General features: G+C 42.4%; 2 protein-coding genes and 1 pseudogene across 7 annotated transcripts; 2 read left to right on the forward strand and 1 right to left on the reverse strand.

Annotated features, from left to right (window-relative positions):
* The first annotated feature begins 7,124 nt into the window (after nt 1-7,124).
* On the forward strand, nt 7,125-9,618 carry LOC101716515 (glutamine synthetase pseudogene; annotated as a pseudogene).
* Nucleotides 9,619-15,457: 5,839 nt separating this feature from the next.
* On the forward strand, nt 15,458-76,972 carry Masp1 (MBL associated serine protease 1). 6 transcript variants are annotated; one of them, XM_013072168.3, is made up of 16 exons: nt 15,458-15,772; nt 21,067-21,298; nt 41,822-41,999; nt 43,977-44,108; nt 46,723-46,919; nt 47,628-47,775; nt 49,026-49,144; nt 50,099-50,177; nt 56,464-56,601; nt 58,096-58,170; nt 68,714-68,851; nt 70,726-70,839; nt 71,469-71,654; nt 73,391-73,458; nt 75,318-75,417; nt 75,792-76,972. In XM_013072168.3, exons 1-16 carry the CDS (start codon nt 15,768-15,770, stop codon nt 75,980-75,982), a joined length of 2,100 nt encoding a protein of 699 aa, XP_012927622.2. In that variant the 5' UTR covers nt 15,458-15,767; the 3' UTR covers nt 75,983-76,972. The 6 variants fall into 6 exon arrangements, with proteins under 6 accessions (XP_012927622.2, XP_004834865.2, XP_087042849.1 ...); XM_087186722.1 differs by having other exon boundaries at nt 15,618-15,772; nt 21,046-21,298; nt 75,792-76,152; XM_004834808.4 differs by lacking the exons at nt 68,714-68,851; nt 70,726-70,839; nt 71,469-71,654; ... (1 more) ...; nt 75,318-75,417; nt 75,792-76,972 and adding an exon at nt 62,219-64,715 and having other exon boundaries at nt 15,513-15,772.
* Nucleotides 76,973-99,692: 22,720 nt separating this feature from the next.
* On the reverse strand, nt 99,693-104,797 carry Rtp1 (receptor transporter protein 1). Its single transcript, XM_004834811.2, has 2 exons — nt 104,513-104,797; nt 99,693-102,525 (listed from the first exon to the last, which is right to left on the reverse strand). Exons 1-2 carry the CDS (start codon nt 104,782-104,784, stop codon nt 102,006-102,008), a joined length of 792 nt encoding a protein of 263 aa, XP_004834868.1. The 5' UTR covers nt 104,785-104,797; the 3' UTR covers nt 99,693-102,005.
* Between the last annotated feature and the right edge of the window lie 39,382 nt (nt 104,798-144,179).

Consider the following 144,179-nt stretch of genomic DNA (forward strand, 5'->3'; position numbering starts at 1 on the left):
TTTAAAGGGATTATGTTAAGTGAAATAAGCCAGGCACAGAAAGACAAATACTGCACAATCTCATTTGTATGTATGCTAAAAAAGCTAAATTCATAGAAACAGGGTAGATGGTGGTTACTAGGAGACTGGGAGTAGAAAGGGTGGGGAGATGTTAATCAAAGGATATAAAATTTTAATTAGGAGAAATAAGTTCAAAAGATCTATTATGCAACTTGGCACCTATAGTCAACAGCAATGTACTGTATTCTTGAAAATCCCTGAGAATACATTTTAAATATTCTCACCACAAAAAAAGATATGTGAGGTAATGCATATGCTAATTTGCTCTATTGAGACATTCTGCAATGTGTACATATTTCAAAATATCATGCTGTACACTATAAATATATACAATTTTGTCAATTTAGTAATTAATTTTATAAAATAAATTGCAGAAATATGGGGGAAAAAACTGCATGAGAAGTAGCCAGCTTTCCCATGATGCTTTTTGTGAAGTATTTTTATTTTTAAAATACTTCTCTCAAAAAAAAAGAAATCATTGTCATTCAGATTTGCTGTGTTGTGACAACTGAAAGTGTTTAAATTTGCCCTGTGCTTTGGCCAGAAAATACTGAGGGCCACCAGGCCCATGTGTACCACATTCCCCGGGTCTCAGCCAAAATATGCTCTGCCCAGGACTAGTCTGGAGATCCTTCCAGCTCTTGCAAATGACTTCAGTTTATTGACATTTTCCCTGCGCCTGGCGGCAGCATGGAAGTCAACAGACCTGGGTACAGTAAGTGTAGCTAGCTCCGTAATTTATCCTCCTCTAACTCATTCCTCGTTCTGCTGTCCCATTTTTCTACCGAAGAGGGCATTTTTAAAAACACTATCTAGTCATGTTCGTCCCTATTTAGGAACCTTTGTGTGTGTGTTTATTTTTTCTCTCTGTTGCCTAAATAATGAAGCAGCCTTCAACTCTGGCCCACTTTGGAGATTCTGGACCAGTTGGTCGGGAGGAAGAAATGTGTGTGGTCAAAGTTCCCAGCAGGACTCTGATGCTGGTAAATGGGAACAATGCTATTCCAAGTCAGAGTCCTAGGATTTGTCTTTGCGTCGCCCCTTTTCCTCACTCTGCACTCTTAATTTGTAGGCAGGTTCAGGTTTTCTTCTTACAAAATCTACTTTGTCTTTGCATTTTCCTCTGTGCCTCCATGTCTGCTGTCACCCTCCAGCCCATTCAGACTTTTCTCCAGATCCAGGGCTGGTCTATGACAGGGCCTCTCACTTATTAAAAACTACTAAAAGTCACATTTTCATGCCATGTTGGTATTACAACAAATATAATTCATGTTTGATTATTTCTTATTCTGATTTTAAAAGAAATTAAAATTAAAGCATTTCCATGGACTCCAGGCTCCGTGCCCACCATGCCCAATGCATAAATGGTCCTAACTCATGCCATGGCCTCCTAACTGCTGTCCTTTCCTCCCACTCCTTAAATCCATTTTCTTCACAGTACATGGATGAACATTTTATAATTGCATATTGCACTGCATCTCAATCTGCTTATAATGCATCAGTGATTTCTGGTTATGCTAAGAATACAACCAAACCCCTGGCTCTAGCCTACAAGGCCTAGCACTAAAGGCTTTGTAGTATCACAGATAAGAATAAATTGCATAAATGGTTATTGAGTCAAATAATTAAACCTGGTGATACTTCAAAAAAAGAGAATAAAGTTTCTTTTGGCCACATCCTCTACACAAGTAACTATTTATTTTTGATATATCTCTTTCCACATTTTCTTCTGTGATATATAAAATATATGCAATATGTTCATGATAAGAACAAATATATGTCATTTAGTGAATCTATTGGTTTGTTTATGAAATAAACTACAGTCTAGTAATCTATATTTCACCTGACCTTTTCTCCCAACAGTAAGTACTGGAGCTAAACCTAGGTTGATGCACTAGGCTCTTCCTCATTCCTTCTTACTAGTGCTTAATATTTCATGGTGTTAATATACTATATGATAATTAGCCACTCTTCAACCAGGCCCTGTTTTGTCCTTGACAAAAAGTACTACAATGAGAATTCTTCTACATGTGCAAGTGTTTCTGGGACAGATATCTCCAAGTAGGATTGATGATTGTCAGGATAAGTACATTTTTATTTTACTAAAATCCCCACATTGCCCTGTGGGTGTCTGTGTCACATTATAACCATCCCCACAGGCATTCTATGAGTGCATCAATTTCTCCATGATATTACCAGCACCAACCGTATCTGTTTTTCTTTCTCTTGGTGAACTTCCTCTAGTAAATCTTCATGAAAAACCCTGCAACTGGTAAACTTATAGAGTCTGAGTATATCCTCCTTCCAGCATTGTTCTTACATACCTGTGAACAATTATGAATTTTAAGATATTTCCTATTGTACAGTAAGCTAATCTCCATTTTCCTCTAATTTCTGATGTTAGCTCGATTTTCATTCTTTTAGAAGTAATTTGCTTTTATTTCCTCTGATTATTTTTAGAACTTTTCCATAATATGCTGAAATTTCAATACAAAGGGTCTAGGTAAAACTTTTATACAATGTACTGACTGGGCTTAGTGGAGCTTTCAGTCTGAGAATTTATGTCTTTTTTTTTTTCAATTCTTGGAAACTTGAACCCTTTATTTTTTCAAAGATAGAGACAAAAAAAGGGAAGATCTGAGAGCCCAGGGTCACCCAGGGGATCAAGAGGAACTTCAAAAGAGAGATGAGCAGTGGTGGCCTCATGCATGAGTTCTCCTGAAAGCAGTGAAGGAGGTGACAGTGACAGACAAGAGCAAGGTGTAGAAGACCAGGGGAATCTGGAAGGAGAATGAGAAAGTAGTAGTCATTGAAACAGAGCAAGGGAAGTCAGGACTCTAACTTCTCTCTGTTCTGAGTCTGATGCCCCACAGAGGGACCCCAGCTAACATTTGCACCAAATGACCTCCTTTTTCCTGCCCTGGGGATGGAACTCCTGGTCTCAGGTGGCCCAGGTATCTGGGAAACTTCTGGGAGAGGGGAGACAATATGAGAAGATAGATAACTGCCCCCAGTGCTGAGAAACACAGCTGCACCCAGCACAGAGGAGGTGAACCTTCTGGGCTGCCATACCACCACCCCCAGCCCTGAGGAGCAGAGCTGCTCCCAGAGCAGAGGTGAAACTTCTAGGCAACTGCACCACTGCCCTCAGAACCAGGGAGATGAACCTTCTGGGGCACCATACCACCACCCCCAGCACCCAGGAGCAGAGCTGCCCCCAGCTCAGAGGAGGTGAACCTTCCAGGCCGCCATACCACCACCCCCAGCACTGAGGAGGTGAGCTGCGCTGGTGCCAACAGCACACATCACTTCCCCCCACTCCACTCCCCCACACCTGGAAATGAGAAGACATGAAAAAAGTCTCAAAACCAGACTTCCCGATCACCTAAAGCAACCCTAAAGGGAAACAAGATGGAACAATTGGATATTCAACCACCTGGACTCCCTGAACTGGCAGGGAAAGAGGATATGAAAAAAATGAAATCAGAAATAATTTCTCAGATAACAGTAGAGATTGTGCCCATAGTGCAAGGCATGATCAATAAATTTAGAGAGGACACAGATAAAAAAATGAAGGAGCTGAGGAACATGATGGAATCCCAACACAGGAAACAAATGGAATCCATAAAACAGTTGCAAACAGATTTCCAGGAGACGAAAAACTCCACTGAAAGTTTATGCAGCAGAATGAGTCAATGGGAGGACAGAATTTCAGATATACAAGGTAAGATTGCAATTAGTGCCCAGGAAAAGAAAAATTTCTTTAAAATAGTACGGGACCATGAGAAATCAATTCAGCAGCTGCTAGATGATGCAAAAAAGAATAACATAAGGCTGATCAGAATCAATGAAGAAACAGGAGAGAGTGCAGACAACATAAAAAAAACTGTTTACAGACATGATGGTAGAAAAATTCCCAAGCAGGGGAAAAGAACTTCACATACGGGTAAGTGAGGCTTCTAGGACTCCAATAGCCTTGACCAAAAAAAAAAAATCTACACATAGGCATATAATAGTTAAGATTCCAGAAAACCAACAGAAGAACAAAATTCTACAAGCACTTAGAGAAAAGAAACACTTCACATACAAAGGAAAGCCCATCAGAATCACAGCAGACTTCTCAACGCAAACCCTCAAGTCAATAAGAGCTTGGAGTGACATATTTCAAGCCCTAAAGGAAAACAGCCTCCAACCCAGATTGATGGACCCTGAAAAACTATATTTCAAAATGGATGGAGAAATAAGATACTTTCATGACAAAGAGCACCTTAAGAACTTCATGAATATCAAACCAGCACTCCAAAACATTTTAGACAACATCCTAAGAAAAGACAACGAGGATCACAACCCCAGGAAGCCCAGCAGAATGAATCCATCAGGCACAAAAAGAAATTAAACACAAAGGGGGAGAATCCAACAAAAAGAAAAAGTCATGACAATGATAAGTCAATATGTATCCGTTATAACCATCAATGCTAATGGTCTCAATTTACCAATTAAATGAAGTAGACTGGCAGAATGGGTCAAGAAGCAAGATCCAACAATATGCTACGTACAAGAAACACACTTAATTCAAAAAGAAACTCATAGACTCAAAGTTAAAGAGTGGAAAACATTACTCCATGTTACAGGAACCAGAAAAAAAGCAGGAGTAGCTAGCTTCTTTGCAGATCAAGTGGATTTCAAACCAACACTGATTAAGAGAGACAAAGAAGGACACCACATCCATGTAAAGGGAACCATCCAAGAGGAAGAGATGACAATCATAAACGTAGATGCACCAAACACTAGTGTGCCCAACTATATAAAACAAATACTAACGGACATGAAAAATCAAATAAGCACTAATACAATAGCAGTGGGGGACCTCAATACCCCACTGTCACAAATAGATAGAACAACTAGACAAAAAATAAGTAATGAAATACTAGAACTCAATCAAACTCTTGAACAAATGAACTTAACAGATGTTTACAGAGTGTTCCACCCCACCAAATCAGAATGCACCTTCTTTTCAGCTGCACATGGGTCATTCTCCAAAATAGACTACATACTCACTCATAGAACATGTTTAAGTAAGTGCAAAGGAATTGACATTATCCCCTGTATATAATCAGACCTTAGTGTGATGAAATTGGAGATCGATAGCAAAAGAAACTCAAAAAATTTCATAAACGTGGAAATTGAACAACACATTTCTGAATAACCAATGAGACACAGAGAAAATTAAAGAAGAAATCAGACAGTTCCTTCAATTAAATGACAATGGCAATACAACATAGCAGAATCTATGGGACACAATGAAAGCAGTCTTATGAGGGAAACTCATAGCACTGAATGCACATACTAGGAAAACAGAGCAAGCCCAATTAAACAACCTGATGCTGAACCTCAAGCTTCTAGAAAAAGAAGCACAGGACAAACCCAAAGCTCATAGAAGGGAGGAAATTATAAAGATCAGAGGAGAAATCAATGCAATGGAGACTAAGAGAATGATACAAGAAATCAATGAAGCCAAGAATTGGTTCTTCAAAAGAATGAACAAAACTGACAAATCCTTAGCCAACTTTATCAGAAAAAGAAAAGAAAAGGCCCTAATCCATGCAATTAGGAATGAAAAGGATGAAATTACAACGGACTTAGCAGAAATCCAGAGGATCATCAATTCCTACTTCCAGAACCTATATACCAATAATATGGAAAACACAGAAGAAATGGACAGATTCCTAGATATGTATGAATTACCAAAGTTGAATGAAGAAGACCAAAAAATTCTAAACAACCCAATATCAATCAATGAAATTGAAAGTGTAATTAAAAACTTATCAAATAAGAAAAGCCCATGGGGCCGGGGATTTAACTCAGTGGTTCCGTCGCCTGCCTCGCAAGCACAAGGTCCCAAGTTCAATCCCCGGTGCCAAAAAAGAAAAAAGAAAGAAAGAAAAGCCCAGGTCCTGATGGGTTCACCACTGAATTCTACAAGACATTTAGAGAGGAACTACTGCCACTACTGTTTAAACTCTTCAATGAAATTTAAAGGGAAGCAATACTCCCAAATTCATTCCTGGAAGCAAGCATCACTTTGATCCCCAAAGCAGTGAAAGACCCAACCAAAATACAGAACTATAGACCAATCTCACTAATGAACACAGATGCAAAAATCCTTAATAAGATACTGGCAAATAGAATACAGAAAACCATCAAGAAGATCATACACCTAACCAAAGGGGATTCATCCCAGGGATGCAGGGATGGTTAAACATATGCAAATCAATGAATGTAATGCACTGTATCAATAGAGCCAAGGACAAAAACGATATGATCATCTCAATAGATGCAGAAAAAGCATTTGACAAAATCCAACATGGATTTATGATAAAAACCCTACAAAAAATTGGAAGAGATGGTCTCTATCTCAAACTGATAAAAGCCATCTATGAAAAACCAAAAACCAGTATCATACTAAATGGTCAAAACTGAAATCCTTCACACTAAAATCAGGATCAAGACAAGGATGTCCACTATCACCACTCCTTTTCAATATAGTTCTGGAAACATAAGCCACAGCAATTAGACAAGAGAAAGAAATAAAAGAAATGAAGATATGAAATGAAGAAGTCAAATTGTCATTATTTGCAGATGACATGATACTCTATACAGAAGACCCCAAGAACTCCACCATAAGTCTTCTAGGCTTTATAACCAAATTCAGTAAAGTAGCAGGATATAAGGTCAACATACAAAAATCAATAGCTTTCCTCTACACAAACAACAGACTCACTGAGAGAGAAATAGGGCAAACAATTCATTCACAATAGCATCCAAAAAACTGAAATACCTAGGAATCAACCTAACAAAAGAAATCGAAGACTTCTTCTCTAAAAACTATAGCACTCTGGAGCCTGCAGAGCCGAGAATGGGAGAAGCACAGGGCTTGTGAGCAAAACATCAGCCTCGCTCCACTGACCTCGTTCTTGCGGCTGCTGTGCTCCTGCTCACCGCCCAGCACCTCCTGGTCTGACTGCTCCGGGTCCCCCCCTCCGAAGGGCTCACCTGGAAAGCTTCAGTATTTGGACCAGCGAGAACCCGAGAGTGAGAAGCACGAACACGACTCTAAAAAGAGGAGAGCTACAGAGGGCAACCCTAACAATACGGTTCACTCTCTGAACTCTCTGTGGCTGGGAACATCTTCCACTATGGCCACCTCAGCAAGTTCCCACTTGAACAAAGGCATCAAGCAGGTGTACACGTCCCAGCCTCAGGGCGACAAAGTCCAAGCCATGTATATCTGGATTGATGGTACTGGAGAAAGGCTGCACAGCAAGACCCGCACCCTGGACTGTGAGCCCAAGTGTGTAGAAGAGTTGCCTGAGAGGAATTTTGATGGGTCCAGCACTTTCCAGTCTGAAGGCTCCAACAGTGACATGTACCTTATTCCTGTTGCCATGTTTCGGGACCCCTTCCACAAAGACCCCAATAAACTGGTGTTCTGTGAAGTTTTCAAGTATAACTGGAAGCCTGCAGAGACAAATTTAAGACACACCTGTGAACGGATAATGGACATGGTGTGCAGCCAGCACCCCTGGTTTGGAATGGAGAAGGAATATACTCTGATGGGGACTGATGGCCACCCCTTTGGTTGGCCCTCCAACCGCTTTCCTGGGCCCCAAGGTCCATATTACTGTGGCGCGGGAGCAGACAAAGCCTATGGCAGGGATATTGTGGAGGCTCATTATCGGGTCTGCTTGTACGCAGGAGTCAAGATTACAGGGACGAATGCTGCAGTCATGCCTGCCCAGTGAGAATTCCAAGTAGGACCCTGTGAAGGAATCTCCATGGGAGACCATCTGTGGGTGGCCCATTTCATCTTGCATCATGTATGTGAAGACTTTGGAGTGATAGCAACCTTTGATCCTAAGCTCATTCCATTTGGAATGGTGCTGGCTGCCACACCAACTTCAGCACGAAAGCCATGCGGGAAGAGAATGGTCTGAAGTACATTGAGGAGGCCATCGAGAAACTAAGCAAGCGGCACCAGTACCACATTCGTGCCTATGATCCCAAGGGGGGCCTGGACACTGCCCAGTGCCTAACTGGATTCCATGAAACCTCTAGCATCAACGACTTTTCTGCTGGTGTAGACAACCGTAGCGCCAGCATCCACATTCCTTGGACTGTTGGCCAGGAGAAGCGTTACTTTGAAGACCGTCGCCCTTCTGCCAATTGTGACCCCTTTGCTATGGCAGAAGCCCTCCTCCGCACATGTCTTCTCAGTGAGACTGGCGATGAGCCCTTCCAGTACAAAAACTAAGTGGACTGGACTTGCAGCTCTCGGGCCCCTCCTAGTTCTTTGCCTTCCTCCAGCTCTTCCCCATGTTTCAGTTGTCCTACTTGTCCCCATTGTAACTCAAAGGGTGTAATATCAAGGTCTTTATTCCTCATGCTCAGTTAATCTTGCTTTCTTTGGCCAGGATAAGAGGGATCAAGTTCTTAATCTTTTCACACCCACCCACCCCCTCTGTTCCTATCACAGAAACTGTAATGCATTAGTTGGGACACAGGTAAGGAAACTAACCACTTTCCCCCTCAAGTGTGCTTGTCCAGTAGATGTAGCTATCCAGACGGAGCAGATGTGTGCGTGAAACAGCAGGGGAGGAGATTTTTATTCTTCCGGGTAGCTGAAAGGGGAAAAACCTGATTTGGGTTAAGTGAGATCTCTCTTGATGGGAAGCTCTATTTTCAAAGATATAAGTAGAAATCAGAGAAGGAAGAGTGGTTGGGGATCAGGGAGGAATGTCCTTTGTTGGTTTCTTGCTGCAATGCTCCCCTATTGGGGCTCCACACAGCACCTCCCCACCTTGTGAACACAAAGCTGAGTAAACTGATGGATATCCCTGCCTTCAAAGAAGGAAAGATCCTTACCACTTGGTCCTCCATTTATAACACAAAGAGTAGTATCTTTATATTTAAATGTAAAAGCAAAAAAAGTATATATGGGTATGTGGATATGTGTGGGTTTTTTCTAAAAGGAGGAAATCATCCTGGTCACTAGGTGCCAAATTGGGTTTAGAAAGAAGGATCTCCTTTAGGGTAGGAGTGGTTAATGTGGCTCTTACTCCTTCCTTATCAAGTAAGGTTGTCCCTGCCCTGCCCACCTTCAGCAGGGGGAGGACACTGGACAGTTAGAGCCTTGTGGCTGGATTTAAAGATACAAGCATACCTGTCCACAGCTGAATTTAGAAGTGTGAGTTGGCTGGTGAACTTGAGCATGTCACTGACAGACAGGTACAGGAGTTCTATTCTGGTGGGGCTAGCATGTCACTAAAACGGGCCTTTTGATATATTAAATTTTTTAAAAAGCAAAACAAGTTTAGATTTTAATCAAATTTCTAGGGTTTTAAGTGTAATTTTACGAAATTGCCTGTTTGCTTCTACTGTCTCCTTCCACTCTGCTCTTGGAGTTGGGGACAGGACTAGAGTTAAAACACTTGTAATTTTGTATCCTAATGTCTTTCCTCCCAGTGCAGAATATTCTTGTTTCTTAAGGAGTTGTTTCTTTTAAAATAAACCCCCCCTCCATTCCTAAAAAAAAAAAAAAACTAAGCACTCTGAAAAGAGAGAGTGAAGATGATATCAAAAAATAGAAAGACATCCCTTGCTCCTGGGTAGGAAGAATCAACATAGTGAAAATGGCCATGCTTCCAAAATTGCTATATAGATTCAGTGCAATCTCAGTTAAAATTCCAGCAGCATACTTCATAGACCTGGAGAAAACAATTCAAAAATTCATTTGGAACAAGAAGAGACTAGAATAGCAAAAACAATTCTAGGTAACAGAGACATGGCAGGGAATATCACAACTCCCAACTTGAAACTATACTACAAAGCTATTGTGATAAAAACAGCATGGTACTGGCAAAGAAACAGACCCAAGGATCAGTGAAACTGATTAAAAGATGCAGAAACAACTCCAGACACACTCAGCCACCTCATCTTTGACAAAGGAGCCAAACACCCTCACTGGAGGAAAGATAGCCTCTTTAATAAATGGTGCTGGAAAAATTGGGTTTCAACTTGCCAAAGATTAAAACTAGGCCTATATCTCTCATCATGCACTAAACTAAAATTGAAATGGAATAAAGATCTAAATATTAAAACAGAAACACTGAACTGGCTAGAACAGAGACTAGGTAGAAACTCTTGAAGACATTGGTGTAGGAAAAGATTTTATGAACAAAACTTCAGTTGCCTGTGAACTAGCACAAAACACTCAACAAGTGCAATCTCTTCTTACTAAAAAGCTTCTGCACAGCCAGAGAAACCTCCAACAGTGAGAAGAGACAACCCACAATGTGGGAAAAATTTTTCATCTGCTGTTCCTCAGACAAAGATCTGCTATCTACAATCTATAAAGAACTTTAAAAAATCAGACCTTCTAAATTTAAAGACCCAATCCAAAAATGGGCATCTGAAATGAACAGACATTTCTCAGACAAAGAAGTAGAAATAACAAATAAACATATGAAAAAATGTTCAACATCACTGGTCATTGGAGAGATGCAAATGAAAACAATGCTGAGATTCCACCTCACCCCAGAAAGAATGGCTGCTATCAAGAAATCAACCAATAACAAATACTGGCAGGGCTGTGGGGAAAGAGGAACCCTGCTCCACTGCTGGTGGGAGTGTAGACTGGTGCAACCACTGTGGAAATCAGTATGGAGATACCTCAAAGAACTAGGACTGGAAGTCCCATTTGACCCCCCTATTCCCCTGCTGGGGATCTTCCCCAAAGAATTAAAAGAATCATACCACAGTGATATATGTGCACCCATGTTCATAGCAGCACAGTTTGCAATAGCTAAAACTTGAAAGCAGCTCAAATGCCCATCAACTAGAGCCTGCATAAAGAAAATGTGGTGTTTTTTAAAATAAAATGGAGTACTACTTAGCCATAAAAAATGAGAAATTAGAGACATTTATAGCTAAATGGATGCACATTGAGGTGATACTCTTAAGTGAAATAAATAGGACACACGTGTAAATACCAAATAGTTTCTCTAGTGTGAGAAACTGAAAGTGTAAATAAGGACTAAAAGGTATAATAGATAACGTGAAATAGGAAGAAAAAGGGGAAAAGTGAAGGGGAAGTGGGAGGCATAGGGGAAAGGAACGATGGGAATGGAATTAATATGAGAAAATGGAGAAAAAGTCTTTGTAAATAGGGAGGGATGGAGGGATTGAAGGGAGGGCAGGGGAATGGGGAAAAAATATGCACCAAGATATATCATGTAAAGGTGCAAATTTCCAATGACAAATGTCATTATATTGTATACCTAAAATGTACCGATAAAATGAATTTTAAAAATATCAGAAGATAGAAGTCTAATGGATATATTTCACATAAAATGGACATACAAGGCAAAGACGTGCGGAGGGGATATTAATTTGCTAGGGCCCTCCGAATTACTGCAGGCTCAGTGGCTTAAACAACAGACGTCAGTTTTTGCACAGTTCTAGAGGCTAGACGCTCAAAATTAAGGTGTTGGCAGTTTGGTTTCTTTTAAGGCTCTTTTCCAGGGTCTGCAGGTGCCTGTTTTCTTCCTGCATCTTCCTGTGGCCTTCTATGTGTCTTCACCTTAATCTCCTCCTACAAAGATACTAGTCACATCAGTTGGGAATCCAGTCTAAAGACTTCAGTTTGTCTTAACCACTTCTTTCAAAGTCATAGTCTGAGGTTAGGACTCTGATAACTGAGTTCTTTGGGGTCGGGGAGGGAGAAGTGACATAATTCAGCCTGTAATGAAACCTAATATTTGTAGTTTTTTAAAATATAAGCTACCTTTCCTTCTCTGAAAATCTTATAATTAGATGATGGCATGTCTCGTTAATATTCAAGGTCTAAAAGATGTATCAGAAATGTGCAGATGACAGGAAAGAACCCTAGTTTTGAGGGTAAGAGGACATGGGCTCTACACATTAATCATCCACTTATAGGCACACTTGATTTCTCTGGATCTTTGTGTCTTTATCTGTTTAAAAAAATGTGAATATTACATACAATGATGAATATAAAAGTGCTTGATAAGTGCTAAACTTTTTTGTCAAATGTAAGTCACCATCAATTATAAGATGCACCATTATGTTATATTCACCAAAAAAAAGGGCAAAATCATGCCAGGAGAAATTTTTAAATTATATATTCAGGAACTCTATCCCAGATTCATTGAATCTGAATTTCTTGGAATAAAGCTCAGGGATCTGGATTTTTTTAAATTTCCCACATCGTTCTGATGCACTGAAGGGAGAAGCTCAGAAGCAGTGGCTTCTGTTAATGTCCTGAGCAATCCAGAGTTTGATTCTTATCTGTGATTGTTGGAGTTACCAGTTTCTTCGTTAGTCTATAGGAAACCTAGATTTCGGATTTTTGCCATTAAAAAAACCCATTCCCCAAATTCTTTACATTTCCTGACACATTCGTGGAATTCCAGAAACTCTTGTTCAGGAGTCTCACAACATAAATACTTTGTAGAACATGTAAACCAAAATGTTCCTGTGTAGGGAATGCTGTGGCATGTGCTCCCTCAGTAGCGAGCTTCCTGACACCTTTCCCGGGCTATATAACCCCAGGGTGACAAGCCCACTTCTGTCATTCTGTGCTTTATGATTCTAAATAACAAACTATTAGCTCCTTGTATACATCTTCAACCATTTTGGGCCAGAAGTTTTTAAAACTAGTGGAATTCTTTCAAACATTGTTTCTCTGAATATCTATGGTTGAATTCTGAATAGTGGTAGCACTGCTATGACCACAGAGAAAGCAAGTGTCAAGACTGTGAGGTCTGCTCTGGACTCCCAGTCTCTCTTTCCAGGTTAGGAACCCACCTCATCACCTTCACTGCAAGACCATTCCACTGGCCCCACACCCACACTTAGACACTCCAAGAACTCAACAGACCCAACCCTCTAGTTCTGCAGGTGAATAGACTCATGTAATTCCTGCTTCTCAAGAAAACAGGTGACTTGTCTAAGATCACATACAAGTTAGGCTACAGCCACTGAGTTGAGTTCTCCAGGTCGCAGGCCAATGTCCCTTACCTTCCTCCCACAGCCCCTGATCTGTCAATGACACTTAGGGAGTGTTCACCAAAAACACCGGACAATGTCACAGATGCAGCCCAGCCCGTTGGGAAACTGCCCTGCATCACGTCCAGACCCATGACTGAGCCACACAGGTGCTGTCATACAGTCTTCATCTGAGCCTGGCGGACACCCAGGGAAGCATTCATATCGGATCTGCTGTATATTGGCAGGACTTTGGCATGGAACATATTTCAAATGCCTCCCATTGAATATTGGCAGCCTTGGAAAAACATGGCTAGGAAATTATTCCAAGAGGCCTGATTGCTCTATGACACTTTACAAGGGGAAGCTGATAGCGTTCTCTCCCAAGTTCTTCCCCTTGTGCCCACAATCAGAACAAATGACAGCATTTCCCAGTGTATGCCCTGAACTAGGGGAGGGGGAACTCAGCCTGGGCACAAATCTAGTGAATGTCTACTGGGCAGGGCCCGCTGCACAGTGCTACATTCGTTTTGCCAAGTTCTTTCTTCTTCAGTTTTGAAAAGCCTAGTACATTCCAAGAGAAATGTAGTCCATGTGTTTCTGATTCACTTACACTTAAATCATTAAAATGTTGTTTTGTGAGACGTATTTGATGTCAGAAGAGCGTTTTAAATGGGGATTTTAAAGGCTTTTTCTCTTACCCTGCCTGAAACAGAAAGCAACATTTTGCTGAAACGATGCCTGAGTTCAGACATACTTTCTCATCTCACACACTTGCACCTGCATTACTGCCCATGCTGACCCTTTGAAAGTGTTAAACGGAGGAATTGGAGAGAAAAGGCGGCAAAAAGGGCTCCCCCAAATGTGCCAAAGGAGTGCTATCAGAGGGTGAAGAGTGCATGTGTTGCCACCTTGGTTCAAGGGACAGGCAGCCCACAGGGCAACTAGATAAAGCACTTTCCCACATATAATCTCATGTAAGCTTCAAAACAACCTCCATTTCCCAAATGAGGAAACAGAATCAGGAAAGTATTGTGTCCAAGAGTGAACAGCCAGCTTGAGAAGAAAGAAAACAGTACAGCTAAGCTCTGAACCTGAGGCATTTTTCAAGACGATTGTTTCCTCATGAATGGTGTGTGTGTGTGTGTGTGTGTGTGTGTGCTTCTATATGCACTATAATAGATTAGCAAGAGGTGGGGTCACATAGTACATAAGAGCTCAAATTCTTCCTCACTTTCTAACTGTGTGACCCTGAGTAAGTTACTTAAACTATCCTAGAAATTTCCTCATCTGGAAAATGGGCATATTACTACCTACCTGTACTGGACAGAACGATGATTGGAAAGGACTCATGCTAAGTGTGCTTAGCACAATGCCTACCCCAAGGAACTGCTGGGTGTGAGTGGGAGGATCAGTAGGAAGTGATAAACAAATAGCTGGATAGTTTTGGTGAATTATTTCATCTCTCTGAGCCTCAAGGTTCTCACTGTACCAGGAGTATAACAGTACGACCCTTGTGAGTTTGTGTAAGTAATGCAAATGACATCTGTGCCTAGCACTGGGTCTGACTCAGAAAAGATGCTCTGCAAAGCATATTTTTACACCCAGACAGTTTGTCCCTCTTCCATGTGGGTCATCATGGTGGGGGCAGGTATTATTGTGGAGGGAGCTATTACTTTGCTAGAGATCTCACCCTATTCTGTGTTGATTGTCATTTCTGTGATGGGGGCTTGGGGGAGTGTCTCTCCCTACTCAGTGTTATCATTATTTGCATGGAGGGAGTGCTCCTTAAAATTCAGCTCAGCCTAGGCTCCATGTAGCATCCCTCCAATAAACCATGGGCATAGAGGAGCACATGGGTTCAGGTCCTTCTGCACTTAAGGGGCAGCAGGCTTTCTGGCTGGTGCCAGCCCCTTCTGGGCCAAGTTGGAGTCCTTCCACCCTGAGCTAGTAAACAGAGCCACAAGTATTGCTTTTGAGTGAAGAGGAACAACCAGCCAACAGCAGAACTTGGTGCACCGTCACTGTCCATCCTGGCCAGTGACTCTGTTCACAAGTTGTTTGCAGACAGACTGCGGCTTTGGAATTTGCATGTTTTATTCCCTTCCAGTATAGACACTGAAGTTGCCTTATTATGTGGCTGTTTCTTTTCATTGGTATTCTTTTGCTGGTGTCCGGAGGAAAGGCAAAAATTATAGACATTAGGTAAGGGAGGCTGAAGAGAAATTAGCCTCTGTCCCTCTCCACTCTTTCTTAGGGAGAGGGGGGAGGAGAAATACCTATGTGAGCGCCTCTCAGTTATTATCTCTCAAGGGCAGGAGTCAGCCAGAGGGGGTAAAGCGGGGGGGGAGCGGAGCTTTTAAGGAAGAAGAGAGATTCTGTTCTGCCAGGTCCTTCTGAGTGTGTCAGAGCAGTGAGAGGAGAGACAGAGAGAGAGAGAGAGAGAGAGAGAGAGAGAGAGAGAGAGAGAGAGAGCCAGAGGGAGAGGAGAGGGGAGAGGAGATCTGGTGCAGGCAGAGGAAGGCGTGACCTGAATGGAGAACGCCAGCCAATTCCAGAGACACACAGGGACTTCAGAACAAAGATAAGGCATCGCTGACACCACACCGGGGACGAAGGCCAGGAGCTCGCAGGGCAGGACCATGAGGTGAGTGCCAGGGCAGGAGAGGGCACGGCGCCCTTTCGTAGACCAGTTGTCCACCAGTGGAGAGAATCTGACCTTGTGTCCTGGCAGACTCACCTGCGTGTCTTGTGGGAGGCTGGGGTATTTCTTGGCAACCCTTGGGGCTGTTCGAAGGGAGCTGTGGCCGTGCTGGGTGTCTTTCCTGGGACTCCGCAGATGTGCAACTTGAAACAGGAGAGTTTGTGCAAATTCTGCTTAGGACGCTGCTGAAGCTTGGATTTCGCCCTCTGCCAGGACAGGGTGCTGCCTGCTGGCCAATGTGGCTCTCCTCCTGGTGCCCACAAGCCTGGTTTTTCATTTTCCCCTCTGCAAAGAGCTTTGATTTCTCTCTCCAGACACTTTGAGAGTTAGATGTGTGTTTGTGTGTTTATTTATTCTGACCGAAGAAAGAAACCAGCTTTCCACCGTCCAGCTTTGTGGTTTCTTAAACCTTCAGAAGTTTGCCAGTTTAATCTCAATTTAGAAAACTAAAAACCTGTCCGCATTTTATAGTTCCCTATAGATTTCTGCATGTCTTCCTGAAATCAGAGGCAGCTGGTGACACAATCAAGCTATGAATTGTACCAAATGGCTCTTAAAGGGACACCACCACAATTTTGTTAAAGGAGCATTTGGAGTTTTGTGACCCAAGACTTTAAATTCCACTTGGTTTGAAGTGCCTCAGATATTCTTTATAAGGTTTTTTTCTGCAGGTCTGAAAACTGAACCACCCTAATGATGTCTATTACATGTAAGTGTTACTATCATAGACACATCACAAAGTAGGGGAAAGAACCTCACAGATCTGTTGTCTGGTACACCTCTTTTCCTAGTATTTTTTTCTTTAAATTGGGAGTGCTCATATGTGTTTTGTTTCTGTAAAGTCACTTAGCAACTTTGCTGAGATGGGAACTAATACAAGGCTTCAGGTGATCTATCTCTCTGAATTCCAATCACCTGTGCTTCAGAGAGATGATCGAATCTTTTAATGTAACTCAGGCTTTCAGTTATTTTAAACTGATCATCAACCTTCATTTTCTTTTCCCTGAGAAAAATGGCCCTTATGCCCACCTACATAAATGATAGCTGGATTTACCTGTAAAGGATCAGACTCTCACCATATCACTCAATGTGCCAGCCAGCCAAACTACAGGGCTCACAATCCTATGTCTTTGCATATGTTTATCCTTTGACCTAAAACAACCCTTTTTTCCACCTAGACCTGATTATGCCAGCCACTTCCAATACACTTCCTTTTCCCCTGCTTTCCATCCTCTGGAGGTAGCATCTCCTCCTTTGTTCTGCTCTGTCCTTTGAAGCTACATCCTTTATTGTCTTCAGAGCACATCTTTATTTAAGTATCCACCTTAATCAATGTGTTCATCTTGTAATACCAGTCACTAACATAATGTCTATTTCCTGCTAGACATTTAGTAAATACTGTTTTAATTGTTGAATAGTAAAGCAAGTGCTACACTCAAAAACTCTCTAAAAGGTCTTGCCTCACATGCATACATCACTTCAGAGTTTAGAAAGCAATTTTATGGGCATTGTCTCATCTAGCCTTCAGATTTTGGATGAAGTTAATTTTTGATGGATAAGTGAGGATAAAACATGTTAAGCAACTTGCCCAAAGCCATACTGATGGATTTGAGTCTTTGGACTCCAAAGCCGGCATCTTTGCTATATTTCACTATTCTCAATCCTAGCTGCACATCAGCTGTTGAACTGTAGTAATTTAAAAAATGCCAAGGCCCACGCCTCACCCCAGACCAGTTAAACCCAAATCTCTCGAAGAGGGGCTCACACACTAGTATTTTTTAAATTTCCACATAAAACCATGGCTTTTAAAATTATTTTTCACAGGATTAATTGCTTTGGCCAGATGCCTGGGCATGATATGGGCATGGACCCAACTTCTTCTGTGAGCTTTTGTTAGCCTCTTTTTCTGTTGAAGTTACTTCACCATATGGCATTGGGCATAATGTGACATCTCTCGGGGTATCTTTTCATCATCTGTCAAGTGAGGGTGGTGTGTAAGGAAGCTAGAGAGTCCCTTCCAACTCTTAGACTGAAAAACAACGTCTCCGTGTTGTGTGAGTTGAAATGAGGGAAGTGAATGGGGATGCTAGAAATCGCTATTCATTCTAAAATCGTATGAGATCCACAGGCATCTGATGCATCTTTATGCATAGACTCCTACAGTGGAGCCTCTGAAATCCCAGCTCTATATATTACTCTGACATTTCGACAAATCTAGCTAAACTTTTTGATTAGCTGGAAGATAGATAACAGGTGTCAGGAATTGTACAGCCGGTGCCTGGTGCCTGGTGTGTAAGAAGCCAAAAACACTCAGAGCATGATGTGGAATGAAAGCTGCCACTTATATTCTTCGATTTACAGCCCCTAAAACAAGGAAGCAAGCAAGCATATGCTCAGGCTCATTATGTGAAAGGAGATATTTGGTTCATATGTTTGAAAGTGTTTCAAGATGCAAACAGGGAAGAATAGAAAGCTTCACAGTCCTTCTTCCAACACTGACCAGTTGTTGCCCACTACACATGGCACTGGGCCTCTAGGCTAGATGGACCAGTCAGCTGCCAGCCCTTGATAGGCTCAGAGTCTCCCCACTTGGTCTGGAAAAAGCAGACATGGAGAAAGTTGACCTTTCAGCCTTACATAATCTTGTTGTCTCTGTTGCAGGGAGTCCATGCAGAGAGTCAAAGCTCACTCCTAACTCCTGCTTTTCGGGAAGCAGCAGGATGGAGTAATCACAAATAATGTTTGCCTAGAGCTGGACATTTAACAAAGTACTTTCTAATGCTCCTGTGGGTGGCAACCCTGTGGGAAGTCATTACTGTTACCATACAAGAGATGAGGAAACAAATGGAGGCTTTCCATGGCTTCTCTGAAACGATAGGATAAATAAAGTCAAGGCCGCTAGTTGAACCTGCTCTCCACTCTTCAGCCTGGCTGAACCTGAACTCCTAGCCCCATTAACATATTGCATTTCTTCACTTGGAAATGGGAGTGTCTGGGCCCCATGAGTCAGAGCCTCTGGACTCAGTTTTTCTACTAACTCCCTGGATAACTTGGACCCATGCCTTCCCTTCTCTTTGCCTCTGAAGACTTCCTTCACAGATTGGCTTAAAAAATAGTGACACTGGCTATTGGATTAAAACATTTTGTTTTCTTAACAACATCCCACATGTTGCTATTGTAGGGGCCCTGGAAAAAATTTAAATAAGTTTATTTTCTTTTTATTGAAAAAATACTTCATGGTCTTTCTAGACGAATGTAAGCATTTTATGTACACAAAACTAAAAATATTCATTCCCATTTCATAGACAACCACCGTTAACACCATGGTGTATGTCTTTCTAGATCTCTTTATACTTATCTATTTACCTTTTATGTGAATGATACAAGAAATCACTGAATAATCTATGCATACAGCTATTCTGCTGTGTTTATACACTCAAAAATTCATATGTAAGCATATATACATAAATATACATTTGAATACATGGGAGAAGATATTGGCAGGGGAACAGCTTTCTGATTAGCAAAAATATAACTGTTAATCCAAAAATGCTAGCGTGGCTTCCCACCATTGACTTTTTATGCTATTTAAGACTCAAGCCCCACTTTCTTTTATTCATTCATTCATTCATGCATGCATTCATAATCTATTAGACACTAGTCTCTCTGCTACATCCTTTACATACGTAGTATCTGATGTTCGCATGACCCTTGTAAATTATGGATTATAATTTCCATTTTATATATGAGGAGACTGAAGCTCAAAGAACCTAGTTGCCTAACTTTTCACAGCCCTAAGTGGAAGAATTGGATTTGAACCCAAATACATTCAACTTCAAGGCTGAGCCTAATGCAGTACAGTGTGATAGCTGCTCTAACAGAGATGTGTACAGGGAGCTGTGGAATCTGGAGGGATGAGTGTATACTTCATAGCCCAGGGAGCTTTGAGCTGGACAGGGAAGGATAAATAAGACACCAGTAGGTGAAGGATGGGCTCATGGGCAATGGTGCCAAGTCATGGGAGGGGGTGGCATGGCTGGCACTGAGAGGGACTTGGACAGACAGATCAACACCAGCCACATCAGCCATAAAGGGAGCAGACATTTCCCCTGCAGCTATGGCACAGTCAAGCAACATGGTCATATCTGTGTTTTAGAAGACTCACCTTGGCAGAAGATTGCTGAGTGATATAACGGGGAAGGGGAAAGTTATGTTGCTATAGCAATATTCTAGATCAGATAGTTTAAACTAAGTACTTGACTGGAGAGGAGATAGATTTCCAGAACCAAGGAAGTAGAATCAATAGGACTTGGTGACTATTACACAAGGTATAATAGGAAAAGGGAATGGTAAAGTTAGCAAACTGATAGATGGTAAAACCATTTTTAAAAATCAGAAATGAGATCATGAACTTATTGGAAGAGAAGTTGATGAGCCAAGTTTGAGATGTTTGAGCCCATGGTCTTATAGGGGAAGTGATGCATTAGACAGATCCCTGGTGTGCAGCTGTTACTGACCATTGGGGCTTTGACCAGCCTTGATGGTTGTGCCTCATTATTCCATCATCCATATTTGCTGCATTCTGTAAGTTTTACTAAGTTTCCCTTGCAATCTTTTGCAACTGTTTTAACAATCCATTATCCTTCATTTCTCTAGAAATGAATTACAGGCTTTTGACCCTCATATTAAGACACTTGCCAAGAGAAAGAAGATTTGTTTTGCTCATTCTGTCTTTATTCAAAATTTCACATGCCTTGACTGATGTTGTGGTGAAATACTTTCTTCAACATGTTAAATTTGCTTGAGGTTGGAAGATCCTATCACTGAGTATTAAGCTTATCCCAATTATACCATATTATTATTACTCATATTTTAGAAAAATGCATGATTTATGATTCATAAATGAAGCTGAACTGAAGAAATGGTACCAGATTTTACCTAATTATGAAACTTCTATTTTCAATAGTAAAGTAAAATATGTCAGAGTCCCAGATGTGGTACTTTCTGGAAAAGTTTAAAACTCTTAGCAAATTTTCAAATGACCAAACCTGGAAAAAAATCTTATGAATCATACAGTTACTTCCTCTCAGGTTACAGATTAGGTAGGCAAGGCCCAGAGGGGGGAAATGTAATTGCAGAAGGACCACTCTGAGAACTTGGTCTCCCACTGCAGATCTAGTTAGGTGTTGGTGATCGGTGTCCATGAGTGTAAGCAGATCCACATTCATGTCTTTCAGGTGGCTCCTCCTCTCTCATGTTCTGTGCTTCTCCCTGTTGAAGGCTTCCAGCCACACTGTGGAGCTAAATGATATGTTTGGCCAGATTCAGTCACCTGGCTATCCTGACTCCTATCCCAGCGACTCAGAGGTGACTTGGAATATCACTGTCCCAGAAGGGTTTCGGATCAAGCTTTACTTCATGCACTTCAACTTGGAATCATCTTACCTTTGCGAATATGACTACGTGAAGGTGAGACCCCACTGTTTCCTAACTGAGCCAGGCTCTCTGCTAGGAGTCCAGAAAGTCTGGAATTGGACATTATCCTTACTTACCCTTGTAGGCTTATGTTCAGAGGGCTCGATGTGATGAATGAAGACCAGGAGTGGTATGCCAAGTTCAAGCTGAGTAAATAGAACTAGAAAAGACAATAGGAGAAACTGGGACTGGTGGTGGGTGCCTCAATCAAATGCAACATCTTTTTTCTTTCTGTTCTCAGGACTAGTAGTATTAGCTCAGTGGTACAGCACTTGCTTCGCATACCTGAGGTCTGAGTTTGATACTTAGCATGGGAAAAAAAATTCTTTCTGTCCTCAAAGTTTGTAATGACTCTATTAGCTTTTGTTTGAAGGTGCCAGAGACCCCAGAGTAATCTGTATTCAAACAGAAATAGTGCCACAAGTATGCCCAAAACTGATATATTAGAAAGCACTGCCCAAATCTCCAAATAATAATCAAGAGTCTGGGAAATGTTGGATATCCAATAATTGACAGTTGGAGGGAAGGACTGGATGTGATTCTGAAAGGCCTTAAATATAACACTAAGGAGTTCATATTTTATCAGCAAAGTTCATGTGGAGGAAGGAAAATTCACTATCTGAAGGATGTGTAGAGAATATGGTGGGGGAGAGCAAGAGACTATTACAACATACAACAATATTCCCTTAGATTTAGGGAAAACCCACAAAAAATGCTATGGGGGAGAAGCTGTTCTCATTTTAAAGCGGGGCTGAGAATAATCAGAGAATTCTGAGAGCAAGTTTATTAAGGTTGCACCTACTTCAGAAAGATGTAGAGAGCCAAGAGCCTACTTTCTAAGCTCTCTCTGGCTTCCTGGAAGACGTTCTCATCAAATAAATCCAGAGCTGCCCTTGTATATCTTTAATATTAATATAGTCTCACTTTCCAGTAATTCAGAAAGAGTTAAACCTGTGTTAACCAGAGTATCTGATCAAAAGCAAAGTAGTAAGTGTTATAAAAATGCTTTTTACCCTTTTAATTTCATTTAAACTGTACAACAGGCCTATAAGACAGGAATAGCTTTCTCACTTCACAGCAAAAGAGTAAACCTGAGAAAGTTAAGAAACTCACCCAACGCTGTACAGCTGGGAGGTAGTAGATCAAGGTCCCAAATGTATATCTTGTGGATTTGAATCTCATGTTCATTGGCCACACCAAACAGCTCTCAACCTATGGGCCACTGAGCCTTAAAGCTCACAAGGACAAAGAAAGGGAGGGCCTATGAAGAGGGGCTGTGGTCCCCGGCCCTGCTTCTGCTAATTTTATGTGAAGTGTGATGCCAATGAATGTGTTGGGTCCACATGAAATAGCCATGGTGCTATTCATGTGGTGCGCCATGACAGAGTTGCTCGATTTCAGCTGCATTGACATTTTGAAACACATAAAACTTTGCTGATGAAAGCTGTCTTAAACGTTGTAAAAATTGTAGCAGCATGGCTTGGTTCTACTTCTTAAATGCCAGTGGCATCTCTCTTCCAGTTGTGATAATTGAAAAAGTCTCCAAACATTGGCAATATCCCAGAACCACTGGTGTATGAGGTGCTGCCCTTCTGTGAATGCTCTGTGCTAGGGATTATGGGACTATGAGGATGCACAAGACTCAGTGCTGTAAAAGATAGATGAGCATGGTCTCTGAGAGTTGCAAAGGTACCGTCTACTTGAGGCAATTCATGGATGAAACTTGATTCCTTTGGAAAGGGGGGTTAACGTGGGATAGTGGATCTGCATAGTTGACTCCTGTGGAAATCTATCCTAGCATCAGCATTAGCCCCTGGGCTGATGTTCTGGCATCCAAGGGGCCTGAGTGGGCCTCCCTTCAGAGGATGCCACCATCACAAGGAGACAGGGTCCTGTGCCCTTGTCCACATGTGCCCAGCAGAGTTTCCCTCCAAAAGACAAAAACTCTTGAGGCTGCAGGCCTTCTGAAGACTCATCTAGTCACAAGTGATTGCTGTTATTGTTTTTTACATAATTTCTCCCTAGTGAACATGTTCTCACAATCCTTCAGTTAGGTCCAACAGAGAAAAGAGATAGGAGCTGCTCAGGTTAAAGGTGACCCTGAGGCTCCTTCTGCTTGCTCACCTCCCTCGGTCATCACTCTCTAGTATCTTGAGGCATTGTGGCTCGAATTTTGCCACTCTGGTCAAGTTCCCACAGGATGAAAGAGGAGATTGAAGGCCAAAGATCAAGGACAGGCCTAGCAGTCTGCTCCAGAACTCCCAAACCCAGAAGCCTCACACACACAGTTGAAACCTGTGCACTTTTGATAATTACCTTCCCAAACTCAGCCCACAGATATGTGCTTTTTCTGGCTCAGAATAAGAGAGATGTTCTTCTCTTTCCATCTGAACAAAGGCATAAGCGTGACATGTGACTCCAGGCTAAGTCAACCCTGCTCTCCAAAATCGTGTTTTATCATCTGTTCAGTGAGAAGGTAGGCTGAGCTGATCCTTCACGTTCCTTAAATTCCAGAATTCTAATCCCGGCCCTTCTTGACAAAATTTTCCAGATAACCCCACCAAACCCTTATTATCCTAGTTAAAATGGTCCCAGAAAATGTGAATAATGTGCTTATAACAACCAATTCTCAAAGTTTCATGGCTCGAGGCCCTCCAAGCCTGCAGTCTACCATAGATGCCTTGGTGACTTATTACTTGAGTAAAGCTTGTAAACAAATCATGCCACCACTGTCCTTTACCAAGAAACTTTAATATCACTGACTTCACTTTGGCAGGATAACATCTCTTGTTCTGAAGCCTTTTCACTCCATGACTGAATTCCCCTGGCAGCCAAGGTGTGGGTTTAAAGTAACTTCCATATCACAGAAGCCCTTACCAGCCCAGACCAAGCCCATAAATTGCTCTCTCAACCCAGGCCCACCAGGGTGCCAGTGCACATCAGTGGCTTGAAGAATAGCAGGACCCCAAGGCAGTGGACCCCATGCTCGTATTTACTAGAATTCCTCTATGATCTGATTTCCTGCAGTCCTTGGTCTTCAAGGCACATGCACATCTGTGTAGCAGCATCTGCTTCTGTGGAATGTGGCTTCAACTGTGGATTCCTGCAGTGCACAGATGAGGCATGTGAACTACATCTGGTTGATGCTACAAGCAAACGGTACAGCACACTCATGGTCAGAGAGTAGGGAAGACTAGGTTCTCGTTGTCATTCTATACTAAATAATCTTAGGCAAAGAACTCCTTCTAGAAGGGACTCTGTTTCTTCCTCTGTCAAATACAGGGTCTGTAGATTGATGGTTGATAACAGGGGAAACCAAACCCTCCCACTGTCCCCCGCACAGGAAGAAGTAAGCAGTGGGTGAAGCTTCATCTGTATTTATAGCTGCTCCCCACTGCTTGAATTACTGCCTGAGCTCCAGCTCCTGTCAGATGAGCTGTGACATTCGATTCTCATAGGACCACGAACCCTACTGTGAACTATGCAGGCTAGGGATCTAGGTTGCATGCTCCTTTGAATCATCCTGAAACTACCAACCACCACCCTCTATCCCCTGTCTGGGGGAAACATTGCCTTCCATGAAACCAATCCCCAGTGCCTAAACGGTTAGGGACAACTGGGTCCATCTAACCCTAATATTCTGTGCATCTGAGACCCTAGAAGTCCAGGAAGAACTCCATCATCAGCATGGCCAAAGCCCAGAGAAGCCACTTCATTAGCAAACGTCACACTGGGACATCTCAAGACTCTCAATCTTTTCCATAAATTAAACTGTAGAGCCTTCCCAAGTTGTAATACAAGGCAAAGATTGCCAATAGTCAAACCCACTCTTAAAAATTCTTTAAGTATCGTAAAATACTGTCTTTTGGTGTGTCCAGCAGAGACACTATTTTTCCAGAAATACAACAACTTACAGTTTCTTTGTTTGAACATAGGTGAAGTGATTGACTTAGAAAGGAGCCATGGGGGTAAATTACAGAAGCAGGTATAATTAATTAGAAACTAGAACCCCAAGAGAGCAGCACATTCACACACCCTATTTTCAAGTTCACTTCATGACATCTGCTCATTGACAAAGAAGGCATGAGCCACCTGCATTCAGTTTTTATTCTCTCTCCTATTGTGTGCAAAAGATTAAATTGCGCCTGTTGAATGTTCATATCATACAATGCCACTATTCTGTTAACCCTGTGTCTTTGATGTACCCAATATTTCCTCTATCCTTTCCACTGTGGATCCCTTCATTTTAATTCTTATCTGTCTCAATCTACTGCAGAAACCTCCTAAATGTCTACCAGATATCAGTCTTATACATTGCTCTATGTATACATTGCTTGCATTGTGTCACTCTCCAAATCTTTCCATGACTGCCCATTTCCTAAAGAATAAAGGCCAAGAATCCTACTGAAAAACTGTCATAAGCTGAACATTGTACCAAAACTGGGCCCACAAAGGTGAGTAAGATGTCCTGTCCCCTAAGAATTCACAATTTCATAGTATGTAATGAGACAATTGCATATTTAATAAATCAAGGACAAAGTAAGGCAATATATACATTTGAGAGTGGTCATTTCTGCATTGCCAGGAAAGGTGATGTTTGCGATGAGCCTTGAAGGATAAGTAAGAACTCAATAGTGTAGTCCCTTAGATGGGATGTCTCATCAGAGATACCATGGTGTGCAAGCCAAAAAGTATAAAATGATGCACAATGAGAGAATAGTCAGGATTGGCAAGGTTTAGGGAGATGGAAGAAAAAAGCCTAATAAGATCATCTGGGAAAGGACTGAGAAGATGTTTGGAAAATTTAGGTTTAAGATGTGCACCCAAAGTCATAAACAAGTGATCAACAGGTTGAATGAACTCTGCAGATAAATTCTGCTGGTTAGCCTTAGCATTGCATCATTCTATATTTTGAAAAAATAACAAGCAAAATGAATTAATTCAGCATAACACTTGTGATCTCACACAAGAATCTACAGATCCAAATTTTATTAGAAAAGGTGGCAACTCTGGCAGCTTCTTGTATGCCAATAATCAAATGGCACCAGGTAGAGGTGGGCCTGTAGGTGGGCTCCCCCCGATTCACTACAGTTCCCTTCATGCTGACGCTTTGTCTTACTTGCCCATTGCTTCTCTTACAATAGAGAGAGTGAAGCTTCACACACACACACACACACACACACACACACACACATGTCTCTACCAGAATTAACAAAGGTGAGAGTGCCTGAGAAGAACATGTATTTCACAAAAAGTCAGTGAAAAAAAATTGTGTGAAGAATATTCATTTGTATTTAATGTGCAAAGTGTGTTTCTTTCTAAAGCTTACAAAGTAGCTTGTTCCACTTGTTTATGTTTTCGGCTTAGCATCTTTTGGCATTTCAGTCTAGGATCTCCAATCAAAAACAGTGAAATGTTTCAGGATAGGGGACAGGGTACGAGGAGATGACACTGGAGAATATTTGAGGAAATTTGGTCTGGACCTAGGAAGAGGGGTTAGCAGAGTAAAAGCCAAAAGGAAGAGAGTCACTGAGTGAAGCTGTTTAGGAACTGTGTTGAGTAGGTTGAACGTGGCTCTGCTGAACACAGTGTATGTTTCAAATCCCACCAGCCTCCAGGGGAGCTGTGGGAGCCCAGATAGAGGTCCTGCAGATAAACACCACAGGAACTGGCTGTGTATGGGAGAGGGAGAAGGAGGAATCAGGTTTCAGCCCAGGTTCTGACAGAATAACTGCTACTTTTTCAGCAATGGAGGCCAAGAACATAAAGAGGGCAAATAGATAGAGAATGTGCTGCAATCCACTGAGTTTAGAAGACAGATGAAACGCTGGTCCAGATATTGAGACAAGGTTTCAAGACATAAGGCTTCAGACAGAAGGACAAAATCCTGTCTCAGTCAGTATCTGCGTGACATGCCTAGGCCAAGCTTCTCCATCTCCCAGAGCAGTGGTTTTCCCTGTTAGTGGACAAAAATTTCACAGTGGATAGAGTGTCTTCTTCTAGGATTGTGGGAGGCCTGAAGGGAAAGGATGATTGGATGTGGAATTAGTACCATGCAAGCATGCCCAGTAGTTTAGACCCAGGATTCAGAGACAGTCAGACGCAGGGTCACCTCTCACTTCACCTAACTCTGGTTCCCTTTCCCCATCTATAAAATGGGAACAATAATAATTCCTTCCTGAAGGCCTTACTGTAAATGCCAAATGAGGTAAATGCTTGAGTGACATATGTCCAACCCATGTGTAATTAGCTCAATAAACACTATTATATCGGCAAGGATGGTGACAGTATGAGCAACAAAGTGCCTGCCTGGCATTGCCAGATGCTAAATGAATGCCAGCTTTCTCCTCTGCTCTGACTCTACCACGATCTAGCTCTGTATGACATTCTTCATGTTCCTGAGTGGTTTTAGTCAATTCATGGAAAAGTGCTTTGAAAGGATTATTTCTTCTGTGTGTTTACCTTGTAGTATCACATATGTTATGACACAGTTTCTAATATGTTAGCTCATTTGATTCTTAAGGAATAGGAAGAAGAGGGATTATTTCACCTAACCTACTAAAAAGGAAACTGAGGCACAAAAGGACTTGTGCAAGTCTCTACACAAAAGCCAATTGTCAGTCTCTGGTTGTCTTACCACAAGTCATGGTTTGGGGCCCTTCTCAAACATGTTCAATTCTGGAAGGAACCCTAGTATGGTTCTTAGATAGGCACAGTTTCTAAGATGACACTTTGTCTGTCATGATAATTGGTAAAATTTATCAATGGACCTTGAAGGATCTTGATGATCCTTGTGTTGTCTAGATTTTGTAAATGAACTTTTGCTTTTAGCATGGATTTAAAAACTCTTTTACAAAAATAATAAGAAATCGAGTCTGAGCTACAAAGAATGGGAAGGTGTTTGGTTTGCTTGTGGTGCACTAGTTCAACAGGTGAGCTCAGGGTCACCCCCACTAGACTGCCAGCCCCATGAGGTCAAGGGCAGTGTCTATATTGTCTCTAGTCACAAGCACAGTTCTGGGGCAGAACAGGAAAAGGCACACATCTCCCAGCAGTGTTTCTAAAGGAAAGGACTCTGATTTGTAAGTTGGGCCCTGAGTCCTGCTGAGACCTTGGAAGAGTTGCCAGTCTATTCTGGGCCTCGGTTTCCCCAAAGAAAGAACTGGATTAGCTGGCTTCTCTGAGCCCTTCCAGTTCTGATGGTCTACGGCTCCCGGTTCAGTGCCTCTTCCTTCTGGCTACAGCAGTCAATCTGCATCCTGCTGTGTAATTGAGAGATAAATCCTCATTCTGTGCAGTACTCTGTGTTTACTTAGAATATGCCCTCGACCTTCACTGTGCATTGACCCCAACTACTGTAGCAGCTCTGTTAATTCTCTGGGAGTGGACAGGAGGCTTTGGTCCCAAAAGGAAATGAAAAACAGATCGCTTCTCATGAATTTCAATTGTGTTCCCCAGCAGGATTCTTCCCTCCAAAAACACCCGTTCCCCCAACACCAATTCCAGCTGATTCAGAAGAATCAGGAAGTGAAAATGAGCTTCAGAAAAGTGTGACCAAAGCTCATTTTATGCAGGAAGTGGAAACAGCATAAACTTAGGGGTGATGAAAAACAGAAGGAGGCTCCCAGTTCTGGGGCAGAGAATGCAAGTGAGCGTGGATGAGTGTGATAAAAGTGCTCCGGATGTACACGTATGGAGATCCACAGCTCTTGGAAACATCCTGATAAAAAAACAGAGCTTGAGTTTACTTTCCCTATAGAGAGAAAAGGTAGGCAAGGAGAAGATACTCATTTACACAGCAAATATTTGACTGAGTACCTACAACTTTCTAGAGCTTTAAGTACAGCAGTGATTAGGGTCAACAAAAATTCCTGCCAGCATGATGCTCCCATTGCACTGTACTAATCATACAATGAACACTAAATGCAGTTTATAAGCAAATTATATAATGAGTATGAAGTTGATAAGCAAAGAAATGCAGTACAGCTGGTGAAAGGCCGTCCAGGAGTTGAGGTGGGTTCTATGATTTAAACATGGTGGTTGGAGCAGGACTCATGGAGAAGGTGATATTGGAACCAAGACTGAAGAAGATGAAGAAAATAGAGGCAGCTGGGTGCTTTCTGGGGGAAAGCATCGGAGGACACAGGATGGACAGAGGTCCTCAGAGGGGAAGGTGCCCCGTGTGTTTGTAGAGGACAAAGATGGCAGAGGAGCTGGAGGTATAGGAATGAGAGATAAAGGCAGAGAGGTTCAGGGGAAAGCGGGAAGGAGGCTGGAAAATAGTGTCCTCAAATGCTACCAATAATGGCAGACTTTGCAGGCTGCTTTCATACCTAGTATCTCCTTTAACATCCTGTTTAACATCCTGGAGAACAATATCAATGTCCATCTTTTATGTTCGTGAAAACTGAGGCCCCGAGACAGAGACGTGTGTGCTTATAAAAGACTAACAGCCGGATTGGGGTGGAGGAGGAGTGGAGAAGCGATGTAGCCAACCACATTTTTTCCCTGACCTTCAGATGCGGTAGACATTAATAACTTCAAGAACACAGAAGAACATAGAACAGAACAATGTTAAAATAACTAGGGAGAGATGAGTTTTCATATAATTTTCTAATATAATTTAATTATAAGTTTATGGAACTGAATCTTTAAGGATTGCTCGGTCTAATAACAGGGCAGCGAATTCTCTGGAAAGTTGACAACTGCTCCTGGTAGGAACCCGTAGCTCCAGCACATCACAGCGGGGGGAGGTTAAAATGACAGGTGAGTGGCAGAGCTCTGGCCACTATTCCCCGGCCGTTGAAGGACTTCTGGCGGAGATGTGAGGATGTAAACACGGGTTGGGGCAGGACAGAGTCCAGGGCAGTGGGACTTGAGTGCATCAGCTCGCACATTCTTAGAAACTCTACTGGAGAATGCTGCCTCAAAGCAGGCCCTTTCTGTCACCGCTCATCCCTGCCTTCCTTCACTTTAGTCCTGACTGTGACACACCTGGAGTCAGGCAGCCTCTTCTGCAGACAGACAGAGCAAGTCTTCCCCCGCCCCCCATTTCTCTTTTCCTGTCCTGAACTGTTTGGGGGCCAGCCTCTGAGCTGCTGAAGGGATTTGCATGTGAATGAGCGGATCCCAGAAAGGGTGGGATGGAGGAGTCGAAGCCATTCACCAGCCAGAGAGCGGCAACCCTCCCTGGCCCTCCCTCCCAGCCACAATTGCCAGACTCCTCCCTCCCAGGCAGCCCAACCGCGGCTCCCGCTGAGAGGACGGGCACTGCGGCTTTCCCACCTGCGGGATGCCCGCTTCCCAGGCTGGGGCAGGACCCCTCCCCCGCCAGCTCTTTCTTCCCTCCCTGTGCACGCAGCCCTTTTCTGGGCAGGGCCCCCCTAAGAAGGGCGCTCCCCCTGGCACCAGTGGATTCTTCCCCTCTCAGGACCTGCCAGCGCTTTCCCAGGCCCCCTCCTCTATGGTGTCTCGCCTTTGCTTGTACACAATGCTCTCCAAGAGGCCCACCCTGATCTCGGAGGAGGCTTTTACTCTGATTAACAAATAACAAATAAAAAAACTGTCCTGGGAAGAACAGTACACCGGGACATTGATCTTGGCTCCGCCATGGACCAGCCATCTGATTTTGAGTCTCAATTTCTCCATTTAAGAAAAAAAAGTACAGACTTGAGGGCTTTGCATCCCTATTCCGCCTCTGACCTATTATAATTGTCTGTTTCTGATTATTGAATCACACCTGGAAGTCAGAACATCTGGATTTTTTGGTCAGGTCTGCTATTCCTAAGGTATGTGGCCTTGAAAACCTCACATCGCCTTTCTGGGCTCAGAATTATAACGTCTGCCTGATGTTAATTCATTATCCGATTTCTATTCAGAGCAAATAAAATAGAGAAGATGAAAATGCCCCATGGAAGGAAGGAAAGTCTGTTGCTATTTATTTTTTAAGGCCAAATGACTTGGGCCAGGAATGGAGCATGGACATTTAGCATCTCTTACCTAAAATCAACTGCAGTCTTAGACCTACCTACCAGCTGTGTTATCTTACTTACTTAGCTTTCAAGAACTCCTGAAATGCAGCACACACAGAGAAACACCCATGTCAGGTGCCCTGGCGCGCGCACACACACACACACACACACACACACACACACACAACTTGTTTTCTAAACCCAGGTGCTTATCCCATGTCTGGTAGCTTTAATTTCTTTGTACTCTGCTCTTTAACTGAAATTTGAGGCTACTTGCTAAAGTAGCAAGATAGGGCCATTAGCCATTGGCCTCGTCCCAGGAGTCCCTGGATGGACTTTTAATGAGGGTGAGCTCGGGAGCTAGGAGCACTGAGCTGTAAATAGGAGTCCTGGGCCCCCTGGACTGCCATGGAATCATCTGCCTACAGCAACCCGTCTAAAGAAATTCCTAGAAGCACAAAGAAGCAGAAGGAGACTCTTGAATGTGATGCTATCCTCTCTGGGCCCTATCCTTTGGAGATCCCTTCCTTCACTTTGATCTTCACTCACATAATAAGGTTAATAGCATTTTCATGTCACTTACCCCCAGGATGATTGGAAGGCTTCATAACATGGAAAAAGCCAAATAGACCTTAAAAAGCACCTGCTAAATGAAGAGGCGGGGGGGGGTGTTTCTCTCTAAGTACCCAGTGCATATGGCTTCAGTGAGATCAGTAATGAAGCAAAAATCTAGGAAATAGAGGGTATGCAGGAAGAATATCAGTCTTCAAATGCCAGGAGTCCAGGAGGGCATCATTTCTGTGGCTAGGTCTCAGGAGTCCTGCTTTTCTCACTGCTGATGCCCCAGGACCTATCTCAGTGTTTTAAATATATTAACTTATGTCATGTGCACAACAGTCCTGTGACAAAATTGCAGTATTTTTGCTGCTTCGCGTATGAGAAAATCTATACAGAGTATTTGTGGTCATGGTGCTACCATAACAAATTACCATTAACTAAGTGTTTTAAAACAGCAGCAATTTATTCTCATAGAGTTCTGGAGCTTCGAACTCTGAAATCAAAGTATCCACAGAACCATGCTCCCTCTGAAGTCTCTAGAGGAGACTTTACCTCTTCTGGCTTTCTAGTGGTTGTAGGTGATCCTTGGCATTTCTTGGTCTACATCACCAAAACTCCAATCTTTACCTCTGTCTTTGCATGCCCTTCCTCTCTATGTGTCTCTGTGTCCAAATTTCTGGCTTCTTATGGGGATACTAGTCATTGGATAGGGGCCATACTAACTCAGTATGGTGCCATCTCAGCTTGATTCCTGTATAAGATCAGATTCAGAGACATCAAAGATGGGACTTGGATATACACTTTCGGGAGCAAAATTCACTCCATAACGTAGAGAATTTTAGTAGCTTTCCCAACATCTAGTAGTTAATGAATATCATCTGCAACCAATATAAAAATGAAGTCCCACATGATCCAGCCTCAGTTGCATCCTAAGAATAAAAAACTTAAAAACTTGAAACCAGTCCACAGTTTCACTCTTCCTCTTGAAAAACAAAACAAAATGAAAAGTCAGAAGCATACATATTATAATTTTTTTAGATGTCCAGTATCTATCCTTTCCCTACCACTACCCCTCCATTTCTTCCCTCAGTCTTCTTGACCTGGAAGCTTCAAAGTCTTTCCTCATCCAACCACTTACATCTACACACTGTCTGTTGGACTTCACAATCACAGAAACTACTGCCTAACATGAGACCTACCTGGCTATACACTTCAGTGTGGAATTTTAGTTACTCTGAGTTTCATGATTCTATTGTCAGAACATTCTTTTTTACTTTGGTTACAAGGCACAGATTTTCACCTCTTTTTCAACTCTGCTGGGACCCAAAGGCTAGAAAAATGTGAAAGTTGTTGGTGACAGAGGGATGAGGATTCCTCACCCCAGGTCCTGTGAGGAAGGTAAGACTCTGGCGATGAAGAAAGACCAAGGTCTCTGCACTTCCAGGCTGGCTTGGTGGCCCCTCTTTGTGTTCCCATTTTGTGTTGATCAGATCTGATTAATTTTATACCACTAGGCAGATGTTAAAAGGAAGCATTTTTGGCCTCAAGTTTCTTTTTAAATATAAAACCAGAGGAAAAAGAAAAACGACCCACAGTTCCACTAGTCATTGTTAGTGGTCTGAACTAATTCATTCTACTTTATATGTTCGGTGCAGGCTTCCAGCATAGGTGTAATTCTACCATATATACAATTTTCCTGCATTCTCACTTACTTAGAGTCACCTGCTAAGAATAGGCCCAGATCATTGTACATTCTCCCTTGATGTGATAGTTAATGGCTGCCTGACATTTACTGTTAATGCTAATTTAACTATTACTCTAGAATTGAATATTTATATTGTTTCTATTTTTCTGTTACCACACAAGGGCTGATTGAAAAATATGGTGTGTTTTTAGATTTTTTTAATTCATTACAGTAAAAGACACATTGCCGTTAGTTCCCCTCAGAATACTCAACCTCTCTTTGAACACAATTATCCCACTGTTCTTGATACTTGCTGAAGCACTTCTAGAAGTACTTTCATGAGTGACCTTACAAGAAGTGATCAAAAATGTGGTACAAATGCCATTCAATAGAAAGGCAGGCTCCTACTAACATGACACTGTGTTGTCATCCACCTTATTCACTGAATCTGACACCATGCAACTTCTGGCTCTTCCCCAAAGTCAAAATGACCATGAAAGATAAACATTTTGAATCAATTCAGGACATTGAGGCAGCCATGAAACCACAACTAAAGACACTCATGTAAGACTGCTATAAGTGTCTTTGTTCATTAAAGCTTTTTTATGTTGGGAATATTCTTCCCTAGATTATATTCACAAGTATAAGACCAAGGGATAATTTTCTACGCCAACCAAAATCCAACACTACCTGATCTATCTTAGAAGATATCGAGTTTTTTTTTTAATCTCTGCAGCTGATGGTAAAAAAGAGGTATGAATTTTTGGTAGATATATAGAAAAAGATAATGACTATGTGATTTTTCATGGCTTCAGGAACTCATTGCAATACACAAATTCCCACTCATAAATGTCAGTCTTACTCATTGTCCCAAATCACTTCCTTACCCTCAATAAAAGTTACCTATCACTGTGTAAGAAACTATTCCAACTCACAGTAATTAAAACAACATCTGCTTTGTTGCTCATGCCTCTGCGGTCAGGATTTTGTATGGGGCTCAGTAGGATGTCCTTCTGCTGGATTCCCATGCTCATTCATGTGGCTACATTCTTCAGAGATTGACTAAAATGGGAAGATCCATAATGGTCTCAGTCATCTGCCTAGTGGTTGGTGGTGAATGTCAGCTTTTTCATCTAGAGATCACAGTTGGATGTCTCATCTGTACCCTATGTGCTCTTAGATTCTCCAGTAGGCTTCCCAGGGCTTCAGGGCAATATACCATATGAGCAAGAATGTCAAAGAAAAATTTATTCAATGACACTTGAAGAACAGTAAGGCAAACTTTATTCAAAACCAGCATGATAGTATAAGAAGCATGGTAATGAGATTTTTCAGTGAGGAGAAAGCTTGTATTCAATTTCAAATATAGTGTAGGCAAATGAGAATTTATGACCGAAGAACAGGAAGTCAATGGATGGAAAGTTACTAGGAGGAAACATCAAGGTTAAGGGAAATATATGTCTAATCTATCTTCAGTAGGAAGATAGGTTAGACATAGTCAGGCATCACTGGGGGAAGGGAGTATTGGAGGATGAAGAACCAAATCAGATATCAAGGATGAGTGGTTCTTACCAAACTGATTTGGCAGAGGTCTTTGCTAATACTGGAGTTTACAAGGAAGTCTACAGATGGGCCTAGAAAAAGTTCAGAAGTTTCGCTAAAGTTTGGACAAGTAAAGAATCTTATTCAGTAACTATGAGATTCTTTGAAACCTGAGTTGGGAAGTTACATATCACTTCAAACACATCCTAGACTTTTTTGGTCAAAGTAAGTCATCGACTCAGTCAATCCATGAGCAGCAAAGTCATATTGCAAAAGGATTTCTGTATTGGAACAGAGGGGATTGTTATGCTTATTTTTTAAAAAAACAATATACTATACCCTTTGGACAAAGTAACTTCTATCTTTTCATACTCCACATACACTCTTCCCCTCTTCCAAAAAGTTCCATTGCATTAGCATGTCAGGCTGGAAGTCCAGTCAGGACTTCATGATCTAAATCATGTGTAGAAGCAGATGCGATAACAAGGGTGTAGCTTCTTAGGTGTGGCACCTTTTGTTCCAGAGATTTCTGAATCCCAAGAATATGGTCATCTTTCCCTCCCCGTACCCAATATCTTCTTGTCTTGGTGAAATATGAATAAGAAAACCACAACGGAGCTCCCACTGACAAATGGGAAGGATGAGAGGCATATAACAATTACTGTCCCATAGTAATTCTGAAATTCAGCCAGGTCCTGTTGTCTTGTCCACAAAGTAGGAATGTTCCTTAATTAGAGCTCAATTCTGCTTCTAGGGAGTGGTTCTCAATCCGTTGTTCTATATGCCTCTTGACTCTTGCTTGATTCTGCCTCTGACTTCTTCACTTCAGCTTCTGAGACATGATTCAGAGGAAATGGCTTGTTTGTGCAAATGAGCTCTCCCTTCAGCCTACCTTCTGTATGCAGAAACCTTGGGCCCAGAGGCTTCTTCTCATTCTGAATTGTCTCAGTCATTCTGAAATAGTGCAATCTGACATATCCTCCTTGGGTTTCCTATATATAAGAATACAGTCTGCTTCTTTAGGAAAAAAAAAAGAAACCCCAGATTTCTTTTCAAAGTAGGCTTCTCCACTTTGGAGGGCATGTCAGGGCCCTTAAGAGTCTGAGATATTTTTTTGTCTGCTGATAAGGAGTATTAGGCACTGCTGTAAATCTTCTATATACTAATAAAATGTCCTTATAGCTGCATTTTTGACTTGATATTTACCTGAAGCCATTTTTGCTTTTAAACTCTTTTGCTAATAGAAAAACTATTTTCCAGTGTTCTGTCCAGAGGTCTCCTTATCCAGATCCACGAGTTCACTGTGTTCGATTTTCTACTTTCTAAGTTGCCACACACAGTTTTGCCAGTTCTTTCACCACTCCATAACTCGAGTGGCCTTTTTCAAGACTCATATAGCAATTTCCTCACCGCTTTTCTAGCATCCACTTGTTAGCCAATCCCAATACCAACACCACATATTTTAGTTTTCTGTTAATGCAGCACCCTACTTCTGGTACACATGACTCTATCAGAGTTCACACAGCAAAGCAGAATCTCTGTTACTATTAGGGGCTAATGGATATTTATGAACATTAGGACTAGTGCAATTATGAAATGAGCTGAGGAAGTAAAAGTTGGGAGTGGGAAATTAGAAGACCACAGAAAAGATCACCAACCACTCACCTAGAGCCATGACATGGGTGGAAATGTTGGCATCTCTGGAGGAATGTGCCAAGTCCAGTCCTTGGAGGAGTTGATTCAGACTTGAGGGCTAACGTGGGACTGTGAATACAAAGCTCATATGAAGAGATTTCTTAAAGCTGTTGCTCAAAGAAGATACCCCCTCTGTGGTTCCACTTGAAAGCCACTGGTGACAGGTACCAGCCGCTATTGATCACTAGAGCCAATAGATGGAAGGAAGAATTGGGTGCAGAATAGAGGAAATGGGAAGATTAAAAGCTGTTGGGCAGTTCTACAACTGTCCAAAACAACCTCCAGGGAATAATGACTATTTTCTTCCAAATTTGCACTAATTCCTCATTGGACCCACTGAAATCTGGAACTACACAGGAAAGGAGATTCTGGGGAATGTATTTCGCATATTAACAAAATCCCCTAACAAAATAATCTAGCACTCACAGTGAAAGTCTGCCTAAATTTAGTCAGAAATGTTCTTCAAAGGCCTAGAGCAGACTTTGGAAAGGCTGCAGTGTGTGGCTTGTGCACATTGATAAGTTAAGTCATGAGGCACCTAGGCTGTAGGAGAGCCTTTGTTTGTTTAATGTATTAAAGAAGTGTAAGCTAAGGAATCAGGAGACTTAAAAGAGGACTGATCAGGGACCCGGAAGCACTTGCAGAGCCCTGGCCCGGGAATCTGGATGCTGGCTGTCACTGTGGACCTGCTCCCACCACTCACTAAATTGATTCCCCACTCACAAGATAATTCATCATTCACTGGATTCACACTTACTTTGCTGATTCACTTAAATCTTCTGTGCTGCAATTCCTTCATCTATGAAAATGAGGACAATGACTCCGGAACTGCTTTCTCCATACTTTCCTTGGAGAAGTTGATTGGGCCTTGGCAAGGCAGTTATGAGCTGAGGCAGTGAGCCCCTGCACATGTGGAGGCTGCCCTAGAAGACTTACTGTAGAAATTTGGTAAACTTCCTGCTGCCCTACTGCAGTTTTGCCTAGGAGGTTTGAGCTTCAGGAAACTCATGCAGAACAAAGACTCTGGCTTTTTCTTCTGATATCTGTTTCCCAGTGCCTTATCCTCACCAGGGCTCCTCTCCTACACCAGGTGGTAAAAGGAAGCTTGGTTGAGACTCGGGGTGCCCCAAGTCTTCACTACCGTCTGTGCCAGGCTGTTCCTCCGCACCACCCCACACTCCATCTACTCTTTCTACTTGCCTGAATCCTACTCACCAACCATTACCCAGCCCAAAGAGCATTCGCTCTCCCTAAACTTTTTGTGTATTTGTTTTTTGTTTTGCAGTGCTGGGAATCAAACCAAATTAAGGAGGGCTTGCATGTGCTAGGCAAGTGCTTTACCACTGAGCTACATCCCCACTCCTAAATGTTTTGGGTCCTTCTCAGCTGGTTGCAATTTTTAACCTTCTTTAAATCCCCCAGGCTACCCATCTTTCATTGAAATTGCCGTACTCAGACAAGGCTCTAATGTACACATTTGAGTACTTTCCATATTCTACTAAATGTCACATTCCCAGAAGCAGGAGACTTGCCTTTTGAACTCAAGCCACAAAATAAGTAATTTTTGGCATCCTCCACATTAAAGTCCAGACAGAATTTGGTACATAAATATTTGTCAAGTCGAGTTAAAAGAAAACAAATTAAGTACATGCAACCACATGTTGGTGCCCTAAATAACAAGAGTCTGTAAGGACACTGCTGCCCACAATAAAAGTAGAAAAATGAAGCATCTATGATCTTCAGCCACATGGAATCTATTGTTATGAATTTGGGGACTTTGCTCAATAAGCTCCCTCCTCCGTGTTGATATGATGACTTCAGAGATAAGACAGTCCAAATAGAAAACCCCCTGCCTGTGCTTAGAGGCAAATGATCTTTGTAGAACTTTATAATCCACAGCAGGGGACAAAATATTAAGCAGGCTGGTGACCTCTCTGTTTAGCTTAGGGCTGGAGCTGTCACTGAGCCACATCCTTTCTGGGAAACAATCCATGCACCCAAGATAAGGTTCCAAGAAGCTCTGGAGCCAGGAAAATTGTTTAACCAAGTGTCTTTTATCTTGTACATTCTGGTTGGTGGTTCCTTTCTCCAGACTCAGAACAGTTCCAGAAGCAAAACTGGTATCAGAAAATGGTCATGTTATCTCTCTACCATTGAACAAGTCACTTCCCTTTCTGGGCCTCAGTTTCCTCTAGAAGAAGGGAAATTGAAATAACTCTTAAAGTTCCCTCCCAGCTCTGCTCTTCCAAGATTCTATTCTGGCCTGCGAGCTGAGTTCCCAGGGCCCTGGGCTACTGTCCTTCCTTTCTCTGCTTCTAAAAGGATATGTGATTCAATTTTGCCATGGCCCTCCCTCCACTGGGGCATGCTTCCCTGTTCTCTGGAATAATGTGACTCTGCAGGTGATGACTATTTATCTGTCATCATGAAAAAGTCCTTAAACACAAAAGTTACAAGGAGGGAAGACTTCATCACAGATTCTCAGTAGTTCTTTCTCTATTCCAAATGATCTCTGGTTCATTTCAGTTGAAAATATCCACTCTCCAAACACTACAGAAGCCAAGAGGCCCTGAGCATGACAAATTATAGGAAGGAAGTTGCTGTGGCTGGAACTATTATTGCTCAAGGCATGAGTACTCACTGGTAATTGATTTTGTATACAGATCACAAACAAGCTCAGCATCATCAAGCCCATCAGCAGGCCACAAGCAGCAATCCCTGCTTTGAAACTCCTATTCACGGTCTTATGGTTGGTTCATTTAATGTATAGCAATGCTGACTGGTTAGAACACTAGTTTATAAGAGTTAGAAGGGAATCTAGATCTCAGCAAGTTCAAATTCCTTTCTACAGACATATAACTGGGTGCTAAAGAGGGGCTGATTGTGTAGTTTATGGTAGAATCAAGTCCTCTAAATAGCAGGTCCACACACTGCAGAGTACTCCAAAGCAGAGGTGGCTAAGATAGAGCACTCAGTTCATGCAGTTACCTAAAGAAGAGCCCCCTCACAAGCCTCACTCTAAATATATTTAGTCTTCTTTTTTATTAAGTTCCAATAAGAGCAGGTTAAGTGGTTTCTCACTCAGAACATATTAAAAATAAACCAAGAAGTACAACTACTAGACTGATTAAAAGACAGGAAAAGAACACTGCATAAAGGAGACATAAAAATTGCAAAGGCATATAGTCTGACAATATTCTATGCAAGACAAACAATATCACACAACTCAACATCCCCAAGAATCTCCCTTTAGTGTTATATTATGATAGTTGAAACTCATAAGAATGCCCTGGATCACCAAGAAAGTGTGAGCATGTTTCACATAAGAATACAGGGATTTGTATAATGCATTTTTTACAAAGAAGCGTTGCATCTAAAAGAAAAAAAAAACTTAAAAAGATTACACTTAGGTAGACTTTTAACTATCTAGAAACCTCAGTTAACCAAAATAGCATAGCAGCTGGGTTGTTCAAAGAAGTGACATTTGAGCTGTCTGAAGAAAGGCACATTCTATACTAAGGAGGCTGCTGTGAATTCGCTGCTATCTGCAGAGAAGAACAAATAGCAAAGCCATGATCTCATTTTCTGTTTATACTTCAATTCCCAATGTTAGTGATTAATTATCCCTGTGTTTTGTTGCCAGGGCAAATTGTTTTTCTTTAGACCGCCTTCTTATTTTTAAATAAATAAATCATTAATTTCAAAACAGAAGCGTCAAATGTCAAGATACTTCTGTCATACTAAGTTAATGAACAAAACAATGAATTTAATAGAAGCTACTTAGAGATAGACTGCCTTTAGGAACTTTCCTTTAATAACTTACCATTCTTAGGATTTTCTCATGTATCTTGGCTAAAGCATCACTCCAGAAATTACAAGCACAAATACAAGCTTAAAAGAATCAAGTTAGGTATGAGATGACAGGAGCGGTGGGTAGGTCAAGTATCCAAGTAAAACTAAATTCACCAACCAGCTGCCTAACACACACCACAAACCAGGCACACAATGAGCTTTGGGCAATCAGCCCAGGACCTCTGCTTTGCTCTCCGAATTGCCCTGGGCCTTCCAGCTCTTTTAAAGTTGGAAATTCTTTCAGTAAGTAGACAATTTTTTTGGCATCTGGTCTGAACATACACACAGAGAGACACAGTCTCTACAAGATTTCAATATACTTTCTGCATTTTAAAGACTACCTATTAAACACAGTTCTGATTTCACGACTTCCTATTCAGAAGTTTTTAGTACCTTCTACTTACAGAAGTAACGGTATCCACAGTCAGTCATAATCTACTTTCCACATACCCTTCCAAGAACATCTCCTAGTACAATTCCTCAGATTCCCTGGCTTCTCATAGTTCTCAGAATGGGTCTGCACCTTTAGTTCTTGTTAGCAAGTATTTATTAGCTAACTAATGCATGCCAGATCCTCTCCCATCCCCTGAGGACATAGCTATAAAGAACTGTCTTGATTTCCTGTTGCTTCTGTTCCAGTGGGGAATTTCACTCCTTTTGAGTACTGGCATTGAAGTGCTCGTCATGCTATATAATAGCTCCTTTCGTGTCTGCTTTCCTCAATCTGAACACTGCTGTCCTGTGCACGGCCCTATGTTTTCTCATTTTTGTCGCCCCCCCCCATGCTATGCTCAGTGGCTGGAACACACTGGATGTTCAATGAATAACTTCTATTGTCTATAAAATTTCTTTCTTTGGAAATATAGTAAGTTTCTATTGCATACAGAATCTGCCTGCAAGGTATCTAACTCTTGTTAAATTTTAACAATGAGTTATTTTCAATAAGTAAGTCACTTGGTTGGCATCAGGAATGACAAATACCAAACTACTTCTGAAGAAACTAAACCAAATGAATAAAACTGATCAGATGGCCACCCTGACTTAACCTGTCATGTGTCTTTCCTCAAACCCAAGAATGCCTAACCCTCTTTCCTTGAGTTTCCCAACCTTCCTAGTTTACGTGTATACAGCCCCTTCCTCTTTCCTCCTGGAGATCAGGAAAGAAGCTAAAATGTGAAGCCACTCATCTTGTTCCCTTTCACTTTAACCTCAAAGGTAGAAACTGAAGACCAGGTGCTGGCAACCTTCTGTGGGAGGGAGACCACAGATACAGAGCAGACCCCAGGCCAGGAAGTGGTCCTCTCCCCTGGCTCCTTCATGTCGGTCACTTTCCGGTCAGATTTCTCCAATGAGGAGCGATTCACAGGCTTTGATGCCCACTACATGGCTGTGGGTAAGTTGGGGAACTGGGTGACTCAATCCCAGGACTGCCTTTTTCTATCAGGATAAAAACAGCTTTGCTCACTCTCCTTGACAGTGAACATCTATATACTCACCACATAGACACTACCGCTCATTTCTTACTGCCCGCTCATTCCACCACATATCTGCCTATCTGAATTAGCCAGCTTTCCTGTTACTGGGACACAATATCTGATACCCACAACTTAACAGTGTTAATTTCACTCATGATTGAGGGCATCTAGTCCATGGCCTTCTGGCTCCATGGCAGAAACAACATGGTGGGAGGGTGTGAAAGAACAAAGGTGCTTAGTTCATGGCAGCTGGAAAAGACAGCAAGGGAACAGTGCCAGAACAGAAGAGACCAGGAACCAGACATAGACACCCATGACCAGCCTCCATGACCCTAAGCACATCTACACATGTGCTCAACCAATCGCTCCAGGGAGATCCCAAAGCCAATCAGACTGAAACTGCACCCTAACCACCACATCATCTATCTGTCCTCTACTCATCTATTCATCTTTTTTGATACATCCCAAAGGGATTGCAGGCTTTATACTCTACTTGCTTGATACTTCAGCATGTATATATTTTGTTAAGTTCCATCTCTGTTCACAGGGGTTTTTTTTAAGTGTGGCATTTACATTCAATGCAATACACAAATCTTAAGTATACATTTGTTGAGTTTTAAAGATTTTGTATTTGCATATAATCCAAACCCCTATCAAGAAAATAATTTCAACCTAGAAACGTCCCTCATGCTCCTGCCCAGTCAATCCTTGCTCCAAATCCCACAGAGCAAACAATTCTTCTGATTATTTTAGCCATAGATTACTTCACCTCTTCTAAAACTTCACATAAGTGAACACATAGAAAATAGACTTGGAGAATGAGGATTCTTTTACTCAGCATAATGTTCTTTATTTTGTTGCATGTATCAGTAATTTATTCTTTTTCCTGGCAGTGTAACGTTCATACTATAAGTCTTTTTTATTCATTCTCCTATTGATGAGCACTTGGTGTCTACTTATTTTTGACTCTTATTAATAAAGTTTCTATGAGCCTTCTGGTGCTTCTTTTTGTGAACATGTTTTTATTTCTTTTGGTTAAATATCTAGAAATAGAATTACTGGGTCATAAGGCAGCTATGTTTAGTTTTATAAAAAAAAGTTAGCAGACTTTTTTTTTTTTTGCATCATTTTATGTATGTCCACCGATGTATGGTATGGCTGCTCCATATCACCAACACCATTGGATGTTTCCAACTTTTAAAATTTTAACCATTGTGGTATGTATGAAGTGGTACTTCATTAAGGTTTAAATTGTGTTCCCTGAAGACTGTGTTGTTTAGCATGCATATTTTCATATGATTTTTGTCATTATTTGTTCCTTAGGAGGCATGTAGATTCAAATACCTAGGATAGTGCTTTACCCATGTTAGTGGGAAATAAAAAAAGAAAGAAGGAAAGGAGAGAGACAGAGAGATGGGGGTGGAGAGGGAGAGAGAGAGAGAGAGAGAGAGAGAAAGAGAGAGAGAGAGAGAGAGAGAACAGGAAATAGAAGTTAAGAGCCCAAGCTGTGAAGCCAGCCCACTGGGATTCTTTATGTCTCAGTTTCATCATCTGTAAAATGAGGACAGTAACAGCCCTGTTTCCTATGACCATTGCCTGGCACAGTAACTACCACCACTGTTAAACAATAGTCGTTCCACGATGAGTCAGGTTGCCTAGGTTGGAACCTGGCTGTCTGTGATCTTGGGTAAGCTGCCTCACGACTCAGAGTTGTGGTTTCTTTGCTTGTGAAAGGAAGATAGTGGCCACCCCTGGGCCTTGTATAAAGACAGAATGAGAGAAACCATAAACCTCCTGATAATGAGTGAGCATCTCAACTGAGTGCTCTATGCATGTTGGTTTTCATCTCCATCATCATGCATGCATTAACTGACTGAAAGGTACCTGCCCCACAGATGTGGACGAGTGCAAGGAGAGGGAAGATGAGGAGTTGTCCTGTGACCACTACTGCCACAACTATATAGGTGGCTACTACTGCTCTTGTCGCTTCGGCTACATCCTCCACACAGACAACAGGACCTGTCGAGGTAAGGCTTGGGGATAATTTGTACATTGCTATCATGATCTGCATCTTCCACTATGAAGCTCAGAGAAAAGACAGAGACACAACAGGAACAATTCAAAATGAAATCAGAGATGCAGCTCAGATACAACATGCATGGAGATACTGAGATGCTCACCCAGCCTAGAAGCCTGGGCTTCAGTTCTCCAAACAGTGCATGAGAGAAACTCTATTAGGCTATCTTTATTCCTTCAGTCCTTGGCAGTATTGTTGCCTCATAGGTCCCTGGCTCCTTTCCCACTGTAGGTAGTCAAACCTGGGCAAGTTTGGGAGAAACCTGGGTTTCAGTCTTTTCTTCCTGACCCATGAACTATGCCTCCTAGCACTTTCTTTTTCATTTGTTTCTATAGCCCCTAACTTCACCTATGAAAGAGGTAATCTCAGTCCAAAGGAAAAAGGAGAGAAGCAAAGATGGACCCAGTTAGAAAACTTCCCATTCTTCCTATCTTTCTTTGTTTTCATCTCCCATCACCAGGTCTCCTATAGTCTTGGGCTGGGGCAGGGATACAGAAATGGAAGGTGTATGAGTCATCTTTCCTCTTGATGGGACACAGTATCCAACACTCACAATTTAAAGGAGGAAAGGTTTAATTTGGCTCATGGCTTTGGAGGTTTCAGTCCATGCTTGGCTGGCTCCAATATGAAAAACAGCATGGTGGAAGGGCATGGAGAAGCAAAGCTGCTTAGTTTATGGTGTCCCAGAAGCAAAGTAGGACAGTAGCACCAGAGAGGAAGGGGTGAGGGACCAGATATAGCAAACCCATGCCTCCATGACCCAAGCAGACACACCTAGAAGTGTGCTCCACTGATACACCCTATGCCAGCCCCATAGCCAATCAAGTTGACATGGTACCACCTTCTGCTGCCTGAACCAACAGAAGGGTTCGGCCACTTTGCAGGAGTAGTCCCCTTTTAGAGGGGTAATAGCTGCATAAACAAAGGGTTAGATGCAGCCAATGCTACCTTTATTACATTTATATAAAGGAAGTGTGGATATAGCACAATCAGAACTGAGCTGGCCTGGAGAAGTGGACAGATGCTTCCCACAGATTGTGTCCCTTGACAGGGATGAAAGAATAGGAGAAGGAGGGCATTCCATATGGGGACCACAGCTTCTGCAAACAAGGTGTGATCAAATTTGGGACATTTGGGGGAACTCCCAGGAGCTTAGTGTGATGCAGGGTGAGGGATCATGTTTGGGATCTCACTTGAAAGCAGAATTGGTGATCGCTGGATGAGGGCCAGGATAAAGACAGAGTTTTCTTTCTCTTTCAAAAAGTGCTACTTGTTTCTGAATAAATCCTAGGGCCAGGGATTTAGCTCAATGGTTCTGCTGCCTGCCTCGCAAGCATAAGTTCCTGTGTTCGATCCCCAGTACCAAAAAAATAAAGGACTTCTGAATAAAGCCTGTATTACCTATCAGTAAAGAGCAGTATAAAACAAAGAAACATAGAGGAATTTTCTTGAAGAGGATTATATTTTATATTGTTTTCATTCAGTAAGTATTAAGTATACACTATGAGCTGAGTAGAGTAAGGGCTACAAAAGCTGAAGTAGAGCGTGGCTTCTCAATTTTTTCACCCTTGCTCCTAGGAGTTTCCCTTTTATTGGTACCACAAAAATGCTGTATGTGTGTTCATGTACTGTATGTCTACCTATACACTGTACATAAGAGTAAGACCTCTCCTCTCAAGGGCCAATTTTGGTTGCTCTTGGGATGAAGATAACTCCCAGTGGAATGCTTGGTGTAGAAAATGAAAGCAAGTGGGAATTCAAGATACCTCAGTCTAAATCTCCTGCAGCTCATCACTGTGGGACTTTTGGATACTCATGCCTCTCTTGCTGGGCTTCAGTTTTCTTATTTGCAAATGAGCAGGGATGAACAAAGACTTAGAAAGCATGAATATGCTAGCACTTACATGGGTCAGCTCAAGGGCCAAAGTTCAATGGCAAATAAAGTCTCCTCGAATGGCTAAGTCGTGGCCAGCCAGTTTCCCAGGACACTGAGTCCTTGATGCAGTAAATGAAAAGGCAAACAAAGCTGCACTCACAGTCTAGAGGGAACAAAGAAATTAACAAGTGAATGTGACACAGGGCCAGATAGTAGAAGCACTATGAAGAAAACAAAAGAAGCTCAGGGTTGGAGGGTGAGGGTCCTGTACTAGATGAGAATCAAGGGAGGATCTGAACGGAGACCTAAATGAATCTGGCCAAAGGGGAAAACAGGGCCAAAAATCCCCCCTTGACCACTTTGTCTCAAAACCCTCCTTTCTGAAAGTCCTTGTCTGGCCCCTACAAGTGCTAGGGAAACTGATGAGAAAGGTCATCACATGGGTAAACAGATCTGAGTAGAGGCTTAGAAGTTCTGCATTGGAGTTTTGACTGCAGGTTACAGGTATACAGTTTGGTTAAATCACTTCACTTCGTGGAGATGCAATTTCCCATGTGTGAAGTAGGGATGCTGATTCCTTCCCTGCTCATCTCATGGGGTCACTAGCAAAAGCACACAGTGACAGACAAGCAAGGGTTTGCTGTGGCTACAGCCCTGGTGTGCCATCTTGCCCATATGTTTCCCACAGTGGAGTGCAGTGACAACCTCTTCACCCAGAGGACCGGCCTGATCACCAGCCCCGACTATCCCAACCCTTATCCCAAGAGCTCTGAATGCCTCTACAACATTGAGCTGGAGGAGGGCTTCATGGTCAGCCTGCAGTTTGAGGACATTTTTGACATCGAGGACCATCCTGAGGTGCCCTGCCCCTACGACTTCATCAAGGTGAGCTTGGAATGGCTGTCTCTTCCAGGGATGCCGGGAATTCTGGACTGAACTGGGAAAATTGATATTATAGGCTTTTCAAATTCTCCCAAGATAGGGAGTCAAGCAGCTACTCCCCCGACACACACACCAAAAAAAATTACTTAAAATAACAGTTGCCAGCTTAACCAGATCCAGTCTGAGGATCTTTCCTGAACCAAAGCTGGCTCGCTGGCCACCAGGGTGGTTTGGGGTAGAGAGTCACAGGGTCAAGTGTGCATTCTGGAAAGATCCCTTGGGGGCAGTCAGTTCAGGGGTGTGCAGCCTGTGTGGTCACACAGGACCCTATACTCAGAAAGAGCCCATGCTATTTTATGGGTCTATTTTATTGGTCATTTATGGTTGATCTCCACCTACACTGCAGATCCTTAGAGGGCAGAGACCTGCTGTTTTGTGTGTTGTACAAGGCTCTGCCCTTCTCTCAGCCACAATTCATTCATCACTGAGCAGAAGATTATTAACTGGCCTTGTCCATTTCCAGGGCCATTGTAAATTCTAAGCAAGAGAGTAGAGATGAAACTGTTTGGTGATTGGCAAGGCCTACTAAAAACACCAGTGAATGCCATAGATTCCCATCAAGGATTCCAGAAAATCCAAGTGCAGTATAGCAGTGGTGCCCCTCTGCTGATCAGATGTAACTCTTCTCTTCGTCTGCATTGCCTTCCTTAGATTAAAGCTGGCCCCAGTGCTTTTGGGCCCTTCTGTGGGGAGAAGGCACCAGAACCCATCAGTACCCAGAGCCACAGTGTCCAGATTCTGTTCCACAGTGACAACTCGGGCGAGAACCGGGGCTGGAGGCTCTCCTACAGGGCTGCAGGTAAGCTCTGTCCTCCTAGACCCTACTGAACCACATCACTCAACCCTCACAAGGAGGGAGGTCATGGGAGGATAAGGTGTAGCCCAGGACTCTTCTGGGTACCTGGTGGGACTCCTGCTGAGTAACTCGGCACCAAGGCACATGCTCTCTCCTGATTTAGTTTCCTATCAATAAAAGGGGGTCAAGGGGAGCAATGATGTTATGTCTGGACTAGATTGGTAGTGTTGAAAACTGGCTGTACTTCAGCATTGTGTGAGGAGATTAAAAATAGAAACCTTGTTTCCTGAACCCCACCCTCACACAGTGATTCCTTAGGCCTGGAGAGGGGCTTCCAGCTGCAGCCTCCTCTAAGTCTGGGACTGGAATTTGGGTGTAGCTTGTAGCTCAAATGTCTGATTATGGTGGTTTCCTCCCTGTAAGACCCTAGACTGTCAAAGCACAAAAGTCCCACTTCTAAGGTCCCAAAGAAACCAATCTTGACCCAAATTCTGATAAAGCTATTGTACCTAAGTCATCTGAACACCCAAAGAAAAAGAGGATGGGTATCAGCTCAGCACGACTGATCTGTTTCGTAGACCCTGAAACCCTGGCTCTGTGTGCATGATCTCATCTGTTGCCCACTCTGGGGACAGGAGTGGACAGGAAATTAACCAAAGAGAGTTTATCTAGGAAAAAGTGTCGAGGGTACTTGAGGATCTGATCATAGTTCCCCTTAAAGAGAGGACTCAGAAACATACAATCCCATCTCTGATGCTTTGAAGAACAGGTGTGAAAAGAAAGGGTAACTAGAGTCATCCTGGGTGGCCCAGTGGCAAAACTTAGAAGGGCATGAATTTCAGCTGAATTGAGGAACAGGGGAGTCCGTGAGTGGAAGGTACAGGTATGGGAAGGACTGAGATCCTTGTCACTATAGGACTGCAAGAAGACATTGGGTGTCAGTACAGAGGACATTGTAAAGAAAGCATGGGACAAGAGTTGGATTCAGTGACCTTTAATATTCCACGCAACCTTGAGTTTGAGTGAAATCATTTGGCCCACCACCTTGTTTTGTCAATATGGAAATGAGGGGGAGTTGGAGAGTGCCTTGCTCCTGGCTTTAAAGCAAACTCTCCTGCAGGGCTTAGAAAGGCCTCCAATACCCAGTTCTGTTGCTTCCACCTCCATCACCCCTTGCTTTCTAGGGGCTGGTACTTCACTGCAGAGTTTTCTTTGTTTTCTCACCTGCTGTCTTTTCATTTGCTTCCCACCAGGAAACGAGTGCCCAGAGCTAAGGCCTCCTGTCCATGGGAAAATCGAGCCCTTGCAAACCACATATTCCTTCAAAGACCAAGTGCTCATCAGCTGTGACACAGGCTACAAAGTGCTGAAGGTGAGGAGAGGCCAGCCCAGAGAAACTCTCCAGAGCCTCCCAAGGCAGATGGGCTTCCAGAACTTGCCATAGCACTAGCAGGGTATTTGCTAGCTATCCTAGAAGCCTCCCAAATGCTCCAGCATTTTAAAGTATGTGTCCCAGACTCCTTTCACTTCTAGAAATGGCACCAAAGTCTTTTATCAGAGCATGGGCTGACTTGGCTTTTAAAAACTCAGTCTCTGCAACTCTATAATCTCTGTAGTTAGGGCTAAGAACTTTAACATAGTTCATCAGGCGGGTTACTGAAAAGGGAAGTCAAGTTGTTTAAGGTAGCAGACAGGCACTGCTTACTCTACCGCCCTCTGAAATACTGGTTCTCCAACTTAAAAATAAAGCAAATTATCTCCCAAGACTCACTTCAGATAAACTAAAGGAGTAGCTCTGGGGTGGGACCAGTGCTTGGTATGTTTCATATGTTCTCCGGGTGAACTTAAAGTGCAGTCAAGCCAGAGGATCACTGGTCTCAAGGGTGGTTCTCAAAGAAGGCCCTGGACTGGCAGCCTCAGCATCACCTGGGAACTTGCTAGAAATGCAAATTCATAGGTAGATCAACCCACTGAGTCAGAAATCCAGACCCAGGGCCCAGCAGTCTGCTTTAACAAGCCCTCCAGGTGATGCTGACTACTTGTTCAAGTTTGAGAAGCAGTGTTGTGAAAAAGGAGTCAAGGCTACAACTTCCTCTTTCTAAACAATTGCCCCAGACCCTCCAGCACATGGCCATTGCCCCTTTCCAGAGTATGAACTGGGACATGGAAGTCTTCGCCTTCTCCTTACACTTGCCCTTGGAGGTCCACATGTGGAAAATCCCAATTGAGTTCAGCCGTGTTGGGAGTGTGAGTTAGTTTTGCTGGAAAACAGCCACTGACCCCATTCCCTCTTTCTTTTCCCTCCCTCCTTCTGGTTTCTTCTCAGGATAATGTGGTGATGGACACATTTCAGATTGAGTGTCTGAAGGATGGGACCTGGAGTAACAAGATGCCCACCTGTAAAAGTAAGAAAACCAAATAGGTTCATTATAAGGATAATGAATTCGTTTTTGCTGGTGGGATGGGAGCAGAGACCAAGCCAGGACAAAAGTCTGGCAGGAGCTCTCTAAGAGGGGTAGGGTCAGGAATTCAAGAGACCCATGAGAGCTGGACAAAAAGAACACTAGTGCCCCTTCCTGCAATAAGACACTGAGATCCCAAAGCAAACTTTTGTGGGCCCCGATGTACTTCCTAAATACTTTCACCTGTCTCCAGACGGGCTGTCAAACTTGCTACAGGAATATCATCATTGCCAGATTTGAAACTAGCTCTGACAATTGCTAATTCAGGAAACCAGTTTGGCACTGTTGCCTAGAGCTGAGTTATCCTGTAGTCTACACAGCCATCCTCTGTATCCACTGAGCCTTCTGGGGAAGCTCGTCATTTAGGGCTGTGTGGATCTGGCTGTTGGGTCCACATAGTGGCCCTATAGGAAGTGAAGGGCATAGCTATTCATTGTTCTTGAGGCCTGGAGTCCATGCCTTGGCTCTACCCCAAAGGGCTCTTTGACCATGGACAAGATCTTTTACCTCAACTGTAAAGTAGTTTGTCCTGGCTTTAATATTCTAGAATGTATGCCAATGGTTCTAAAATAATATAGTCTAGGGCCGGGGATTTAGCTCAGTGGTGCCGCTGCCTGCCTCGCAACCACAAGGTCCCAAGTTCGATCCCCGGAACCAAAATAAATAAATAAATAAAATCATATAGTCTATATACATCCTCTACTGGTCACTGTAAAAAAATAGAGATTTGCATCTACTACCTCCTCTCCCTTCACTCTCAAGAGATTTCGGTGCAAGATCTGTGTGGACTACGATTTTAGAAACTTACATGAGGCAACTGTGATGAAGAGAGGTATAGTGATAGAGTAAGTCAGGGAGGGAAGAAAGGGGACAGGAACTGGCTTCAGAATGGAAAGTGGAGAACGAAGCTTGGTCCAATTCATCCCCAGTTCATGAGTTTTCATGTAACCTTTGATGTCCCGTCCTCTTCCTTTTCTCCCAAATGGCTCCTGCCAAAGAGGATACTGGTAGGAACGGGAGCTCCCTTGCTGCAAGTTCCAGGCAGAATTTGGAAGCATAACATGTTGGTCTTTCTTTTTTATATAATGAGGTGGCTATAGTCAGGACTGGCATGGGAAAAGAAAGGTATTTTGTGCCTTCAAAACAGAAGTTTCAACTAACATTTAGGGGCTGTCTGAGCAGAGTTTTATTAAGAATTCAGGTAGGAAAGATAAGGTCCAAGCAGGAAGAACTCAAACCCTATCCAACCCAGCTTAATGTGGTGCTCTGTCTAGTTCCTAAGCCAGGCACTCTGTGGGACAAAGTAAGAGTCAGTTTGAAGAAGGTATAGGAAGATGTGAGATGTTCGGGATAGAATCTGGCTCTGCAGTCATGAAGTTCCAGATTCAAAGGCAGATCCTGTGAGTTAAGTGTCCCCAAGCAATCTACTCAGACTCTTTTGGCCTCAGTGTGCTGATCTCAAGACTGTTCTGAGGACTAACCAGGCTAATGTACACACCACACCTCTAGAGGACCAAGAATAAATAATGCTCAATAAAAGCTTATTTCTCGCTACTCCTGGCCCAACCCACTCATTAGGAAGAGGTTTAGTGTCTCTCTCATTTGCATTTTTGGAAAGCAGAGAATGTTATTAATATTTTTCCCTGATGAGACACATGCTTTTTATTATAATACAGGCATTGATGGAAGTAAGGCACTACTGTATTGGAAAGTGCTATTTTTGTGATTCATATTAGGATATAATAGGATGTTCCGTCTTTTTAACAATATATGACCTTAGGGCTACAGTTCAGTGGTAGAGCACTTGCCTAGGGTGTGCAAAGCCCTTGATTAAATTCCCAGCACTGGAAGAAAAGAAATAAAAAGTAACAAAGAAGGAAAATAGAAAGAAAAGAAAATATGACCCAACTCCTTCACAGCGGGCTGAAAGTCCCAGGGATTCTGGGGGAAGAAACTAGGAATAGATAAGAAATGTGCAATGTGTGATAAATATGCATCAGAACAGGAAGTGGCAACTATAGGTTGTCTTGGCCCTCCCTGCACCTTGAGTCCTGCTACACTCTAAAAGCTCTCCGTCAGATGAGAATTTGGAACTGATGAATGCAAACTTTCCTGCAGGAGGAGAATTTCATAATCCTCTCCTAAGGAGCCAGGAAGTATGACTATGCAAATTCTCAGAATGGTACAGATTCACAACCCAAAACTGTCCTTCCTTGACTGTCCCTCAACTGTGCATTCTTAATCAATTCGGGTGGAGTGGTTTCTATATTTCCTGCATGGACTATTTCTGCTTTGCTTGCTAATTTTTCTCTTCCTCTCCTTTGTCTCCCTCTCTTCCTCTCTCTGATTCCTTCCTCTGTGTCTCCTGACCCGCTCTGGCTCTGCTATGGTGGCAGAAAGCAAGATTGATTTGGAGAGCAAGCTCGAGGCAGAGCAAGTGACAGATGAATGATGAGAATCCCACACGGTGCCAGCATCCAGGGATCCATCCTCCTCAGAGACCCTGGGGCCCAGAGCTACTGCATCCCTCCCCACCCGCCAACACTCCCTTGCCCATTTTGGTGCAGATCATGGATGCTGAGCTAAGCAACACAGCTCAGCAGTCGAAGCTGCTGGGTGTCTGAGAACAAATTATCCCCTGAGGGTTCACTCATTCAAACGTTACATCAGAAAATAATGAAAAGACAATGAACAATTTTTTAGGCCTTCTAAGTGGATTATACTCTTCTCGAAGCAAAAATGCCTTCAGTTAGAAACATGAGATTTGATATGCAACCATGCAGCCTTTGGCTAACCAGATCAACGTGGGCCTTGCTTTCTAATCCATTTCACAATTCAAATGGGCCATAAGGCCAATGACTTTATGACTTTAAAGTTTGTGTCTGTTGCTACTTTCTTAACAAACCTGAGTAGGTAAAATGAATAATAATCCAAATAGTATGGATCTTTGAGAATCTGGGTATTTTCTCATTCACAAAAGTATCCCTTCTACTTACACTTCACACAGGGCTGCAAGTTTATCATTAGGGCTTCTTTCCTCTGGGGTTTACAAGCTTTGTGTGTCTTAGAATTTGCCAATGAAAAACTTTGAAAAGATAGGCATCACATGTGAAAGCAGTGGGCTGCAGCTCCGGAACTGTGGATGTTACTGGGTCATAAATGATGAAGAAGGCCTGAGGAGCAGCAGCCTGCATATCAGGAGCTCTCTGCCAGGCTAAATGAGGTCTAGACACACATCTCAGAGGACCCTTCCATTGGACTGCGACTCCCCAACCTACCCGATGAGTAATTGGCCACTTGGTAAGGGCAGAATACTACAAGCATGTGCAGCAAGCAGTCTGGAGGGTGAGGTGCCATCCTAGTATAGGGATACCACTGGTTACTGATTACCAGTATCAGCTGAAAAAAAATGCTTGTGAGCCCACACAGCATTAGCAGACATCATATTTATTGTGATAGAGGGATTCATAATGGAAGAGGAAGATTTGATATGTGCCCAAATAATTGCGATACCAGGCAACATAAGACAGAGGGACACATATAAAGAGTTTCAGAACAGGGAGGCTGCCTTGTCTAGTCAGAAGAATTAGAAACAATTTTCAGAAAGAAGAATCATTTTATCAAAATCTGAGGGGTGACCACATGGACATGGGGTGTCCAGGCAGTGGTGACAGCATCCGCAAGACCGGAAAGTGGAGGCAGCAGAAAGTAGCACATTGAAGGTCACTGATATGAAGTGTATGTGGGGAAAGAAGAAGATGAGCCTGGCAAGGGGGACGGGAGTCCATCCCTGGTCCTGAGAGACAATGACAGCTCAATCTGTGTAGTTCTCTAGGGACGCCCCAGGCTGTGGTAGAGCGTGCTCAGAACTGCAGGCTAAGAAGGATAAAAGGTAAAAGATGACAGTGGAGACATAGCAAAGGATGATGAGCAAAGAAAGCCAAGGAAATGGGAAAGAGAAAGCATTTTGATTCCAGGGTATGGAAGTCACCAGAGAAAGCTTTACAAACAAAGGGTAAGACCTTTCCTAAAGCAAGCATAGTTGAGCTGAGACACAGCATCTGATGCAGCTGATCGTACCAGGCAGGCTCAGAGCCCTAGTGAAGGGAAGTACCCTCCAAGTCCCAGAAACAGAAGGCTCTTTGCCTGCTGTTGAACAAATGGGAAGAAGGTGTTCCCTTTCCCATTCACTGTAACTATATTAACTTGACCCTCTGTTTTCAACTGCTTACCACCCTCTTTCTCTGGTTGTAAAACCAGCTCTTATCAATGAGTAGAATCACTTCTCTGGAGCTATGTGAAATCATGCCCTCTTCCCGGAAAATATCTCCCCACCAGCCCTGGCCATACAAATCCAAAGCTAGCCCTGGAATTCTTCTGCTAAGAACCAGGCAGTTAGGTCCCAAGGATACTTTAAACTGAAGGAGACAACAGCAATACTAATATCTAGTCATTGGGCAGTGGCATTTCCTAAAGAAGAGGAAAAATCTACCTTGAGTCTCAGTAGAAAAATAAATGAAAATTTGTTTGTAGTTTCAAATAATAAATATTATTACCTCTTATTATTCTGGTATTAACTTTTAAGCATTTACTTCACAAATTAGAAGCGTGTTTCTACTTTGGGTGACCAAAGCAAATGAAAATGATTTGTCCAGAGAGGTTAGAGGGCAGGAAAAAATGGTTGTTTGTTTGTGTTTTGGCTTTTGCCTTCCTTGTAGGTAAGAAATGCCTACATTTACTCCCTTCTTATCCCTTTCCTGCAACCTACAGGGCCTTGAAATCCTACATATTTAAATTAGATAACTCTCTAAAGACAAAAAAGATGAATTAGAAATCCTAACGTTAAAATCCCAATGGTTACCTAGCATGTAGGAATAAATTGACCCTCTGTTTCCTAAGATGAGAAGGTGAAATCAGGAGGAGGTAGAATTTTAGAAATTCCACCAGGACCCTGGAAATATTGACAGCTAATGTCCACCATGAAGCCACATAATATCTAGGATAGGCTATTTAGCAGGAAAACAGATCATTAGAAATGATCAGTACCACTTACTAAAAAGGCACTGAGTTCGAGATCAGCTCGAGTGTTCACTGACTAACTCTCTGGTGACCTTACATGAATCAAGTCTCCTCTCTGAGTTTATCTGAAAAATAAAGAGGATCTTCTGGATTGGTTACCTGCAGTCCTTTCCATTTGTGAAATTCCACAGTTCCCCTCTGATTCTTCAACTCTGCCTCACGCTGTTAGTACCTAAAGTTAGGATTGTCTCAGAAATAAATGAGCATCATTTCTTCTTCTAAAGGGGGCTCCTGAAAAGATATTTATAAATCAGGCCATCAACTTTAGCCTCTAATATGGCCATGAAAAGAAGCCCTGAATCTGGGCTGACTCATGGCGAAATCCATCAGTGCTGCCGACTCCCTGGGAGCCAACTGGCAAGCTCCCCAAAACCCGTGGCTGAGAAGCAGGCATCTTTGGTCATGTTCCGTAGTGTGAGCACAGCCAGCCTGACATCCAGCCACCAACTGGAGAAAATGAGCAAGTGAAGACTAAAAGTTGGTCCACCCTGACCCTCTCCTACCCTCCGTGGCCAAGCAAGTTGTCAGTAGAGCCAGCAGGGTGTGGCTGTGTACTCATGCAAGAAGAAGCTGTGGTTTCTTGTTCTGTTGGTTACCGTGTGTGTGTGTGTGTGTGTGCGCGCGCGCGTGCGCCAAGCTCCAATGTGAGCACTTTAACTGCTCTTATTTAGCCTGTGGTTGGGATTAAAAGAATGGAAGGGTTTTTGGTTCATGTCACCCAGAATTTTCTTTCTGAGCCATGAGTTTCAAGCTTGGGCAAAAGAAGCAGAGGGGATTACATAATAAGACTGGAAGCCAAGGAAGGAGGCTATGGTGGAGAGGAGATGGGGTCTCCTTCAATCGCAGCACACCTGTCCCTGCCCTAAAAGTGACCCTGTGCCAGGTGAGTTGAGCATATAGTAGTATCATCATGGCCACTAGAAGCTGTACAAGTTATACGCTGTACATTTCCATGAGCACCACTCAACATTTACTACTATAACGCTGTTCTATCAGGACTCTAGAAATACTTAGCACAGATTCTCCCAGGACTCTGAATATAGGGATGACTAATATGCAGTACATAACCTGCACATCAGTATAAGACAGATCCATCAGATGGCACTAAGAGAAAGCAAAAGGCAATTAAGGGGTCTTCTTTCTCTCTCAGTTGTAGACTGTGGCACCCCAACAGAGCTGGAACATGGGCTGGTCACCTTCTCCACGAAGAACAACCTCACCACTTACAAATCTGAGATCAGATTCTCCTGCCAGCAGCCCTATTACAAGTTGCTTCACAATATCACTGGTAAGCTCTCCATCCTGAACTAACCTGCTCCAACCTCCTACCTTCTGGGCCTCAGAGTTAGGCTGGGAACTGAAACAGCTCTCTTAGGGATAACTGCTCATAAGTCTGTGAGACCTCATAATGCATGGAGTGTGTTCTCACATACCATCTCATCTGATGCTCACGTCCCATGAGCCAGTGTTAATGGTCTATTCAGAGATGCAGACCCTGAATCTCAGGACCGAAACCCAGGCTATTTTTCTTTTAATTTAAAATCTAACACTGATTCTACTGATGAGTATAGACCCGGTTGGTGGAGCTTGAAGGAATGGTATAGGACCCAAGTAAGGGAAGAAATAAGAATTTAAACAAAGCCTGAGTTCTCCCAAAATAAATTCATTCATAAGGTGTGAGGCTGAGATGAGGCGCCCAGGAAATGACCATTGTTTCTTCTGTCACTTCAGACAGTCTCTGCCTCAGCTGCTGGCCAAGAATAATGTCTAACCAGATCAGAGCCATGTGGCAGGCCTCAAAGGAGTCCTCCTTCAAAGACCTGTTCCTCTGGGAGGCTCAGGGTCCAGGTGGAGTTGGGGAGTGAGGGGCAGATCTGTTTCTCCTGCCAGGTGGCTCAAAACACCCCCTGACCAAGACTTAGCACAGCTGTGGCTGTCCTCATTAAGACCTCACCCCTACCACTGAGCAGGGAGACCCAGCTGCCCCAGGGATTGGGCAGAGGCACAGGGGCCAAAGGGAAAAGGACCACCAATAACCAGTCCATTGGCCACAGCCAAGGTTCGGAGGAATTGAGAGGAGAAATACTTGGAGGTGCATCCCACCTCTCCCAAGAGTGAGGCTTTGGGCTCCCCAGCAGCCTCACACACTCAGAGTCCCCAGCAGAAAAGGAAGCCTCAGAGACATGGAAGGCCCTTCTACTCTGCCTCCGTGGCATACACGCACTAGAAAAAGATTCCTAGTTACTCCAAGTCTTCAAATCCTCACTTTCAACGAGGATATGGTGATACAGATCACAGAGCTATTGTGAGATTCCATAAGATAATAGACACAAATGTGGCTTATTAAAGAGTTTAAATGGAAAAGGGAGGGTAGGATATGTGTGTTGCAGAGAGCTATACGAACCAAGGTCTCTGTGACTAACAGGAAGGAGGCACCTGCCAGGGCATGGGGAGCACTGGGTGGGGTGGGGAGCAGCCCTCACACAACCAGGAGTCAGACTGCACAGAACTTTGCTGGAGAGGGTGGTGTTCGTTTGTGAAGACTGTGAGGATCCACCAGTAATTCTGAGCTGAGGAAGGACATGGTGTGATTCCCATTTCAGAAAGCCCCTTCAGGTTGCAGAGAGAACTGACTCAGAGAAAATAGTATGAGAGACCATTTGGAAGATTTTTGCAAAGTGAGAAGATTTAATGAGAGACACTTAGAACCCAGAACTTCTCTCCGTGTGCTGAACATCAATCTTGTACTTTCTCTTCTCCCACCGTTTTTTCACTCATCCAGGAATCTATACCTGTTCTGCCCAGGGGATCTGGATAAATGAATTGCTGGGGAGAAGCCTGCCTACCTGTCTTCCAGGTACCTTATCCTCCAAATCATAACTCAGAGGCCCCAGGGCCCCAAGGGCTTTGGCTGTTGATAGAGAGTTGAGAGGGAAGATGCTTCAACTGTTTTTTAAAAGATGTCTCCAGAAGGTTAAAGATCAAAGAGGCCCAGCCTCGCACCTCAAACTAACCAGTGTCTACCCCCAGCCTGTCTACACTCCCACCAGGAACCCTTCTTCCTCTTCTATGTCTAGTTCCACCCCCTTCCCCCTAGATTTTTCATCTAACACAATTTGTGTGTGTACCAGGGACATCAAGAAAATTGAGTATCAAGGAGATGACAACATGAGACAAAGGATGAATAATGTAGGACATAGTAAGAAATTCTTCCAAAGAGCCCTGTATATACAAGTTTTTCTGATTGTTCCCTTCTTCATGTTTTACTCCTGGCCTGAATTTAGAGAAATTTGTGGTAATCGGAAATATCTCTTTGCTCATAGATTTTGGGGATATTTGCAATTAAATGTATGGATGACTTGCATTACAATCACATTGCATATACATTCAAATAAAATTAGAAAAATTTAGCCCCAAAGCACAGACTATAGGGTAAAACAAATATCCCACAAAAATCAATTTAATATTTATAGTAACTTATACATTTCTAAATTTAAAAATTAAGATTAGCAGCACGTAAATGATACAACCATTAAAGACAGCACTGAAGAACACTGAACAGTAGTTGCCCTTTCCGATTTTATATGCATGCTTGAACTTTCCATTATGGTGAAGGAATGGGTGGCCTCTGTATTTTGCTGAATTAAAGTATTGGGAAAGCTGAGGTAGTGTGTTATGTGAATGGCATACTTTAGTAACCTTCCATATTCATTCAGTAGGTGTCTAGAAATAAGGTTCTACGTCACAAAGGAAGGACTAAGGAGTTTCCTACCATTGATCCTTAAAAAGTGAAGAAAATGTTAACATTTAGAGTCAGTTCTCAACCATCACAAATGCACAAGAGCCCCAGAGGAAGAAGTAACTGCATGTGGTGGTTCAGGAGTAGGAGGGAGAGCACCAGGAAAGAAGAATTCACATGAGAAAGAACTTGTGCGGAGGTGGAAAGAGGAAAAGGTCATCCCACCTACACTCTGCTGATCACACTCACCTCAGTTTGGCTTGGCCATGAGCATGCCCAAGGACACCAGGTGGTGAAGCATCAAGGAAGAGAAGAATGGTATAGCTGTGGCAAACTAGAGGTTCAATTTTACCAAAAGATTATGTGACATAAAGAAAACTAGGGGTGATTCCATCCTGGGATGTCCTGTGGCAACTTCTGGAAGGGTAAGATGCCCTGATGTTGCTGCTTCCTAACTGTGAACATTAATAAGTTTACCTCTCTGGCCCTGGGATTTTGTGCCTCAGAAGTGACCAGGAGATCCACAACATTCTAAAACTCTTAATATTCATCATCCTCTGTGTTTGTACAAAGCATCTTGGATACAATGAGTCATGAAATTCTTTTAACACCCGTAGTGGGACAGAACCATGGTGTATCATTGGACCAAGGCAGAAGTTTCCAAATTCTTTCTTCCTAAAAGGTCAAGATGGAACCAGGATACAAGTCAGGATGGAGAAAGCCATTTTATCTAGCATCAAAATGTCCATCTCTTCAGGGACGACTGCTAAGCAAATATTTGCTCCCATTGTTTTACAGATGTGAAAACTGTGGATCAGAATGACATAGTGATTTGTGCAAGGCTACAGCTGGAGAGTTAGTGGCAGAGCTGTGATATGAACCCAACACTTTTGAACCCAACACAAGTAATGCTGAGCCTTCTGACACTCTAGTCATATTTTATGGCAACCTCATGCTCTCAGAATCCTAGAGGATGACATTTTCACTTTATGGGTCTTCCCTCAATAACCACTGTCTTTTAGAAAATAAGTCTGGCTCCAGTCTAGCCAAAGCTATAACATTTCAAAAATATTCCCTTGTCCTAGGGAAAGCCTGGGAGGAAAATGACTGCAGCTGATCAAAATGGCCCCATTTCAGTTGGGCGCCACGGCATGTGCCTATCCAAAAACAAGGGAAGAAAAAACAGAATGACCCCGTTTCAATGAGCTTTCCTGAAGACATGCTACATCATTCAGACTCTTGAAAAGACAACAGTACTTCATTAAGAAAAACAAGTTTTGGTGGAAAAATAAAGCTAGAGCCAAAGGTTCAACTTCTTTCTCTGGCACTAGTAACTGAGTAAGTCACTGACCATCTCTAAATCCATTTGTCATCTGTAAATTGACCATCCTCTGAGGTTCCTCTGGCTCTGAGCCTTCTGTGACCTGCAGTATGCCACTGGCACCTGGATGGAGGAAGGCACAGTCAGCCCTGACCACGAACTTTGATGTAATCATGGACTGAGCCATGGACATGTAACTTGCCAGATGAGGATCTTTCTGTGTTAAATGAGTTATTATTAAAGATCAGCCGCAGACTGCCTTGAGATGTCATTTTAAAGGCTGCTGGTGGAGTGGAAAGCAAGCCCTTAACTTTGAAAGGCCAGGCCACAGAGAGTTAGAAAAGCCAATCCACGTGTGGCCTGGGGTGGATGACAGGGTACAAGAGATCAAGCCAGAAGTTTCTGGCATCAGGAACAAGAGCATCTGAAAAGCATTAAGTTTTGAACGCCTGCCTCCCAACATTGCCAAGAAGACTCAAAAGTTCTTTGGTCTCTAAAGGGCTGTTTGAACTGTCCGGGACCAAGGAGTGTATCATGGCCAACTGCAACAAGCCGGAAGCCCACACTCGTACCCCACTTCCCTTCCAAGCTCAAGCACCTTGCTTGGGAAGGGGCCATGCCAGCTTCTTCTTACCCAGCAGGGGCTGGTATGAAGACCTCTGCTCAGGGCCAGAGGTATTTGTCTCAGGAGGCTGGGGGTGCATGTGCCCACTGGGGTGCAGCTCAGTGAAATGAAATTTTTTCAGACCTTTCTTCTTCCCTTGAAGGTACTGCAGGGCTCCTGGGGGCAATGATGGGTGGTCCTGAGCAGGGCCCATGCATCAGTGCTTGAGGATTATGCCACCTTTCCTCTACATTATATGTCCTGGACCTTAAGCCATAGGCATCAAAATATTTTAACCCAGAGAAGAATGGATTTGATGACCCATTGCCATGCTCTTAATCTTTAACAAGGCAATGTGGAACACAGGACAAAACATGTCTTAGCATCTAGTTAAGGTCCTACTACTCACCTTGACAGGCAGCTCTCCTTAAACAGGTCTCTTAAGCTCTAGAGAGCTTTATAAAGTCCCTAGGGTTAGTCAAAGCAAGTGAAATAAAAACCAAAGGAATTTGAGATCTAAAGGATCCTTGGAGATTATCTTGACCAACTGCTTCATTTGGCAGATCAAAAATTGAAATCCAGGGCAGGGATTTAGCTCAGTGGTTCCACCGTCTGCCTTGCAAGCACAAGGTCCCAAGTTTGATGCCCAGTACTAAAAAATAAAAATAAAAATTGAAATCCAAAGAGGAAAAGTACTGACTCAGAGTCACATGGGAAGTAGAAAAGGCAGGCCAAGGCCCAGGCGTCTTGTCACAATCCAGTAGAGTCTGTCACCTGCCAGATTGTTTCTTAATTTCTTTCTGTCGCTCTACCCCCACGACATGGAGAGAAGTTCTCTGAGTGTCCATATCACGGAGGACTTCTGAGCCAAGAGATCTTTCCCTAGGGAAGAAAACAGAGATATGCCCATTGCTAGGGATGGACCTGGCTAAGGATAGTCCAGGCCAAAAGTGGTCTTAGCCAAATGTGATTCAGGATGAAGAAGGCCCAAGCATGAAATGATCTAGTCCAGAGGTGGCTCCAACCCCGGGGGGCCAGGCTGGAGATGGACCGCCCTGGAGAGACTTAAACCCAAGCAGCAGCCAAGGGCAGAGCTCCCCTGGGCTAGCTGGCTCTGGCAGGTAAGGGCCCCATGGTGGCATAATCGACAGTGAGCGACATATGAACTTCTCTTAGTGCCTCTTTTCATGTTCCTGCCATAATTCGTCTGTCTCTTGTCCCCAATCTCTTTCTCCTCACAGTGTGTGGCCAGCCCTCACGCTCTCTGCCAAACCTGGTCAAGCGGATTATTGGAGGCCGCAATGCAGAGCCTGGCCTCTTTCCGTGGCAGGCTCTCATAGTGGTAGAAGACACCTCTCGAGTGCCGAACAACAAGTGGTTTGGGAGTGGGGCCCTGCTCTCCGAGTCCTGGATCCTCACAGCAGCTCATGTGCTGCGGTCCCAGCGCAGAGGGAACACAGTGGTCCCAGTCTCCAAGGAGCACATCACTGTCTACCTGGGCCTGCATGACGTCCGGGACAAATCAGCTGCTGTCAATAGCTCAGCCACCCGAGTGGTTCTCCATCCAGATTTCAACATCCAAAACTATAACCATGACATAGCGCTGGTGCAACTGCAGGAGCCTGTGCCCCTGGGGCCACATGTCATGCCTGTCTGCCTGCCGAGGTCTGAGCCTGAAGGCCCAGCCCCTCACATGCTGGGCCTGGTGGCCGGCTGGGGCATCTCCAGTCCCAATGTGACAGTGGACGAGATCATCAGCAGCGGCACGCGAACCTTGTCCGATATCCTACAGTATGTCAAGCTGCCTGTGGTGCCACACGCTGAGTGTAAAGCCAGCTACGCCTCCCGCTCAGGAAACTACAGCGTCACAGAGAACATGTTCTGTGCTGGCTACTACGAAGGTGGCAAGGACACATGCCTTGGGGACAGTGGTGGGGCCTTTGTCACCCTTGATGACTTGCACCAGCACTGGGTGGTCCAAGGCCTGGTGTCCTGGGGGGGCCCTGAAGAATGTGGCAGCAAGCAGGTGTATGGAGTGTACACGAAGGTCTCTAACTATATGGACTGGTTGTGGGAGCAGATGAGCTCCCAACACAGTGCAGGGGAGCTCCAGGTGGAGCGGTGAGCTGATTTTTCTCCTTGGGGCCTGCTTACCCCGCCCCAGCCAAGTAAGGCTGTGCACACACTTCCAAAAGCACACTCCACATTACTTGCCAGACCAAATAGAGAGGAACACATAGACCTAGTGGGGCATGCATCCTCCCAGGACAGCCCCCAGAACTCTGAGAGGCAGCAGTGTGGTATGAGGAAAAATTTCTGGGCAAGAGACCTGGGCCCATGACCTTGGCCAAGCCCCTTCTCCTCTCTGGGCTTCACTCTCCAGCAATGCAATGCAGGAACTGGACCAGAGGGCCTCTGGGCTGGTCCAGCATGCAGCTGTACCCTAGGGGCCTTATTCTCTCCTGCTCACTTGTCAAACCTGTTGGTCTTGTTCTTGGTACAAGTGAGCATAGGCCTGATGATTGGGAAACAGCTCCTTACTTTGGACTCAGCTCTGCATCCGTATGTTTTCCAACTTTACCCTCTGGGCCTGCACCAAATCTAGTTCTTCCTTAGGAAGAAATCATTCAGGCTTTGGGGACAGATGTCAGAGCCTGGAGCCTCCTTTCTCCTAATGCAGTTTCTCGGAGCATGGTTTGTTCGAGGAGTTTCTTCCCTAAAAGCTTCGTGTAGTCCAAGCCTTTTCCTTTATGTTCCCCACTAAAGAATCTCAAAGGACCAAGAGAAAACTAGCAAGGTTTGTGTTGACCAAGGGAGGAGAATAACACTGGGACAACTCCAAGCTCCTTAAATTCCTACTGTCAATTCAGAACACATCACTTGGACCCAGATGCTACTTTCAGATAACAGCAGATGCCGTGAGGTGGCAACACCTGCCACTGTAGACAAGCACGAAGCAAACTTCCAGCGCTGACATGTTGCATCTACAAAGGCTACCTGAGCCCCAGCCCCAAATGTGGAGATTGGCTGTTACTTGGAAAAAGAGAAGACCCCCACTCATCCCACTGTGCTTCTGGGCAGGAAATGGAAGGAAGGATGGACTCAGGCCATTAGGAGTCACCCAAAGCCTACCAGGCTGCTCTGCAACTCCGGGACCTGAGCTCATCAGAGAATCCACCCAGCAGGACATCAGAGGAGTCCACTCCTCTGCTTTTCAGGGGCCAGAGGTCAAGAGAAGCAGAGGCTCTTTCATAAAGGCAGTGAAAAGAGGTGGAGAGCCACAAATCCGAGGTTCTATCCCCATCTCTGCCCCCAAATGGCTATGTAACCTCTCACAAATCATTCTTTTCTCTGAGCCTCAGTTTCTCCACCTGGAAAAGGAAGTCACATGATCCCCCCCCCCCAGGGTCTTTCCAGCTGTCACACTCAGCCTCTCCCTGGATCTCACAGGCTGACTGACCTCCTTCTCCCCAGAACACTCCATGAGGGGAATCTCTATCAGACAAAGGCAGCCAAAGAAGCCCTTCAGAGGGATTCCAAGAGAACAGTGAGAACCATCCACTTCTCCAATCAGTTCACCAAAACACACTCCTGTATCTATGGATGGCGATGTAGAGTGTGTGCTGAACTGTGTATATTTAATACCACATGCTTCACTGCTCTGTACCTGGCCTCTGCACTCCATTTCTCCTGTCAGGGGTCTAAAATGGAAATAAACTCTCTGTGAATAACCGATAATCTTGGTTTGGGAGTGTGGTTACTATGATTGAAGTGTGTTCATTTGTTTTGAACTTTGAAGAGACTCTGTTCCCTTCATTAAGCCAATACCCCCTCTGCAGCAGCACAGCTTTTAGTACCTGGAGGTCATCCAAAAGGAGGTAATGAGGAAAGAAATTGCTTCTCAGAGCCTGCACATTTCTTTAACAGTCTGCCAGTTAAGTCTTTGTCCTTCAAGAGTTCATAATAGCATGAAGATGCGATCATGTCCATGTAGGTTTTCCATGGGCAAAAGGAATTGTATGTCATAAAAGGAATCGAGATTTAAGTATCATGGGAACTTAGAGGAAGGTGTGGTTTTACATAGATAGAGGGGGTCAGAATCATGGTTTTTCATGGGCTTCAAAGGATTCACAAGGAGATGGGAGGAGAGGAACAGAGTGGGAGAAGTATCAAAGCAAGAAAGCAGGCCATGATTAAAATGGAAGCAGTGCGCTTTAGAAGACTGGGAAGAATTTTAAAAGCTATCCTCTGGACTCTGTCCTATAACCAGAAATTCTCTAAGTTTGGGGTATATTAGAATCACCCCAAAGGTGCTTGTCAAAAATGCAGAGTGCTGGGTCTCACCCACGGAAATATCTGGATTCCGTAGGTCTGAAGGTGGGCATCATGGTGGAGAAAGAGGATGGGCTAGAAGTTGAGTTGTAGAGAGCAATTGGGAAGCAATTGCCACCACCCTGGTGTGAGATGGAGGCAAGCTACCAGACCTAGTGCTGCAACAGCATAGACAAGGGGTAGAGGCAGTTTAAGTCAGTTTATGTGTTGTGTTCAGCGGAGCTTGGCCTATGGCATCCCTTGAGACAGTACAAGCATAAGGGTACAAAGGGTGACACAAGTTAACTGAGAGTGAGGGCTTTCCCCTGGACACATTCATGCTTTGCCCTTGGGGTTTGGGTTTGGGTCATGGTGGACCATGATACAGTGGACTTTATAATGTAACATAAAGAGACACTGAGGTTACATGGAGACCACATTGTGACACGGAGTGGGGAAGATATTTTACCCTACTTCTCCTAGTGATTTACCACCAGATTAGTGACTGATTAAATATGGGGATGGAAGAAAAGGGAGGCAATCAGCACATGGTTGGTGCAGATGTCAAGAGAGGTCTGCAATAACAAGGGAAGAGGGTGGGTGAAGTCAAGAGGCCAGGGCTTAGCTTCGCTGAGTTTGAAGAGTTTATGAAACACAAGTAGGCAGTAAAGAGTAGTGAATGTCAAAGAGGGGGCAGATTTAAAGACAATGACATGAAATTCATAAACATAGAGGTGGGAGTAGCATATAATCGACTAGAAATGGACAGAAGAAAAAGAGGACCCAGGGGCTGAGCAAGGCAGACACCATCATAGAAGGCATGAAGAAAAGTCCCATGAGAGAAAGGAAGAGAGACAGAGAGAATGGGAAGGATTGGCTCCTTAAAAAGACTTAAAGTGCTTAGAAGCCAAGGAGGAAATAATTGCAAAGAGGGGTTGTCTTAACCACTCTTTTCATTTCTGGAGAAAATAATCTTCACCCATAACTTAAAGAAGGAGAAGATTATTTAGGTTTACAGTTTGTTGAGGTTTCAGTCCATAGTTGGCTGGCTCCAACGCAGAAAAGGCATGGAGGAAGGGTCTGGTGAAGAAAGGTGCTCACATCATGGTGTCCAGGAAACAGAGTGAGTGGAGGAGCAGGGAGGGAGATGTAAGCTTCCAATTCATGCCCACAGTGACCCACTTCTTCCAGGCTGATCTCACCTCCTGACAGCAAGCCAGATGTAGTTCTCTCATGATCCAATCACCTCCCAAAGCCACTCACTGAACACGTGAGGCTTTGGGGGAATATTCTAGATCTAAACTATAACCAGGACAAAGGAATCAACAGCATGTAGCAGCTCGAGGGTCCAGGGGAATAGAGCCCAAGACTTTCTAGTCATCCAAGAAGGATTATCCAGGAAGCAAACTCCTTGACTGTGTTTCGGGTCTTTCACAACTGTTTATCCCTTCTCCTTGAATATCTTCTCCCTCCTTTTCTCCTTCCAGCCTTTTCACTCCACCTACAAAAGGCCTTTAAACTATATCAAAAGGCAGGAAACTGCCCTTGCATCCTGTATTCTCCATGGCTTACAGTAAACATTATATGCACAATTCTTCAGGTTTTGATTGCTTAATATCCACACATCTTTTATTCTTACCACAATACTTAACTCTTAAAATGTTTCCAGACCTTGGATTCTGTTTCGCTCTTTCAAAAGCCATAACCTATCTGCCTTTCACTTCAAGTGATAGAAACTTCCACTTCCATAGTTAGGGAGCAGAGGGCAAGGAGAATTCCCGAGGATGAAGAACATACCAAGAACTGTATCCTCTCATATATGTAAACATCACTGTCGAAGTTCTATTTTGGGCCCCAGAGCCATCTATGAGTATAGTTCTATTAAATATTCACATGGCTACTTTATTTCCAAGTATGTAAGGTATGTGATACTTTCTTCTTCTAAATCTATCTCCACAGGACGGGGAGAGTTGTGAAGACTGAATGTTCACTCCTCTTTGCAGAAGCTTGACTGGGGATGAGAGGAGAAGGAAAGACTTTGGAATGAAAGGGAGTCAAGGATACGGAAGATGATTTTTGAAATGAAAGCCTGATCGAGTTTTAGTGGTATAGGAGAAGAAGATGGAAGATACAGGGGATTGGTGACAAGCCCCAAGGCCAGGTCACTAAGCCTGTGGAAGTAGGGACATGCAGAATGCATAATTAGCTCTGAAAAAAAGAACATTTACAGGGAGAAGGACACAGTGGGGAAGACAGTCATGGAGTTCCCAGCAACGGGCTCTGAGCCTCTGCTGGGAACAAAGGCAGGGCATTAGCTCGGGGCAACTGGCTGACAGCAGATGAGATGATGCTGGAGGATGCTTGGGATGTGGTCAAGGGTGCAGCACATTTGTCTGTGATTTAACTCAGCCTGGTGATGTCTGGGAACTGCCCGCATCTGGAGGTGATTTGAGCACCCTGGGGAGGCACAGAGTTAAGAGTCAGTGGAGCTGGCCAGGGTAGGACAATCTGGAGTGGAGAGTCAGGAGATCCAGAATTATAGCTTTGCCACTAATTCATAGAATAGCTTCTGGGAAGTCCATTTCTTACTCAGTTTCTTTTGCTATACAAGAATTACAGACTCCAGTCTCTGAGGGTTACTCAGATCTGTGTGTGTGTGTGTGTGTGTGTGTGTGTGTGTGTGTGTGTGTACAAGTCAGTGGAAAACAGGGCAGAGCTGATACATTCTTGTTATGGGGTCACAGAAGTTCCTGCAGGTAGCACACAAGGCTTCTTTACTAGTCTGGACACTTCCATTTCTAAGTGACAGAATCCCAACATAAATAGCACAAAGGGAAAGAGAAAGACAGAGAGTGTATAGGTTCACAGAACTGAAGAGGCCATACCAAAAGTCTTCAGGGATGATTAAGCCAAAAGACTCAAATATCAGATACAACCTCTTTAGCTTCCCCTCTTACCCTTCAGTTCCACTTTCCCCTGGATCAGTAGCATTATTCGCATCAGATGTTCCATGAAGTGATCGTTAGCAGACCTGGGCTCGTGGCCAGCAGCGTAGCAACCCCCCGGAGAGAATTGCTTTCTCTTTCTCTAATATGTTTAACATAACTTGCAAGCCACCCTTTCATTGGCCTGGCCGAGGTCACATCCCATCCCTCAGCCATGGCTGTGACCAGGAAGTCCAAGGCTTTGATAAGTCACTTCCTTATCCCTGAAACCAGAGATGAGGTCAGTTCACCTCAGGCTACTTACACCCGCAATGGAAAGTGGGAACCCCCCAAGAAAAATCAGTATGTGATTATCAGAAGGGGCAACCAAAGCTGGGAGATCAAAAGGAACAGATGCTCCTGACAGAGTCCTGAGCTGGTAACCTTGACAGTGGGTGCAGTGGAGCCCAGAGTGATCTATGCTCCCTCCTTTGGCTGCAGTGTGTGGTCTCCCCAAGATTTCCCGGAAGCAGATAGCCAGAATCTTCAATGGACACCCAGCTGAGAAGGGCACCACTCCCTGGATTGCCATGCTGTCACATCCAACTGATGTGCCCTTCTGTGGAGGCACCCTTCTAGGTAAGGAGAAGGTGGAGTGGTGGAAGACAGGGTTGGGACAAGGTGGAAGCTAGGATGCGTGATTTCCAGAAGACTGGCCAAGTTTCTTTGTTGAGAATCACTGTTCACAACAGCATCAGGGCCCAGAAGTATGATGTGGAAGAAAGAGCCCTTAGCTGGAACCAGGAGCTGCGCATTCCTGCCCAAACACTTCCTGAAGGACGAGTCAGAATTAGAATGCCCAACATAAATCACAACACAAGGCCAGGAGCTAGGACTGCAGGAGAACCAAGAAGTCACGGGAAGCATAGTGAACAAAGGTAGACTTGAACACCACACTTAGGAATTTAGACCTTATTCTGGACACTGCTGCAGGCTTCGATACATGTTCTAGAAAGTTCTCTCCAGGCGCAGCCTGGCCCAAAAGAAGGGAATCTGGAGGCCAGCAGTGCAATGGTGGAGAGTCATTAGTGTCAAAATAAGAACAGGACTGGAGGGATAGAAAGAAGGGAGCAGATCCAAAAGCTGTTTAAAATTTTCTTCTCTACTCCCAGCTAAGCTTTACCCTCCCAAAGCTCCCAAAGCTTATTCTGTGAGCTCTTTCTTCCTGTGGAGGGAGACAGAGAGAAAGAGATGAAGGTAGAAGAACCTAGAAAGAAGGAGAAGGGTCAAGAAACTGCCAGAGCACTAGGTCATTGCCTACACTGAGGCTGGATAGAGGGATTGGCAGAGCTGGGAGACACAGCTGCGTCTCTGGACTGACCAGTGCACCCCTGGCTCATGTACATGGCCCAGATCCCTGCTTCGGATCTGCCCACCTGGGAAACCCACCACCAGCCTCTTGCCATTGACAACACACAGTCCTTGGTCTGTGTGAAGCTCTACCCAGAAGTGGGAGCCTGAGCACATAGCTACTTCTAAGTGGAGCTTGGAACCTGCTCCAGAGAAGCACCTCTGCCTCTGGCTCTGAACTAATACCTGGTGCCCCTGACTCTTTCCCTCCGAGCCCTAGAGCCTTTCTTGTTTGGCTGGGCCTGGGTATGGCACAGGGCTTAGTTTCCTATGTCATCTGCTACACTTAAAGGATAGCTAGAGGCCTCACCCTGTGTTAAACAAAGAGCAGAAACATATCTATCCAGGGGAAAAAGATAGCTAAGACACAGGAAGTACCCTAGGCTGAACACCAGGAGACCCGGAGGTGCTAACCTGCTGTGTCCATTCCCACACTGCTTTCTTGTCTATCAAAGAGAAGTCTAGCCTGGACCATATTTCTCAACCCTGGCAGGTGCAGAATTACCTGAGGGAACCTCTAATGCCTGGGCCCTACCCACATAACTTAAATACTCCTGACTTTTTCCCAGTTCCCCAGGTAATTCCAGTGTTCAGCCATGCAAACAGCTACTGACCATTCTACTCAGTAGTTGCCAAACTTTAATGTGCACAGGAATTATCTGGGGTCTTGCTAAGGTGCAAGTTCTGATTTGTAGATCTGAGGTAGGCTTCAGAGTCTCTGTTTCTGAGGAGTCCCCAGGTGATGCTTGTACTGCAAGACCATGGACCACAATTTGAGAAAGAAGACTAAGAGGCAGCCAGAGAGTGAGGGGTCTTCATTAACCCATCTTGGGCTGTCTGGCTCTTACTCTACACCATGGTTTTAAGGAAACCCTGAAACCTTCTTTAAAATGTTCAGCCCTGGCCTGGGTTAAAATGGGCAGATGCAATCACTCCTCATCTTCAGATTAATATCATAGAAGTGTCTGACATGGGGCCATGACGTGCAATGGAGGGGGTGTGGCTGTTTTCAGGGTCTTCGGAGGAGCCTTGATGGTGTCTTAATGTCCTCACCTTGAGACAGAGGTAGGCAGGACACGGCATGCATATGTTCTGCTCCCCAGGCCTTGACTGGATTGTGACGGCTGCTCACTGCCTCCACCACCCAGTGGACCCAGAGGACCCAAGACTACACCCCTCACACCTACTCCACCCTTCTGACTTCAAAATCATCATGGGTGAGTGAGGGGAAAGCTGCCTCCTGAAGCCAGTTTTGTGGTTCTGGGAATGAATTTCCACAACTGCCTCTTTCCTTTACAAATTCAAGACTGCCCCCCGATTCAACTCAGTTTAACCTGCTTACCTGCCAACACTCAGCCAGGATCTAGGGACACAGCATAATCAAGACCAAGTTCCTGCCCACCAGGAGCTTGCAGTCTAATAAGGGAACACGATACAGGTGCAGAACTCCCTGTGGAAAGGTGGGAAGCAGAAAGTTCTCTAGGAGAGGGACAGAGAAAGTGTCCTGGGAGGTCATAGGGGAGAGACTGCTAAGTGAAGTAGCTGGGAGGCTTCACGGAGGGAGCAACATGTATCCCAGGCATGGAAGGGTGATTACAAGGCTTTGGCTGTGGCAACAGACATAAGAGGAAGCATTCCGAGGCAATGGGGCAGTTCATGAAGAAAGACAGAGGAGCAACCTATGAGAATACGGGGGTGTCACAGGCAAGGAGGCATAGCTGGGTGAAGGGCAATGAAAGGGTTGAGGGCAGAAGCAGGTGCTGGATGGGAGCAAGAGCAGGCAGGGAGCGAGATGTGGTCTTTCCCTCCACTTCCCTCATGCCTCACGTGCCATCTCCTTGCCCAGGCAAGCACTGGAGGCTCCGGTCAGATGCAGATGAACAGCATCTCCGGGTCAAGCAGGTCATCCTCCACCCCCTGTACAACCCCAGCACCTTCGAGAACGATGTGGCCCTACTAGAGCTGTTGGAGAGCCCAGTCCTGAATAACTTTGTGATGCCCGTCTGTCTGCCCGAGGAGCCCTCGCAGGAAGGTACCTCCCCCACCCCGACCCCACCTCTGCAGAACAGCCGGGCCTTCGAAGGGAGTCCTCCAGCCCTGCAGAGGCTCTGGTTCCCCGTGAGTCAGCTGCTGGATGGGGTCTGCATGATTCCCCAGCTGCCTCCTCTAACACAGCTAGGACACAGCCTGTTCTGAGGACAAACAAGCAGAGTGAGGCACATAGCAAACAGGCAGGATGAAGGGCCCAGATGGGAAAAGGAAAGCAGACTGTTGACTGTAAGAGAGAGTTTAATATAAGGTATAGGTGGGCTAAATAAGTAAAAGGGAAATGCTGGGATGATGGAGATGCCTGCAATAAGAAGCTACCATCTCTAGGCATGGGGGAACGGAAATAAGAGACTGTACTTACAGAACCTACCAACTTGACAAAGTGACCCCTAAAGCCAGAACTCGTGCTTCTGCAGAAGATGCTAATGTGCTACGGAATCCAGCTAGGACGAATTGCCACTGCGGTGGAGAAGAACCACTGCTAGATTGAAAGTCACCATATTTTCAGGAAATGGGTGCACGGAAAACTTCCATAACAGGGTCTCATCCCTAACACCAAAAAACAGAACAGAAGAGTAAGTCCGTAACTGAGGGACAGTAGCTTAATAACGAGCACAAGTTCAAATGCCATTATTGCATTTCCTAGTTGAGTGATCTTGAGGATGTTACCTGACCTCATTAAGCTTCAGTCCCCTTACTTCTAAACTGGAGGCAATATTCCTTGGGGTGGTTGTGATATTTGAATTAGAAAATAAAAACAACACATATCTAACACTGAGTAAGAGTCCCGTCCAGGCCAGCTGGCTTCCTTTTCATTCTCAATGCAGTATTGCCATATCATAATTCAATTCCTTTAGCTCAAAGATGTAAAAAATTGCTTAGATGGATCTGAAAGGTATTTAGAGGAATTGAGCCATCAAGAAATGTGGAGGTATTGCTAAGCCCAATTAATTGAGTGCCATGTGCTTACTATGTGCCAGTTGCTTTACATTCATTAACTTGTTTACTACTCATGAAAGCCCTGCAAGGTGGCACTGTTGAACAATTTTACAGATGGGGAAAGGGAAGTTCAGCACAGTGAAAGAAATCACCCCAGACACTTCAGACCCAGTGCTATGTTAAATATCCAGGCTCCTTCTCAAATAAGAGTGTAATTGCTCTGTCAGCATCCAACCAATTTCCATTCCCCCCAGATTTACCAATTGCATAGGCTCCTAGAATATCAGAGCTGGAAGAGATTTGGGAGAATACCAAGTTCAGAATACCTCCTGGTTTTATGGGTAGAATGACTGATGTTGAGAAGCAGAGGAGAGGAGAGAAGTCTAGCTAATAGACAGCACAGCACGTTGTTGACTAGGCTGGGCTTTTTGTCTATTCACAGTTATTAATTGAGCATCAATTATACATCAGCACTGTACAGGCATGGAGATGCAGTAGTAAACTAGAGAGATGGGTTATTGCTTTCACACAGTTTAGGTTCTGTGCTAGTTGGGGTGGGAGAGAATAGACAAATGAATCCAGCGATACAGCATAGAAACATGCAGCCTGGTCTGGGGCAGGTAGGTCATTCCAAACCAGCAGCCTTTCCCATCTTCTGCCCATCTTGCTGCCCTTCTCTGGGGTGGCAAACCCAGCCCTTTCTCTACAGGAAGAAGACAGTGGAGCTCTGCAAACCCCAAACACTGTCTCTCTGTTCTCAGAGTGTCTTCTCTCCTCCAGGAGCTGTGGTCATCGTCAGTGGCTGGGGGAAGCAGTTCTTGCAAAGATTCCCAGAGACACTCATGGAGGTGACATTGCATTGTCAGGGATTTGAGGGCTTGAGCAGGGGTGGTGGGAGAGATGCTGGGGCTCCAGACTCATCTCCAAAGCTCAGTGGAACTTGGCATCCCGGAAAGCTTGATTTGTTTGTTTCACAGGTCATGGTTGCCAAACAATGTTCATTGTCTCTGCAGCTTGCTAAAGCCTTGGCTAGTGGAATTCTCCCCAACACAGCAGGTTTGGACACTCCAGAGCCTCATAGTTCACCTCTATACCATGAGGACTACACACCAAGTTAGACAAGAGTGGGCCAGTTCTTGAGAACCACAGCCCTTGCAGAAAAAAACTTGACAATTGCATTTAGTTCACTTTCCTATCATTTAAGGAAAGAATGCAGAACTAAGCATAGCAAGTAATGTTTTCAAGTTCTGGTTTCTACTTCTTTGCTGAGTTAACCGAAACAAAGTCCTGTTGCTTCTCTAGGCCAGAGTGTACAATCTCAAACTGCAAAGTTAGGGGCAATACTAGATGCCCCCTAAGAACTGTTTTGTTCTGACACTGCCAGGTTCCACAGTGTGGGCCATTTCTAAATACTTCAACACACATTATTTTGACATACTGTAAAAGTCTGGATTTGCAACAGCTATTCATCTCTTCATTTGTGAATGCCCAAGTGTTTATCTCATGTCTACTGTGCACTACTTGGAGTGCAGAGGCATAAAAAGACAGATCTGGTTCCTGACCTCCTTGGGCTTAGGTTCAGAAAGAGTGGATGGGACAAAGATGATGAAGGAGAAGTAGAGGATGCTCTGCAATACGCAGCAAGGAATCTGATTTCACCTTTGGGGTTCAGGATGGCTCCCCAAAGGATGTGACACTTAAATGACACCTGAATGATGAATAGAGGTTAATCAGAGATTTGACACAATTCTAGGACATATCCTCATGGTATGGTTCTTCTCCCTACCTCTCCAAGGAAGCCATGCCCCAAGAAGAATCTGAAGAGCCTCTGGTCCCTCTTCACAAGGGCCAACAGAAGATGCACATTTGGGGCACATGGTCCAGTCAGTTCTTGGTTCAGCAGAATGAAAATCACCTGTTCCCTTTTATTTCAAACACTTATTCCAACATTCACCCCCCATGTCAAATCAAAAGCACTGATAATCAGAATCCCTCATTTTTATGTAGCAATGTACCACCTGGATGCAAATATATTTCCTAGGCACCTACTATTTTCCAAGTTATGTAGGGCAGAATGAGCAAGATACTGTTTTAGTGCCTAGAAGCCCATCCTTTAGTGAGAGAGAACAACACAAGTGAATGCTTGCTACGAATAACCAGTGAGACTCTCTAAAGAACCTAATATTATATAGCACTGTACAGTGTCTGTAATTCACAAAGCACTTGCTCGTCCATTTCCTCTTTGTAAAACTCTATGGGATTAATATACTAAATATTATGACTTCCATTTTTCTCATGAGGAAACAGAGTCTCAGAGATCTGAGAAACAGTGATTAAGCCACATGTCGTGGATCCTAGAACTTCAGGGCCCACTTAGGGATGGGGGAAAGAAAATGGACCGTGGCTTTTATATATATCGTCACATTTAAAATAGTGGATGTGGTAGGCAAGTACTGTTGTCCCCATTTTGCAGATGAGAGAACAGAGCCCCAGAGCTACTGGTCCCTTGCAAGTTATTTGTGCAAGGTCATACAGCAAGAGACTACCACAGACACGGGCTTCCTGGTTCTCCATCCAACTGTTCCTTCATCTGTAACACAGGGCAGTTTCAGAGCCCAAGTCCACGGTAGATCCAGGGCAGTTCCAAGACTCAGAAGAGCAGGGCTCCTCAGCCAGGCTGGGGACCAATGCTAGTGTTGTATTCCAGATCGAAATCCCGATTGTTGAGCACCGCACCTGCAAGGAGGCCTATGCCCCATTGAAGAAGAAAGTGACTGAGGACATGATCTGTGCTGGGGAGAAGGAAGGTGAGTCAAGAAGATGACACATAAGTTGGACCTTGGGTGGGGAGTTGGGAGCAGCCAGCAGGAGAGGACTGGAGATGTCCGGTCCTAGCAGGCTGCTGGTGGGGTGGTGGTCAGATTGTGGGGCACAGACTCCATTACACAAAATGCATCAGAGAGAGGAGGGCTGAGAATTCCCTTTGCTGCACCAGCGCTTGCTGAAATCTGTGCTCTCCGGAAGCCAGCACTAGCAAACTCAGAACCGGGTTTGCGTCACGAGGTTTGCTGTGCCCTCTAGCGCCTGATTCTCTGAACTACAAGTCAGACGTGGCAAGGGAGAAGCCTTTGGATTTGAGCTGGGGAAGGGAGCTCGTTAATCTCATCTCGTTTTCATCTAGGTGGGAAGGACGCCTGTGCGGGCGACTCCGGAGGCCCCATGGTGACCCTGGATAGAGAGAGAGGCCGGTGGCACCTGGTGGGCACGGTGTCCTGGGGCGAGGGCTGTGGGCAGAAGGACCGCTACGGAGTGTATTCCGACATCTACCACAACAAGGGCTGGATCCAGAAGGTCACCGGGGTGACGAACTGAGCCAGCTCCTCAGCCCAGCACCACCTGCACGGGCAGGCAGCAGCAGAGGACGGTCGGGCATCAGATGCAAGCAGCCGTTTCTCCTGTCGCCCACCGCCTACCCTGCCCTTCAGCCAACCTACTGCTGCATAATAGAGGGAGCATTCCTGCACCCTTTTTCTTCCCTCTTCAGGGAGGCAGAGTGGCAGAGTGGTCAGAACCCAAGACCGAATCCAGGCTCTCTCACTTAGGACCCTTGTGCTGCTGACCAGCTGACTTAACTACTTTGAACCTGTTTCTTGGTCCCTAAGATGCACATGGCACACCTTATCTACCTCTTGAAAGTCTGATGAAGATGAAATTAATTAATTCATCCATAGCACTCAAAGCAGTGCATGGCCTAAACTCAGTAAATGTGACGAAGGAGATGATGAAGTTCTCTTACAAACCCCCGGGGATGATCAGTCCCCCTCTGATCATCTCTTTTATGTGCCCCCTAGTGCTCTAGGGTTTGGTTTGGTTTTTGCCCGGTATAACTCTCCCAACCCCAATCCTAGCCCTTCTTCCATAAAAAGATAAAATACACAAGGCCCTTAGTCCCATGGCATGGGCCACAACAACATAATTATGCACTTTAACTCAGTACCAAATTGTAAGGGGGACCGAGAATGGCCGGGGCCAGGAGGGAGACAGAGATAGTGGATTGGAGAGCACACCTAATGCTAGAACCAGCTCTGTCCTCAGCTTGCCATGCGGCCTCACGTAAGTTCATTTTCCTCATCTTAAAGGGCCCTCTCAGCTCTGACAATCCCAGATCCAAAGCAGCCGTATGCTCCCTGACATGACTTAAAACTAAAGTAACCCGGGCCGGGGATTTAGCTCAGTGGTTCTGTCGCTTGCCTTGGAAGCACAAGGACCTGAGTTCGATCCCTGGTACCAAAAAAGCAAAAAATAAAAAATAAAAAAAATAAAGTAACCCTCAGGCAAAAATTTCGCTAGGTTCAAAAAAGCTTTGATGCAAACAAAATGCTGTTTCTGCTCCTGCAATTCACCCCTACCCCATCCACCCTACCTGGTCCCAAAGGAGCAGTCCAGGCAACATGTAGTCTATGGGTCTTTCCTTATTCTTGAGCAGAGTATCTTTCCTGAGTCCAAGCAGAGCACCTCTCTCATCCAAAACACTTCCTTTCTCAGGGAGCTTCCAGAGAACTCATCCCCTCCAAAGCTCTAGAAGCTTTTCAAGAGATCAGAAGCCCCAAGTGCCTGTCTTCTTTTCCTTTAGAACTGCTTTTCTTGGAGGACATTAGCTCTTGACTAACACTACAGCTGCTAAGTTGTTCTGAGTCTATTACTGAAGGGGAAAGATAATAGGAGCTGAGAGTTGATAGGCATTAGACTCTCTGCCAAACACTTGGAGACAGCAATTCATAGCCTGACCTAGTCGCACCTGTGTGTCCTGCTCTTTAGTTCCTAAAGGGGAGATGACAAAGAGGCCCAACTTCATTGAATATTTATTAAGCAAGCTGGTGCTCTATTTTAAACACCAAAGCAGAACTGTGATTGTGTTTGAAATTCCTCCCAAGGCATTCCAGAACACTATACCTTCCCATTTTGCACTACCTAGCTTCTCACCCAGTTCTAGGCTGTGCTGACTGCTGCTACAGGGGCTACTGTGACGAGAAGAGCATGATTCAGGCCTTCCAGGAGCTCCTAGAAGGAGCTGTGACAAATACTTAAGTGACTATGGCACATGGGAGTGAACTCTGCTGAGTGGTATGTTTTGAAGAGGCTTGAAGGTAGAAGAAAGCCCATTCTGGGGTGGAGGAGTTGGAAGGCAGTACCGGAAAGGCTTCCTGGAAGAGATGACCATGCTGAGGGTGGGCATTTCCACAGATGGGACACAGGCAGGTCTTCCAGATGGAAAGAGAGCAAGAGTAAATGTCAACGTAAGCTTCCTCAGATTACACCAGCTCTTCCCATGCAAAGGACATATGTATGAGACAGGTGTTCTAGGGTTAGAACAGACACCTGAAAGAGCCTTTCTCCTTCAGGTCTAGAATACTAGACTCGAAGAAGTTAAAGGACTAAGTGGGACTGGAAGCACCCTCAGGATTTATATGCAGATACTGACTTCTGACTGGACCCAGTTTGTCCTGCTTTCCTCCAATTGCAATTTCATCCGTACTCTGAGAAAATGACTGAATGGGCCAGGGACCCTCACTTGGCTTTGATCTGCAAGCATTTGTTAGATGGGCAGCTCCTGCTCTGCCCAGATCTCTCAGAGTTGCAGAGGACAGAGGTGTCTGTTTGGGTTCCTTTTCTACCTCCACGGCCTCATTCCTGGATGTCTATGGTGATGAGAAACTTGCTACCTTCAAGTGCAGCCCATTCCAACTTTAAAATGTGCTGCTGTCAACCAGGTCTCTCTTCTATGCAATCAAAATTTACATCCTTAGAATATAGTTAGTATAACCAAAGCTATAATTTCATACTGTGAATCCTGTTATTAGCAGTAATGATCACGCCTGGATTTCATTAGCAATAAAGATGTTCTTCTATTGGGAAACTGCACATTTCTTCTAATAAACATCTGCATTGAGTGAACGATCCTTGTTTAGTTTATATGTTTTTTCACGCATTGATGATTCTGATGAGTTGTTTTCATGTTTCAGAGTTCTGCTCTATTTGATTAGGATCACTATACCGTGAAAAAAGAGAGATTATGATAGGATATTTATGTTATAGAAACAAAACCCTGTCTTGGGTTTTTGAGGTCCATTCCATTTAAATACTCTGTACAATTATTCTTTTAAATTATCCAAATAATCCATAATGTCAACATTTTCTCCAACCACATCAGATTTCTTGAATGCCACCCACACTCAGAATAACAAAGATTTCCAGATCATGTACATATTCAATGTTTGGCTCTGAAAATGTGGCGCTATGACTGGCCTCTTCAGGGTTGGCGTGTAGATTCTCCCGTGCGATGAGTGAATCTTGTTTGTGGTGTTGGGGGAAAGTGACTCAAGGGTACACACCACTAAGAAGCAAAAGGTAGGAAAGAGTCAAGGAGTGAAAATTTCAACCACTCACATGACAGAAGTGTCCCCAATCTTGTCTAGAATGGCCCTTGAAAGCAATAGACTTTGGTACGAGTATAACGTAGGATGACTCCCTTCTCCTCTTAATTTTACCATCTATACACTGGAAGAATAATCTTTGCCTCCTTCTGTCTGAGACTGTTGAATCAGGTGAGTTAACAGGTAGGGAAAATTTTAGAGAAATCATCAACTTTGCCCAAATTAAAAAGGTTCTAAAGAAAATAATCACATTTTGAGCATTTACTATCTGGTTGAGATAGCTTTTACCCATATTCTCTAACTTAACCCTGACAACAACCTGTGATGAAAGTACCATTATTATCGCCACTTCACTGAAAGAGAGTAAAATTTAAAAAACGCGGCCCAATAGAAGCAGGAACACTGTAGCAGCAATGAGTATATAGTGCTCAGATCTCGGTTTCTGACATCATTCTCCAGTGAAAGTAACAAGGGGCTCTTCAGAGAGTGAATGACTCTGGGACTACGCAAGAAATAGACTAGATGAGCCTGGAGCATCATGCACTGCCAGAAAGTAAAAAAGAAGTCATCAAAGAACTTCTCAGTGGCAGAGCCATGAGAAAAGCACACAGGAGCTGACTGAAAGAGCTCTAGTAGTCAAATATGGAAACATTTGAGCAACAAAACAAATCAAGTGGCCTTGAATAATAACCCAAATTATAAAATAAATACCCATGAGTACATACTGATGTGAATGAACCCTTGAACAAATGCATAAATTGTGAGGATAGACAGGTCTCCCATGGAGAAGAATACCAAGTAATTTATGTGGTTACTCTGGCCTCAAGGAGAGGAGCGTAATTCCCCATCCCTTTGGTGCTGGTAGCACACAGTGACTTCTTCCACAGAGTATAGTATGGAAAGGAGGAAAACAGTAACTCTGCAGTGAAGACCCCTGACAAACACAACTTCAGCCAGGTGGCCAGGGTGAATGGGAACAGTGATGGCATATCGATGTCATGTGACCTTGATATGCTGCCCCCAAAACGGCTCTGCCCCCCTGTGTTCTCCCTCCTCAAACCCCATATCCCCAGTCTAGTCCTCAGAAACACATCAGATGAATTACATTTGAGAAATACTCTACAAAGCACCTGACCAACGCTCCTCAAAACTGTGAAGGCCATCAAAAACAAGGACATTATAAGAAATTGTCATAGCCAAAAGAAACCTATATTGGATTAAAGTGTGTCCCTCTCAAAAAATACACTGAATTCCTAATCCCAAGTGCATCTGAATGTGAACTTATCTGGAAATAGGACCATTGCAGATGTAATTAATTGACAAGAAGTCTTTATAGAGCAGGATGTGCCAATATGACTGGTGTTCACATAAGAATAGAAGAGACATAGCAACAGAGACACATGGGAGAATACAATGTGATGTAGGTAGAGAGAGGGTGCCAAGGGACACCAGGAGTCATCAGCAGACCACCAGAGGCTAAGGCTAAGGTAAGCAAGGAAGGATTCCCCAGCAAGTTTCAGAGGGAGCCACTTGAGTCCAGACTTCTAGACTTCACAACTGTACAATATTAAATCTCTGTTGCTTTAAGCCACCCAACTTGGGGTGCTTGGTTACAGCATCCCTAGGATATTAATGTAGGAAACACAACAACTAAATGTAATGCGCTATCCTGTATAGGATCCTGGAACAGAAAAAAAGGCTTTAGGTAAAAACTAAGGAAATCTGAATAAAGTAAGGACTTTAGTGAGTTGTAGTCTATCAGTATTGGCTCATTAACTGTGACAAATGCACCATACTAATCTAAGATATTAATAATAAGTGAAACTGGTGTAGGATGCATTGGAAATTTTTCAACAATCTTCGTTACTTTTTGTAAATCTAAAACCATTCTAAAAATAAAACTATCTTTTAAAAATATTTGACCCAAGATCTCTCAGCTCACAGACTGAGGAACCAGTATTAGAAACCTGTTTCTGATGAATTCTGGAGCCCAAACTCTGACCTTTCACACCAGTGTTTCTCAAACAAGGGCTGCACACTAACGCTGGGGTCCCTCCCCTCAGAGATTCAAATATAAGCCATCTGGTGTCAGGCATGAGCATTGGGTTTTCAGAAGACACCCTAAGTGATTCTAGTGTGAACCCCACTTCAGAGCCACTGTTCTAAGCTATCTGCCAATGTGTAACCCCTGAAGAATGATGGGAGCTTCTATTTCTCAGACTGGAGTCTTCAACTGGGGTGAGTCATCTGGTAAGAGACAGAATGAGAGGTCAGGTCTGCCAGCCCATGATCCAGAACTTTTTTGTGATTCTCAATAAAAACATCGTTGCTGAGACATTTCTACATTAGTGTTTTCCTGAAAAGAACAATGCTCTTTTATTTTGCAACAATAAACTAAAGGAGAACATTCCAGGAACTGGGGAATAGTACATGAGAAAGGGGGATATGAAGCCACCCTGGTTTTGAGGGGGAACTGAGGACAGTGTCCCTTGAGAGACAGACATGTTGGGTGAAAGGCTATCACACCTTTGGGAATAATCTAAGTGTAGAGTCATGAAAGCCCTGATGCTCAGCTTGGTTTGGGGAATAGGGAGATAATTAGGGTGGTTTTTTTAACCAAGAAGAGATGGTATTGCCTGTACCTTTCAAATAAGAAATTAATGCAGAGAGTGAACTTGAGGAGATCCAGATGGCTGAAGGTCAGCAGGTAGGAAACCGAATGGTCCTAATGAGGCCGGCATGCAGAGAAGAGAAGAATCTGCTTCTAGGGACTCTGAGAACATAGGGCTGAGTAGAAAGAAGCCACCAGATTCACAATCTTTGTGAACACTTCAGGGAGGATTAGAAGAAGAGAGGTAATGGAAAACAACAAAACCCAAAAGGATAACTTCTCCAGCTCCCTGGTATTTCTTGTTCTGCTGGCATCAATTCTTGCCTCTAGAAAGGAAGCATAGAGTACTATGAACTTGAGAGGAGGAAATAAACAGGGCCTTTGCAATGCTTTCTTGCATCTGGTACACATTGGCCTTTTCTTTTTCCAAACAGATCAAGAAAATGTCATTTGGAGGAAAAAACATAAGCCCAATTCCCAGCAATGAGCTTCTGATCACAGGGAGAAAGAGCCAGGGCCGTTTCAACATCTAGGCAGATCGTAAAACTTCCAAGGGAGTCCCCCAGAGAAATGAGTATTAGGAAAAAGCAGTGTCACAACAAAAGGAAGGTGTGTCAAGCCAGGGCATTGCCTAGAGCAAGCATGCTGCATGATGAATAGATCAGCATGGGTAGGAACGTGTCTCCCCACCAACAGCTGCTAGACCACTGCAAATTCAAGGGTTGCTATGGCTTGACTATGGGTAGTGTCTCCTAAAGATCCATATGTCAAGGGCTTGGTCCCAAGGGTGGCACTACTGGGAGGTAATGGAAACTTCAGAAGGTGGGGCCTCCTGGGAGGTCCTTAGGTAACTAAGAACCCACCCCCCAAAGGGGCTGCAGGATTCCATCCCTCCCCTCCATCTCCCTCTGTTTCCCAGCTCAAGATATGAGTCTTCAGTGTGACACATGCTCCCCTCCTTTGCCATCCACCACCCTCACCAGACCTGGGCCAGTACAGGCACCATGCCCTTGAACCTCCAGGACTGAGAGTCAAAATAAACCTCTGTGTACTTCATGAGTATCCTGTGTCAGGTATTTACCTGACACCCATAACTTAAAGGCAGACAGGTTTATTTTGGCTCATTGTTTCAGAGGTTTCAGGGTGTGATTGGCTGGCCCCGAGGCAGGATCAATCATGACAGAGGCCCATGGTGGAGCAAAGCTGATAATTTCACAGTGGCCAGGGAGCCAAGCATAGGAGAAAAGTGCCAGAGAGAAAGGAGCCAGGGACCAGCTATATTCACAAGCACCAAAGTCACACCTCCATGACCTACCCAGACATACCTGGAAATGTGCTCTATTAATCTCCTCAGTGGTTCCCAAGCCAATCAAGCTGACAATTAAGCTTATCACGCTCCACCCCTTGTCAATCTAACACCCAACACATCTCTTTAAAAAATACTTAATCTCCAAATAACACATTAACAAGTTACTAATTCTCCCTAATATGATGCAACCATACTCCATAATCAAAAACTGCAATAATCCCTTCCCCAAAGCCTCAACTGTCCCAGTCTTGCTCGAAAGTCTAAATTAAAGTTTCTTCTAAGACTCAAAGAAAATTCTTCTCTGTGAATCCCTGTAAAACTCAAAAAGCAAAGTGCTTAATCCCAAAACACAATGGCACAGGACAAACATTACAATTCCAAAAGGGAGGAGTAGCAGGATAGAAAAGAGATAGAGCAAAGCAAGACTAGAACTCAGGATGGCAAACATTCAGTTCTGTATCTCCAAGTCCGGCATTTAGGGCAAATGGTAGTGATATGTGAGTTTCAAAGGGCTTGGGCAGTCCTGTGCTATGGCCTTGCTGGTTGCAGCCCACACAGCCTCTTTCTTGGACTAGTTTTGCTCATGATCTGCAACTTTCCTTGGCAAACATTCCATGTTTCTGGCACCTCCAACTTTCTGGGGTCTCCACTGCACTTTGACTTCATCTCCACAGCTTCACATACTACTTCCCAGGGAAACATTACCTAGCTTTCCAGGCCTCCTTTGAAATCTGGGTGGAAGCCTTCACGACCCATAACTCTTACATTCTTCATGCCTGAATAACTAGCATTACATATACGAGGTCAAGGTCTACCACCACCTCAAGCAATTAGCCCCTTGGACCACGGCTGTATCGGCCTCTGACTGCCTGGATGGCTGAGCATGATGAAAAGAATCCCAGGGAACAAATCCCTTAAGTGCCTCTTCTCAGGCTCTATTGGGTGTGTTTTCAAATAAAAGGCTTATACTTCCATATCTTTGGTCCCTAGATGTGTGAGGTCTTACTGATCCTTAAGGTACCCTCAAGGCATTTTTCTTCTCGTCCTGCACAAAGAACTTTGTTTCTTTTTGTTTTTTTGTTTTTCTTTTTGTTTTTTTGGTACCAGGGATCGAACTCAGGACCTTGCCCTTTCAAGGCAGGTGGCAGAACCACTGAGCTAAATCCCTGCCCCTAGAACTTTGTTTCTTTTAATGGCACTAATCTTTTCAGCAACCATGTACCCTTTGACCCCAACTTTACATGTGGTTTATTTTGCATCAAAATTCAAGTTTTTCTAATATTTCTGCTTTGCTTTTCTCTCACTATTATCAGTATAAAATCTGACTAAAGGAAACCATTAGTACCCATACCACGGCCTGGATGTTGGAACACCTTGAAATTGTATCTACTCGGTCAATTAGTTCACCATCCTGAAATTCAGCTTCCTGTAAAGTCCTAGGACATAGGCAAAATGTAGACAAAGATTTTAATAGAGTGTAACATGTCTGACCTCTGGTCCAAGTCCATATAGGGGCCTCATTCCCATGTCAAGCTTCCTAAGCCCAGCTTTTAATATCTGCCTTCCTATCAGCATTCTGGTCTTCTGAACTCCAACTAGAATTACTCATGAGATTCCGCTTAAGCATTCTAGGGCTTCTCTAGCCTGGATCTCCAGACATTTCCAAACATCTCCCCAAAAACCGTTTCATAGATTTCTGGACAACATGATTAGGTGTACTGTCAGCAACAACCCTATTCCTTTGGAATGAATTTTCTGTATTGTTCAGCTTTCCCATTGCTGAGAAAAATACCTGACACTCACACCTTAAAGGAAGAGAGGTTTATTTTTGCTCACAAATTCAGAGGTTTCAGTCTATGGTGGGCTGGCCCTGAAACAGGAACGATCATGGTGGAAGGGCTTGATTGGACAAAGCTGTTCACTTCACTGTCCCCAAGAAGCCAACCTCAGGGGAATGTCAACAGCAAAGAAGTGGTCAGGGACCAGCTGTACCCCAAAGTCACACCTCTATGAACCACCCAGTCATATCCAGAAGTGTGCTTTACTAATACCCTCAGTGGCTCCCAATCCAACCAAGCTGATGATTACACTAACTGTCACGTGTGAGGATAACACAGAGATTATGAAACTGCAGTCCATACCAACAGGCCAGCACCCACCATAGCAAGCTCTTGGAATTCCAAGTGTACAATATAGATGCAGTCCAGGCCCAAGATCTTGGAATATGATAACCCATTTTGAAAGCGAGAACTCTCATCTCCCCCTTGAGCTACTTTTTTCTATGACATTATTCTATTATGTCCATCTCTTGGGACTAGGTGGCTTATTTAATCCATGCCCATTAATGGCCAAGTGCTGCCATTGGATCCAAGACAGCAGAATGCTTCCTTTAAGCAATTCTGACAACATTGTCCTTTGGTTTGAGTTTGTATGTCTAGTGCTCAAATTCATGTTGGCACTCAATGCCTCCCACTAAGTCTTTTTATTTTACTGCATTTTAAAGTTATGAAATACTTCAAACACACTGGAAAAATACAGACAAAAATCCACATCCTGTTCAGACTTAAAACAACACATCCCAAGCAAAGAACATCAGCAAGATTTCAATCCAAGGGGAGAGCTGGTGTCATGGAAGAGAAGGTGCCTTGGGCTAGTAAAATGAGCTCTGAATCCTAACTGTGGAGACCTGAGTTCCCATCCTACCTCTGTTTCCTAGGCATGGAAGTCTCAATCAAATACGCTGTCTGTACTTCAGTTTCCACAGTTTGTCTCTACTGGTGTCTCCCTATTTTTACAATCACACACAGAAGGCTCAAAGATTTAGTGTTTGGGCCTTCTTTCTATCTTCCCTCACTCCCTGAGTAATCTCATCTAGTTTTATGACATTTAAGATCACCAGAATGCCGATGACTCTCTCATTTTATTGACATCATCTTTTTACTGAGACCCTCCCTAGCTACATAATCAAAAATTGTAACTCTGCCCCAGCCCTTTATTTCCCCCTTGACTATTTTATCCTTCTCTTCTCTACTAAACACTCTCCAACATACCACACATCTTATATCATTATTGTCTAGTCCCTCTACTATCTATAATGGCAATAATTTTGTCACTTTGCTGTTATATTTCCAATGTCTGGAGCAATGCCTTGCATATAATATGCATCCAATAGATATTTGTTAAATGAATGAATCTTGAAACCAAAGACTATCTTATTACATCTCAAAATATCACTATGATCTTATTAAGACAGGACTGAAGTACTATTGGGCTTGTTTTAGAAAGGAGAGAATTAGATACAGGCTGAAATTCTATCATTACCACCAATGTCCTTGTATAAGGCTATATCTTCCAAAGCAACATCCTTTAAAAACTCGAGGATCTTTCAAGGAAAATGAGAAAGTAAGACTGATAAAAGTTTGCTTCCAGAGAACAAAGGAAAGGGATATGTTATAAATGTTTCAAAAAAGAAGGACAAACTCCAAACTGACATAGGTAGTCCTCAAGCACCACCAGAAATCCCCAATGACAAAGAAGGCTAAGAAACAGGAGTGAACAAGGTCAAAGCTAGGTCCTTCCAATCACCTTACCTCTGTGCTCTTTACAAATGGAGAAACTAAAACTTAGGGGAGCAGGAAGCCCAGGTCACTCAAGGCCAGCAGCCCAGATAATGGTTAAACCAAGGATGAAAACCAGATTGCCTGATTCCTGGACCACTGAGATTTGACAACCAGAACCACACATTCACCCAACTCCACAAGACTGTCACAAAGTCATACAACAGGCGGATTTCATTTCCCTCCGGCATGTGGTAGTACACAAGCAAGGCCAAAAATGACTCCAAAGGAAATTCCTTAGCTAAAAGTCCTACAGAGAACCAGAATTCGACTTGGAGAACAACTAAATTCTTTTGAAGTAAACCAGCCAGTAGGACTAGAGCCCAGAAATCACTGTTGTTTTCTGTTTGAGAAGATTTTTAAAATAGTTATCTTTGAAGAATGAAAAGTGGCCACCATGCTTCTGGAAAAATGAAGTCATTTCTTTGAAATATATATAGAAAGAAGAAAAGAAATGACTGTGCATTAAAATAAACCAGTTCTAAACCTTGGGCTGGGAAATTCATCCTTATCTTCCATTTTTTCCCTACAGCATTTACCAACATAGTTTAACTAAAATCACAGAGAAAAAGAGTCTGTCAGGACTCGAAGGAGACCTACAAATTAAAAGGGAAAGAGGAAGTACATAAACATTCCATTAGCATGTGCTCCATAGTAGATATCCCAGACCATATTCTACAGTATTTATAATATACAACCGCCTCGAGGGCAGATAGTATTAATCCCTTTCTCATAAGGGAGAAAATGGAATCAAAGCACTCCAGTGACTTGCCTAAAGTAACAGAGCTGGTAAGAAGCAGAGCTGGCACTCAGGTACGTCCTGACCCCAAATTTAATGATCTTTTACCTCATGCCGCACAATGCTGATCATGTTCTTAATTTCTCTAGGCTTCAGTTCCTCTTCTGTAATATAAGGGCCCTAGATCTCTAATTGTCTTACAGCTATGATAGCCTTTTACTATACTGGGTTTTCCTTCGTTGGCAGTCTTCTCAGTTCCCAGGGCTCCAGACCCCCAGGAAGAGCTCTCCCATTGGGCTGGTGGCTTGTCCTGATGGGTTTAAGGGAAGCAATCAAGGCAGAACTTCTTTCTGATGCTACGCTAGTATTCCAGCCTCTGGAGCCCCAATTCAGTGCCTGTAGGTTTTCTCCTGGTGTGGATATCCAGACCAGTGTACAAATACACCAATGGGAGAGGTCCAGAATCCTGGAGTGTCCCTGAGGAGTTTATTTATAACACTTAGGGTGCATCTAACAAGTTCATCATGTGGCATGTGGCAATGTGCACAAAGAAAGAATCATCCCAGAGAAGTCTTTGCAAGTTAAGGGGCTAAACTCAAAAGCAAGTTTAAAATTCTTTATTTGTAACAATATAAGGGATAACAACTGCAAACATCTTCATAGCAGAGCAGGAAGAGTCTTGGGAAAGAGTTCTGGAGTGAAGCTAGGTGAAGAATGGAATCCTTGTCCTACATTACCTAGGGTGTTTTGGGATGAGTCACTTCCACATTCTGGTCACATTTTTTCATCTGTGAAGTAGAGTGATTGAGTTTCTAATAGTTCCTCCAACTAACTCTACCATCTCCTGATGTTACAAATATCCACTTCCCTAAATGGACTTTCAGAATCATGGGGTCACCAGGGATTTAGCTCAGTGGCTAAACCCCCATCTGCCTCACAAGCACAAGGTCCTGAGTTTGATCCCTGGTACCAAGAAAAAAAATAAACAGAATCATGAAGCCTTGGAGTTGGAAGGTGAAGGGGGTCTATGAAAGAAAAAGCAGAGGAAGTGATACAGATTCTTAGTAGAAGCACCAATTTTATTCTTGCATGGGTGAGATGGAGAGGGAATAGTGGCACGTGGAAACAGAAGAGTCTGTTGGAATTAACCCAACAGAGAAAAGAAAGACACATGGTGGGCAAAATCAAAACTGGAAAACCAACTATTTAGGCCCCTTCAGTATAACACTGTAGCATATGTGAAAAGTATCATTATGGCCCTGAGCAGAGGTGGGCTTGATGAAGGCAAGAATAGGAAGATCAAAATGGCAGACTAAGAAGCTTCAAGCCTGTGTTCCCCCACTGGAACATCTGAAAACAACCAGAAAGTGACTAAAATCATTTTACGGAAGCTGTATAAAAGTCAAAGATCTATAGCAATCAAGTGAATATCTAGTCAGAAAAAACCCACAGTTGAAGTAGCAAGTCATTTACCCTCCATCCTCCCTCTCCAGTGAAGCATAGTCATGGTATGGAAGAGGCACCATCCCAGTTTCCAAGTCTGCCCTCAGAGCAGAGGGAGCTGAATGGACCTTCTATACAGTGCTCTAGCCTGGATGGGAGATACCTGAAGGACTGGATTCTGCTTTGCCTAGGGTCTCAGCCAAGAGCTCCATTCTGGAAAGCTGCAGAGAAACTATGGGTCCACTGACACCTGAGGTAAGATGATACAGGTGGAGACATAATAACCATGTAAGACACAGAGGAGAAGGTGAGGTGAAAGTCTGGGAAATGAAGAGATTTAAAATTAGTTCTGCATAGGGGAGACTTTAAAAAGCCATGGTCCAGGCAAGATGAGTGCTCATGAAAGTCCCAAGAACACTTCACACTTTTACCTCTAGCATGTCTAACTAATTAGTGCAGACCTTCTCTGGCACAAAGCCAGTCTACAAAGATTTAGAGAAGTGATTGTTTCTTCAAATATCCCTTTTTCAATAAACAAAATCATTAAAAAAATTGAAAGCATGAATTCAGATATTTGTACACCAGTGTTCACAACAGCATTATTCACAATAGCCACGAGTTAGAAACAACTCAATCTCCTTCATTGAATGAATGCATGAACAAAATGTGGGCTATATAAGCAACAGAATGCTATTCAGCCTTTAAAAATCAGGAAATTCTGACATGTGCTTTAACATGATGAACCTGGAAAATATTACCCTAAGTGAAATAAGCCAAACACTGAAAGATGAATATCATAGTTGCTGTGCCATTCGAACAATAAAGTCATAACTTTGAAATAAATATGAGGAGAATAAAAGAAATGACTTTACATGTATTAAAATGAATCAGTTCAAATCATAAAAATCATAGAGGCAGAAAGTTGATTTGTGGTCACCATGAGGCTGCTACAGAATGAAAGACGATCCAAAGTACATTAATCTGTTTTCAATTATTATAATAAAATACATCAGACTGGAAAACTTTATAAACAAAGAAAAGTTTATTTAGTTCACAGTTTCAGAGGTTCAAGGGCATGGTGCTACCATCGGTTCAGCTCTGATGAGAATCTCATGATGTATCCTGGAAGATATATGAAAGTGAAAGATCATATTACCAGGCAGGAAGCCAAAGGAAGAGATTTGAGGGACATCCTTGCTCTTATAACAATTCATTATCTTGAAAGCCAACTCAGGGTTCCACAAGAAGAACCTTAAACCTTTCCACAGGCAACACTTCAATCACTTAGGTACCTTTCAATAGGATCCACCTCTTAAATGTTCCAGCACCTTCTAACACCTCCACTCTGAAGACCAAGCTGCCAACATCTGAATCCTTGGGAGGCAAATTCAAGCCCTATCCAAATTGTAGCAAGGAATAAATGTTGGATGGAAAGAGAGCTTCCATTTAGGTTGATTAAAACATCTTAGGTGGATGGTACTGATGGTTGGATGATAATATGAATGTACCTAAAACCACTGAATTATACAATTGAATATTGTTAAAATTATGTCATGAGACGCCAAATCAGCCCCCTGCAGACAGGCAGGTCTGCACATGCCCTACCGAGGTCCTGAGTCTCAAGGAACAGGCTGAATCAGCGTGTGCCCCGGCAACAACCACTGGACACCTCCCCCCCACTCCTCTGTACAGCCACCTGGTTCCACACTACAAAGACGCAGAGGACACCAGACCACGAGACCATGGTACTGAGTCCCACTGCTCCCGGACCAGAGAGAGGGGCTTCTGAGTCGCTGTCCACTGCTCCTGGTCCAGGGGAAGGGGCTTCCCAGACACCATCCCTCCCGCTGCTCCCAGCCCACAGGAAAGAGCTTTTGGGCCACCATCCCTACCACTGCTCCCAACCCCTGTCCCACCTCTCCCAGCTCAGAGGAGGTAATCCGTGCAGGTGCCAACAGTCCGCCCCTCCCCAGTTGAAATGAGAAAACACATAAATAAGTCTCAAAACCAGACTTCCAGATCAGCTACAGCAACCCCAAAGGGAAATGAGATGGAACACTCTGATACTCAACCACCTGGACCCACTGAACTGGCAACAAAAGGGGATCTGGAAAAAATGAAATCAGAAATAATTTCTCAGATAACAGGAGAAATTGTGCCCCTAGTGCAAGACATGATTAATAAATCTAGAGAGGAGCTCAGGAACATGATGGAATCCCAACATAGGAAACAAATGGAATCCATAAAACAGATGCAAATAGATTTCCAGGAGATCAAAAACACCACTGAAAGTCTACACAGCAGAATGAGCCAATGTGAGGACAGAATTTCAGACATAGAAGATAAGATTGCAATTAATGACCAGGAAAAGAAAAATTGCTTCAAAATTATAAGGGAACATGAGAAATCAATCCAGCAGCTGCTAGATGATGCAAAGAAGAATAATATAAGACTGATTGGAGTCGATGAAGAAACAGGAGAGAGTGCAGATGACATAGAAAATCTCTTCACAGAAATAATAGCAGAAAACTTCCCAAGCAAGAGAAAAGAGCTTGACATACTGATGAATGAGGCATATAGGACTCCAACTAGCCTTGATCAAAAAATATCTACACATAGGCATATAATTGTTAAGATTCCAGAAACTCAACAGAAGAACAAAGTTCTGCAAGCAGTTAGAGAAAAGAAACAAATCACATACAAAGGAAAGCCCATCAGAATCACAGCAAACTTCTCGACACAAACCATCAAGGCAAGAAGAGCTTGGAGTGACATATTCCAAGCCCCAAAAGAAAACAGCCTCCAACCCAGATTGATGTACCCTGCAAAACTATATTTCAAAACTGATGGAGAAATAAGATACTTTCATGACAAAGAGCACCTTAGGAACTTTGTGAATACCAAACCAGCACTCCAAAGAATTTTACACAATATCCTAGGAACAGACATTGAGGATCACAACCCCAGGAAGCAAAGCAGAATGAACCCATCTGGCATGACAAGAAATAAAATTTAAAGGGGGAGAATCCAACAAAAAGAAAAAGTTATGGCAATGACAAGTCAATACGTTTCAGTTATAACCATCAACGTTAATGGTCTCAATTCACCGATCAAAAGAAATAGGCTGGCAGAATGGGTCAAGAAGCAAAATCCAACAATATGTTGCATACGAGAAACACACTTCATTCAAAAGGAAACTCATAGACTGAAAGTTAAAGGATGGAAAACAATACTCCATGTGACAGGAACCTGAAAAAAAGCAGGAGTAGCTATCCTCTTTGCAGACCAAGTAGATTTCCAACCAACACTGATTAAGAGAGACAAAGAAGGACACTACATCCTTGTAAAGGGAAGAATCCAAGAGGAAGAGATGACAATCATAAATATCTATGCACCAAACACTAGTGCACCCAACTATATAAAACAAATACTAATGGACATGAAAAGTCATACATGCACTAATACAATTGTAGTGGGGGACCTCAACATCCCACTGTCAGAAATAGATAGATCAACTAGACTAAAAATAAGTAATGAAATACTAGAACTCAATTGAACTCTTGGACAAATGAACTTAACAGATGTTTACAGAGTCTTCCACCCCACAAAATCAGAATACACATTCTTCTCAGCTGCACATGGGTCATTCTCAAAAATAGACCACATACTCACACATAGAACATGTTTAAGTAAGTGCAAAGGAATTGAAGTTATCCCCTTTATATTATCAGATCATAGTGGGATGAAATTGGAGATCCATAGCAAAAGAAACTCAAAAAATTTCATAAACATGTGGAAATTGAACAACACACTTCTGAATAACCAATGGGTCACAGAGGAAATTAAAGAAGAAATCAGACAGTTCCTCCATTTAAATGAAAATGACAATACAACATATCAGAATCTATGGGACACAATGAAAGCAGTCTTATGAGGGAAATTCATACCAATGAATACACATATTAGGAAAACAGAATGAGCCCAATTAAACAACTTGATGCTGAACCTCAAGCTTCTAGAAAAAGAAGAGCAGGACAACCCCAAAGCTCATACAAGGGAGGAAATTATAAAGACCAGAGGAGAAATCAATGCAATGGAGACTAAGAGAATGATACAAAAAATCAATGAAGCCAAGAGTTGGTTCTTGGAAAGAATTAACAAAATTGACAAACCCTTAGCCAACCTTGTCAGAAAAAGGAAAGAAAAGGCCCAAATCCATGCAATTAGGAATGAAAAGGGTGAAATCACAACAGACCCAGCAGAAATCCAGAGGATCATCAATACCTACTTCCAGAGCCTATACGCCAATAAGATGGGACAACACAGAAGAAATGGACAGATTCCTAGACACACATGAATTACCAAAGTTGAATGAAGAAGACCTAAAAATTCTGAACAACCCAATATCAACCAATGAAATTGAAAAGGTAATTAAAAACTTATCAACTAAGAAAAGCCCAGGCCCTGATGGCTTCACTGCTGAATTCTACAAGACATTTAGAGAGGAACTGCTGCCACTACTGTTTAAACTCTTCAATGAAATTGAAAGGGAAGCAATACTGCCAAATTCATTCCTGGAAGCAAGCATCACTTTGATCCCCAAAGCAGGGAAAATCCCAACCGAAAAGGAGAACTATAGGCCAATCTCACTAATGAACAATAATAATAATCTTACCTTAATAAGATACTGGCAATCAGAATGCAGAAGATCATCAAGAAGATCATACACCCTGATCAACTGGGATTCATCCCAGGGATGCAGGGAAGGTTCAATATATGCAAATCAATCAATTTAATACACTATATCAATAGAGCCAAGGACAAAAACCATATGATTATTTCCATAGATGCAGAAAAAGCATTTGACAAAATCCAACATGCATTTATGATAAAAACCCTACAAAAAATTGGAATAGATGGTCTCTACCTCAAACTGATAGAAGCCATCTATGAAAAACCAACAGCCAATATCATACTAAATGGTCAAAAACTGAAATCCTTTACATTAAAATCAGGAACAAGACAAGGATGTCCACTATCACCACTCTTGTTCACCATAGTTCTAGAAACATTAGCCATGGCAATTAGACAAGAGAAAGAAATAAAAGGACTAAAGATAGGAAATGAAGAAGTCAAATTGTCATTCTTTGAAGATGACATGGTACTCTATATAGAAGACCCCAAGAACTCCACCAAAAGTCTTCTAGACTTAATAACCAAATTCAGTAAAGTAGCTGGATACAAGGTCAACACATAAAAATCAATAGCTTTCCTCTACACAAATGACAGATGCACTGAGAGAGAAATAAGACAAATAATTCCTTTCACAATAGCACCCAAGAAGCTGAAATATCAAGGAATCAACCTAAAGAAAGAAATCAAAGACCTCTTCTCTGAAAACTATGGCACTCTGAAAAGAGAGATTGAAGATGATATCAGAAAATGGACAGACATCCCCTGCTCCTGGGGAGGAAGGATTAATATAGTGAAAATGGCCATACTTCCAAAACTGCTATATAGATTTAATGCAATTCCAATTGAGATCCCAGCAGCAGACTTCATGGACCTTGAGAAAACAATCCAAAAGTTCATTTGGAACAAGAAGAGACCCAGAATATCAAAAGCAATTCTAGGTAACAGAGACATGGCAGGGGGTATCACAATCCCCAACCTGCAACTCTACTACAAAGCTACTGTGATAAAAACAGTATGGTACTGGCAAAGAAACAGACCTGAGGACCAGTGGAACAGATTAGAAGATGAAGAAACAACACCAGACACACTCAGCCATCTCATCTTCAATAAAGGAGCCAAATACCCTCACTGGAGGAAAGACAGCCTCTTTAATAAATGGTGCTGGAAAAATTGGGCTTCAACTTGCCAAAGATTAAAACTAGACCTATATCTCTCACCACGCACTAAACTAAAATCAAAATGAATTAAAGATCTAAATATTAAAATAGAAACTCTGAACCAGTTGGAACAGAGGTTAGGTAGAACCCTTGAAGACATCAGTGTAGGAAAAGATTTTATGAACAAAACCTCAGTTGCCCGTGAACTAGCACAAACAATCAACCAGTGGGATCTCTTCTTATTAAAAAGCTTCTGCACAGCAAGAGAAACCACCAGCAGTGTGAAGAGACAACCCACAATGTGGGAAAAAATCTTCACCTGCTCTTCCTCAGACAAAGATCTACTATCTCGAATCTATAAAGAACTTAAAAAGATCAGATCTCCCAAATTTAAAGACCCAATCCAAAAATGGGCATCTGAAATGAACAGACATTTCTCAGACAAAGAAGTAGAAATAGCAAATAAATACATAAAAAAATGTTCAACATCACTGGTCATTCGAGAGATGCAAATGAAAACAATGCTGAGATTCCACTTCACTCCAGAAAGAATGGCTGCTCTCATGAAATCAACCAATAACAAATGCTGGCGGGGCTGTGGGGAAAGAGGAACCCTGCTCCACTACTGGTAGGAGTGTAGACTGGTGCGAGCACTGTGGAAATCAGTACGGAGATACCTCAAAGAACTAGGACTGGAAGTCTCATTTGACCCTGCTATTCCACTGCTGTAGATATTCCCCAAAGAATTAAAAGAATCATACCACAGTGATATATGTGTGCCCATGTTCATAGCAGCACAGTTTGTGATAGCTAAAACTTGGAAACAGCCCAATTGCCCATCAACTGGAGACTGGATAAAGAAAATGGGTTTTTTTTTTATAAAATGGAGCACTACTTCGCCATAAAAAATGAGAAATTAGAGACATTTATAGCTAAGTGGATGCACATTGAGGCAATACTCTTAAGTGAAATAAATAGGACACACATGAATAAATACCAAATAGTTTCTCTGGTGTGAGAAACTGAAAATGTAAATAAGGACTAAAATGTATAATAGGTAATGTGAAATAGGATGAAAAGGGGCAAAGGGGAAGGAAGTGGGAGGGCTAGGGGAAAGGATAGAAGGGAATGGGATTAATATGAGAAAATGGAAAAATAGGAACAAAATCTTTGTAAATAGGGAAGGATGGAGGGGTTGAAGGGAGGGATGGGCAAGGGTGAAAAAGAAGAACCAAGAGAGACGATGTAAAGGTGCCAATTTCCAATGATGAACGTCATTATATTGTATACCTAAAATGTACCAATGATCAGAATGAATAATTGATAATGCAAAATTGGAAGAGACGGTCCAAAGGGGTAGGGGTATTGGGAGGGACAGGGGAAAGGAAAGAAGGGAAAGGAAAAATGCTGAAAAATGGAAAATATGGAAATAAAGTCTTTGTAAATAGGGAATGGCGGAGGGGATGAAGGAAGGGCTAGGAATGGGGAAAAAATAAGAACCAAGATGCATTATGTAAAGGTACAATTCCCAGTGAGAAATGTAATTGTGTTGTATACTTAAAATGTACCAATAAAAGAATTTAACAAAAAAATAAATAAAATAAAATTATGTCATGAATCCTCAGTGAGAAAAATAAATTTTTCAACCAGTTTGGATATGTTGACTCCAAAGTGCTTATGAAATAACCAAATGGAAATATCAAGTGAGAAGGAACACTTCAGTATAAGAAGCCCAGAAGATGGGCTGGGGATGTAGCTCGGTGATAGAGTGCTGGCTTGGTGTGCATGATGGCTCGATGGACAGCTCTGTGAAGAAGAGCAGAGAGGAAGAGGAGGAGGAGAAAGGGGGAGGAGGAAGGTGGCAGAAGAGGAGGAACAGCCCAGAAGAATATGTATTCAGGCCTAGAGATACAGATTTCAGCTATCAGCAAATTTATATTAATTGAAAATCTGAGATTTTCAATCTATAAGCTGTATAAGGTCATCCGTGGGATACAGACAAATGAAAGAGAAACAAACAGAAGCAGACTTGTGACAGGACCTGAAAGAAGGCCAACACGCAGGAATCAGGTGAAGCAGAGAAACCTATAAAGAAGATAGAAAGAAGGAACCAGAAAGATAAAGGCAAATCAGGAGCAAGATGTTCCTGAAATCAAATGAGAAAACTATTTGTAGTTGGTCAATAATGTTGAATTCTCTTCAGAGGCTAAGAAAATCAGGTATTGAGATATACATTGGGGTTGGGTATGCAGCTCAGCGGTAAGGTATTCACCTCGTGTGTACGCAGCACTGGCTTCAATCCCCAGCACCAAAAGGAGTGTACACTATATGTAGCCATAAGGTGCCTGCTGGTGACCTGGGAGAGCACAATTTCTGTAGACTTGAGGGTAGAAAGTTTAAGCCAGCCCATAGGATTAATGGGAGGTGAAAATGTGCAAGTATGGACAGTTCTTGATACATTTGTTTATGGAGGAAGGCAGAGAAGGCCATGTCTGGAGGAGAAGGTTAGGGCAAGGAAGGAAAGATGTGAGGAAAATCCAGGGAGAAGGCAGATAGGGTTCAGGTCTGGGCTCCCCTTGTCAGAGCTGCCCACGTAGCATGTCCAGAGAGCAATGACCTGGTGCACCTGTCGGGCTCCTCTGGTCAAAGTGCAGGGGAAAAGCAGCAGACCTGAGCACCTAAGAGCATGTATTGGAAAGGTATGCAGCAGTTGATTGAATATTTTTTTAAAAGAGAACTATTAGAGAAGAAAACAGTAAAGGTCAAATTGTAGCCACACTGGGGATGTGAATAGCAGGAACTGTTTTACAATCATGCCGGGGGCCACCATGAGCAGTAATGTGCTCCATCTGTTTTCAGTGCTTTTATCACTTTGCTCATCACTGAAATTGGGATCAACCTCTCTTGGTCCAAGTGTGCTTTGGTTGGGAGTTAGGGGAGCCACAGAGCTCCTGAATACCCCATGACTTTATTCCATGGGGAAAAGGTAATTCCTGGAAAAGGATGTCAGAGTGCTTGGCCTCCAGAAAGCATCAGAATGGGAAAGGGATGGCAAAAAATCAGAAACTGGAGGTTTTACTTAGGAACACTGGAGTGAGGACACAAATCTTGTTCGCAGATTCCCTTCCGTACTTATTCACTCAGGGCGCTCACAATTCAGAGTGCAGGGGAGAGAACTCCCTGTGGGGTGCATCCTCACCTGCAGGAAGACAAAAGGCACACTCCCCCCACCAACCCCAGAATGGTCCTGAGATTCATTTCCTCTGCTTCTCAGATGGTTCCATGTATCAGGGACCAAAAAATAGTCATCCACTGAGGTGGCCAATGTTGTAAGAGCTCCTTCACCGGGCTGCTTTGCCTTCCTTCTTCACTTCCGACTCCTGGAATCGCACTCCTCCAAAAAGTGCAAGCACATAAGGCTATGCCTCTGCTTTGCTTTCCAGGAACCCAGGCCAAGATGAAGGCAAGGGGATTGGGTAGGGTACAGGCAGAATGTGCACAGTAAACTGGCATGGCAGAGCCGGCCTGGCTGAGGGGATTGGACTTAAGCAAAGCCTGGAGTGAGGTCAGAGCGAGGCAAGTGAATTTCCTTGGAAAGACCTCTCCAGGCAGAGGGAACAAGTAGAATAGATCCTAGTGTCTGGTGTGTCTGGAAAGCAGCAAAGAAGTCAGTGTAGCTACAGCAGTCAGGGGAGAGAGTACTAAAAGGTGTCAGTGGGACGGCTGGGCCACACATTGTGTCTGACTTCATTGGTCTCGGCCTTTGCAGAATGGCAAAGGGAGCAGAAGAATGGCAGGGCCTGGTTTAGGTTAAAAGGCTCACCCAGCTGTGGTGCTGAGAAAAAGGAAACAGCCTCTCTGTGCAGTCCCACTGGTGCAAACTAAACTGATGAGTGATGAATGGAAAACACAAGTTCTTTCCAGGAAGACTTGAAAGGAAATAGTCCTCTTTAAAAGTAGAGCTATCAAAAGGCTTCATGAGCTGTCACTCAAAAAGAGGCTGGATAACCTGTCCCTGGAGCGTGTGTAAAACAGTGTTTTATACACTCTGGTAAAGGATAGAATGAGGAAGGCCTTCAGGATGTTTCAAGCCCTAAGACAGAGCCCTTGACACCCAGAGAGAATCACAATCAGCTGCAAGTCCCTGGGAAATGCACCCAAAATTAAACCACGATCCACAGCTCCCTATGCCTGCAGGGTTCATACCCCCTTACATCTGTGGTCCCCAACCTTTTTGGCACCCAAGACCAGTTTCATAGAAGACAATTTGCCCCCAGATTGGCGAGGGCACGTGGTTCCAAGATGACTCAAGCACATTGCATTTATTGAGTGCCGTAATTACACAGCACAAAAAATGAGAGATTACTTGGTGTGGGATTTAAGCTCCAAGATAGGGCTGCCTTAACCAAGACCTCTCAGTGTGAGAATCACAGGGAAAAGCAGCCTGATCTGAAGCTTCTGTGGCTTTTTATTGATAGGTCCAGAAAGCAAAGAAAAAGGAGAAAAGAAGGACACATGTGCAGCAATTCATGTAGGCGAGAGGGGAAGGGCAGGGGAAGGTCAGGAATGATTCCTTACATGAGTGACCTGACCTAAGGGCTGTCCAAGTAATACATCGGAGTATGGGGAGGAGAAAGCCAGAGCATTCATTCCTTACAGTAATGTGTTTTGATCCTACATGGACTTGTGGCCCTAGAGAAAATCTTTTAACCGTTAACCATGTACTCCAGGAGATTTGGGGCTGTGGCCCCAAGAGTCCCTTATCTCTGTATATCCATCCCAAACATGCGCCTGGCCGACACCCCCACAATGGAGCATTTTCCTTCTATTATTACTACGTTAGAGTCTCAAAAGGAACATGCAACCTCATCCCTCGGGTGTGCATTTTGCAGTAGGGTTCATGCTCCTATGAGAATCTAATGCCACCACGGGTCTAACAGGAGACAGAGCTCAGATGATAATGCAAGCAGCCAGGAGCTTGGGAGAGGCTGTCGATACAGATGAAGGTTTGCCTGGCTTACATCACCCCATGCTACCAAGTGACAAAAACAAAAACCTCTGTCATCTCCAAATGCTTTGATTTCAACATTTTATTTAGGATATATGAGTACGAAATTCTAGAAAAAATAAACAGTGCAGAGAGAGAGACTTGTAATATGGTCACAAGCAGGATGTGCTGGGGAAGTAAGGATCTGGCTGGGAGAAGGCTTAGGTCATTGATTCATTTATTCATTCCACAATTTTTTACTGAGCATGTGATATGTGTTCATTGGATGTGAATAAAATACATGGAGTGTATGCTGCTTGGAGCTTACATCTAGCAGGGAGAATAGCCATAGATGAGTAATTATAACAAAGTGTTAGGGTCATAAAACTCGGCAATGGAGACTCAGAGTGGGATAAATCACTATAGCAGCAGGTCTGCAAGAGCAGGGGTGGAGATGGAGGGTCAAGTCCCTGGGGCACAGAGTGGAGAGCAAGTAGGGACCAGAAGGAGAGAAGGGAAGCTGAGCTGAAGTCCTAGAGAATCCAGGGCAGGTCATCAACACTAACACTATGCAAAAGGAAGGCCCAGTAAGAAGGCATCATTCCAGGGAGTACAGAAGGACCACTAGGTGCTCTATTCAGATGCTCAGGCCCAGTCTCTCAAATTCTGATTCTATTGGTCAGGACAGGAGGCTGAGCACTGACACTCCTTTAAAAGTTCCCTGGGATTTCTGAAGTGCAGTCAGGGCTGAGAACCTTTACAGTAAGGAGAGCTCTCTGAAAGACAGGGCTACTCCAGGTTCCCACTATATCCAGCACCTAAATCAGCACTTGCTAGAGAATAGGTACCAGGACATGTAGACTGGGTAAAGAATGAATACTGCATGAATGAAGTGAAGGAAGTCACAACTAGTTACTAGTATTAAGGGTCAAGAGTAAGACTGGACAGGACTGGCCTAGAGCTGCACCTAAACAGAACCTCACTGGGGACAACAGAACAAGGAGAAGGGAAATATTGTAGCGGGAGAGGGGGAACTAATGGCTCATTACAGATCAGAGACAACACAGGAAGTCTCAAATATGCATTAATGACTTCTAAAACTGACTGAAGCTACACTTTATTTAAATATCCCAACTTTTTGGAAGTAACACTCTTCTCTCCACCCCTACAGATGATGACTTTCTAGTAAAGTCGTCAGGAAAGGAGGAGAGGGAGTCAAATTAACAGAAGTGGGGTGAATGAGGTCCCTCAAATGTTCAGGACGGCATCCCACCGCCTGCTTTCTGTTCCTCCCATTCAACCTCATTCCATACCCTACTGTCAGGAAGTCTCTTTTCCTTCCACTTCAGACCACACTGCATCCCGTTTTAAAGCACTATGAGATTCTCTGTGGACTTTTTATTTCAGATCTTTAGCCTGAAGACACTCCACCCCTGTGGCCTCTGTGGATAGCCAGTCTATGCCAAGAGGCCCCATGGATGGCCAGTGTGGGAAAGACACTGAAGTATTATTTCAGCAAGAACTCAGGAGGCCAGGCCCTTGCTCCTTTCTGTGTCCTGGCCATCAGCACTGCCGAGAATCTAGACTCTGCATTATAATAGGAAGTTGTTACATGTGTTTCTCTAATGCTTTGCTTTTAAAACTCTGTCTTCTAAACTTCCCCTAAATTGTGCCAGTTCACATGCAGCAAGGGGAAAGCCTTGTTCTCTGTGGGACTCCACCCCAACCACCATCTTTCAGCCAGGCCAACTCCAGGATCCACCTGAAGCAGGAGAAGCTAGAAAACAGAAGCTGGGGACCCCATGGACCCAGCAGCAAGGAGCAGCCTAGAGCCCCCATCCTTCTCCCTTCAAGAGAAATCTGCTGTAGGCATGAGGTAGAGCCTGGGTGAGGCTCAAGCAGCAGGCAGAGAGGTTAATTTAAGGATGCAGCTAAAAGATGTTAAGATAATGAGGGGCAGGGGCAGGAAGCTAGTCAGAAAGCAGGGATAAGCTCATACCTACTGAAAAGCCTTTTGCTATCACCTAGTCTCATAATTTTCAAAATAGTTCAGCCTTTCTTCATACAAAGTCTTGCATGAAACCCACCTGAGGAAGCCCTCTTCTGATTGCAGCAAGAGGAAGAGGTAAGAGCTGGGCACGGGCTCTTGGACCAGCAGGGAAACCCACTCCGTCTACCTTCCAAAACCAGAGTCCCTAAGGCACCTATGTAGAACTTGGGAGTCCTGAACTCCTCTTTATAAAACAATGACCCAGCCAAGTACCTTAACTTCAGGGTCCCCAGAGTCAGTGCCCAGCATCAGGGTCAAAGCTTGATCCCGTTCCCAGCCCTGGTCTCTTCTCGCCCACTCCCAGGGGCTGACGGCCCTGCACCCCCAAGCTTCGCCCCCACCCCAAGGAAATCCTAGACGGAGCTGCGGAAGGAGAACTGCAGGTAGATGATCAGCAGCAGGACTGTGGCCCAAAACAAGCACCAGGGGATGGAGAAGAAGTTGCAGCCCGAGCCCTCCTCGGCCTGCGGCTTGGCGGGGCTGGGCGCGCGGGAGAAGGTGTAGGTGGCGGCCTCCTCCTCCAGCAGCTTCTCGCTGGGCTTCCAGTGCACGATGCCCTCCTGGCAGGCCTCGCAGAACTCGCCGCGGTGTCGCCGGGTGTCCCGGCGGCTGGCCACGTGGATGCGGTACTGGCCGCCACGCTCCCCGTAGCACTGCTCGCGCAGGCTGGTGATGAGGTTGTCCACCAGGCTCTCGATGTTCTCCTCCAGCATGCTGGACTCGTCCAGCCGCGCCGTGCCGCACTCGTAGCACAGCTGCTTGAAGACGCGCATGCGCACCGAGCCTGCGTGCTGGGCGCGGTCCAGGTACATGTGGAAGAGGATGACTACGTGGGGCGACTGCCAGGTGTGCCAGCACCAGGAGCAGTGGAATCTGCGGGGAGGAGGAGGAGGAGAAAGAAGAGGAGCTCGTGGAGGTGGTAGAAAAGGGCCTAGAGTGGGCTTCAGGGCCTGTGGACCTGGGCAGGGCCTGGAGGTGGGGTGTTGACAGCTCCCTGGGTTCGTTAGCTTTGCCCAGGAGGCCGCACAGCCTGCCTGCTGTGAGTGTCTGGGGACTGCAGCAGAACAGGCTCCTGGAGATGCCACCTGGCATCCAGCAGTGGTCTGCTTCCTGGGTGCTTTCCAGAGGCCCCAGCTCCATCCACCCGGTACCCTCAGGTCTCAGGCCTGGCCCCTTCCCGCCTGCCTGCAGAATGCACTCATGCAGTAGGCGAGTTCTTCCCACCCAGGCCACCTGAGAGTCTGATAGCAGGGATGGCCCTGGCCAGACAGGAATCACACAATCCACCTGCACATTCCTATCTGTCCACACTGACTGTGAACAGGCTAAATCCAACCCGGGAGGAAGTGACCCCGTTATCACCTGTCAGTCTCAGGCCAGTGCCCAAGCCAATGCGTCCCGAGGCAAGAAATGGCGGTGGTCAGTGCCCAGAGTGACCTCGCCTCCGAGCTGTAGCTTTCCAGGTACCAGCCAGGTCTGGGGGAGCCGCAAGCCCTCCACAATCCACCCCGCAAGCCTTCCAGGTCTTCAAGAAGCTTTTGGATCCCTCAGGAAAGTGGCCCACCTCCCAGCAGCCAGTTTAGGAGCTTCATGTTTTCATTTTCAATTGTTGACTTACATTCTTTGGGGACGCTTTCACCCTCTCATACCAGATGACAAAACTCGGGTTTAAAAATGGCAGAACTGGGAGGGGCATGCTTAGAAATCACTGAACTAATCCTTTCTTTCTTTATTTGTTTGCTTGTTTATTTATTTTTGGTACCGAGGATCACACTTGGGTCTTTGCACTTTCGAGGCAGGTGGCAGAACCACTGAGCTAAATCCCCGACCCAAATTAATCCTTTATTTACCTCTGAGACGCAAGAAGAAAGAAAGCTATCTGTGTACACACAGCTCATGAGAGGCAGAGCTAGTGCCCTGCGCATAACAGGTACCCAGCAATGTTTCCTGAGCCTAATTTAATTGGACTGAATTGGATTGAACTGAACTGACTGATCAAGACAAGCAGGAACCCCTTGCTTCTGACCCCAGGCTGTACTGCTCACCCTCGAAACTCATGTCCCAAAGGGAAGTCACAGTGCTGTAGACCCAGGGAGAAGAGTGCTAGAAAGTTGTCTCATATGTCATGTATACAGATGACCAAGAGACCTTGTCAAAATACAGATTCGGATTCAGGTCTAAATTAGGGCCCAAGATTCTGCGTTTGCATTAAGTTCTACGTATAATGAAGAAGTTGCTCACTGCACCCTAAAACATAGCTCTAGACCAGCGGTGCAAGCCTCTGGCATGCGCGCCACAGCAGGCTTTGTATCATTGAACCCTCTAAAAGGTTCGCCATCACTGATCTAGACTAACCCTTCATTTTGCAAATAGGGAAAGTGAAGTCCAAGAAAGAAGCTGAATTGCTCAAGGCGCCAGTCTCTAACATACCTCATATATTCAATATTTTAAATCAAATCAAGCTGAATTTAATAGATAAAAACCGAACTGCTCCTGCATCAAAGAACAGATTTCCTGATCCCCAGGGGACCTCAAGCTCACCATTTCTCAGTTTTCTACTATTTGAGGAGATTATTAAAATCTAAAAATATGTAAAATGTCAGAGAGTAATAAATGTGTTCTACCTCTTTAATCTCTGGATGGGAAAGCTATGAGAACAAAAGTTACACAGGTAATAGGGGGAGAGCTGGAGTCAAACTCAGGCACCCATGTTCGGCAGGGATTCTCTCTGGCTCCTTATCAACACCAGCTTAACAGAGAAGTTGAAGTTAAGCACTTGGGTTCAATGTGTCCTTGTCTGCCCTTAAGAAGTACTCAGGCTTGGAGGCCCAGCAAGACCCCTGCTTCCTGGTCTACTCACCTGCCTGAGGCATGCAACTCCAAGTACTGCTTCCAGCCAGGGGCCAGCACATTGTGCTTGAGGTTGGGGTCTATGATGAAGTCCCAGCTGTCAGCTGGCTTTGCCTCCTCCATCTTCTCATAGAAGACTTTCTTCCACTCACCTGTGGTCACACTTTTACACATGTCCTTGTCAGTGGTGAAGGTGGGCAAGGTCCACTTAAGCGAGAACGTGGGGAACGAGGGCAGGTGCAGGGCAGGGCAGCGCAGTCTCCACGGTCTAAAAATCCTCATCGACAGGACCAAGAGGAAGCAGGACCCAGCTCCCTCCTTTGTCCGCAGTGGAACCTGTTTCCAAGGCAACCAGGCAAGGCGCCAGGAGACAGAGCCTGGAGAGGAGGGAGTCTCCAAAGGGGTGCTTCAGGGCCCTGAACTGAGGCGCAGAGGCAGGGTGTGTGAGTCTAAGTGATCTAAGATGGAATGGGGGCTTGACAGGAAGCTAAGCTTCAGACCATCTCTCCCTGGCCTTGGAAGGGCATGGAGAAGTGAGGACCTGAGAGCTAGCTCAAATTCATCTTGCTACCCTCTAGGGGCATCATCAGCATCTGGCTGCTATGGCAACCAGGATGCCTTAGAGAGCCAAGGAGAAATAAGGGATGGGAAGATGTAGACTTGTTAGAAGATGGAGCAGTAAGAATAAAGTCTTCCTCTGCACTCCCACTCACCTTGTGACTGATGCATTGACGTTTTGAAAGCACACTTGTGGTCTTCTAAGCCACAGTGACCATTGCCGCTGTGCTGATCGGGAGCATAGATTCACCTAGCAGATAAATGGCAGAGCTCCTACCCAAATCCAAGCTGCTAACCCCATAGAAATTTATTTATTTATTTATTTATTTATTTATTTATTTATTTCAAACTTACTCATTTATTTAAAACTTACTCATGTACTAGGCTCTATGCCAGTGTGTAACTGGCTAAGTACCCAGTAATCATAGTGATGGGATCCACGTTGTAAGGACTATGTGTAAGAGCAGTCACTTGTGCACAAAGGTAGAAGGCATTGCATCAGCCAGGCAGGAGCAGAGGAGATGATTTCTAAGTTGATTATAGGAGCAGAGAAGAGCACAAACAAAACTGTCTTCACTATAGGGGCCCACTATTTTTAATAAATTATTTTTCCTTTAAAAATTCATATAGACTTACTCTAGAAAAAATTGAAATTACAGATAAAATAAAACAAAGTTAAGACTCTTCCATAATGGCCCTACCCAAGATGACTACGATTAATATTATGATATACACACAGCCTGCCTGCCATTTTTCTGTACATGTATGTATTATATATACGTATATGTATATATGTGTATATATATATATATATATACACTCATTCTTCATAACACTGTGGCAAATTTTTAAATAATAATATATTCTGAATATTTTTCTAGGTCATTAATTTTATTCAATAGTAGTATCTTACAGGGCTACCCACATTTTGTTATATAGATGTACACCATTTAACCGGTCCTGTATTTTGAAGCATTAAAGGGTTTTGTTGTTGTTGTTGTTGTTGTTGTTTTTTGTTACCAGGAATTGAACTCAGGACCTTGCGCTTACAAGGCAGGCACAGCACCACTGAGCTAAATCCCTGGCCTCATTAAAGTTTTGTTTTAATTTCTCATGATTGGACCTTTGACACATCCATGTATAAAACTTGTTGATGACATTATGCGGTTGCATGCCAAGCATCAGAGAAAACGCTTCCTGCAGTTGGAAAACACATCTCTTGAAGCCATCCTGCAAAAGCTTGGCATGAATAGCAGGATCTGGCAGGATCTTCAAACAGTGTGAATTATGGTCAGACTGAAGATCATGAGGTCTGGGAATGAAAAAGGTCATGAAAGTCCAATCTCCCGTCTGATACCAGAGACCATCTTCCAAGTGCTCCTCCTGCCTCTGTACGAACCCTTGATGCCTTGATACACATTGCTTTCACTTCAGTTGATTTATCATGGCAATGGATTAATAAGGAAGTAATGTCTATAGTGATTAAGTATATGGGCTCTAGAATCCCTTGCATGGGCTTTGGGGCTTTGTTTTGTTTTAATTCCCTTATATCCTCATAGGTAACCATTCTAACTCAATGTGCATCTTCTCATTCTGGTAAAACATGTGTGGATTTATTTTTAATTTGCATAGTACCAGCAATCACTATGGAGCACCTACTAGATAACCAGACATTGTCCTAAGTTCTTTATACACATTGATTTATTTCATCTGAATAACAACCTTTATAGGTAAGAAATAGCAGTAGCAGCTCCATTTTTCAGATATGTAAACGAAAGCAAAGATATTAGAAAACTTGGCCAAGATTAAACAACTAACAATTGGTTGAATTGGGCCTCTACCTCCAAAGCCTTGGCTTTGATCATTATGGAATTTAGAAGATAACATTTGATAATTAAATGTGTGTTTCTCCTCTCATCACTAGATATAGCCATTCCAGACTCCAAGAATCGGAGACTGAGAATCCTCATCCTTCTGGCAAATGGCTCACTTAGCGCCACTGAGGCCACACACATCTCCCCCTGAAAGTGGAGTCTAGTCATATTTGACCTTCCAAGCTTCCTGTTAGAACTAGGGTTGCCACCTCCTCCACTGCTGAGTTTACTGAAGCAATAGCATCCACAGACCTCTGTTGGTCAATGTAAATATTTTACACCTGAAAGAGAAGCTTAGCTTGAAATCTTACCAAAGAGAAAGTCATCTCTAGAGATGTGCAAAAACCCTATGAGACCATTATCATTTGATCCCAGGTTCCCCGGCTCAAGGGAAAGAGCCCTGAGCTGGAATCAGGAGATACAAATGTATATCCCAGCTCTGCCACTGGGCTTTCTAACCTTGGGCAAGTCCCAGCCGCTTAATGAAGAATTAGAGTGGATAACAACCCTAAGCTCCTCTGGACTGGAGCCATATATGGTTTCAAAGACTTTTATACTTCAAACCTGGATTCTTGGAAGGCAAGAGGTAGGATGGGGTTCACTGAATGGAGAAGGAAAGCTTCTCAGGAGACATGACAGGCAGTGCCTGAAGCCAAGCTCTGTCTCCTTGGGGCCTGCTGCATGGTTGAAGAGCTCTGGAGAGACGTAACTCCACTAGATTTGTGCTGGAAACAGTAAGGAAAGAAATTAAATTTAGGACCACTGAATGTTAACACTGGGGAAAATGTCTAAGTTCTTTGGAATACTTTCTTAGACTTTGCATCCTTCAAGTCAGTATTCTTGCCTCTGAATTAAGGCAATCAATGCTGAGATAAGCAAACTGATTTAACTAAGTGTGATGGGAACTCTCTCGGGTGGCCACCACTGGTCAAGGCGAGAATGAAGGCTGGGAACCTTCCCAGAAAATATGTTCAGCTGAAAGGAGCTTATTTAAAAAGTTGTGATCTGACACCAAAATGAATTCTCTGGAAGTACTTTTCAGCTGTTGCTATAATAAACACTATGATGAAAAACAAGAAGACAGAAAGTAAGAATCACCAGAGGGGTGTGTGTGTGTGTGTGTGTGTGTGTGTGTGTGTGTGTGTGTGTTTAGCCAGCTGATGCAATCCCCACTGGCACAAATTAAGTTTAATTTAGTGCTGAGCTTGCTATGCAAAGGCCAATGTTATACATCCCTCTGTGTGTGTCTTCTAATAAAAATATTTCTTCCAATACAAAAACTAAAATTAAAAAACCTTGTGCCATTGCAACTTGCTCTCTATTAAATGAGCTGTGGTGCCATGGAATCCAAAATTTAGAAACTGCCAAATCTAGACAATTTTAAAGCTTTTGGCTTCAACTCAACTCAATTTCTCAAACTTTGTGGTCATATTTTAAAATACATAAAATAGTTTAAAACTAAAACAGTAGTAGAAAATCGAGAGTGATTAAAAGAAAAGAAAGAAAATCATACCTGTAATTTTTCCTTTGACTCATCAAGAAACATCTTACAAAGTGTAGTATTCTATAACATAATTTTATGAAATGAACATTGTCACTTTAAAATGATGCATGAATGAAAAGTGGTTCTCAGGTAGGGACAGCTGTTCCCCACCCCTAAATAGTGTTTGGGGAGATGAAAGGGCGTGTTTTGGTGCTGGACAGATGAACAGAAGTTTCTGCTGGCACTCAGTGGCCAGGGACCGAGGATCTAAGTGAGCCTGACAGTCCCACAGCAAAGAACCTTCCCTCCCATGATGTCCCACCCGTGCTCAGTCAGAACAGTAAGCCTCTCTGTGATCTGTTGATTTTAAATGCCAAGGCTGTACTCTCAGCTTTCAGTTGAAAGCAGCCATGATTTTCTTCCCCGGTGGAAACATTTGTCACTTGGGAATGAAGATCCCTAAGCCAGCGGAGTCCAAAGTTCTGGGGACAAGATGAAAAAAATCACTAGTAAACCATGACAATTTAAAGAGTGTCCTTCCCTCTTCCATCCCTTAATCCTTGGAACTGGGAAAAAATAGCGTGGTGTCTTTGATACTGATTTCAAATACATATACCACATCCTGGAGGATATTATCTCCACTTTGCAAAATCCTCTCACCCAATTGCCTCTATAATTGAGTTAGTCTTTGACATGATTTATCAGAAAAAGTTCTAAGCTGCTGCCAAAGGAACAGTGTCATGGTCTAGGAAGCTAAACAAGGGCATGCTTAAGAAAAATTACCAAAACCTCAAAAGTCAAATTCTCTATTTTCACAATATTTCATCCAGAATAAAACATAGCTTTCTTCTCTTTTTTCTGAAGAGGAGACAAGGACAAGACCCAGCAACATAACATTTGGAGAAACAACTTTATTTATTCATTATTCTTTTATTCATGTATTCATTCAAAACTCCCTCTGATCTCTCAGCTACCATGTACCAGACCCTGTACTCTAAAGCTGAATTAGTCTCACTCACTCCATGTCTAGTGAACATCAATCACCCAGCTGGCCCAGTCCAACTCAGAACCTTTTATGACCTATATCATGAAGACTGACCCTTAAACATTCTCCTATTGCCTGGCAGTAACTACCACGGACATGTGTCTCCTTCAAGCTCAAATTGTGACCCTAAATGATGTGAGACCCAAGGTGGTTTTAGAAAGATATGCAGCTGTTCTGTGCCAACAATTCGGTTTTCTGCGGAATGTCTAGGAGGGAATGAAGGCACTGTGTATTTTCAGAATATTTTATTGCGATTGATGTAGATTTGGGAAATTCAGAGAACAAGCATAATGTTCCTTAACTTTTTCATCAAGTCTCCCATCAGTCTGCTGCAAGTCATCTTGGATACATGTTTAGAACTTCTTTGTTTTCTTCTGTTCTCTCCTCTTTGATCTCTTCTGCCCTTCAGCTTTTACTTCAGAGTCCTGCTTCAAGTGGAGCATCGACAAGAAAATAAACCTTCCTCCCATGCACACTGACTACCATCCATTCTAGTCTAATTATTAGACTAATTATTAATAACAATGACTCATTATTATACTAACAAAGTGTCTGTCCCTTCATTCTATCAAAAACCTGCTACTCGATAGGGCAAAGGAAAGAAGGAAAGAAGGTGGTGGAGGAGGAAGAAAATTTCATCCTGCCATGTACTGCCCTCCTGAGCATGACCTTTCCAAGAAAAACAACAAAATGACAAAGCATGGTTCTCTCCTTTGAAAGTGAAATAGAATTGCTCTAGACACCAGCTGTGTATTTCATAATAGACACAAAATAATCCTAGACCACATCTCCACTCAATTACTTTGGCTGATTCTCTACAACATAATCTAGAAATACAAAGTTGTACAAAAAGGGTCTGGAAATATCTCAGAGCCTCTTCTACCTGATTGGGTGGATAAATCATGACAGTCCATGAGTTAATAATAGCTGAGGATGAGTGGTGAGTACACAAGCAATTATTATACTAGTTTCTTTATTTTTCATGTGTTAAAAGTTTCCATAATAGAAAATGAATACTCATTTTTTGTTCTCTGCATTAGTCAAAGCTTTCCAGAAAAAGAAGCAATGAGACAGGTGATTTCTTGATTGATTATAAGGAATTGGCTCACATGATTCCAGAAATACAGGAAAGCTGGCGGTAGAGCTCCACTGCAAGTCTGAAAACTAGAAGATCAAGGTCGCTAATGGTCTAAGGCTGGCTGAGACCAGTGTTCCAGCTCAGACAATCAGACGAGAGAATGAATTCTTTCCTTTGCCATTTGGTTCCATTTAGGCCTTTGATGGATTGGAGGATGCAAGTCTGACTAAGGAGGGCCCTCTGCTGAACTCAGTCTGCAGATGAAAATGTTAATCTCACTAGGAAACATCCTTGAAGACAAACCAGAAATGGTACTTAACCCAATATCTGAGCACTCTACGGTCCTGTGAGAGTTATACATAACATTAACCTTCATTTTTCCACTCCTAAAAGTTTTGCTTTCAAAACAAAGTAACTCTTACGTTTTTGTTTTTTGGTTTTTGGTTTTTGTTTTCTTTTATGGTTGTGGGCTTCTAGTTGAATCCTGTGTGGTCTGAATTTTTCCATCTTATATATACAATCTATTCTATCACTGAAATGGCTGTCTGATATATACAAAATAGTTCACAGATTCACATGCATTTACCCAGGAATGCCTATATTTGGAATGCATACTGTATATATACATAAGTAAATAATTTGCATAAGTGTATCCAGAAGCCTAACTTCTCTGGACAAAAGAATTTTCTATTAAAAATAATTCAGAAGTTCTAGTGAATCATAAAAGCCAAATAAAATTCCGTTTGCTCAGCATCCATCCATTGAGTAATTCCTGTATATTGGATATTTACTGGCTGTGAGAACATAAAGACAAACTATGCTTTACTCTGTTCTCTCAGGTTAGCAGCAAGAAGTATTGCTTTGATAAAAATAAAAGACCATAGGGATCCCTGCCATTTGAAAGGTTGCCGGACATTATTCATTGAATGAATAATGAGTGAGTGTGTTGCTACATATCAATTCTAATTATTCTCAACAATAATGATTGAGAGGGGAGTTTTTGAACTCAGTGAGAATGAATAAGGAGGATTTACCCTCCTCATTTTCATCCTTCTAAGGTTTCAACAATTTGTCTTTGTGAAATATACTTTTCTTTCAAATTGATGCCTAGAAATTGTCATATTTATGGAGCCATTTCAATGAAAGTATTCCATGTGTAATGATCAGACCAGGATAACTGGCGTATATATAACATATATATCACATTTACAGTGAGATATTTCAATACAAATGTACAACATGCAATGATAAGATCATGTTATACTTCTGTGCTATGAACCATTAGAAGTTATTCCTTCTCTCCAACTGCACTCTATACCTGCTAACCATCCTATCTCCAGCCCTCCACCGTCCTTCCTCTTCTCAAAGATTCAACTTTTAATTGGCTTTGGTTTGGAGGTTATTTTGGAAATCTGAATATAATTTTAGGGTTGTGATATTTGACATAGGCAAATGACATTGGAGAATCATGTGTATCACACAAACAAGACAGACAGTGACACAAACAGCTGTATCCTTTACTGCTGGTCACATTCATCATCAAATCATTATTTTACATAAAACTGTTCTTGCTTTCTCTTGGGCATCTATGTGGATCTTTCAAAGATTCAAGTTAATTCTTTCACAGATCTGATTCAGGAGAAGAAAGCTAAAGTAGTTCTCACTTCTAAGAATCTCAGGAGCCAAGAATCTGCCAACCCAGATTCTTTCTCCAGGATTCTAGAACAGATACTACCTTCCCTGGGACCCAGTTCTAGGCCTGGATTGACTCTTGAATGAATGAGGAAAGCAGTTCCAGGCAGAACCTTCATCTACACTGTCCACTGAGGGAGGCCTTTCCTGGGAGATGGGTGTAAGCCACACTTGCTTTGAGTTTATGGGTGACTGGACAATTGGTGTGAGCCAGAGCCCTCAAGAGAAGTAGGAAAATGAGCTGAGGTTAGAACGGGAAGGATCCCAGGACAGAGGTAGATGGTCATCAAGGCAGGTGGGAGGTTCATCTTGGGACAGCTGCCTGGGGCACCAGGGCTAGGAGCACCATTGGCCCCATTACTCTCTGTTTGCCAGAATCCCTGCTCAAGGAGCCTGCCAAGCCCACTGAAGGGAGATGGCTTTCACAGCACGCAGAAGCCAAGGGGGCCTGAAGCCCTTTGTCTGCTCCATGGGAACCAGATCCTGAAAGCCTGGTCAACTGCCCCAGCAGGAGCTACAGTGTCTGCATTCATAGGTCACTGACTCCGGTGTCGCTGACTCTGGTGTCGCCTAGTCCAAGGCTGATGACTCTAAGGCCTTAGGCATCCATAGCCTTCTACACTTACCCAGTACCCTTTCTATTTTCTTTGGGTTTTTCCATTGTTAAACTGAATTACACTTCAGACATTTTTGCCCCATGTTTCTGAAAGTAACTGGCATCTGGTATGACTAAGTAGTGCCATGCATCTTTTCAGAGAGAGACGGAAGTGTGAAGGTCTGTCTTAGATGTAAGTATGACACTCCATGAATACATATCTACACGTGTGATCTTTCAGAAACTACAGGTATTAGCGAAACCTGACTAGGAAGAACAAAAATGGGAGAAATGAGAGACCTGTATTCTGTCACTTGTTATGTGACCCAAAGAACACGGCCTCTCCGTCGCTATGAAGCAGTAGAACTGTACCAAAGGATCTTAAAGCTTCCTCCCTTCTCTAACAATTGATGAGCCACGATTGTGTGAAACATCTCTAGCTTTGATAAAGGCAGCGTGAGTTCCCCCTTTGAAAAAAATCCTAATACAATCAGAAACTTTCATAAGGAGCTGCTTTCCATTTTTCCATTGAGGAGACATTGTTATGTCCCTAATTTTTCCTTACCATTTTCTGATAAGTAAGGACTGATTCTTACCTAGAACACTCTTCAAATTTTTCCCTTTTTAAAATTTTTATTTTCATTCATTCTGAGAAGTTGCTACAAGTACATACCACATCTTAAGTCTGTTTTCATCTCCTTCTTCTCCCTTCTCTTCTTCCTCCTCTGTCCCTTGGCCCTCTTCTCTTTTGCAAACAACCTATTTCCCTATTTTCTATTATCTTCCTAGGCCACTAAAAACCCTCTCCATAGCCCCTATTAGACTTGCTACATTGTTTTTTTGTATGAATGAGTTGTGATAGTAACAACAATTCTAATAGTTTGCAAACTCCTTGAGGCAAGGGCTGTATCTGCTAGGGTCTCATGGGCCCACAGGAGGCAAAGAAAGTCCTGCTGGGCCTCAAGAAACACAACTATGCCTCCTGCTCTCAGGGACTCTCCCATCAGACTGGGAAAGTAGGTCACACACCCACAGTACCCCACAACCTTTCAAGAGAAGGAAAGAAACATGCTGGCAAACACATTCTGCACATGCTGAGTACCTGCCTGGAGACTGACTATCAAGGGCATGATTATCTCTTCGCTCTGAGGTAATAGGCAGTGAAGTGCCCCTTGGGAGATAATATTTGTAGACATTTCATAGATTACTTAGCTAAGTATCTCACCAAGTGGAAGGGAAATTTGCTTACACGTAGAGCCCAATACAGCTGTTCCTGGGCTCTTCCTACCACAGGTGCACACACTCCACTCTTACAAGACATGAAGGCTGTGGATCCTAGAACCAGCCCATCTGTCTTCCAAACTTGGTCTCGCCTCTTACTGACTGTGTAACAATTCAGTAAGTGACTTGATCTCCCTGGTCTCAATTTCCTACCTACAAATGAACAAAATAATAGTGGCCATTTTAAAAGCTTATGAGGATTAAACAAGTTAATATGTTCAGGGTTCTTAGACTACTGTTTGACTCGTATAGTAGATGTGGAGAAATGTTCATATTATTCCATTATTTCTGAACTGAAGTGTGCTTTAAAGATCATCTAGGTCACCCATCATCACAGTGAAAGAATGCTCCATGTACTTGTCTGTATTTCTGGCTTCTGTTGAATGCCTCATCCGACAGGAGCTCATGGCTTCATAACCTGCCGCGTTTTCACAGGGTTAGTGCCTCTCACTAATCTCTTGGACAGAGGTGAGCTATTGTTTTCTGTTTTATCCACATAGTGGTCATAGGTTTGCTTTCTGGACACACAGTGACTTAATGTTACTCTCCTTTCCAACTTCCTGACGTCCTTCCATTTAAAGGCAGCCACTGTTATGATCTTTGGAGCTTTCCCAGCCCTCATTTTAAGACACAAGGATCAGAAAATGTCTCTGCGTCTAAACTTCCACTAAAGATAGGAGTCTGGAGTCCTGGGAGAAAGGAGAAAGGGTCTCTAGGGATCACCTGCACACCTGCCACTTCCTGAGTCTTGGAGATACTAACACACTATGTATCCCTTTGCCTCCTCTTCTGTCTTGTCCTTCTACCCACTCCATGCTTTACTCCAAGTCTTTAAGGGACATCGACGATAAGTAATCAGGACTTCACTTACAATGATCTGGAGCTTAGACAACTTCCTAGACTTTAGAGTTTTGTGGTCAAAGCTACATCCTCAGGGAGTCTTCCCAGATTCTCTCCTGAAAATGATCTCTTCCTTCTTGGTATTTTTCTTGCTCCTTTGTTATTTTAGTTATTATCTTCTTGTTTCTTATATTCAGGCCAAATATCTATCTGATAAACCCAAGTCTTATTCATTGCCATGGCTGCAGAAGGAAGAAGCATGCTGAATGTGTAAAGATAAAACATCCATGTTCTGCACACCATCCACATCACTCCAAATCCCATCTGAGTCGCCTCTTCTCTCCAGATCCCCCTTCCTTCAAAAGGGAGTACTGGCTGCTGATGGCTCACTAGGATTTACTCCTTACAATGGCCAGTGAGTGGCGAGCTCAAGGATCCAAAGGCCTGTCCCTTTTGCCTGACTTGAGACAACTCTGAGGTGCTGTCTTGGTTCCAGAACTCTGCATTGGATGGGCCAAAGCTCAGTTGCAACCACACTCTGTGTCATTTCTTGTCACCATTCCTGCCTTCCTCACCATGCAGTTGTAAGTCCCAGCACACTTTGCTTGCAACTCTTCGTCCCAGAGCCTGTTCCTAGGAAACTCAGCTGAGGCCTCCTTATGCTGTACATAGGGCATCGCCTCTGCCACACACCTAGCACATGTTGCTTTCCTTAACAAGTTTCAACAAGTGAACATGGGGCCAAGGGGATGCTGACGTAAGATATAAACTTAAATGCTGCAAGGGAGGGAGCCACTGGGAGAGATTTCCCCCAAGAGGCTCAAGGACTGAAAAACTGAAGCCTTGGACCCTGTCTGTCACTTTCTCTAGGACACAGGGTGGAAAATGAGGGGGCCACTTAATGACATGCCCACCACGTCCTTCTTAGCAGGGGCTACATCAGTGGAAAGGGATAAAAGAAAAAATAGAGAAAGTAAGACACATAGGGAGAGAGAAAGAAAAAGGAATGGAAGGAAAGAAAGAAGAGAATGAAAAAAAGAAAGGGAGATATGGTGGGAGAGACAATGGAGCCACAAAAGAGAACAGGATCTGAGGGAGAAAGAAGGCAGATTCTTCACAAGCACACTTTTGAAACCTGTAGTAGTTTAAGTTTGCACTGCCTTTACATCTTTAAAGTATTATGATGGCTTTTGTAGCTTAATTCTTCTTACAGATTACATTTGGGCCATGATTTATTTTATTTATCTTGATTGGGTTTGATGTTTGTCCTTCTATTTGCATAAATTTGAAAGATGATCACTGACGTTCAGTGCTTTCTGGCAGACAGGCGGTGTGGGTTCCCTTCCTTTCTGCCTGCTTGCCTGGGTTCCCTTCACCCAGCTCAGACCCAGGATGGCCTGTGGACGTGCATCAAGGTAGCTTACCTGACTCAGAAGGAATCCTCTGCTTTCTCCATGGTCCATTTGTGTAACGGTGAAGAGCGATTAAGTTCGGGCCACTTTACAATTAACCATTGCAGAGAGTGCCAGAAAAGAAAAGAAACAATCCAAAAGGGCATTGAAAAGTAATTTATGAGATTATTAACATCTATATCTCAAAATGGTGCCTGGTGGGGAATTTCATCTTACAGCACAAAGCAAAGTGGCCTAAGTTTCCTTCTCACTCACTTATTTCCTATTTTCCATGATAGCTATCGCTTTTTCTTTTGTTTTGTTTTTTTCACCAAAATTCCACTCAGAAACCTATCCCTTGCTGGCTCTCCTGAGTATCTTCATTCAACAAAACCTTTTAATCTGCCCTCCATCTGCTGCCTGTATCTCTTAGGTTCTTTCTGAATGGCCCTAAGATCAATTTGACTTCTTTTCCTCCTTCCAGTTCTCCTCATTCCTTACTTCTGTTGGCACAACAAAGATATGCAGGGAAAGAGAAGGGAGAGATTTAATCTCAAGAAACCACCTGCCTGACCTCACCTCACTGCTTCTGGGGTCCGACCTTCAGCCTAGTCTCCTTTATATCTTGTGTTTTCATAAAGCGGAGGTTGGTCACCAAAAGTGGGGCATTTTGAGCCTCTCTAGATCTCACTTAAGTGAGAAATTTCCCAGACACAGGCAACTGCCCCATTGTCACACATAATCTCCGATGCTAGGGGGATCGTGTCCTTTGTGTGTCTTTTGCACATTTTGAGGCAAAATAGAAAAATGACGTACTGCTGTCTTACACAGCCATGTTCTAACACGACAGTGGAAGGGGATTTGAATGAGGAAAAGAGCAGAGTGGCCATCTGAAGGCCACAACCATTGTCTATCCCAGAGAGAGCTTGGCAGGAGACAAGGCTGACTCTATCACACAATGGTAGCTTCAGAGCAGTTTGTGTCCAGTAAAGTTGTTTCTTCATTGGGCTCATGGGGCACAGGTGGGAATCATTCCTACCTCACAGGCTCTCATGAGGATGAGGTAACTATGAGAATTTTACATTTAATTTTAAAACTTTGAGCTAAAACCAGAGCAGTGAGCAGGGGAAAAGAAACTGAAGAAAGAACAGGAAGAGGAGAAGGAGGAGGAAGAAGAGGAAGAGAAGGAATTGACTTAAGGCAAATGCCAATATCAGCACAATAATCCAGAGCTATTCTGATAGAGAAATTCTGATAGAGAGAGAGAGCAGAATCAACTCAGGTTCTGGGATAGGGCTTGACAGAAAGAAAAGAGATAAAGAATCCCAGGTCTGTAACTTCCCCAGGCTGCTGCAAAATACAAGAGCAAATCATCTCTGGAGAAAAGAAGCCTGAATTCAGCGCCCAGGGTTTCCACAGACTGAGATGAACTGAATCAAGGATTACAAAGCACTTCCCACAGGGAGCAGATTTCCAGTTAGCAGCCCACAAGGCCATTAGGGAGCAGGCTCAAGAAGGCACCTTTTTCATGAAAGAATCCTGTTCAAGGCAGAATGTAGCTGCTGCGTGGGCTTTGACCATGGCCAATCTGACCTCAGTTTCTCCTTGGGAAGCAAGCAAATGTCCCAACATTTAGATGCCCTGGACCATTCTGTTTGGCTAATGCATTGGCTTTTCTTAGACTCAGATTTTGTTTTTTGTTACTATGTTTTCTTCTTCTTCAGAAAATTAGCCTGTGATTTATATAATTCCCTTCCAGAAGACCCGGATTCAAGCCTTAGGATGTAAGTGGACAGCTGGTATGACTCAGCCTTGCCTTATAGGTCTGCTTATAATTACAAAGAAGCACACTCACATTGTAGGAATGCAGGTGAGCTTCAGCTAGCACATAGGCTGGAGCATATATATTAATTCATGTATAACTTTCCACATGCTGACAGCCAACTTAAATCTCAATATGGTAATGTCTAAACTTTTTACTGTTTTCATTATGATCTTTTGAAGCTCTGTTGAAGCTACCATCTACATAGGTCAGTTTCCACATGGCATCATAATCAAGATGCATAATACATGGCAAAGAGTACCCCAAAGGAAGTAATTATGGAAGAAATTTATTCACTTGCTTTTCCAAAGGAGACACGAATGGATCAAACTCATAAGCTGAAGCAACATTTCTCATATTCCTGTATTTCTTCCCCTCTGTTTTTTACCTTCTGAATGTTTTAGAAACTGTCACTTGCTACTCCTACTTCTCACCACATGGCCTACCCCCAATTCTCCAGGCCCTCTGGTTTTCCCATTTCCGACCTCTCCACCTTTCTCCCCAGGAAATTCTCTCTGCCAAGAAATCATTCTTACAGAACTTTAGGGAGAGAGGGATGGTAAAGGAAGAGTAGGAAAAGATTGATCTGGCAATTGTTCTCACTTTGGTCCATTAGGGGAAGACGGAAATCTATAGACAATGTCCAGTTATTATTAATTTCCACAGTAACTCTTATGGCTATGCAAGGAAGATATGTATTTAATCATAAATTTATTTTACTTAGTGCTTTATAAAGTGTTTTGATATTATTAATCATTATTTCATTTTTAATAATGAAAATTAGTTTATGCCTGCATTTTCTTTGAAAAGATTTTAAAGTATCTTCAGAGATGCATAAAATACAACAATGTGCTCTACACTTTAAAACAGCCAAGTTATATCTAACAAAATAATATATGCATCCCCCTTTGATCAAAGAAAGCCACTTCTAGAAACTTATACCTAAGATACATTGGCAAACATAGAAAATGATATATACAAAAGATTATTCAGTATAATGCTATTTTCAGTAATCAAAGACTATAAACAACTTAGACGTTTGTCAGTAGAGTACTAGATGAATACTAGTAGAGTTCTAGATCTCCCAGTTGAGAACTACAAAGCTAAAGAGAGTGAGGATTATCTGTACAAAATATTATAGTGCTATACAAGATACTTTCTTGCATAAGAAAATGGGGGGGAAACAATAGGCAGAATTATAGATAGCCATTGCTACCTTTCATCTGAGGTTGAAAATTACATATTTGAATATGTTAAAAATAAGTAGAAAAATAAATTAAAAACTAAGAAACAGTATCATTCCCCAGGTAAAGAGTAAACAGGGCAGAGAAGATAGAAAATTGAATGTTTACAAAACGGTTTGGTTGTGTTATTTTATTTTGGGTTCATGCCATGTTTTACATAACTATGTAACAAAATTGAATTTTAATTCAGCCTTAAAACTTGAAAAACATAAAACACATGAATATTTTATTCCAAGATATCTGTTTATTTATTACTAACAGAGAAATTATTTAAAGTGACCTTAAAACATAAAACTTTGACTGTGTTTCCCTATATCTTAAGGAGGTTGGTGTGTGGAAATAGGGTAAGGACTGCCAAAAACTCTTAAATTATTTCAGTAATAATAAGTTATTATTTTTATTTTGAATAGATAGAACAAATAAGGAATTGCACTAACCATTGAATTAATGTCATGAAAAGCCAAGATTTTCATAGTAATACAAAGGATAGAAATGTATAAAATCCAAGAAGATAAGTTCCTAAAATCTAAAATTTGAATTAGAAATGTATTATATTGTCTTAAATTATTGCTGCCAATAAAAATTATGAAGTTTTTTTGTTCACTGCACAGAACTGGAAGGAATAAACCCTTTAAATCCAATACCAATGTGCACACTTAACACTCATTTTATAGCCTATATATATTATTTCTCACTCAAAGTGACTGAAATCCCCTAGATAAATCAATACTTGAAATCTAAGACAATAAAGTATAAAATGAGCCTGGAATATTATATTATACCAGATATCAGAGATTTCTGGGCTCATGTCAAAAGAAGAGAAGACAAATAAAGCAAATATGGAGAACTTTTCCCTGGCCAAAAAAGGAAAAAAAAAAAAGAATCATCAAAAAGAATAAGAACCACAACTCATTGAAATACATCAAATACATTAAGTGTCTATGAAGGAGAGGGGAATGGAGTGGGAGGGGGAATATTACAATCAGAAAACTCCCATTTTGCAAGTCCTAAACAAACAATGATGGAGACAAAAATTGTGTAACTCTGCTAACCCCATTAGTTGAAATATTATGTGTATCTTATAGTGGATGGGACAGGCTGACACCACCTGATTTTTTTTTGATCAATCATGAAAAGAAAAACAACCAGACACTATGTGTCTTCTCATATAGTGTTACCGGAACTCTACAGCACTAGCTCTGCAATTGTTGTATCAAAAAATAAATCAGAATCTAATCAGGGTTCTTAATAATCACAGAAAAAAAATCAAAGTATAAGGGAAGACACCAAACCACACCATAAAGATGTTGCCAACAAAACTTGGAATTTAAAAATTATGTGATATGTGATTTTTTTTCAAAAAAACAAAGGGTAAAGGATAAAGAGGGACAACTATTATGAGAGAAATGAGATATACAACCAAATGCAATGTGTGGACTTTTGGAGGGGTACTGATTGACTCAAATCAATTACAAAAAGAGAAAGAACGAGAAATTTGATTGTAGACTGTATTAGGTGATTCTGGGGAATTCTTTCTGAAGGAAAAGAGGAAATATAAAGGATATTCGTGAGAAATTATTAAGAACTTTGAGGAATTGTGTTTGAAATTTTTATATTAAAATCTGAAAACAGTAAAAACAAAAGCAGAGTTTTAAAAATGAGTAAAACTGTAAATACAGTCTACAGTCGAACCAGAAATGGAGTTTGGGGCACAAATGAGTTCTATATATTTCTATCCATGTGTTGTAAGAGTGGCTTTATGTTTGCCATCACCAAAGTGAAAAAGGAAATAGGAATAGTGAGAAGATTCCTGGTGCCTATATAGCAAATGAAGATTTTCAAATAGAGCATCGTTCCCATGCTGAGCCCTCAGCAAAACTCCTATGGGTCTTCATTAGAGTCACTGTGAGGGGCACTGAAAAGTATTCTCAGCAGCACGCTTGAAACAAGTCCAGGAAGGCTTCTCTTTTTAATTTGGTTCACCAAATGCTTAGTCTTTATGCCATCCCCCAACCACCTAGACTATAGGACCCAAAAGGCACTACCCCCACCAATAAGGAGACACTGGTTGAATTACTACGTTCCTCATATGTGCTAAGGGTGGATCATACTTCATAAATAAGGCTATCTCTACATTCAGAGAATTCAGAGTCCATTGGGAAATGCTAGCATTCTTGTTCATACAACAATACAACCATGCAAAGATGATACAAGTCATGAGAGCAGAATAAGGAAGGCATTCAGAAGTACATAGAAGGGATGCAATTCATATTCTCAGGGGGATTTTCTGAGAAGGGGCATCAGCGTGAAATGGGTTTTTCTGTGCTCAGGGGGTCACCCCACATGAAGCAAGAGCAAAGACAGAAGTGGTCGGCACATCCTTTATGGTACTTATGGTGGTGAGCAATGAAGAGGTGTGCACAATTGCCTATCAGTTAGAAAAGTTGTACACAACTTTGACAGCTTCCCACAGTGACAGTGATGTTCACAGGGCCCAGGGACCTTTAAATGACTATTCTCTTCCAAGTAAAACTAAGAGAGTAATCAGCAAGAACTAGCAAGGGTATAAATCTGTCTCACAGTCCTCGTATGTCTCTGGAGATGAGGTTGGCTCTCTGTGTGCACATTCAGAAAGGACAGACTCCTAACAAGTCAGATCTGTACAGATTACAGATGGTCTCCAAACTTCTGATAGTTGGACATACAATTTTTCAAGTTCACCATGGCATAAAAGCAATATACATTTAGTAAGAACTGTACAATGAACTTTGAATTTCAATCTTTCCCCAGTCTGGCAACAGGCGGTACCATACTGTCTCATGATGCAGCCCCCAGTCAACTAGTCATGCAGGTAGGCACTCTACAGTGCTGTATTGTTAAGCTGTAGTGTTAGTAGGTTAGGTATAATATATGCATTTGTAAACACGAGATATCTTCAATTTATGATAAATTTATTGCAACATAAGTCAGACATCTATACTTTGCATACATGCTACTTGATTGTTTAAATGCAAGTATACCTATAGAAGTATATGCACATGTAAATATATGTATATGTGTGGAGTGTAATTTACATGTAAGGATACAGGTTTATGTATAGGTTGCAATTTTCTAAGCTTCAATGAGACTATTTATTCTTAGCATCTAAAGAAGTACTCAATATGAGCTCTACACCAACACATATGTAGTAAAATCTATAGTGAGATGGTATTTCTCCAAAGCCGGCCTTGGGCCCTATCTAAGTAGCCAGAAACATTTGACCACCTAGTTCTCTAGAGGAATGCTAAAATGAGCTAGAAAGAAAAGAGGCAAATTCTGTGTATCTTAAAGATGGCCAGGAGCTGAAGTGACTATCAGAAAACTATAAGCTTTACCAGGGCTTCAAAATCTATTTGATTTAAGTTTCAACTGATGTGTGGGTTTCTTATACAGTACTAAGTTAGTTATCTATCTCTACATACAAAAGTTCTAAAACTTGTTGATTTAATTCAACAACAACCGAAAAACCTGTTACTGTCTCACATAGGGTTTTTTTGGTTTTCTTTTTCTTTGTTCTTTTTTTGCAGTACTGGGGATGGAACCCAGGGCCTTCTCACTGAGCTACATCCCTAGCCCTGTTTTTATTTTTTTACTTGAAGACAGAGTCTCACTAAGTCACAAAGTGGCCCAGGTTGGGCTCGAACTCATGATCCTCCTGCCTCAGCCTCTCAGAGTGCTGGGATGTATGTGCCACCACACGTGGCTATCTCTCATAGTTTTTGTGGGTGAGGAATTAATAAGGAATTAATGGCTTAGCTGTGCCATTCTGGCTTAGTCTCCCAGGAGTTTGCAGTCAGGATGTTGCCCAGGGCTATAACACCTGAGGTCTTGACTGGAGTTAGAAGATTCACTTCCAATATCCCATTCACAGTGTTGACTGTGTGAGAGGCCACAGTTTCTAGTCACAGAAACCTCTCTCTAAGGCTTCTGAAGTGACTTCACGCATGAGGGCTGTTTTCCCCCAGCGGCAGTAATTTAAGCAAGAGCAAGATAGAAGCCACAATGTGTTTCATTACCTAGGATCAAAAGTCACACCATCAGCTCTGCAGTATCCTATTGGTTATAAAGGTCAGCGTTATTCATGTTGGATATGACCCATGGGCATTAATTCCACAGGCAAGGATCACTGATGCCATCTGGACTCTAGCATAACCCAAGGCAACCCACCTCTGCCTCAGTGCTTGTAGTAACAGAAGTTGTTATGGGTTCAGACATAAATATTCCCCCAAATTATCATGTAATCAAAGTTGCGGTGTTTGGAAGATAATTGGATTATGGGAATGCTATAGCAGACTTGCCATTAGGAGGTGGGGCCTGATTGTATGATACACAGATGAGTTAGGTAGAAAAATTATAGGTTGTCAAATAGAGCTAGCCCCTTGGGAGAGTCAGGACAAAGGTGAAACACATCACAACTGGAGACAGACAAGTTAGAAACCAGGCCTTAAGATAAAGACACAGATAAAAAAAAATAGAGGAGCTGAGGAACATGATGGGATCGCAGCATAGGAAAAAAATGGAATCCATAAAACAGATGCAAACAGATATCCAGGAGATTAAAAACTCCATTGAAAGTCTATGCAGAAGAATGATCCAATGTGAGGACAGAATATCAGATATACAAGACAGGATTGCAATTAGTGACCAGAAAAAGAAAAATTTCTTAAAAATAGTAAAGGACCACAAAAAATCAATCCAGCAGCTGCTAGATGATGCAAAGAAGAATAACACAAGACTGAGTCAATGAAGAAATCAGACAGTTCCTACAATTAAATGACAATGACAATACAACATATCAGACTCTATGGGACACAATGAAAGAAGTGTTATGAGGGAAATTCACAGCAGTGAATACTCATATTAGGAAAACAGAGTGAGCTCAAATAAACAACCTAATGCTGAACCTCAAGCTTCTAGAAAAAAGAAGAGAAGGACAAACCCAAAGCTCATACAAGGGAGGAAATTATAAAGTTCAGAGGAGAAATCAATGCAATGGAGACTAAGAGAACAATACAAAAAAGTCAATGAAGCTAAGAGTTGTTTCTTCAAAAGAATAAACAAAATTGACAAACCCTTAGCCAGCCAAATCAAAAAAAAAAGCAAAGAAAAGACACAAATTCTTACAATTAGGAATGAAAAGGATGAAATTACAATAGACCCAGCAGAAATCCAGAGGATCATCAATACCTACTTCCAGAACCTATATGCCAATAAGATGGAAAACACAGAAAAAAAGGAAAAATTTCTAAATACATATGATTTACCAAAGTTGAACAAAGAAGTCCTAAATATTCTAAACAACCCAATATCAATCAACAAAATTAAAAATGTAATTAAAACTTGCCAACTAAGAAAAGCCTGGGCCCTGATAGCTTCACTGCTGAATTCTACAAGACATTTAGAAAGGAACTACTGCTACTACTGTTTAAACTCTTCAATGAAATTGAAAGGGAAGCAATACTCCCAAATTCATTCCTGAAGCAAGCATCACCCTGATCCCCAAAGCAGAGAAAGACCCAACCAAAAAAGAGAACTATAGGCCAATCTTACTAATGAACATAGATGCAAAAATCCTTAATAAGATACTGGCAAATAGATTTCAGAAGATCATACACCCTGACCAAGTGGGATTCATCCCAGGGATGCAGGGATGGTTCAACATATGCAAATCAATAAATGTAATACACTATATCAATACAGCCAAGGACAAAAAACATATGATCATCTCAATAGATGCAGAAAAAGCATTTGATAAAATTCAACACACATTCATGATAAAAACTAAAGAAAATTGGAATAGACAGTCTCTACCTCAATCTGATAAAAGCCATCTATGAAAATCCAACAACCAATATCACACTAAATGGTCAAAAACTGAAATCCTTCACACTAAAATCAGGAACAAGACAAGGATGTCCACTATCACCACTCTTGTTCAATATACTTCTGGAAACATTAGCCACAGCAGTTAGACAAGAGAAATAAGTAAACAGAATAAAGATAGGAAATGAAGAACTTAAATTGTCATTATTTGCAGATGACATGCTACTCTATATAGAAGACCTCAAGAACTCCACCAAAAGTCTTCTAGACTTAATAACCAAATTCAGTAAAGTAGCTGGATACAAGGTCAACACACAAAAATCAACAACTTTCCTGTACACAAACAACAGACTCACTGAAAGAGGAACTAGAGAAAAAACTCCTTTCACAATAGCATCCAAAAAAATGAAACACCTAGCAATCAACTTAATGAAGAAATCAAAGACTTCTACTCTAAACACTATAGCACTCTGAAAAAAAAAAAAAAACTATAGCACTCTGAAAAAAGAGGTGGAAGAGGATACCAGAAAATGGAAAGACATCCCTTGCTCCTGGGTAGGAAGAACCAATATAGTGAAAATGGCATACTTCCAGAACTGCTACATAGATTCAATCCCAATTGAAATTCCAACAGCATACTTCACTGACCTTGAGAAAACAATCCAAAAATTCATTTGGAACAAGAAGAGACCCAGAATAGCAAAAGCAATTCTAGGTAAAAGAGACAAGATAGGGGGTATCACAATCCCAACTTGAAACTGTACTACAAAGCTACTATGATAAAAACAGCATGGTACTGGCAAAGAAACTGACCTGAGGATCAGTGGAACAGATTAGAAGATGCAGAAACAACTCCAGACACACTCAGTCACCTTATCGTTGACAAAGGAGCCAAACACTCTCACTGGAGGAAAGATAGCCTCTTTAGTAAATGGTGCTGGAAAAATTGGGTCTCAAATTGCCAAAGATTAAAACTAGACTTATATCTCTCACCATGCACTGAACTAAAATCAACATGGAATAGAGATCTAAATATTAAAACAGAAATGCTGGACCAGCTGGAACAGAGGTTAGGAGGAACACTTGAAGACATTGGTGTAGGAAAAGATTTTATGAACAAAACCTCAGTTGCCCATGAATTAGCACAAACAATCAACAAATGGGATCTCTTCTTATTAAAAAGCTTCTGCACAACAAGAGAAACCACCAGTAGTGTGAAGAGACAACCCACAATGTGGGAAAAAATTTTCAACTGCTGTTCCTCAGACAAGGGTCTACTATCTAAAATCTATAAAGAACTTTTAAAAAATCAGGCCTCCCAAATTTAAAGACCCAATCTGAAAATGGGCATCTGAAATGAACAGACATTTCTCAGACAAAGAAGTAGAAATAGCAAATAAGCATATGAAAAAATGTTCAACATCACTGGTCATTCGAGAGATGCAGATGAAAACAATACCGAGATTCCACCTCCTCCAGAAAGAATGGCTGCTATCATGAAATCAACCAATAACAAATGCTGGCAGGGCTGGGGGAAAGAGGAGTCCTGCTCCACTGTTGGTGGGAGTGTAGACTGGTGCAACCACTGTGGAAATCAGTATGGAGATACCTCAAAGAACTAGGATTAGAGGTCCCATTTGACCCAGCTATTCCCCTGCTGGGGATCTTCCCAAAGGAACTAAAAGAATCATACCACAGCAATATATGTGCACCTATGTTCACAGCAGGACAGTTCATAATAGCTAAAATTGGAAGCAGCCCAAGTGCCCATCAACTGGAGACTGGATAAAGAAAGTGTGTTTTTTAAATAAAATGGAGTACTACTCAGCCATAAAGAATGAGAAATTAAAGACATTTATAGCTAAATAGATGCACATTGAGGCCATACTCTTAAGTGAAATAAATAGGACACACATGTGTAAATACCAAATAGTTTCTCTGATATGAGAAACTGAAAGTGTAAATAAGGATCAAAATGTGTAACAGATAATGTGAAATAGGAAGACAAGGTCCAAAGGAGAAGGGGAAGTGGGAGGGTTAGGGGAAAGGAAAGAAGGGAATGGAATTAATATGAGAAAATGAAAAAGTGGAAACAAAGTATAAATAAGGAGAAGTGGAGGGGTTGAAGGGAGGGCAGGGGAATGGGGAAAAAAATAAGAACCAAGATATATCACATAAAGGTAGAAATTCCCAGTAATGAATGTCAGCATATTGTACACCTAAAATGTACCAATAAAGTTAATGAGTGAAAAAAAAAACCTCTTCTGTAAAGTGGGATCTGCGGTCTACCCACTTGGGACCCCTCCTTCCCCTCTAGGGCTTTCCTACCAATAAATATCTTCCTACTCTCAACCTCTATTGTTCCTAGAATGCAGTCTTCAATTTTTGGAGAACAAGAGCTCAGCGTGTCATACAGCTAACTGGTTGGAAGGTTTAATATTTCATATTTCATCTCCAGTATTATTTCCTGTTTCAATTGGAGGAGGTTCACTGGGAGTGAGACCTGGAAGTGCCCTTCTTGGCTCCTCCTCTCTCTGCTTCCTGGCCGCCATGCGTTTGAGCACCTTGTCTTCCTCAATGCCCCTTTGCCCACCTCTTTCTGCCTTGAAGCCTGGCAACTGTGGACTGAAACCATGAGCCAAAATGCAGCTCTCCTGCTGTAAGCTGTGTGGGCCAGGTACTGTGTCTCAGGGCTGGAAGAGCGACCAAGGCAGAGGCTCATTCCACAAGGCAGTGAGCTCTCACACAAACCTCTTTTTCTTCGAATTGCAAATATTTTCCCCTTCTTTTTCATTCTTCTCTGTATTTGGATGCTCACAAAACAATTCTAATCTTTCTTCTGGAAAAAAAATCAGTCCTTCAGATACTGAACACAGAAATTTTGTTCCTCCTAGTCATGCTAAGCCACACTCAACCCCATCGCCTCCAGCACTTTGAGCCAGTTTATTGTGGAATTTTAAGACAAGATTAATCATGATGCCAAAATACATATTTAAATAATAAAGGGGTGGGAGCTTACTCCCTCCCCAGCTATCCAAGCCATTGTTTCAGAGTCCCCTTCTCTCCTTACACAAGGTTATCGAACCTGGACCAGATGCTGTCTCATTGGCTACCAAAGCCAAGGTTATTTTTCAATCAAGAGTCCAGTTCTTCTTTACAAAAGTCAAATGGATCCCATACGAAAGTAATGTAGTGAGAAGCAAAGCAGGAAAAAGAGAGCCGTTATCCACCGAAGGTTTTCTCTCATTTGGGAAATGGTGTGGGGTGACACGAAGGCAGAGGGAGATAGAGAGAAGAGGTGGGCTTCCAGAGGAGGGGCAGGGAGGGCTAAGGAGGGCCATGGGGATGCAGATATGATCAAGGCCTGTTACATGCATGTACAAATATGCCAAAATGAAACCCAGATACTGTATAATAAATACCCACTAATTTAAAAAAACATATCCTGAAATAACCACCTTTCCCAATGTCCTGCATCTTACCAGTCAAAGCTAAACTAGGGCCAGGGATTTAGCTCAGTGGTTTCGCCACCTCCTGTGCAAGTGCAAGGACCTGAGTTCGATCCCCAGTATCAAAAACAAACAAACAAACAAACAAAAAACAAAGCTAAGCTATTTCTTGCCAGGTCTTTTACAACAGTTTTCTATTTTACCGCCCTACTTCCTACAACTGACTTTCTAGCATCAACCAGAGTGATGGCTTCAAAACAAAATTATATCACACCAGACTTCTCAGACTTTCCAATGTATTCTCATCACTCTTAAAGTCAAATGCAGTTTTCTTGCTATACCCACAAGACCCCACCTGTCTGCAGCCTCTCAGTCTCCTCTCTGCTCTTACTATACTGCCCTTCTCCTCTTCTTCAGACACACCAAGCTCTTCCCAACGCAACACTTTTGTCTTTGCATCTCCTTTTCCTCCACTCTTCCTGAACCTTCATTCACATTTCTGCATGACTTGTTACTTCATTCCTATTTCTGCATGACTCCTTCTCTGAGTGGTTTTCCACAGATCAGACATTACCCTCTGTTTCTTTACCACTAATTCATTTTCTTCCTTACGCTTATCACTAGCTGGCAGCAGATTGCAGCAGTTATTTGCCCATGTGCTTATGCATGGTATGTGCTTGGTTTTGTATTCTTTTGCCAAGAGCAATGTCTGGTACTCATCAATAATAGGTAAATAAAATAATGAAACACTGATTGAAATAAATTTTCTTGTCCTGTTTTCAGAGCAGGAATTGGCATATGAGCTGATGATATTGTGAATGACATCTTCCTTGAAAACACTATTAGGCACCTGAGTATCTCTCAGCTGTACCTTGGCAAATCTGTATGCTAAATGTTCTAAAGATTCAAACTTCAGCAGAGTTAGACAGGACTGAGCTTCATGCCAGTAATAAAAGCCTTTCCCTCAGGAAAGCTCTTTGCATCTGAGTGTTGTGGTCTCCTTAACCCCTGGTCACAAATTGAGCACTTGTGTAGGGTAAAGCTAAAGCTGGTTTGGGGTGGGGTTGGGAAGCATCGGTCTGTAAGGAGGGATATAGTACTTGATGATTTTGTTATAACCGTTGTAAGACACAAGGGGGCAGCAAATTCAGTTCTTATTTTCAAAGGTGAAATGAATTTTGGTAAACTAATTTTGATTCAACCGATTGTATACATTTCAGTAGGTTCCTACACTAAATATTAGGCAACAGTGAAAATTAATGAACTATTAACTATGAGTACTAACCTGAGTGACTGTTACATACTGTTTAGTGAAAGAAGCAAAACACAAAAGAATACATATATATTTCCATGTACATAATGTTGGGGGAAAAAAAGGAAAAATTAAAATATATTGCTTAAGATGCGTTGGTAGATGGTCAACCCATGAAGAACAGCAAGGAAATGGTAGCCACAAAAGTGGAACTTATGAGAAAGGAGGAACACGGGGACAGGATGGTACACATGGAAGGCTTCCAGGGTCCAGTAGACTCTATTTCTTCACCTTTGCAGAGGTTGCATGGGTGCCTAATTGATATTTGTTGATTAAACTTTACATGAATGATTTGTGCTCTTTTGGATATGTATTTTTCTATTTCATATTATGAAGTTTTGTAAGAAAAGTAAAAGAAAGAAGTTAAGAAAATGAGAAAGATGCGAGAAACACAGAGAGGTAGAAAAATAGCACATAAGAAATAACAGCAAGAGAAGTTTAGTGTTAAATAACAAGAGAAGAGACATCTAAGAGGGAAAATAGGAGAGAAAGAGGAGGAAAGAAAGGAAGAAAGAAGGAGCAAGAAAACAAGATGGAGTGAAGGAGCAGTAAGGAGAGGCAAACAAAGAAAGGAGAGGAAGAGAGTGAGTGAGTAAAGGGAGAAAGAATGAAGGGGAGAAAATAAAAGTGTTCAGGGGCCAGGACATGGCTGCGCTCAGTGCTCTCCTCTCGGAAGCTGCAGCCATGATGGAAGTTTAAGAGTTGAGAGCCGGTCCTAGCACCTGAAAGAAGCTCCCCCACCACCATCCCAGGCTCCTAGGGCAGAGAAGCTCAGCTGGTCCCAGAACCCAGAAGGAAGCTCCCCTACTGCCATCCCAAGCTCCTAGGGCAGAGAAGGTGAGCCGGTCCCAGCACCCAGAAGGAAGCTCCCCCACTGCCATCCCAAGCTCCTAGGGCAGAGAAGGTGAGCTGTGTGGGTGCCAGAAGCACCTCCCCCCTTGGAAATGAGAAAACACATAAACAAGCCTCAAAAACAGAGTTCCAGATCACCTACAGCAACCTCAAAGGGAAATGAGATGGAACAATCTGATACTCAACCACCTGGACTCTCTAAACTGGCATCAAAAGAGGATCTGGGAAAAATGAAATCAGAAATAACTACTCAAATAACAGCAAAGATTTTGCTCATGGTGCAAGACATGATTAATAAATCTAGAGAGGACACAGATAAAAAAATAGAGGATCTGATGAACATGATGGAATCCCAACATAGGAAACAAATGGAATCCATAAAACAGATACAAACAGATTTCCAAGAGATTAAAAACTCCATCGAAAGTCTGTGCAGCAGAATGAACCAATGTGAGGGTAGAATTTCACATATAGAAGATAAGATTGTAATTAGTGAGGAGGAAAATAAAAATTGCTTTAAAATTGTAAGGAAACACGAGAAAGCAATCCAGCAGCTGCTAGACAATGCAAAGAAGAATAACATAAGACTGATTGGTGTCAATGAAGAAAGAGGAGAGAGTGCAGATGACATAAAAAAACTCTTCACAGAAGTGATGGCAGAAAACTTCCCAAGGAGGGCAAAAGAACTTGACATACAGATAAGTGAGGCATATAGGACTCCAGCTAGCCTTAATCAAAAAAAATCTACACCTAGGCATATAATAGTTAGGATTCCAGAAGTCCAACAGAAGAATAAAATTCTACAAGCAGTGAGAGAAAAGAAACAAATCACATAAAAAGGAAAGCCCATCAGAATCACAGCAGACTTCTCAATGCAAACCCTCAAGGCAAGAAGAACTTGGAGTGATGTATTTCAAGCCCTAAAGGAAAACAGCCTCCAACCCAGATTGATGTACCCTGCAAAACTATCTTTCAAAATTGGTGGGGAAATAAGACACTTTCATGATAAAGAGCACCTCAGGAACTTCATGAATACCAAACCGGCACTCCAAAAGATTTTAGACAATACCCTAGGAAAAGACAATGAGGATCACAACTCCAGGAAACCCAGCAGAATGAATCCATTGGGCATGACAAATTAAATGCAAAGGGGGAGAATCCAACAAAAAGAAAAAGTCATGACAAGGCTTTTAAAAGTTTTGACTTCATCTCCCTAATGAGTGTATAATTCAATCTTATTATTGTACTGATTAGTATTTTTCTGATTCTAGAGTTGCACACCATTCCTTGTGCTATACTGGCTATTTATCATCTTCTTGTGTCTACATTTTAATTGGGTTGTCTATTAATGAGCTCTAAGAATTCTTTAGATATTCTGATCATAGGTTATATGTATTGTAAATATGGTCTGTTTAAGGACTACTTTTCATTTTAATGATGTCATTTAAAGTTCTAAATTTTGATGGAATCTCATTTATCAATTTTTTCTTTTATGCATCATGGTTTTTGTATCCTAGGTAGTTCTTGCCTACCCTGAATTCATAAATATTTTCCCTCATAATTTCTTCTTAAAGTTTTATACTTTTAGGCTTTCTTATTTAAGTTCATAGATCCCTTCAAGTTATTTTCATGTATGGAAAAAAAGGGTTGAGGTTAATTTTTTTTATACGGATACCAGGTGTTCTAGTGCCGTTTGCTGAAAACACTATCTCTTCCTCGGCTCTTGAATTGAGTTTATATTCTATAAAATGCTAATGTTAAATGATCTTTCAAAACTCAGTGGACCATATATGTGTGGTTCTATTTCTAGATTCTCTGTTTTATTCCAATGATCTATATGTCTTTCCTTACACCAACACTGCCTTGATTACTGTAGCTTTAGAAGAAGTCTTAAAATTAGGTACTAAACGTCTTCCACCATTGTTTTTGTTTCGTTTTTGTTTTTAACTTTTCTAGGTCCTTTGTACTCCTACATAACTTTTAAATTTCAATATCCAGTTCTTCCTTTATAGGAAGTATACACAGAGCTGAATTTTTATATATACCTTGTGTTTTCTAATCCTGCTAAATTCAAGTACAAGTTCTAGGGGCTCCTAGAGATTTCTTAGTATTTTCTCTGTAGATGATCATTTCATCTACATATAAAGATTTTGTTTCTGCCATGCCAATCCTGTTGTGTCATTTTATTGCCAAACTATTTTGGTGGGGACTAGGTTTCAAAGTTTAATGGACAGATAAAGAGTAAGCATATCTGCCCTTGTTCCTCACCTTAAGGAGAAAGCATTATATCTTCTTCATTCATACAAGGCATTCTCGCTGGAAGTATGGAGTACATGTCTTTAATCTGTTGAGAAGTTTCTGTTCTACTTCTAGTCTCCTGATAGCTTTTACCATGAACAGCTGTAGAATTTAGTCCAACACTTTTTCTCCAACTAGTGACAGGATTATATGGCTTTTTCCTTTCCTCTGTTAAAATGATGACTTTTGGGGGTGGATCTTCCAATGCTGAACCAACACTGCCATCTATAACAAAACCACTTTCTACATCCTGCCAGATCTGACTTCCAATAGTTTGTTTTGTTAAACAAATTTCTATCTATGTTCATACTTTTTTCTTCTATTATCTTTATCCAATTTTAGGATTAGCACAATGTTGAGTTCCTAAAATGAGGGGAGAAGTGTTCCTTCTTTTTTCTGCTTTAATTGTTTGATATAATTTATCAGTTAAAATGTTTATGAGCCTGCTGTTGTCATATAGGTAGGTTTTCAAGCTAGGAATATACTTTCTCTAATAGGTGCTATTCAAATTTTATATTTCCTCCAGGGTTAGTTTCATTAATTTGTCTTCCAAGTTACTTCTTAGAAGTTGTCAAATTTATTTCAAAAAAGATTTTTGTAATATGCTTTATATATCCTTTTAAATTCTGTAAAATCTGTGGTAATGTCTCTTAGATCTTAATATTGTAATTTTAAAAATGTATAACTGATATTGTGTAACAGGAAGAAAAGGTCTAAAAGAGCAGGGGAATTGGGAGGGGTAGGGGAAGGGTAAAAAGGGAAAGGAAAAAATATGAGAAGAGGAAAAAAATGGAAACAAGGTCTTTACAAATAGGGAAGGGTGGAGGGGGTGAAGGGAGGACAAGGGAAGGGGAAAAAAAATAAGAACCAAGAGACTCATGTAGTGGTACAAGATCTCAATGATGAATGTAACTGTATTTTATACCTAAAATGTACCAATAAAGTTAATGGGGAAAAAAAATTGAAAAGGCACACAGTGTCCTAAGAAAAAGTAACACAAAGCATATTGTAATAAGGCTACTGATGTTCAACGACAAAAAATTCTCTGGGGAGCTACGGCAAAGTACTATTTACAAAAGGGAGAAAAATGAGAAATTTGTCAGATTTTCTCTGAGTAAACTCCAAACCAGAAAATAATGGAGCAATATTTACAAAATCCTCAAGAAAATAAAGGCAAGAAATATACATTTTGAAAGTCTGATGAGCCCTTCTTGTAGAAAATACCAGCTGATGAACTTCACTCTACTAAGAGAAATAAAAAACCAAGACTAACATTGAGTTTGAATTTATTGTACTGAAGGACAAAGATTAAAGCAAGTGCAAGGATTATAGTCATAGAGAAGAATGAAAAGATGAAAAAAGAATTGGTAGTGTAACTTCATATATGTGTGTATGTATATATATATATATATATATACATACACACATACATGTATTTTATTCGGCCTCTATAGAACGAAGCTAAAAGATATAATTGAAAGCTGATAAGTCAGGTGAAAATAATGGAAATGTATGTATTAGATAAATGCTAACAAAATAGAGTGTTAAAATTGAATGGAAGTGTGAAGGAAAAGAAAGTAAAAATCACCAAGTTGTGATTGCTTATAGCATAGTGTTAGATTTGGTAAATGCTAAACAATAGCACTTCAGAGGAGGAGAGGAGCAAAACAAAACACCTTGACTTGTGACTTTGCTGATTTCCATGGTGCGCCAACTCCCACCACAGCCAGTTTTGAGCTATAGATCTGATATCTCCAAGTGTGGAGTTGAGAGGTACACTTAGCTCCTGCAAGCTAGTACGAGCCAGATCCAGCGCACCACCCCTGATAGTAATAAATAGGAGTCAGCTAAGGACAGAACTTTGGTACTGGACTACAAAGCAAGACCAAGTAAGTGCTGCAGACAAGCCACTCTGGAAGATAGTTTGGCAGTTTCTGAAAACTTGGAACTACCCTATGACACAGCAATTGTACTTTGGGGCATTTATCTCAGAGGAATGAAGAGTCATGTTCATACAAAAACCTGTATACAGATTTTATAGTAACTTTATTCACAATAGCCAAGAACTGGAATCAGCCCAGATATTCTTCAATGAATAAGTAAATTGTGGTTTCTGTAGACAGCAGCTACTGATGCAGACAATAACTTGAATGAACTCCCAGAGAATTATGCTGAGTAAAGAATTCCTATCCCAAAAGGTTATATATTATATGTTTCCCTTTATAGATTAGTACAATACTATTGACTTATATGACTGAGTGGGAAAGGAACAACCAGATATCTTATTTATGTATTAAAATGTAAATATATAACTTAACACCAATGCATCACTACCTGCATTAATAGAAAACTGTCAACATTTCAGAAAGTATCTTGTGCATTGCCTCCAAATAGCAGCCCCTCTCCTTCCCACAGGGACGGCTAACCTCACCTGTATAGTGGTCTTATATTTTCATCATCTGAGAATTTGTTAACAATGCAAATTCTTGGATCTTTTCCCAGATCTACTAGATTTACATTTTATGGAATGTAAAGCAGTGATTCTCAAACTTCAGCATATGTATCAGAGTGACCTGAATTCTCTATTAAAATACAGATGAGTGCTCCATACATAGAGCTTCTGATGGTTTATTTTGACCATTAAATTTGAATTTTTGATTTGAATTTTCTTATATGCTGAATATATTTGTCCCTGTGCTACTCATTGCACTTGATATTTTTTTTTCTTTGATGAGGTCCAGGGCTATGTAGTATATCCTTGATTGTGGATTTATCCCAGGGGCTCTCATCCTATCTTCCTTCCATCATTGTTTCATGACGGAAGCTCCAGGAGGTTGGGTCACTGAATGGCATCTCCATCAGAGGATGCTTTGGTTTGGAGATGACTCTTCTTACCTGTAGATAAAACATGGTTAGTTAGAAGTGTGAGATTGTGTAATAGGTTGTTTGGAGTGTGTAGCTTGTCCTTGATGGTGTGTGGGTTATATCTAGGCTGGTTGTTCTGGGTGCTGGGATGCGTGGTGGTGTTTTTGCCTGCTGCTGTGGATAAGGAACCTGTCTGCCATGCTGTTGCATTGCATCAGTTGCAGGGAGACATGTTACGTGTTAAGCTGTGGGTGGGACCGCATCATACCAACACTCATCAAAATTCATTGATCTTGATTGTGGTGGGGCAGGTTCAGGTGGTTCCAGTAAGGGTGGCTTCTGGGCTTCTGTGGGTGCAGGTGCTGAAGGGTGCAGGCTGAAGGGTGGATGGACATCAATGCAGCCTTGAGTCTCCTTTGTTGATGTGAAAGAAGGAAGACTTAGTATACTGCCATCTTCTATTCCATTGTAGACAAACTTGCCATGATGTCTCAAAGCAATGAGATGACTTTGTCTTGATTTTTATGGGGTACAGCCTGTCCAGATTTGGTCATGTCAAGGAGTGTACTCAACCCCATGGTATCAGGGTCAATGGGTCAGGGTCAAGGTTAAGGTTAGGGTTAGGGTTAGGGATAGGGTTAGAGATACCTCAGATTGTTCTGCTTGAGATGCCTGAGAAGCCCCTTCAGAGCACTCAGAAAGTGGTTCTATTTCAAAGTCTGTGTCATCTTCACTTATAACGGATTTTGTACTTGTATATGTGATGCTACAATCTACTTCTTTGCTCTCAGTTCTTCAGAGTTCTTCACTGTGATTTCCTGACTGGCTCCTGTGGATCAGAAGGCTCTGGCAATCTTATGGCTTTGTTTCTTTTTTCCATCAGGCTCCCTTTGTCTCACCATCCTCATTCTGGAACACAAGATGTCATGAGCTCTTGGGGACTTGATGCTTTGGCAGATAGTTGATGTTTTTTCTAATTGCTCGATGTTTTTTTACCTGGATTCCCATCACTGTAATAACTTAATCCAGAAGATCCTCTGTGGTTGGCCTCTCTGGAGGCTTTGCAGCTTCACTGAGCTCTGTCTCCAATATGCAGGGCTCCCTTGATGCCTTTGGCATCCTTGGAATCTCATTCTCTTCACTTAATTGGAGGTTTATTTAGTGCTGCCTCAGTCTCATAAACAGGAATTCTAGAAAGCTCTTCTTTGTTTAACCTATAATCCTTGATTATAGGCTCTGCCTTCCGTTTGCCCATATTGGTGACTGCACATATTTGGAAGTTGTACTTGTGCTAGTTATGCATGTCTAGGTAAGTGGAGCACTTTAATAAATGGAAACATTGTGGCTGTTGCTGCTCTAGTAATGCATCCTCAGTACTGACAAACTTCTTCACCTCCTGGCCAACTCCAGGAAGCAAACAGACATGAGTTAGACCTTCACTTATGAATGATTTCATAGTCAAGTACGGTGTCATTTCTGCAAAGGTAGCAGTGAATTTCATTTGAGCTATGAATGCATTGCCTACAGCCTCAATATCAGGTTCTTCTGCAAGATGAAGAAGGGCAACTGGTTGCCACCTCTATCCCAACATTCACAATCCATATGGCAGCTTCCTTTGGGCTGAGGCTGGTGTCTATCTAAATCAACTGATGGAGCAGTGGCCCCAGGCTTTACAGCTGAATATAGAGCAATGAAGCACCTTTTAGCCTGCTCCTGGGGATTTTGTTGGGGTTTCTGAACCAAATGGTATATCAGAAGGAATGTGCATTTGACAGTCTGGTTCTTTAGTGTCATCTATAAAAACGTTACTCAGAAATCATGAAGCCATGCAGTTTTGATGATCAGGCAGTAAGTGGTCATCCTTGACTTGTGTCTGGATTTTTTGGAGCTTATCATAGAGCTGGGGGAAGATGGCTAGGAGCATGCCAACAACCACAGATGTACTCCGCCAAGAGTTCTCTGTATATTATTGTAGGATTGAACACGGCTGCAGCTACTGCCCGGCGAACATTCTCCTTCAGAGCTAATACTACATGTTTATTGTTAGCATTGCCTAACTCCATCATAGATTCCATCATGTCCTGATATGTCATTTGGAGGAATAATTATCAGGCCTATAATAAAGATACTTTGCTCTAAGGAGTTTCCTCTTTGCTTCTGCCAGGCACCTGCAGGCACTACAAGCGTGAGACCACTTGTTTAAAGTATGAAATTTTCTGAACATTTCAGAGACTCTTACCATACCTTTCAAACTCTCTTCAGCTTAGACTAGTTCCTGTTCACCTTCACTGAGGCCTTGGACCCTGCCTTGTTGAAGGGAAGTATCCCGTCAGACTCAACTTATATGGATGTAAAGTTTTGTGCTTTCTCTCCTCTGTACCTGAAATCCTCTCCAACAAAGACTCTAATTTTCAGAAATTAGCTAGTGCTTTCAGGGGGAAAGTTGGCTCAGGCTTGCTTATTCCTCTAGATTCTTGCCTTCTCTTTACTTTTGATATGATAATGACTTACTATTTTGTAATCTTTTCTATGCTTTTAAAATGATTGTTTTAAATATATTTTATCCAGTTGTCTAGTTGTTTTCAATTGGAGGATTGATCCAAATAACCTGAACCACCATTACTAGAAATAGGAAATGGAAAATAAATTTAAAATGCACAACACTTTTTCAAAATTCTCTAGTTTCTCAAAATATTAAAAAACAATGGATATTTAGGTTATATCCTTGGAAAATGTTCTCCTTTTAGTCTATAACATTAACAACATTTGGGACACACCAAACGGTTTGGTACAAAAACTCTCTTGTGGGAAGACCCCCAGAGTTCTATTCGAATAATGTTTAACCACTCCAGAGTGTTCTGATACTTCATCAGTGGGTTCCAAGGAATGCCTCCTGTAACTTCAGAAAGCCTCACAAAATGCAGAAATGTGTGGAGTGCATGATTCATTTTACAATTTGTGGCACTTTCTATGAGCTTTATCTTTCCAAAGCTTTAACCAGATTAGAAAAAAGTCACATTTATGAAGAATGGACAGTATGCACTTATCCCTAGAAAAGTTTCCACCTAGGCTAGCAAATGGAATGCCCCAAACATTACTTATCATCAAGTTCTAAGCATTTGATGGATAATATTTTAAGTATCTCCCCATCCTCCTGCAAAACTATGCCATATCATCTCCCCTCTCTCTGTTTCACTCCTGAGTTAAGTTAATCTCTTGTGGTAGGCAAGGCTCTCGAAGAAGCAGTAGCCCTTTTCAACATGTTCCTGACAAAGGAGTGCACATTCTTTTGGGCAAAAGGATGAGTCTGTTATAGTATTCTTTCAGTGGAGATGGAAATATACAAATGCTACACACATCCATTTAGAAGGTAAGCTGGAAGATTTTCCACAGATAAGTGGTGAGACATCTTATCTTGAATTCTGATGCTTAACAATTAGGATTTCTAATAATAGCTCCAGGCCAGGTCTTGGGAAAGAGAACTGGCCTGCAGATTAAGCTCTGATAGCTAGCTATTCTTAGAGTCTTTTCAGGATGCTTGACAGTCACCTAATGAATGCCAGGATCCCCTAATGATTGTAAGGTTGGTTATGGTGCAGTCCATGGTTCCATAAACTCCTGGGTGAACATGCCAGAATTTAATAATGACTATACCAAGCCTGCGGTCTGACTGGGAGGAGGGCAGTATAGTCTTGGTGTTGCTGCTGAGACCTCCATCCAAGACAGTTCTCCCTCTCCAGGCCTCTCCCTTCCTGCCCTGGGCCGCTCCTAACGTGGGGCAAGGTGAGTGCTGGCCCAGGGAGGGTGATAACTCCAAGGAGCCAAAGTCTCTACCAAAATGATAGAAGTCCTGACAACAACTGACTCCCAGAAATTGCTACACCAGCTGAATACGCTGTGAGAACAGGAGGCTAGATGTCAGCCAAAGATCTGTGGCTTGAGACTAATTGAATCTGCACATGACAATGGCCTTAGAATGACTGCAAGACCAAGGGACTTTGAAGTGAGAAGTCTTTTTAATCTAATGGAGTTGTGTGGCTTTGATACAGAGACATTTTCTCTAGCTGTGAATTTCCTGGGCAGATTCCTGTCTAAAATGAAGGTACAGCCCAAGCACCTTGGGTGTGTTGGACTGAGCTGCTTTTATTTGGCCATAAAATCAATAGAAGAGGAAAGAAATGTCCTACTGCCAACTGACTTGATCTGAATAAGTCAGTATCTGTCGGTTCATGGTTTCAGACTTGATGCGAATAGAAAAGATTGTGTTGGAGGAGGTGTGTTGGAAAGTCAAAGCCACCAGTGCCTTTCAATTTCCACAACTCTGTTATTCACTCATTCAAGAAAGCTTGCCATTTGAAAGAAAAAATAGCCTAAATTTTGAAAGACTAGAAGCTCAGCCTAAGGCATGTCACTGCAGGATCCTCTTTGCTAAAGCAAAGCCTTCTGTGTTGGGCTTATCTATCATTCCGTTAGAGATCCAAGCACAGAAGTGTGTGGAGTTAACAGAAGGAGTAGAATGTCTTCAGAAACATTCCAAGATAAATGGAAGAGATCTGACCTTCTGGAAAGAGCTTGTATCCAAGTCTGTAATTGAATATTCATCAAACAAGTGTTCCAAACCGAATGTTGAGAAGTTGAAGCGGATTGTTTCTGGGTATACTACAAGGCAACTAAAGCATAGTTAACTCACCTTCCAACAATTCCTGAAACAGTTTCTTAATTGGTAAATTTGGTTGTTATTCTCCATATAGAGAACATTGTATAATTTTCTTCTACAATTGAAGTATTGAAATATTATCTTCAAAATAAACCAACTGGACTTGGAATAGCAAAAGGGAAAGACTGGTATCACCAATCTAGTCGGCTAACTTTTAAAGGCATTTGCTGTATATAAGGTAAAATACCCTAAGGGCTGGGCATGGTGTTGCATGCCTGTAATCCTAGCACTTGGGAGGCTGAGGCAGGAGAATCACCATGAGTTTGAGGCCAGCCTGGGCTACATAGTGAGTTCAAGGTCAGCCTAATTTACATAATGAGACCCTGTCTCAAACCAAATTTAAAAAAAAAAACCTAAGGAGTTTCCAATCTCTGATATCTATGTTAACCATTTCATTAAATTAGCAGTTTAGAAAACAACATCCCCTTTAATAGTGTGAATTTTTAAAGCAGTGCTGAGGTAATGGTTTTTTTAATTGCACATTTTGCTAAATGTAGCCCTAAGCTTTAGCTCATTTAAAGTTATAATAGGACCAAAAGTTTGATCATATGTGAACTAATTTGAGACTGTTAGCATATAAGCAGAATCATTATGAACTTGAATGTTACACCTAAAGAAAAACTAATACAAGGCAGATGATCTCTTGGGTTTCTGAAAATTGCCAGTATGTCTCAACATACTGCTATTGCAATTTGAACAATAGAATTATATTCATACAAAATATAAATTCAGTCACTGCATATACTCTATATGTTCTTGCCATCTAAATTTATTAACTTACAGTATTGATTTATCTTTTCCTGCTCAAAACTAAATGTTAATATTTAACACATCTACATATGATTATGAAACTTAGGTATGAAAAATTTGCTTTTAACAGCTAGTAGTATTTAGATAAACTTTTGATAAGTCTGGGGTTTTTGTTCTTTACATAAATAGTATTATTGCAGCAACAAAAAAATTTCTTTGGGGCCTTTCTCTACAACCCTGAACTATGGATTCCACAATGTTATAATGGATTTAAGTTATGAACCCTCAAAACATCACAACTAGATTAGTATGATGTTCTCTATCTTTGGAAAGCTGCCTAATTGATATAATCCTGCAGTAGGATTGTTTAGATTTGAATTCATCTGTAAAGCTGAAGGCATGCATAAGTGTTGAAACACTTAATACAACCCTGAAGAGGTGAACTGTGAATCTTCATTTTTAACATTAACTTTCTATATTGGGTCAATATATTATATGTAGGTGATAAGGAAAATGGTAACCTACTTAATTTAAATGTTAAATTTCAAATTATGGGGTTTACATCAAAACTAACATTTCACAATGTACTTTTTAAAGGCATAATAAGGGTTATATTCTACATAATGTAATGGTTTCTTGGGACCCATAATGCAAGTAGCAGATAGTTCAGAGATGAGAATGTTATTGCTATATGGGAATTAATTTAAATTTTAAAACATTTTGTATTAAGCCAAAATACAGACCTACTAAGTTTGGCATATTTATTGAACTATCTTTAATGTTTCTTCTAAAAAACAGGTGACATTTATATTGACAATAAAAATTTCTATACAGAATCTACTTCCTCAGTCTATCTAGTTCCATTAAAAAATATGTTCTGTTATATTACATAGTAAGTCAAAATCAATTATCACTCTGGAAACTTTCTTTACCCTAAGTTCTGGCTAGCTAAAGCACTCCAGGTTTTAGTACGGACTGTTTCTATAAAACTGCCATTGCTTCCAGTTTTTTTTTAAAGGAATAGAATACACTTTCACAAATTTCTATAATGTGTCTTGAGAAAAGTAAGGAGGGACTGCCATAATTATGAGATCGCTGAGGTAGTATTTGGAATTCTCCATGTGAGCTGACAAATGTAAGGAGATATATATATATTGTTAGTGTTGTAAACAGACTCAGTACACCCTGAAGCCTGAGTCAATCTAGAATGGATTTAGCCAATTTTGACATCTGTAACAGATAAATAAACATCTAAAAATAAACCAAAGAACCACAGTATATTCTACCTTTAACTCTTTGTAAGCCAGGTTTTGTGGATAACTCCAGTTTTACCATAAGGCTGATATTTTTCAATATTTTGAAAACATCAGTATTAATTTTGAGTTGGCAGAGGTAGCTTAACCAACTACCATTATGTTTGATACTAAGAGATATACCTTTCAATAAAATTACTGCAATGCAAAAAATAATAATAATAATGAGTATATCAAGTATTAGCTTATCTCAGGTAAAGGTTATCACCAACTTGTAAGGGCAGAGAATGCCTTATGGTAGTAGAGCAGAAACTCCGACTCTAGAGGTAAAATTGGATCAGTATAAGACAGGACTCTCCCCAAATCAGAGGCTCATCAATCTGTGTTTTGCTTTATCAGTTCAAAGATGTTGTCATTGGCATTGATACCAATAAACCTGCAGTCCAACTACCTCGTTACTGGATGTAGAAACTCAATTCAGAGTCACAAATAGCAGGGCATGCTTCACATGAAGCAAAATTTATTTGCAGCAAATAAAGTGGGTCCAAGAGATCTCTACCAAAGCTGTAACTCCCTGAAGCTAAGGCAGGTTGCAGTTTACAGTCAGGAAAGGGAAAGGTATTGTTGCATGCGTGTTCAGGGATGAGGCTCCACAGGCACAGGCTGACAACATGCTCCTTCTTACTACCCATAGTATGCAAAGGAGGCTTGAGCCCTTCTCTGGGTGGAGATTTTAGTACTGTAATGAAGTGAAATATGCTTGTCAGTCACTGGCCTATGCTCCTTACAGGAGCTTGTGGAACATTAGTCTCAATTTCATTAATGTCTGCTCTGACCTTTATAATTTATTTCTTTCTACTAGTTTGGGCTTGGATTGCTCTTGTTTTTCTAGGATCTTGTTTTTCATTGTGTGCCATAGGTTTTGATATCTTGTTTTTCTATTGTTGTTTGACTGTAGGAACTCTGTAATTTCTTCCCTGATTTCTTCTGTGATCCATTGATTATTCAATAATGTATCATTTAATCTCTATGTCTTGTGTAGTTTCTGTGGTTTCTTTTGCTGTGATTTCTAGTTTCATTCCACAATGATCCAATAGTATGCAAGGAATTATTTCAATTCTTCTGTACTTATTTAAGCATGCTTTATGGCCTAAAATATGGTCTCTTTGGGGAAAAATTCTGTGTACTAGTGAAAAAAATGTGTATTCTGTTGTTGTTGAATGAAACATTCTATAGATGTCTGATAAGTTCATTCGTTCAGTAGTGTGGTTTAACTTTGATATTTCTTTGTTAAATTTTTTTGGCTAGTAGATCTATTTGTGAGAGTGGGTATGGAAGTCCTCCACTATGATTGCATTATTTTCTATCTATCCTTTTATGTCCAGTAGTCTTTGTTTTAGGAAGTTGGGTGTAATA

Source organism: Heterocephalus glaber, unplaced genomic scaffold (genome assembly GCF_053883595.1).
Source record: "Heterocephalus glaber isolate CG9 unplaced genomic scaffold, H.glaber_assembly_v1.0 deba00001504, whole genome shotgun sequence".
NCBI classification, from domain to species: domain Eukaryota; kingdom Metazoa; phylum Chordata; class Mammalia; order Rodentia; family Bathyergidae; genus Heterocephalus; species Heterocephalus glaber.

What these genes read in the sequence shown, in the direction of transcription:
- Masp1 (XM_087186720.1), top strand. An exon ending in GCGAATATGACTACGTGAAG is followed by an intron (nt 21,299 to 41,821) that starts GTGAGACCCCAC and finishes TTAACCTCAAAG; the next exon opens with GTAGAAACTGAAGACCAGGT. An exon ending in GCCCCTACGACTTCATCAAG is followed by an intron (nt 46,920 to 47,627) that starts GTGAGCTTGGAA and finishes TGCCTTCCTTAG; the next exon opens with ATTAAAGCTGGCCCCAGTGC.
- Rtp1 (XM_004834811.2), bottom strand. Translation starts at nt 104,784, where the DNA reads ATGAGGATTTTTAGACCGTGGAGACTGCGCTGCCCTGCCCTGCACCTG. An exon ending in GAGTTGCATGCCTCAGGCAG is followed by an intron (nt 102,526 to 104,512) that starts GTGAGTAGACCA and finishes TCCTCCCCGCAG; the next exon opens with ATTCCACTGCTCCTGGTGCT.